This window comes from Thunnus maccoyii, chromosome 21, assembly GCF_910596095.1.
Source record: "Thunnus maccoyii chromosome 21, fThuMac1.1, whole genome shotgun sequence".
Taxonomy (NCBI): domain Eukaryota; kingdom Metazoa; phylum Chordata; class Actinopteri; order Scombriformes; family Scombridae; genus Thunnus; species Thunnus maccoyii.
The window spans coordinates 5,757,578-5,901,756 of record NC_056553.1 but is presented as its reverse complement, the minus strand read 5'-3'; the positions used below and the strand labels follow the sequence as shown (position 1 = coordinate 5,901,756).

At 38.5% G+C, this 144,179-nt stretch overlaps 1 protein-coding gene across 3 annotated transcripts; it reads right to left on the bottom strand.

Moving 5' to 3' along the window:
* Positions 1 to 35,927: 35,927 nt before the first annotated feature.
* On the bottom strand, positions 35,928 to 98,008 carry LOC121888036 (cadherin-12-like). 3 transcript variants are annotated; one of them, XM_042399288.1, is made up of 11 exons: positions 97,763 to 98,008; positions 76,756 to 77,050; positions 73,529 to 73,648; positions 71,544 to 71,711; positions 68,892 to 69,079; positions 55,390 to 55,643; positions 50,916 to 51,056; positions 46,916 to 47,033; positions 42,759 to 42,876; positions 40,462 to 40,713; positions 35,928 to 36,993 (listed from the first exon to the last, which is right to left on the bottom strand). In XM_042399288.1, the coding sequence occupies exons 1-11, from the start codon at positions 98,006 to 98,008 to the stop codon at positions 36,482 to 36,484; spliced, it is 2,412 nt and encodes an 803-aa protein (XP_042255222.1). In that variant the 3' UTR covers positions 35,928 to 36,481. The 3 variants fall into 3 exon arrangements, with proteins under 3 accessions (XP_042255222.1, XP_042255221.1, XP_042255223.1); XM_042399287.1 differs by having other exon boundaries at positions 46,916 to 47,037; positions 50,920 to 51,056; XM_042399289.1 differs by lacking the exon at positions 73,529 to 73,648.
* Positions 98,009 to 144,179: the final 46,171 nt, after the last annotated feature.

Sequence of the window (144,179 nt, the reverse complement as noted above, 5' to 3'; positions counted from 1 at the left end):
GTATAAAATGCTGAGCACGCCCACATGATCCTGATTTTGGAAATAGCTGGGAAGAGAAAAAAATCTAAGTGGCTTTGCAAGAAGGTTCATTCTGGGGGTATGGATGGCAGGAGTCACATTCAAAAAGACTGCTCAACTTGCTCTTGTTTCAATAGGAGTTGTGATGAAAGTGACGTCTGCATTTAGATCAATGGGAAAGACTTCGGTTTTGGAGCGACGTGTTAGCCAGTTGCACTTTTATTAAGTACTGATATCATGACCATAGTCACAGTTTAACAGAACGTATATTGTAAGTTTAGTTCACCATTCAGATCCATCAGCCTCCAGACAAACAAATACTTATCTACAAGACAAAACAGAATGATAGCTGAAAACTGCTATATAATAAAACATGCATGTTGGAGAAGAGTTTAGTGGCATGAAGACATTTTTTGAAGACATTTTGAAGAATGTCTGAGAAGAAAGAAATCTGAGGAGGAACACATATCTTAAAATATAAGAAAATCTGTCTCCTATCCTGTAAAAAAAACATCAGTTCAGGACCAAGGTGTCAACGAGAAAGCAAATGATGGAATATGTTTTTGTACACTGGAGTTCCAGAGACATTTAGTCTGTACAGATGAGTACTTAAAGGTTCTATATGTAAGAATTAAGATGCAATTTACATTAATTAATTGCTTTTTTATTGCCAGTGAGCGAACAAGTTGTAATGGAACTTAAAAAATGAAACCTTCCCTGTGGACTGATTTCTATGTGAAGAACCTGGGCCGGATTTTCCATGAAAATCCAACAGATGTGACGTTTTTGTGCACGCCCAAGTGTCTTACTTCTTTCCCACTAATGTCAAAAAACGATCAGCATTTACCACAAAAAAAACAATGCTATCTGAGTAGAAATACTGACTGGGACACTGACTGACTGGGAGTGAGATGTTTTGCAGAAACACAGTGCAAAACACAATTTTAGAGATCTTTTATGTTCTTATGAGAAGTGTAAGTGAAGAAAAGGACATCATCTGCAATAGTCTTGCGTTGCTGCGTGAGCACGAGCAACAGATTATATATATATATATATTATATACTGTATATATGTACGTGTGTGTGTGTGTGTATGTGTGTATGTGTATAATTTCCAGAGAAGTACGATTTATGGAGTTAATTTGAATCTGCTGCTGTACCACATGGATCCCTGCTGCAACATGCTGCAGCTCCAATTAAAAATTGTGATTATGATGACCCACATATGGGTTCAATAGATTGCGTATTCACATGTGGTATAATAGTGTAAATGTGTGTACACGCATAATTCAGAGACTCACAGACTGTTTCATGAAGCCGCAGACCCTAGGACAATGCAGGTAAGGCCTCAGCAATCTACAGAGATCTCAACAGCTGTGTGCACTCCATCCCAGACATCAGTTCCTACATGAGGATAACCACTGCAACTTAACACAGCTCAACCAATATTGCTCATTTATTGCCAAGTATACTAATCTCAATTTGCATATAAACTATTTCTTCATATTTTGAGACCTCTTTCCTCACTTTATTTAAATGACATGCCTCAGCAATCAACTAGAATGTATCTGATAAAGATGACTTGTTTTGATGTCATAAACCTCACAACTCTTAAAGAAATTGTTTTAACATCTCAAACCCTCCACATGCTACCTTGATTCTCTGCCTACAGATTTTTTTAAAAAAGGTTTTTAGTTGCCTGGCAACAGATGTATTACAGATAGTCAACAGTTCACTGCTTTGAGGGGTCTTCCCTAAAGCCCTGAAAACCGCAGTAATTAAGCCACTTTTTGGCAGTAAATAACTACCTTGACATTTTCAAGTCTGGATTTCGGCCCCGCCACAGTACTGACACTGCTCTTATCAAGGTTCTGAATGACATTAACCTCAGCATTGATTCTGGTAATGTCTCTGTACTTCTGTTATTGGACCTTACTGCTGCATTTGATACAGTTGATCACAATATATTAATATATTAATAGACTTCAACACTGGCTTGGTCTCTCTTACATGGTCTTGAATTGGTTCAAGTCCTACCTTCAAGACAGAGACTATTTTGTATCAATTGGTAGCTGTACATTAGAGCGTCTCCCAACAACGTGTGGAGTTCTGCAGTGTTGTTTCTCAGACCTCTGTCATTTAATCTTTACATGCTCCAGTTAGCTGAAATTATTCGAAACATTAAGGTTTCTTATCACACATAGGTGGATGACATGCAAATATATATAGTGTCACCCAATAAGTACAGTTCAATAGACTCCCTGGGACAGTGCATTAAACAAATTAGTTGCTGGATGTTCCAAAATTTTCTCCAGTTAAAGAAGGACAAAACTGACGTCATTGTTTTCTGGGCCATTTAAGAGAGACTTAAAGTCTGTGCTCACCTTAATAGTCTGTCCTTGAGGAGTAAAAATCAAATCAATCAGACTCAGCTGATCCAGAATGCCACAGCCAGGGTTGTAACAAGGACCACAAAAAGCTTAGTATAATACTCCAGTTCTAAGATCACTACACTGGTTACCAGTTTCTCAGAGAATTGATTTCAAAATACTATTGCTTGTCCGTAAATCACTCAACGGTTTAGATCCAAGATACATACTGTAACAGATCTCCTGACCCAGTACAAACCCAGCAGACTTCTCAGGTCGGCCTTTAGCTTCTGTGCTGCTCAAATATGGAACAAATTGCCAGAAGAGCTAAGACTTGAGACAATGCTGACTACTATCAAATCTAAACTAAAGACCTACCTATTTACCATAGCTCTTAATTAATTTTCTTGAAAATCAAATTTATTTGCTTTTTTGTTTGTTTTTTATTTATTTATTATTAATTCTGTGTACTTTGCTTGCTTGCTTTTATTGTTTTTTATCATTTTTTTGCGTGTGTACTCTGTAAAGCACTTTGGTTTGCCTCTGGGTATGAAATGTGCTAATTAAATAAATTTGTCTTGCCTTGCCTTGCCTAACTTGCCTAAAATGGGTGTTATGTGTGCTTTCTGTCTGGTTTTTGTCAGTACTCGGGCTGCTGCATTCTGAACAAGTTGTAGGTGGCCAACACCTTTTTTAGATAGACTAAGCAAGAGAGCATTGCAATAGTCAAGCCTAGAGGCTATAAAAGCATGCATTAGTTTTTCTGTGTCAGCCTGAGAGAGAAATGGTCTTACATTAGCAATGTTTCTAAGACGATTAAAAGACACTTTGGTGGCATTTCTAACGTGGGCTTCAAAACCGAATCAAAGATAACCCCAAGGTTTCTGACCTGGTCCTTGGTATGAAGGGCTAATGACCGAAGATGCACAGACAACTGTGGGAGAGTGTAGGAAATCCATGCATTTATGTCATATAAACATTGCGCTAACCTATCAATGAGGTTAAAATCATCTGGGGATATAGAAATGTATAGTTGGGTGTCATCTGCATAGCTATTACACTCAATTTTATGCTTTCTGATGACATTGCCAAGTGGTAGCATATAGAAGCTAAAAAGCACCGGACTTAAAATAGAACTTTGTGAAACCCCACAGATTATGTCCGTTTTCTCCGAGGAGTAGTCACCCAGGGAAACAAAAACTCCCAGTCAAATATGATCTAAACCAACTTAGAGCCATTCCTGAGAGACCAACTGAATTCTTAAGTCTGTGAAGTAGGATTTCACTGTCAACTGTATCAAAGGACACACTAAGATCTAGGAGAACCAGGACTGAACCCTTATTTGAAACAGTGTTAATTTTTATATCAGTCACCACTTTAACCAATGCAGTCTCTGTGCTATGATGGGCTCTGAAACCTGACTGAAAAGTATCAAAGATATTGTTGTTTTTAATGAAAGTATTTACCTGTTCAAGGACACATTTTTCTAAAATCTTACCTAAGACAGGGGGGTTTGATATGGGTCGGTAGTTACTAAGAACTGAGGAATCTATATTACTTTTTTGAGAGGTGGTCTAACCATGGCAGTCTTTAATGCCTCAAGGAAGGTGCCTGTGAACAAAGACTGGTTTATAATATTTAAAAAATCCTCTGACAGGCAGTTAAAAACAGTTTAAAAATGGGGTAACGTATGGAATACGTAGAGGGTTTTAACTCAAAGACCACCTGTCTAATCAACTCTGTATCCACAGAGTATACTGATAGTAGTTAGTGTTTTATAACACATTATCCAAACTTGTTGATTAATATTTATTCTAATTGTTGTTATCTCTGAAGTAGGCTGAAAATTCACTGCACTTAGTATTTGAGAAAAATTCACTGGGGCATGTAGTAGTGGGATTTATCAGGCTGTCAGTGGTTGTAAAAAAGGACCCTAGGATTGTTTTGGTTCTTATTTATGAGTTCAGAGAAGTGAGCCTGCCTGGCATTTCTCAGCACCTTATTATGTTCTGAGAGGTAATCATGTAGAATATTATAGTGGATCTGGAGTTTACTTTTCCTCCATCTACATTTAGCTTTTTGACAATTTCCTTTAAGTTTGTTAACAGTCTCATTTTTCCATGGTGGCTTACATTTTAAAACAGGTTTTTGATGGTTTTTGGTTTTTTGGTGGTGCGACAAAGTCAGATTTCTGTAATTTGTATCAAACTCATTTTCTAGGGAATCAAAAGATGAAGGGAGAGTGGCAAAATCCTCATATGTATATTGAAGTGAGACATAAATGGTCAGTCATATGGGAGAGACAGCATCCCCTGCTGCAAGTTCACTGCCAGCATTTGGCTACCCCGCTTATTGGGATGGATCTGATCTTTTTTGAAAAGAGAGATACAATCCTCAAAACAAATTAAAATTTTCAATAAAGCCCATCCTGTGAGTCCTGCTGGCAGACTGGAGCCAAGTATGAAGGCTGAGGATTCAACTAAAATGGCCAGCTCAGCGACCGAGAGTGGGGATGGGCCCTGATATGATAGCAGACTTTCCACAGTTCTTTAAAAATGTTAAAAAGCAGGTTAAAATGGGTTGTTTCATTTGTCCCCACATGAACTATTATTCTTTTAATAGAGGTCAGGAGTAAGGGCAGTAGATCCAGGAGTTTATCTAGGATGTCAGGGACTGTGCCTCCATGGAAAGAGTGTGTAATTGCATTTAAGAAGCAGATGGTCCTGGTTATGGAATTTCCAATAACTAATGTAGTGGGGGTGAGAGAGGGGTCGGGGAGATGGGGACAATGGACATTCAGTTACTTCTGTCTGCGTTGAGTTTGCCCATTCAATGCTGGCCACAGGTGGAGAAGATGCAGTGGTGACAGGAGGTGTCATAGCCAGAGAGGGGTCTGGGTTCATGTGGAGTCAGAACTGCCGTGGTATCACTGGGATGGACCAGAGCCTCATCCAGCAGGATTGCATAGCAGTTAGAGAGAGTGAAGGGAGGTTGTGTGGAGAAACCTCAAACAAATCTCTCTTGCGGCTGTGGCGTACCACCTCCATCCAGGAAGGCATGGTCCATGGATTGGCTCGATTTGGTGTGGAGCTATAAACCAGGGCCTTGGGTCTGGGTCTGGTGCTGGTGCGAGCCCCTGGCGGTCCTGGGGTGACCATCTGCGGTGTTGTGTCCAGGTCCAATGCAGCAGTGGTGGTGCCTGCTGCCGCTGTCTCCAGCTCATGCTTGGAGGACTGGCCACTCTCCACAGCTGCCAGACCCACCGGGCGGACTGGTACAGTGCCAGTGTGCATTAAGGCTAGCCAAGGGAGGGTGGCCACAGAGTGCAAGACCATCAGGGAAATCAGGGAGGTGGGTGATCGAGCAGCTGTGACAGTAAGAGTGGAAGACTGCATATACGAAATATACTTTGCCTTGGCAGCAGCTGCGGGAACGAAGCTGTCAATCAGCCAATCCTTTTTTCAGGGCTCTTACTCCAGGCATTGGACATCATCCCTTAACTGTGAGTAAGCAAGTTTGCAGTCCACACACACAGCCATAATAGCCTGTTTTCCATCCATGTATCACTCATAAAACAACACAATTGTTAAAACAGAAAACCTAAAACAGCAGGCTAACAGTAATCCAACGATCAATTAAAGATAGCCTTAAAAACAGGTTTTACTTGGCAATTCAAGGACAGAGCTCCTGTCAGACACAGACACGCCAACACATGTGCCATGCGCTATATAGCTGTTGTGCCACTTACTTTTGCATTGGCACCTTCTGCACACCATTCTGCTGGACCCATATGCTACAGTGCGGGCTATTATGTCTGAATTATAATTAAGCTTCTTGACATGTAGATGAAGAGGTTGTTTTGAAATCCACACTCTGGGTCAGCAATGATGTCCTTTATTTCTGTTTTTTAATCATAAAATTATGTCATTTTCATCACTATGAAAAAACAACAGATGGTAAATCAAAGGAATTTGCTAATCCGGTCCAGATATGTTTTGTGGATTTTAGAAACATTTACAACAATGTTCCCCAAGGTATTCTGTGAGAGGTATGCAAGACTCAACTTTGGCAACAATGTCCTCTCATAGAGGGTGGACAAAATAACAGGAAAACCTTGCACTACAGTATAATGCAATTCAATACAACAAGACTATAAACAATGGCTACAAAAAATACCAGTTACATTCAATACTGATAGACTTTGAGTTATCATGTTGTTTTGTCTCAGTGTTTTATAATTAACATTGCTGATTGTACCATTTTATGTGCACCATTTTCTACTTTTTTCAAGTTTTTCCATTTTTCCAGAGAGGAAACGGCAACAAATGCCACGTTTGGACTTTTGTAGACCTTTTCACACCACAATTTTACATATTAATGGTATGATTACTGGGGAATAGGCACAATTTTGGTGTGTTAAGAAAAAAAACCTCTCTGTTACATCAAACATGACAGCAGTCAACCTCGTCAGGAAACATTTTCACACCAACTAGATATTTGCATTTTACACTGTAGTGACAGTCTAATGGGCCTCCTCAGTGGTCACTAGGTTCATACTTTGACTGCACTGAACTATGGCCACCTGCCTTGGGCATTAAAAAAGCCTTTGCTGATTTGGTCACTACGTGTATTGCATTATATATTTATGTGGACCCAGGGAACAGTAGCTACTGTCAAAGGAACAATAGGGTATCTTAAGAAAAAGACCTTTCTGGCTTAGTCTCAGTATTGTAACTTCACAAAGGTAGCACACTATGTTTTACAGGGCTATTATGTTGTATCATATTATATTATAATTTGGGTTTCTTGTGTCCACCCCCTATAAGTTTTTCTAATGTGCTAAAATATATTAAAAAAAGGTTTTAGATTACACTGGATGTTGATCCTGTTTGCCAACTACAGTAAGATGTCCTCTTGAACATACAGTAACTTCTAAATGTTCTTGGGCACTTTCATGTAAATATATGGTTTCATTTGGGTATTTCATTTGAATTGAATCATGCGGCTTGCGGTGGCTGGCATTTCAGAGAAAACCCCTCAGTGAATAATTATTGTCCACAGTGAGGCGAATTTTAATTTTGTTCGCTTTGCAAAACAGCTCTATAGAGAGTTTCACTGTTCAGTTAGATATTTCACACATTCCAGAGAGAAAGAATGGTTTGGGAAACGAGGGAGTTCAATTGTCATTTCAGAATTATTATGCGATTTATATTATATAGTAGGATATAGGAGCAAGTTTATTCAATTAAAGAAGGAAAGGGTGAGACAGAAAGATTTTTATTTTATCCTCCTTTTCCTGGCCTAATTCTACATCAATAACGATGACACATTTGACAGCTATGTAATTCAGCTCCTGAAGAATCAAGGGAATTCATCATGAAAGTGTAAATACATCTAAAAACTGCTACACAGTCGATACAGAAGAACCTTCATATTTGAATGAAAATTTTGTCTATGTTTTGTGACTAATCAGACATCAAATCAAGGGAAATATATAGAGATTAAAGGACAGCAAATAGCCTAATAGCCTTAATTAGCGTCTAAAGAGCAGCTTCATGTGGGGTATTAATGCATTTTTGAAATATATTCCAAAAGTATTTCAAAGAGGTTTGAGTAAATGAGCAATGACAGTTGCAGAACAGGCAGACAGACAGACACACACGTTATATTTCATACACACACAATGATCTGTGTGCCATCTTTATGATGTGGGAGTTACATCTGACATCCCTTCAAGTATAAAAGGACATGAAACACCACTTTGAGCTTTAAGAAATCCAAAAAATGCTTTTCTATTATTGACATTCAGACACAAAAAGAGCTGTATCTGTCTGTGCAGCAGACTAATCGAGTGACAAGGGCTGCACACTCACAACATACAACAATCATTCAGAGGAGTGGAAATCATAAAGGTGCTGTATTTCCTTTGAAGAAATCAAAGCTCATCAGGGTACAGAGCTCACGGCAAGGCAATTTCCTGGCTCCACCAAAACCGTTAAGAGACACAGCCATTACAGCACCTGTGGGAGAATTCAACCCATTACCAAAATCTCATTAGCTACATCACTGCTTGTTGACAATACAGTGAAATGATGCATGCTTGCAAAGTTTCATTTCATTTTCCATTGTTTGCAATAAGGCTCTCTAGTACGTCCAGAGAGGTAGACGATAGAGCTTAAATGAGTTTTGCTTTTCTTGCACCTTCCCAGAACGAGGATTGGAAGGAAAGTATTGTGCTTTAGAGGTTGCTGTTACTATTTCTTAAATGCTCGGCACAGCAAGGCCGCCTGATGGTCAGAGAGTCAGCACTACTGTATGTCTGGGATTTACAGGAAGGCTTGACAGGTGTATGTTTCTCAAGGTATGTAAGCCTACAATTGATGGCAGGACATAATACATTTGACCATTTTCAATCCTGTTTCTCATGTAGTTAATGAAAACTCTCCTGGAAATGTATATTTTTAAAGTCTTTGTCACTATTTAAATATTAAATATCATCAATTTTCAATATATATATATATATATATATATATATATATATATATGTAATATTCTAAATATTAAATTATTAATCAGTGTTAGCTTAACATACAATATTATCTTTATTTCAGGGATTTATCTCAGTGTCTCCTACCTTTGACGGAGTGGATGGTCCCCCCTGCCTTTATATATTGGTGTAACGCTGGGTCATAATCACATGTACCCTTAAAGACATTAAATGTCTTATGATCACGCAGAGAAACCCAACAGTGTCTGTTAAATATATGGTTTGTTTGTTCATCCCCCAGTTGCACATTGTACACCTCCATGCATGTTGTCTTGTTTTGGCATCCCTTTAATACCTTGCAGTTTGAAGGGAAAATAACATGATGGCTCTGAGCAGAGATGTACCAGCATCATAGTAAATATGTGCCGTAATTCAAAGTATTTAATAGTTATGTAGCTGCCTTATAGTTTACTTAATTCCTCTCTAAAAAGGATAATCTCTAATGGCAGCTGTAGAAGAGAGAAACATTGACAGATCTCTGGCGCAGGTTACGGTGACATCTAATTGGCATAAATAGTCTAATTTTCACAAGTGGTCATCGCGGTGTAACAGGAGCTCCGCTGAAATTGTCTGTCCTGTCTGTCAGCTGAACCTGTCCGCTGCCAAGCAGAGCTGTGGTCGGACAGGTTCAGTAATAGCTCCTGTTACACTGCGGTTTAACATTTTAAAACAAGATTTTACCAGCTGATAACTGCAGAAACAGAAAGCCGGAGAGTTAAAGAGCTGCAGGGCGATATACGAGGAGGATTTCTGTTGTTTTTGTGGCTGCCAGCTCTGACTTCTGGCTCGTTTAAACGTCCTGCCCTCCTGCCTCACACAGCCACGCTCTACGCCCTACCCCCCTTCTCTCCTCTCCTCTCCTTAGCCCCTCCCGCCCCCCTCTCAGCCCCTTGCCCACTTTTTAGCATTTTTCATAATTATGCAGTTAATGGAGTTGCAATGTGTGCTGGAAACAAAAACAGCTCATTAATGGGCAATATTACATTATTAGAGTTCCGGGTCCTTCAGCTTCAGTCTTAGTTTAGCACAGGTGCTGCACACATCTTTTGATGGGTGTCTGAATGCTAGGTTAAAGTCATGCTTGGATACGCTATAATACAAAGCGTATGTGATCTGCTCATCTTTTTGATGGCGGAAGAGTTCATGCATCTTTTTCACATTTAAGTCAGCTGGAAGATCCTTTCTGCCAGGTGAATCACGGTGAGCATAATGGCTGGCTCTGCAGGTAAATGTTTGTGGTCTCTCACAAATTGTCTCTTGGCTGCCTTTTCATTTGAGTTGTGAGCACCACAATGGTTTTCAGGTATTGTCACCCTGTTCTGCATCCACTACCTGGAAATGTTGCAGAGGTGATCTTTTTTGATGTCTGGAAAAAAAAAAAATCAATACTTCTTTATTATACCATGGTCTGGATGAATACTCTTTTCTGATTGGCCAGCAGGTGTGCGTTAAAGCTGTGTATTGTACTCATAGTTTGGCTCAAGTTTAATCACCGTTCTAAATTCATCCGCTACCCAACCTGTAACCATAGCAACATTAAAGAGTACAACTGTCAAAGCTTACTTGTTATGAAGTTTTGAAGAATGGGACGCAGCAGAGGAAAAAAAAATGGAGAGGAAAAGACAGAAAACAAGCGAAAAATGGCACAAGGAAGTGACACCTGAAGAGCTTAAAATGATAGAGGAAGAGAAGGATGAGATTAATACAAAAAAGGCAACAAAATGGGCAGTTAATATACTGAGAGACTTTTTCTATCAAAAGCAAAGGAACACTGATTTGGAGACAGACTGCAGTTATGCTTAATGACACCTTATGTGAATTTTAAGTCTTAGCTCAAGTTGACAGAAAGTATGGTGTGGCAAGTTGTCAGGACAACAGTAAGCTTTTGCTTCATAACCTCTCGAGTGCAAAAATTTCACCAAAAAATTGCTAATGCTTTTTTTTATATTGTTGGCAAATGACAATAGTATAAGCGGGATAATCAATTTGTAGGTGTGCGTTAAACGGTTTTAAGACACCTTGAGGAGGCAAACCACTGCCGGGTTTCTTCGCCTCCAGGTCGTGTCTTAAAACCGTTTAACGCACACCTACTCGTTGATTATCCCTTACTTAATACACTGCCTAATAACTAATAATGGTGCTACCTGGATATGCTTTGCCTCTCTGAAAACTCTCCTGTAACGTCTTTCGTCAGACAGAGGGTGGTGCAGGAGACTTGGATGTATGGGCATCTTCTTGTTTTTGTTTAGCCTCCTTAAAACTTTCAGTCTGTGTTGTTTTTAAATGTTTGAAGAGGTTACTCGTGTTGCTGCTGTGTGGCACTTACTTGTCATAAATAGTGCATTGTGCTGTATTTTTATCTACAGGTGAAAAGTAGCACCACACCATGCTACATTTCTTTCTTTCCTGCCATTCTCTCACAAGTTTGATGCAGAAGTGTGTGTGCACTGTGCAGTGTGTCACATAGGTTTCCACAGTCATGTGACACAGGCCAGCTAAATATGTCAGGGCTGTTTATTGGCACACACATTATACAAAAGTAACTTTAAACCTAAGGTCAGGCTTATGGTTAGGGTAAGGTATAAATTAAGATTAGGGTTTGGGTTAGGGTTAGGGTTATGGTTATAGTTAAGGTTAGCATACAAATCTTACGAGAGTTTCGTAAATTGGCCCATCCAATCTAGCACCAACCCTTGCAATATATTGACAATGGAGAATAACGGCTTTTGTGACAAAACATATTTAGGGTTCAGAATGTGCTGTGTGTTAAGAATGAGTCATGACAGTAATTTCATTTTTTAAAGGATGGCATTTATCAGTTTTTGTGAATGAACTCTTCAAATTAAACTGTTCACCAGCTACCAACACTTACCAAAGATTGTACACTGTCACTGTAATGACTATTTTCTGCTGAGACAGGAACTATTTTATGACTTACAACTAATATCATGTACAGACTGATATTTACTCAGGCACATAGAGCAGTGTCTGCCTCTAATTCCTCATTCATGTTTATTATCAACTCTACAAAGGCACCCACTTCTTTCCTGGAACATCACTACTGAAAGTAAATTCCATTTAACTAGACTGAAAGAATAACCATCATCTGATTTAACCAAACTAACTTAGTAACCATCATTTGGTTTATAAGTCTTAATCATGCAGAGTTTTATCAAGGTTTGTGTGCAGGTACAAGAGGAAATCTATTGTAGTTCAGTATATTCAATTCAGCTGAGACCTGCTCAGAAAATCTTAAAATAAATGACGTGAAAGACTCAGATTTTAAGAAAAAAAGTGTAATTGATGTTATTTCTGGGGAAAGAAAATAAATCATCACTCCACAATATAGACTACATTAGTTGGAACACATCTATTTTCAGAGCCTACATACAGTATTTCAGTATATTCTGAATTCTTTTGACAAAGTTCGTCGCTGATCATCAAAACTGGCATTTTAATGTAGCAGAGCAGAACTTGGAGCTTCAGGGGGAGGGGAAGTAATATAGCATTGCACATGACAAGACACATGCAAACAGGCATTAAAGATACTATTAAAGAAAACATGCAGTTTCTGCCACCGTCTCCTGTGTTTCCAATGTAAACATGACAGCTGCTGTGCCGTCAAAGCGGCAGAGGCAAGGCTCCCGTGTGCGTGCAGAGTTGTTTTGCTGCTGCCACCCTGGAGGGACACTACTGGTAACAGAAAAAAAAATTACAGGCATTTGTTTTAAGAGAGAAGTGATCAGAAACACCAGGTTAAGAAAGGGGACCTGGTATTTAAAAAACTGTCTTTTTGGGGTTTAGAAAAGTAAAGTTTACTTTTAGAAAAGTATAACTAAAGCAACTGATCAATTAATGAAATTAAGCTTTGGCGGAAGAACAATACGCAAGATTTTGTTCTGTTCTCATTTTCTCCTTCACTTCCTCTTTCCCATGCTGGAAAAATTGCTACATTCATAATTCAGACATCACCATACCTGATCAATGATCTATCTGCCCACGTTCCGCCTCAATCAGTTCATGGATACTGTTCTTTAACTATCATTGCAATTATGTCTTTCAGACCTACTATTGCGTGACCCACCTCCTCCCCATCAACACCATGACCTCCAGGATCACCAGGAAGAATTTACTGAAAGTTTTCATCAACCACCTGCTGGCTCCACTCTACCACCACCAGTGTCTAGACTCAGGGATCATGTCCTATCTCGTTCATCTGGGCTTACACTTAATGAGGATGCTTCACATCGATGGAGTCTAATCACCAAAGTCCTTTTTCTATTGCTAATCTGAAAGGGCAGGTTGTGTTCATAGTAAACCTACATATACACACTGCAGCTCCTTTACAAAATTGTTAGTTAGGTTGATTTTCTTCCCAAAATATTATAAAAATTTGCGTAATTGTTGACATGGACAATACAAATAAATCTACAACAAATAATTAGATGATTATTTATCCAACTAAAATTAATGAATAAATGGGAAATGATAGAAGTACGTGGTACACCATCATTTTGGGAAATATTAGCTGGTACATAGCATCATAACTTTTGAGTGTTTGTGAAGAGAAGTAAAAGAGATGATCTTATTTGTCAATTAGCCACAGACCTTTTCAAATCCTAGAAACTCCTCTTACATGACAGACAACAATTTTACTGGTTAGCCATCAATTAATAGTTAATGAAACCTCTAATCCTCACTTACTCTTCATAAAGGAACTAAATTAAGTAGCACCATAATTTACTTCAACTTTTACTTACTGCCTGTTTGTGCTTCATTATGACACGATTCAGCCTGTGGCTTCGCAGCACATGGCTGACATTTTAATGGCTCATGAGCAATAAAACAATCACAGAAAATCTGACTAATACAAGCTAAGATAGAACTGTATTCTACCAATTAACCTTTTTATGCTTACAACACAGATGTGTAATTTGAAAGGGATAACTCTCAGTGACTAATTATCATCAAGAACTAGAGCCTCTCTTACTGTATGTTTCATCCTCTCAACTCTCATCAACCCCTTTTCCAGCAGCAGCAGGAAGAGAAAAGCTCTGACAAATGTGTATGCTACTTACAGTACCCAGCACCAAACGGTGGACAGACAAAGTTAGCGATTAGCTGGTGTAGAAAGGGGAACATCTAGTTGATAGATGCCAAACCTAAACTGAGTGAATATTGGACTTTTCTTTGTGAAGTTAAAAGAAACAAAACTAAGAGTGATTGCTAATGTTGTGTTCTGTATGCCTGATGTAAATTCTTTGCTAACACATTAGCCAAAACAATGTCATGAGGTCCCCCCTAGTGGCCAAAATAATCTATTTTTGCAGCTACAAGCAAAAGTACTTAATTCTTAAAAAACACAAAGGAACCAAGTAATGATTTTGTGTAGAATTTAGTGGCATCTAGCAGAACAGACTTTGCAGAAATGGAATATAATATTCATTAGTATGGTTTAATTAGTGTATAATCACCTGAAAATTACCTGTTGTGTTTTCGTTACCTTAGAATGAGCCCTCTATACCTACATAGGGAGCAGGTCCTCTTCCATGTTACACCACCATGTTTCTACAGTAGCCCAGAACAGACAAACTTTTGCATTTTTTGCGAGTTTCACAATCACCGTAGTATCTCTTACATACTTGGAAGGGGAGGCTCAGGGGAGGTGTGTTCATTTTGGTTGAAATCTGCAACTTCACCGCTAGATGTCACTAAATCCTACACACTGCCTAGACCTGCTCTATGTGAAAAGTGCCCTGTGATAACTTTTTTTTTTTTTTTATGATTTGGCGCTATATAAATAAAATTGAATTGAATTGAATTAAATTGAACTGATCCTTTAAAGCAAAGGTGAGACAGATGTTTATAATTTTCAAGTTCACAATTTTGAGTTTACTCAATTTATTGTACTTTTGAGACTTTCTGAACTGACACTTTAGAATGAAAAAAAATGTCTTCAGGGGCTCTGGGTATTTCATTAAAATATGAAGCAAAAACCATGCACGTTGCCTTTCTTTTTTTTTTTTTTTTTACAATATATGTGTTGCATAAGAGGGACCCACTGAATTTCACATGCTATAAAGCCTTAGCAGACTTCACAGAGGGAGACTGCTGCCCTTGGCTCACACCTCCATCAATTATTACTCAGCTTTAGAGCCAGCTTTTGGAAAGCGAAGTGAATGGACTGTTGTTAATTTTTGTCCTGCATGAGAAGAGCATCAGCGGGTGGCCCGTGGTAGTTTTCACTGCAATAAGGTAATTTTCAGACAAGAGTAATATGTGGTCGAGCAGGGTGAAGGATTAGGAGAGGACAGTGATGACACATCAGAAAATGGCTTTACAGTAGGCTAAGTCAGCTTTGTTTTTTTTGCTGTCAAATATCTTCCAAAACTTTTTTTTTGTATCACTCACCATGTGTGGATGCTTGTGGAGTCTGCCTGAATGATATCGTACTGTAAGTAGCCACCAATAGAGGAGGATAAGAACCTCACTCTCAAAGATTGTCAGTTGAGTGAGGGGATCCCTTCTTGACGTCTAAACTTTAGAGAGGCTCAGCTTTGTAGCACCGTGAGTGAATCCACTCCCGAACACTCACAACCCACAAAAAGACAGTATTGAGAGTATCTCCACAGTGGATCATTGTTTTTGAGAGGAATACTGCTCCCTTGCCTGTCTTGTCACTGAAATAGGGCATGATCAGCCTGAGTTGCTTTGAACACTCTGACATGATTTCAGGAGGCATCTTAAGGGAACAGAAATATAAGAAATGATCTCTCAAAGGTGTCGGAACAAAGGCAAAAAGTTGAGGACTGTTGAAAGTTTATTGCTCCGGAGCTGATGCGTAACTATTTTCCACTGAACAGCAGTTGGCTGTTGTCAATATGAGATATGCAGGTCTGCCCACAAAAATGATGTGATGTCCATCAAGAACAGAAACTGGATCACACACTGACCACAGGAATACTCCAATGTACTGTAGTTTTGTAGCACTGCATGGAGATATTTTTCCTTTTCTATCCACTGATCCATTCATTTCTACAACTACTTATTTAAAGGTTGTGTCCAAAACCATTCCCTAAATAGTATTTTTCCTATTTTGTAGTGTGAAAATGAACAGACAATTATTCAAACCCTATACTGTGGACCCAAATTATTCCACAGTACCATCAGCGGTCTCTAATCAAAAGATAACTACCATAATGCTTTACACAGATAGAAAATATGCTAATTTAAATGACTCCTTATTGAAAGGAATAATCTGAGTTCCCAACCTGAGTAAAATTTAATTTGAATAATTAGTTAAAATAATTTTTGTTTTTGGGATTGCAGAATGTAAGTAAGTATAAGTAATTAAAGTGCACCATATTGCTATTTCAATGATGTGTGCATTTATTTCAATTTTACAGACAAGAAAAACAAGCATTGTGTTTGTTGATTTTTCATGTTCTTTCAGTTGTGATATGTTTTTGGTTTTTGTATTGACTATAAATACTCTGATATGCCTTTTTTCAATGTGAAGTGTACTGTACATGGTAGATTTTTAAAAGAATGTAGAGATATGTATTGTATTGTTTGTACAAAAGAAAAGAATGACCTGAGTAGAGTCTGAAATTGTTAACAAGATGGCAAAATCAAAAAACAATATAGTCCTCTACTTATACTTACTTATGAAATGACTTCATGATATGTCACTTGAGAAAACACAATCACACAACAGTTTACAGGGACCGAGATTCAAATATAGGAACTACTGAGTTAAAACACACGTCCTGTAATTTAGCTAATTCAAAAATGTTAAATACAAAAGGCATTTGTTACTAGTGTAGTCTCTGTTTAACACTCAACACACACTCACAATATATCTGGCAATGAATAGAAGGATAATACCTGAATTCTGCATGTTTCATGTGCCATATGCACTACGTTGACCTTTTCATTAGAATTCACTGAATATATTGACGGCAGGAGTCTGGGGTCTTGTCCGTTTATGATTTTCACAGACATTTCTGACTTATAAAACTTGTAATAATTGTAGTGCAGACAGGTCTTTAAATAAATGCAATTCCTCTTGTACTTCTCGATAAAAGCTACATTCACAGTGGGATTTCAACCATGATTATAATCCTGAATGAGTCTCTCTCCTCATTAAGCAAATAACCATCTGTGTATGAATAAAATGCCAGTTAGTAATGGTGGAGATAAAATTATAAATGTGTGAATGCTTTGTGGGGATGCACCCTATCTTCAATTTTGCAGTTAGATTGTGGTGGGAAAGGTGGTGTGTAAAGTAAGAGACTGGCAGTCATGGATGACCACACTGATCTCCATATCTTCCAAACACAGCCTCGTTCTCTGGGGTCACCTTGTCTGACTGCTTTGCTGCAAGGGGCTTCATGCATAATCCGCCATTTACTCCCATGCTCTAAAAACACAAGCTTACAGACACACAGAGCTTAGGTTACGCCAGCAAAGCTTGTGTTCCTGTGCTGATCCACACCTAAAACACCCAGGTGGCAAGCTGAACACATGGGGGAGGCACACAGATAAAGCTGGAATTGCTTGTTGTCTTACAATGCAATGATTTGCATGAGGCTTTTGGAGAAGAGAGAAACTAACAATATGGATTATAATTGAGAGTATTTTTTATTTATTGGTTTACAAAGTGGTTTAGCATAAACTTACACAAATCTTAATGGAATGAGCTTTGCTGCTGTAACGTGTTTTGCAGGTAAACACATTGCAGAAGCTTAACACTAGTTAGTATGCTTTCATTGTTGGTGAAAAAAAAAATCCCAAATACTTTTCAATGAAAACATTTGACAAAGAATCATTTCACTGTATGTTAAGTACTTGTAATAATTAGCCGAAAAACAATAGCAAAATTAACATTTGTCTTGTTGCAGTAATGTTTATGTTGAACAAAAACTTTAGAGTGTAGGATGAAAACAGGATATTTTTACTAAAAAGCCTGCTCCAGATGGCATTATTATTAACAAGGGATGATCTAGTGATTAGCAATTATTCTCACAGGACTGTGGGAAACCTCTTAACATGGTGATGAATTTCTTTGGACTCTCTGATACAAATTAATCATACTGTATTTTGAGAATTCTCTGATGTCTTAGAGGTTTAAATGTATTCCTGTTCTGATTATCATCTAGCAAATGTAATTCCATATTGTCCATAATATCTTACTTTTGTAAATATTTCTCAATTTCATTTTTAGTCACAGGAGCAGACGGCCTCTAGAGATGTCAGGCAGTCGATCCACCACTCTAATCCAAGCTGAAATATTTCGACAGCCATTGGACAGATTGCGATGATTTGATACAAACATTTGTGGTCCTTAGTGGATGAACCATAATGACTTTGGGGATCGCATGAATTTTTCTGTGACGCCACCAACAGTTTTATTTCCAGTGAAATGTTTTCACATCTTCCAGATGGGTTAGTAGAAAAAACATTCATGGTTCAGATGTATCTTAATGCCTTTGGTGATCCTCTAGCTCCACCAGCAGATTGCCATTTTTTGTTTAGATTGTAATGTCTCAGCAGAAGGTGAGTGCATTGACCTAAATGCTGATAGAAAGGTTCACATTCCCCACAGGATGGACTGTAATAACTTTGGTGATCCCTGTGACTTTTCATATACTGCCATCAAATCAGGATTTCAGTTTGTCCAATACTTTTTGGTTTATGAATACATTTCAGCAAAACTAATGACAACAGCCTCAGCTGTAGTTTGTCTTTAGTGCCAATTAGCATTTTAGCTGATGTTAGCATGCTAACACACAAAATTAAGATGTGAACATGATCAACATTACCTGCTAAACATCATAACAGTATCACAGTGAGCATGTTAGCACGACAACCATTACGAGTTTTACATCATCATTTTTGGATGGATAACAGTACAAACTTTATACCTCAGTGGATGTCATCTTCCACACACACACACACACACACACACACACACACACACACACACACACACACACACACACACACAATACACATATCTATATGGAGCCAGACAGCCAGTCTAATGCAGAATCAAATAGCATCGGACAATTTTCATATTTTCCTGTCAGTGTTGGTAGACTCAGCACAGGCCCACAGCTTGACCAGACTATAACTCAGATGCCCTTAACACCCATGAAGTCATGTACTTTTCCCATATGCTATGTTGTCAATGATATAGATTACTCACTGTGGCAGAAATCCATCAATGTATTATCGACTTTATTCCATAATTACAATCTCCTGAAGCCTACCAAGTAGCCTTTGTGGTGCTTAAAAAATCAAACTACTAAAATCCCAGTGATGGGCAGTGATGCTCCTTTACAAGGCTCTCAGACAGTCACTAAGGTACAGTGCCATGGCAATACTTAGTCGATCCTGAATGAATTTCATACTTAAAAGCATGAAGAGCATGAATGAACGAATTGACTGACTTAAAATGTCTTTCCTGTGAGATCTGGTTACTTGTTCAATTATTTACCCTTAGCAGACTTACCTGGGCAAAGGTCTAAACTTACCAATCACTCCTGTAAGCTGTACAGGCTGTTATGGTTTATCAGTGGTCTTAACTTGAACAAAAAAGAGAGACTGTCCTCATCTCAACATTAGTCATTTGTTCAAACATTTAAAACTCTTGTTTACACTTTCCTGACAAGCAGCCTCGTGTAGTCATGAGACTAACTGTCCTCTCCTAGTAGCACAGTTGGAAGTAGAGGAAATTACATCCTTATACTGTCCCAAAACATCTTAAGGAGGAGGTTGGGTCAACAAAGCATGTGACTTTGATATGGGAGACTGCGATTCATGTCTTTTCATAAGACAAAAACAGTCAACACTGGTTTGTTTCAACCTTGGCGTAGCTCTTTCCCAAACCATGACTGTGGCCACAATTCTTTCTAAACCTCAACTGAGTAGTTTTATTTGCCTGAACTTAACAAGATCCTAACTGAACATTTGTTGTTTTTGGAACATTCATTTAGGTAATTTTAGAATATAAGTGATCCGTTTTGTCTTTTAGGTGTGAAGAAAAAAAGACATGACAAAAAAATTCACACATTTTACCAGATCATTGTGCTCTAACCCAATAGTGGCCCACTGTTCCAACCATGACTGTCACATTTCCAACCACAACTCAGGACAGTTTTTTAGACAACATAACTACTCTAACCTTAACCCCAACGTTATTATTGTAGCCATGACAACAAAGGTTGCCTAAGTTAAAGGAAGCATTAACTTGAACCCACATCACATGTTTCTCTAACTTTAACGAAGTGATCATTTTAACCCAAACCAACATCTTTCTCTAAACCTAACCAAGTGGTTTTTGTGCCAGAACATATCCAGACCTTAACCACAGCGTTGTCACATCACAAAACATCATTATTTTTTAACAGTCATTAGTTGTGGTTATGGAAAGCATAGACAAATTATGTCCTGCCGATTACTGGCGATAAGGGTGCCAGATTAGAAAAAGCTCCCATGTATTGTTCTGGAGTACACATGGTCATTTAATTTGGAGGACTTGTTGGGTCATATATGTATATAAAGATTATAAATAATAATTAGAATCTATCCTTAGGATAGCTGACTATTTATGGACTAAAACACATTTTCTGTTGCTAATACTGTGCATCCTCAGGGTGGAGGTAAGCTGTACTACTTAAACTTTTATTTTTGTCTTTTGCAGTCCTTTCACTAGAGCTCACCCAGCATTCAAGGACAGAAAATCAGTCTTTTCTGAGCATGGTGTGCTTGTGTGTGTATGTGTGTGTGTGTGTGTGTGTGTGTGTGTGTGTGTGTGTGTATGCACCAGGTATTCCTCATGTTGTGGGGACAAAAATCTGTTTACACAGTCATGATGTGGGGACTTGCCTCCCTTATGGGGACAAAAAGCAAATCCCCTTAATGTAAATCATTAATTTTAGGGTGAAGACTTGATTTAAAGTTGAGGTTAGTTTGGGGTTATGTTAAGGTTAGGGTAATGGTTAGGGTTAGGATAGGTGTCCAGGAAATGAATGTAAGTCACTTACACGCACATGTCAGCTGACGGCTTGAGCCACAACTGTTCACTGCATCACATAGTCAGGTAGAGAGTCTGTGTACCGGGTTAAAGCCATAATCTCAATTTAAATAAAATATCTGCCTAGTGAGGCTCCCTGTTCTTCTTCTTCACATTAGAAAGGTGTTCAATGCTTATTTCCTCCTGAGTCTCTTCATCAGCTGGAGAGGGATAAGAGGAGCAGTAGATCAGTTCCATTTGTTCGCTGATATTACCTGCAGGTCTTCCATCTTTGAACTTCAATGAAACTCCTGTGCTCATTACAGACAGGACTCTGTTTCCATTTTTAGACTATCCTAATTTCTGTCAGTGTTTAGGCATTTGTTTTTTTTTTTCTTTTGGGATACAAATGTTTTCTAGAAATTATGTTTTTTAACAGGCTTTACATATGAGTCTGTTGTTGCTCTTTAAATTTATTTAAATGTATTTTAATGAGAACTAAATGTTTTTTTTATGACAACATCTGGAAAGGAAGCCCCATTCCTGCCCTGAAATATAGAAACCCTGGACTGACATTATTACATTTATATTATACAAATATAAAACCTTGAAATCTGGAAATTATCACAAAGTTTGAGGATTCAGAAACATTTAAAATCACATAGCCATGTCTCAAGTTTCCAGCAGATCATTGCGCACTAAGTAACATTGTGATAGTGGGAAACATGGCATCAGAACTAAGTGAAAATGTCAGAAGTCAAATTGTTATTCTTGGCAAAGAGGGGCTTTCTCAGCATCAAATCATGTCTAGACTAAAGGTTTCTAAAGGGGCAGTGCATGGAACTCTGAAACACTTTGAAGAAACTGGATCAGTTGTATCCAAAGCACGATCAGACAGACCAAAGTGACCACACCATCAGAAGATCAATACATCAAACTTAGTTCCCTGAGAGATAGAAAAGCAACTTCATCACAGGCACACAGAATTTTCTAAATAAGGAATGCAAGACTCCAATCGGCAAAAGTACTGTCAAAAGAAGGTTGTCTTAGAGGACAAGTAGCAGTTTCTAAACCACTTCTCAGGAGAGGAAACAAGGCCAAATGCTTGGGGTGGACTAAGAAATACCAGCATTTCATATTTCACAAAGTTTTATTTACTGATGAATCCAGGTTTTAGATTCATGGCAGTAACAGAAGGCTTTAGGGGTTGTTGGACACCTGCACCGAATTGACGCCACCCTGACCAAGGAGAAGTACCACTCCATTCTTCAGAGACATGCTGGACCCCCTGGTTTGCATCTTTGTGGAGAAGGATTCATACTGCAGCAGGATAATGACCCCAAACACACCTCAAAGCTTTGCAAGACCTACTTGAAGACCAAAGAACAACAAGGAGTCCTGACTGTCATGGACTTGCCTCCACAGTCACCTGATCTCAACCCACTGAACATTTATGGGGCACTTGAAGATTGAGAAAGTCAAACATTCTGTGACATTACAAGAAGCTCTTTGGACTGTCAAAGGGAGGTTTATCTTCTCTGACTATCTATACTTCACAGTTTATAACGCCCCGTTCAGTCTCTTTCATATCACTGATAGTGGTGACAGCCTACAGTCTCTGCGTTGTGTGTTGATGATGGCTGACAGTTAGTATTTGACTCCAGACAGCTCCGATGTTGATTCAATGATGAGATTTTTATTGCTTACAAGCACTTCAGGATTTGGGAGATACAAGCCCGGTCTCAGTAAAACTATTCAGTATGAAATAAAATCATAATCAAAGGGAACTTACATTACTAATGAATTCTGTAGCCAAGCTCAATAACCACTGACTGACTAATTATAGGGCCAACAGTCATATAATTTGAACAAGATCAAAGACATTTATTGCAAATTACACAAAGACACTATTGATACACATGTATCAGCACACATAGATAATTACACTGGATGTAATAGTTATAGTTAGAAATATAGTCTCTCTTAGATAGGCTAATCATTAATATTTACAGGTTTTCATTTAAAAGTCACACACTCACCTGGGAGATACAAGCCCGGTCTGACTTGTTCCCCCAGTGATGGGCGTTATAGCTGCATCGTTACCTTGGATACTGCGTAGCTCAGTATTAAATATCAAAAATAGCAGCTACAGCATAAAAATATGAAAATAACACAAATATATGTAGACCTTAGAACTCTCAAATAAAGGTAATAATACTGACAAAATTAAATTCCATATTACAAGATTTTTTTCCATTAGACATAGTAACCATGTAAAGCTCAAATTATGTATTTGATGTAAAATGCAAGAAGTGTATGTTACACTGGGATAACATGGATCATCAGGGTTTTTTTTCACAAACTTGTGGAGCTTGTGGCAACCTGAATGCATGCTGTCATTAAAGCAAAAGGGGGGTATCCTAAGATATTCTAAAATTCCAGCCTGGTCGCCAGAATAAAACATTGGCAGTTTAGGTTTCTGCAAACCACAGAAACATTGAATAGTCCTTTATTGAATCTGTTCTTATTTTTTCTATGATTTCTTGCTATAGTAACCTGAACATCAGGGGGAAAAAAAACACCGGAGCTATATTATGAAGTTGGCTGGTAAGGTTATAGGTGTCCCACAGACCCCCCACCTAACAGCTATCTTTGACCAGCAGGTTCTCCGCAGGGCCAGGTCAATATTAGACTTCACAAACCACCTCCTTCACTTTGAGTGTGAAACTCTTCCCTCAGGCGGCAGATACAGAGAACCCTGGTTCAAGTGCAATAGGAGTGAAATCTCCTTTGTTCCTCGTGCAGTAACCCTGCTTAATCTGCACACATAATTTAGCATTTTAGAGATTGTTTTGTTATTGTGTTCTGTAAATTGTATGTTTGTTTTTGTACTTGTGTTGTGTTTTATCTTGTGCCCCCGACTGCAAGTCAAGTTTCCCATTTGGGATAATAATAAAGAGACTGAACTTAACTGAACTGAACTGAAGCAAATGCAAAAAAGAAGTATTTTGACTAGTGGTCTCAGACTTTTTCACACCACTGTATATTTGTAATAACCAGTATAGCGCTTACATCGTCACATTCACTAAGAAATCACAGAGAATATACTTTACCGTTAATGTGGAACAAATCTCAAAGGTACAATAATGCTTGGCAGTTAGAAGTAATAAAACAGGTGGTAAACAGAAAATCGAGTGCCTCAGATGGTTTCTTTTAAAACATTTACCTTACATATATAAAAAAAAACAATATTTAGAAGTGTCTAGAAAGCTCATTCAACTTGATGTACAACGGAGTGTAAGCAAAGTGAGGGTTCTAACTGAATGGTTTTCCTTTAAGACCTGTTCTAATTAGCTATAGTGTAAAATGTCTATTTCCTGTCTGACAAAGATGGTACAAATAAACATTAATTAGAAACACTTAAGAATGAAATAAGGACATATCCATCTTAGATAAAAATGCAAATCAACCATGGCTGCTATTATTATTGAATTAATCTCTGGTGATAATTCACATTATTATTATTAATGAATAATGCATTTAAGTCTGTATAAAGGGAGTGTTTGGGTTTTGTAAGGAGTATCACTTAAAATCTTATTTGGACTTGACTTATAATGCTTAAAAGCAGCTCTGGAATTAAATCACATTCACAGCATAAACATTCGCTTTCTCAATGTAGTGTCTAGAGTCAGCTGGTTTGCTGAGGACACACTGCTTGCTGGGTTTCATCATGCAGAACAGAATTACACTGTAAACGTCCGCACTTACACCTGAATGGAGTGGCCAATTTTAGGGTTACTATATTATTTCTTCCATTACCTTTTGCCTCTGGCAGTTGTTGAGTTAAAGTAGTGTGCTTCTCATCAGTGAACAAAACTGACATGGGTAATGAGTTTCCTCATTTTCTCTTGGTGAGTTTCTATTTCAACTATGTAGGTGCTTTTGGCAAAGTCATTAGGAGTTGAACTTGTGCCACTGTATGCTTTCTGCACCAGTTTTAGTGAAGTCTCTGAGCAATTTACACAGATTAATTTTCTATCAACCCAACTTAAATACAAATACAAAACTCTAATGACTGATAAAGTATTTCTTTCTCTTACCTGTCATAATTAATCATAGTCACAACTTTCTCAAATGCAGCATACCCTTACACATACATATACATATACATATATATAAAATTCTCACCCTCTTATCTGACAAATTTCTGAAAACAAAACATCTTTAAAACACTCAAGGTTCCTACAAGATGCTAATTTTATGTGTGTGAGCAGAGCAGCACTGCCAACAACACAGAAAAGCAGTTATCTCTCTTGGCAGAGGTGGGTGAACTGCCTTTTCATTAATAGGTGACAGCAGAGATTTGCACTGGAGGAGTCTCAAATTTCAGTTTTTATAGAGGTGTCAAAAGTGCGATGACACCCACTTGTGTATTCACAGTAATATTCACAAGGGTAATAAGAAGGGGAGAAGAAGTCAAAAGTGTGATTTAATGATATATAAATTACAAATAAATAATAAAATCATGAAAAATCGAGTACATAAAATAGAAAGATTCAGCTGAATGACAGCAGGACAAAACATGATAGAAAACAGCAGATGCATAAGATTACACTTGGCTGCAGTACAGCCTGCCTATACTGTATATTCTCCTTTGGTTGACAGGATTAAGAGAACTGTGTGGTTGATCTTGTTACACTGAACACAGTCTGAGGCAACAAAAATCTTAAAGCGTAAATCTTAAGACTTCATGGTGTCCATCTTTGACGATGAAGGTCACATATATACTGCAGCCAGACAGTATTAAGATGCAATCGTGTAGATCAAAATCTGTAGCACTCACCTCAAGACTAGCTCATCCCTGGATTAGCAGGCAGATCTGAATCTGAATAAATGTTTCTTTTTGCATCTTTTCACAGAGATTCTAGGTACATACATGAATATTGTACAACTCTTTTCAACCATGGTAGAGCGTTCAAGGTGATAAAATCTGGATCATACGAGTGTCATGATTAGGATGCTGAAATGTATTGGAATTGCACGCAAAATTTACTTTTAATTTGCTTAAATGAAAAGTGACATAATTTATAAATTATTAGCGATTAATTGGAGATAGGTTTATCAAAATTTCTACTATAGTGAACCAAATATATGTTCTAAAAGGTAAAACATTACATTTTCCAAGACCGAAAAATCTATTCAGCATACACATACAGTATCAGATTGAATGATGAGGACATAATTACTATTATCAAACTGTCTGAACTCCATGGACATCATATGTCATTTCTCCATCGACAAGAAAAGCAGTCTGTGCATAAAAGCAAACCTGTCATGCGTGTCTTTGTATAGATACTGGTGAAGGGCAGCCATTAGCGACATAATGTACCACAGTAAACTGGCATCATTTTGTTTCTTTTCATTCCCATTTTCATAAAATATGTATTTAAATATTGTTGAAGTGTTGTACTGATGATGCAAACCAATACAGTTTGCAAAATAATTGCTGCTGACATTGCAAATGACTGGAAAAGGTGGATATTAGGCTTTTAGAGATGGCAAAAAGGCATTGCAGCTGTATCCCTTGTATTGATCAGTTTATTTATGTTTTTGGTATCATGTTTTGGGTGTCTACCAAATGTGTTTCACTATGCAATGAAAAAAAGTGTATTGAAGACCCTAAACAGTTATGATATATGTATATATAGTTAAATAAATACCTATATTATGTTAGGTTCTACAGTACATGTATACTTAGAATTTGACTGCATAATATGGATGTTTTAGATTTAAAAAAAGTCCAATTCGACTGAAGTTTCATATCTTGCTCAGTTAACTTGCAAGTCCTGCATTCAAACTGTTACTTTTGTAAAAGTCAAAAAGTATTATCAGCAAAATACACCTGAATTTTCATAAAAAGTATGTATGCTGATGCACAATTGCCTCTTTAAGAGTGTTAAATTGATTACAATTGTAGTATAATCATTAGTGCGGATCATGTGTTTTGTATGTACACTATTTACTACAACATTTACCTGTCAAATGAAGTGGTGCTGAAGTATAAAGTAGCATAAAATGAAAAATACTTAATACATTATAATACTTATTGTAATTACTTATAATAATAATAATAATAATAATAATAATAATAATAATAATAATAATAATAATAATAATATAGTTTTTCATAGTATAAGTATAGTACCTGAGTAACTTTACCATCACTTTTAAATTTAAATTATAACAATTACAATAAAAGTATTCTGTAGAACTTCATGCAGCTTATTTTTTTAGTTTATTTTTTTGTATTACCTATTGTTGCTATATTTATTTATTTATTTATTTGTTTATTTTCCTGCTGTCCCCCAAAGAGACACCTGAGGGCTAATGTCACCTGCAGCCATCCCAGCTTGTTTATATTCTCAGACTGGGCTGTAAAAGTACATTAGCTTGGAGCTTTAGTCTGAACGTCTGTGTTTCACCCCAGAGTTGCATAAATGTGGCCAAGGTGCAATTTCACAGAGCATAGAGATAATCACACGTGATATTACACTGTGTTACATGGCTGAGGTATTATTTTTGTTTTATTTCAATAGACTGTAGTGTTTTTTGAATTTTGTTTCATGACCCCAGTGGATGTGGCATGAAATTATCAAATTGGTAGCATGTTATTAAAAAGCAACATTTGCTCTAAATTTGAACTGTTTCCCGCAGGTTATCACCATGATGACTATGATCAGTGCTCTCTCATTTTGCCACATCTCTGGAAATAAATGAATCCAGCTTTTCAATAGACTTGTTTGCATCAGAATCAGTCTGTCTCTGTCATGTTTTATTCAGCAGCTGCAGTAGGCTATCTGTCTACTGCATGTTAAATTTTGCTTAGGTGTTATTACTTTAAATCATCTTGTTCTCAATCTGTCATGAACTAAATTAAAATAGTAATTTAACTCCATGCTAGATTTGTGTTTGCTTGTGCCAGGTGATGATGTAAAACTGCCAGACAACATGAAGGCTTATCAACATGTAGGAGAGTGTAAGAGAATATGTTTGTATAATGAACAGTAATGTAAAAACAAACCTTCTCATAGCATGAACTAAGTGGCTGCTTTGAAGGATTTATTATATGATTTCTTTAGATATTTGCTCCTAACTTCTGAAATGTGAGATATAGAGGTAAAGTTATTTTCCATGGATTCCATTCATATATGCCCGGCCATCTCCATCAACTTAGATTTTCTGGCTTTTTGATTTTTTTTTTTTGTTCTTCTTTACCATTCCTCCTTACATACTTTAGTATATTATCAATGCTAATATATTATTGGTAGCCAAAATATTTTATGCGTGGTCTATTTGCCTATTAATTGCCATAACTCTTGAATGATTTGCGCAATTGCAACCAAATATCAATGAATTCTGCACATACTTACATCTTTCCACAGCAAAACGTGTGTGGCACTACAGCAATATTATGAATTTAAATGACAATAAAGATCCTGACATCACTTTGTTTCATTGTTTCATAAATGTTGAATTTTCTGCCAGGCTAAACAATGATCAGTTTGTTAGCCTACAAATTAACTACAGCTCCCATTAAAATTAACGAAAGGGGCGGTGCACATGCTAACACCAACATAGCTTGGTGTCTTCCATCTCCAGTATACCCACCAACACTCTCTTCTACTCATTTAAATGTAATGTTTTTTAAATGTAACATATCTGAAAAAAACAACTCCTTGAAATTACGTGTATATACTACTAAATTGCAGCAACAAATATGTTTTGCAGGAAATGCAATGCCAAATGATGCTTTTTGTCAATGTAATGTTAATTAATGTATTTGGCTTGCTGTAAAAAATATTTAAACTTTTTTACGGTTATGTTTAGGCACTGGCAGCACTAAGCTAAGGTTAAAGAAAGATGCACCAATAGAGGTGGCACGTTAGAAAACGCTCCTTTGGGTCGCTCTGGAGTGCACAGTACAATCGACCTATGTGGTTGTTTAATCATGAGGATGTGTTGCTAAACCTGATTACATGTGTGACTCTGACTGCAGACCATTAGGACAACAAATTAGTAGTATATACATGTAATTTCTAGGTGACAGGGTTGAAAAAATCTGCTAAATCATTTGACCCTCTCTGACCAGCTGTTATCACAAGCAGGTTAGAATTAGCCACAGCCAATTGAGCTGCTGACATTTAACCCATGATGGTCAGGCTTATAAAAAATGTTTGTTAAAGGCTGACATTGTTTTTTTTTTTGTATTTGTTTGTTTGTTTTTACCATTATTCTCTAAACAAATAGAACTAACTGCACAATACTGTACAGTTAAGTTAGTTCAAATGTAATTGTGATTTTGAATGAGGTTTTCTTATTAAGACTTTGTGATCATGAATGTGACTCATAAGTCATCCATGTACAAAACCCCAATATTCCCCTACAGTATTATTAAAACAGCTAATTTAGAGGATTGTACAGCATTGGTAGAGGTATCCACTCTGAGTGCTTTCTAGAGTTAATCAGTAATCTGTTCAATTTCACAGATCTGTGGTCAAATCTTTTCAAGGAATCAGGGACTTCCACGCTAAATCATTTACTGTACCAGCAGTGCATAGAAGAAAGCTTCAGGCAGGGATGCTCTGCTAAATTCAATAATCTTGGAGCTCTGACTCTCAGCAGACCCAGATCCAAATTGGGTACCACCGTAACAAGGTGGATTCACACATAAATCCCTGACACAGATAATAAAACAGCCTGGTGTTAATTGCAGTTTAATGTGTGATTTGCCTTCACGTTATTTTCCAAACATGAGTAAGTCCTCTCTAGATATCAACACCCACCACTTTATAGCCATAAAATATTGCATTTTTAATTTCTTTGCTGTAGTTTGTTGAGATGATTCATACTTAAGTACCAAACTGCACCACTGCAGTTGGAAGAGACATGCATTTTTTAAAATATCTTGTGCGGTTCTTTGGTGCCACAAGTTGAAATTAGAACTATAAGAATAGAACTGACAAGTCTAAAAAGTTACAATAATCTGCTACAAGCACAATCAAAGTGTACATCCCTAGCTTAATCATGTACTTTATCGATGAATTTTGGGGTATCAAACAGTCAAACAGATGTAGCACCTTCCTCTATGAAAACAAAATAGAAGTATATAAATATATCAGAAGAAGTCTAAGAAGAATCCCAGACCAATATTCCTGTTGACCCATCACATGGTTATACTTTAGTTGGCTTAGTAATAGCATGCATCGTTGTGTCCTGCCAGGCAGCTCAACTTGTTTTGCACTGGATTTTAAAATAGCACACACAGTCCCTTGGGACAGATACAGCATAGGAAATGGTCTGTGTCTGTTGATGTTAGTAAAGCTTACAAGCATCCAGTTGGATAGGTTCAAGCCATGTGTACTCATATGTTAAGTCTGAGCTGAGGGCAGAGCATATTGCCTTTAAAGATCCCCTCCAGACACTGCTTGGAACAATAATGTGTGTGTGTGATATGGTTTTTTCACAAAAAAAGTTTGTGGAAAAACCACTTAAAATCCTTAAAACGGCATCTTCTCCTTCTCCCTCATTAAAAAAGTCCAGAATCTATGAATATATAAATATATTTCATTTCAGAAGTGTAACTGTTGGACACAAGATGTCTCCTCATTTACTGTAAAGTCCATTCTCAGTTTATGTGCACTGGAGGCTTCAAATTCCCACATCACACTCGTGCAAGTTGAATATTGGACCACAGTTGGCTCCAAACTAGTTGTGATGTCACAAATGCTGCTCATAGGTCTGTCCATAAAAAATCAATGAGCCCAGAGGAACTTTCCACTTTCAGCAGATGAATGTGAAAACAACCTCCCAGTGTCAAACTCTGCACTTACATCATCCTGCACAGTGAAGTTCATACATTCAACTGCAGGATCAAGAAGAAAAATATATTTTTGAGTGGCGGGGGACTTTAACTCATTAATGGCTCCTTTAAGATGATAGTGACTTAAGAGGAACTATTTTTATTTGATTACATTTACTGATTCAGAAACAGTAAAGCAGTCATAAATTGACATCCCCCCATGCAATCTAAGGTTCATTTGTGTGTTTCAGTCTTCTTTTTGCATTGTTTTAGACCATTAAAAATTTCAGGAAATTATAACTGTAGTGTTTTTTTTTTGTTTTGTTTTGTTTTTTTTTTTTTTCTGTAGAGGGACTGATTAATGAATGACTTAGTATTTTATGTGTTTAGCAACACAACAGGAACCTCATCATTTTAGAAGGAGAATAAAAAACAAATTGGCATCAATTTTCCTTTACTATTCATCATTTAGAGAATGAAGAATGAATGGATCTGTAATCAGATGTAGTTTCACCCTGTCAAACTCCTAAAACTTATTGACCCTGTAATTATTACTTTAGAAATCTGAGGAGGGCTTGAGTAAATCACCACTGCTTACTGATGTTAGACATTTAATATTTGATTTGATCTAGCCAAGCAAGCAAGTGTGAACAAGTGAGAGCACTGTTTATGAAGTTAGACAAGAGGCATGCATTAGTGGAAAATGTAAACCTTTTTGGAAGAGTTCATAACCTACAACGGATATGCAGATAATTTAGTTCAGTTTATAATGTTTGACATTGCAATATTAAAGGTAGAGGCTGCGTGCTGAATTATTGTGACATTTTATGTTTAATGCATCTGTTTCCACTCTTGCCATTTATCAACTGGAGCAGAAGTATCCAAGACCTTTTCAACCACAGCCGAGTCGGTGAGGATTGAGGTGAAGATCAAACATCAATGTAGAACATATTCTCTGGCTATGTTGCTTCTTGAATGACTGAAGCAAACTTTTCATGTATCAAATCCAGTTTGTATATGGAAGATTTTCTCATGTTTTATTTCATTTTTTGGACAGCTGTAATTCATGTCTTCTTCTTGCTTTGTGTTTGAAAGGTGCTTTACAAATAAACATGCCTTGTCTGTTGGCGTTTAGCACCCATTTCTTTATTTTATGTCATGTATGCTTCATCTCAGTTAATATTCCTTTTGTCTTGATTTGTTGACTTGTTAGGGAATACAGCAGCACCACTGGAGAACAGGGACAAGTTGGAAAGTTAAAACTCTACAGAGAAGAAGCATTTACAGTAGAACATGAGCACACATGTTTCCCATAAGTGTATAGATGGGTTTTAAAAGTTACTTTGCAGCTTATTTTTTATGTAATACCCTCAAAGGAAAAACACAATGCTTATTCGCTGGCTGACTTTTTCACCCTGTTCTTTTCAACCCTATCTACTGTGTAATACCAAAGATAGAGTTGCCTTCAGTAGCCAAGGCTTCTTAAGCAATCTCTAAATAAATGTTGCTTGACTTTATGGAGTCATTTTTGGTGCACAATAGTTATGAATCATGATGAAAATAAGGGTGTAACTTTCACCTCCACTGACATAAATGGGGTTTAATCCCCAATACAGTGCAATCCAATGAAACACCAAGACCCTATCAATGAACACATCTCTGATAGTGTCAACAAACACTTCATATAGCTTCAATAATGCATCTGATTTACAGCAGCCACATGTACCTGATGAACTTGCAACTTTGTGTTAATGGGCTACGCAAACAATTGTTTTTTGTTTCTCCATCAATTAATGTCTTAATTATTGCTTAACACACTGTAAACATGTTCTTAGAGTGTGATAATGACAGCTGTGTTTACCTTCATGCCCCCGCCTCAAGGTTAGTCACCGCTGCTGCAGCATATTAACAGGGTTAACAAAGGTTAGTGGCCACAAATATATGCAGATTTGCACACTAAGATCAGCACATTCTTGTAAAGCAAACCTGTCAGCTTAGAAAGCATGCTGCAGCGGTGGTGACAGCTTTATTTCCATATGCATAAACACTCTCAGAAAATACCATTAGATGAAGAATAATACAAAGTGACTGGTATTAATTAAAGCACCCATATGCATCAGCACTATAATCCCCAACCACAGCAGTGTGCAATACAGAGGTTCATTAGAATCAGAGGCATATTTCCATAGCAAACTGAAAAGTAATAACAGAGAGTGGTCTTGGTGATGTTTTGTATTCATTTATTTCAGTCTAAGCAAATTGTTTGGTGCCTACAACAATGGAGGAGTTTATTCAAAAGGCACTGTGACAACTCGTCCTTGTTGAATCATGACAGCTATGCTGGCACAGACTAGTATGACTCAGAAATTGAATGCTGTAAACACCTTGGTTCACAACCAAACAATGCTCCCATAATTTGAAAGCCCTGCAAATTGTGATGTTTCCCGCAACTGCAAAATCAAATGTTTTCCACATCCTCCCTGTGGCGAATAAAGCTTGTTGTTGTGATGAAATTATTGATAAATTACTTGCAAGGAAGAGGACATTTTGATTTTATGGAGTTGCTCTACTCATTGCGGAGTACTGGCAGTAAAAGGCTGAAGAGGGGACTGAACAATGGGACAGTGCTGTTCACTTGGGCACAGAGGGTTGAGCCCCATCCAATATAAACAGTATCAATGCCATCACTTCTTTTTCCTTGTTGTAATAGTTACTCTCCTCTCAGCTATTGTGTAGATTGTGCCAGTTCTCTCATGTTTATGCATAGCATGGCAGTCCCCTCACTCCCACACCCACACCACTCCTCCCTGTTAGTGCTGATGTCTCTGTTTAGTCTGTCTACAGCGCCTAGTGCCACTAGACATTGTGAGTCATAAGTGGTGTGGAAATGTTGTGATTTGGGAAAGGCCACACAACAACAGGAGGGATGCAGTATTTAGTAATAACAACTACCCACTATACCAACTGAAAGAATCCTTTCACCAAACTGACTACTCATATAAGGTTGCAGCTAATTCATTTTTGTCATTGTTGTTGTTTAATCTCTCAATTATTGTTTGTCTATTAAATGTCACAGATTCAGGGCAAATTGCCATCACAATTTTTGTCCTCCAATTGCTTGTACAACAATTTAAAAATAATAATAATGATAATAATAATAATAATGAGAGAACTGCAAATCCTTACCTTGGATTTTTTATTTATTTATTTTTTTTTATTTTCTTGACATTCTGTCAATCAGCTAATCAATTTATTGACATATTGTTTTAGTTATACTCATAATTTTAGTCTTAGATTTTTTAACCCACCTATATCAACATTCATGGAAACTCAAATAACTTCTTTGGGGGGACTTTTTGAAAAATTCTTATTTTAACTTCTCTAATCTTAAATTTGATTTCCCAACATGGTGGTGGTCTAAATTCTGTTTCAAAGCCAAACACTGGTGGAGTAATCGGCTTAAAAGTAGTAGTTAATTTGAATATATTTGAATATATTTTAAAAACATTCACCAAGAGTTTAATTGTGGAATATAAAGTCCCCAAAGGTTTGTAAAACCCTCTAATAGAGAGGACGTAACCTCAGAGACTGCAATGGTACCTGTGGTCCTGCCTACTTTGACACTCATGATTTTGATAGAGAAATGCAGGGTGACATTCGTGTAAGAGGCAGGTTTTACTGCTCTGTGGATGGAGAATCGGTGGATTGGAGGGCAGTGCTACTAGAGAATGACTAATGTTACATTAAAGTTTAACTTCACAACTAAAAACTTAGGTATCAATAGGTACAATACAGTGATTTTGGCGCTTTTGTCCGAAGCAACTTTAGAATAAATACATTCAACCTCTGGGGCAAAAACTAAATGTAATCAAAAACTGTAAGTGCATTCCTTCCAAATGAACTATGTATCAAGTCACAAACGTCAAAGGCAAGTCAGTGTTATTACTCTACCATAGTGACACAGTATATTAGTGACTACATTGCTGGTGTCAGTTATGAGCCATCATAACTCAAGGGGATTGTAGAGTGTAGGAGATAACAACTGTCAGCATTGTTGCAATACCTGCTGGCTGCAAGGGTCATAGATTACTTAATGTCCATTCAAACACGTCGCTGCTCATTTACTGAAGCTCAGCCTTGAGGTATACCTGTTGGATGAGATAGAGAGAGACAGATAGAGGGATCACTTCACATCCATTGGTAGAGGCTCTGAATTGTATGCCACTGACTGCCTTGGCTTTCATCCAGAGCTTCCATTATGTCGTCACCAGACCATGGTAAGAAAGGTCTGAGCCACTCTATTCAATGACTGGGGAAATAGGGTCATTTTGATACCTTACTGAAGCCTTGGTCTGCCTTGTAATTCTTGCACCTTGATTGCCTTTCTTCAGACAGGAGGATGTTTTGCTGAATCCGGAAACATTCCCTTTTAAAAGCATTTAATTGTTGATTTGTCAGAGGAAAAGCCAATCAACTGTGAATTTCTCAGTTGAAGTACGGTTTTGCTGTCTTGTTGGATTTTGTAAAGAAAAGAACATAACATTGTGTTATTTGATGGATGATATAAAAGAAAGGGAAAGGAGTTTCAGAGGTTAATCTCTTTCACTTTTTACTTATTTTAACTGAAAAATATGAACATTTTTTACAAATATTTCACCCAGATTTTATCCACACACCCAAAAGTTGCTGTGTTTGCTACTTCAAGAAGTCAGATCAACATTAAATCTTGAAATTCAATTTTACAAGTTCGATAATTCCTATGGATTTTCCAGGCCTTAAAATTTCCAGATCCAGTGAAGCGTAAAAAAAGCTGAGGAACTTTTATTTGTACTGGCCAACATTTATGCAAGCAAAATAAGTAAACATAAGGGCAGATTTTTTTTCCAAGTGTGGTTTATTTAAGAAAACAGTGTTTATTACATGACTGAACTGCAGTATTTAGCCCTAATTTATCTTTTTACAACTCTAGTACAAGTCTATTCACAGGACCCACCTAACAGAAACATCCATTCTCTTGTGGGCCTTGATTAATTACAAAATCCTCGAGTGTCTCCAAAAATTAAAAATACAGATTGATGACTGAGAGATAAATAGATAAATACACAAAAATCGAATCAAATCAATCAGCCAATAAATAAATAGAACAATAAATAACATTCAAAACATCTTTGGCCAAACTTGGGCCACTCCATTGTCCCCACAGAATTGACATTGGTCTTGGTGGATGCCTCGGCCAGTCAGGGCACAGTACTGTATGCCGATTGAATCAGCTTAACCTATGGGGTTCCAAGAGAAAACACTGGATATGTGGCATGAAATGGCAAGTGAAAGAACAATTATATCGAGGCACTTTTAAGGATGTTCTAGGAAATGATAACATTTCCGTGTGTATGTGTATTCCCCAAGAGGAAACAAAGTGTAAGACAACAAACAACATTCAATTGAAAGGTAATTGAATGGCTGCTTTGCTCAACTAATAATTTTATCGTATATTCCCCCGTTTTTTTACAATTTTGGGACAGAGCATGGTAAAGTACCACAAAAAATAGAAAACAGTGAGCTGGAAAGAGATTAAAACAGATAAATGGGAGGAAAACAATGCTAAAACATTGTGTGTCGCCAAACAACAAAACATTGTTACATATTTGCTTTTTGAGTCTGTGAATAACATCAATGTGTGTTCTCCATGGTTGTTGAGTCCGATTGAGTTTCTGACTGTTCTCCGAATATCCCTGCCAGTGTCTTAAAGCGGGGCCCCCATTCATTGAGGTAATCATAGTCCTCCTCAAGGTCTATAGCGTGGGACTCAATGGAGCTGAGTGACTCGGCCACGGAGCCGTCGCCCTCGTAAGCGTATGTGGCAAGGGAGTCGTAGGGAGGGGCTGAGTTGTCCATGTCATGCTCTTGCAGACGCTGGTTGATGAAATCTCGGATGTCTGCACTATCCTGTGAGACGGCTGGCTTGGGACCTCTCTTCATCTCAGGTTTGATGTCCCTACGGTACAGGTTCTCTTTGACAACCTTGGGATTGCGAAGCGTCCCCATGTCAAAGGCATGCGTGTCCTCCTCACCCCCTCCTTCGTCGTCATAGTGGATCACATTATCCCGTATGTCTTCCTTGGATGACATGAGGGTCTCCTTTTTTTTCTGTCGTCTCAACCCTACATAGAGGACCACAATAACTGGAAAAACAAATCAAGAAAATCACATGTTAAGTCACTGTCAGCTGACCCACATTACTGCACATTACCTGTGAGGAAAGAAGAGATTATATCATTGCATCCCAGTAAGCATGGTTTAGGTGATTTGTAGGTCAAAAGATGAAGTATTTTAGGTTCAAACGGGACTGAATTTGTTTGACATTTTTATATGTTAGACATCTAGATGTCAGTTTTAACACCATTGGTAGAGTGGCTCTAGGGATGATAATGTCTGCCTGTCTGTCAGTCAGTGTCTCAACAACTATTGAATGCATTGCTGTGAAATTTGGTACAGACATCCATGTCCTCCTTTTGGTGAATTGTAAACACTTTGGTCATCCCTTAACATTTCATCTAACATCATCATCAAATTACAATTTTCATTTATCTAGTGCTTTGGTTTATGGAATTGGAAATGTTGTACATGATAACAAACTAAGATGGTGAACATGTAAACATTTCAACATATTACCATTGTCATTGTGAGCAAGTTAGCATGCTGGCCTTAGCATATAGCTCCAAGCACCTCTGTACGTAGGTACAGGCTCACAGAGTAGCTAACATGGCTGCAGTCTCTTGTTGAGTAGTGTTGCAGTCTTGTTTAGACTTCTACTGTGGGTTATATGTTACCTATAATATTATTTAACATTATTCCAACTCTTAAGTTAGGTTAGTTAAGTTAGTCTTGGTTTAGACCTTCTTTACATTGAAGTATAGTAAATGAAATCCTGTTGAAAGAATATGAAATCCATAAAAATCCCACTTTCACACGAATTAAAGGGGACATATCATGCATTTGTATTCTGGGTCTCTACTGGTATATCTTTGCATGAGATACAGTTCAAAGAACTCTTTATCTTATACTGGTCCTTTATGCAGCCCTTCAGTTCAGCCTCTTTCTGAAACAGGCTGTTTTAGCTCCTGTCTCTTTAAGGCCCGCTCTGTTCTGATGGCCAACTCCCCAAGCCTCAGCAGACTTCTGGCAGCTCCGGCAGTCACACAAACAGTGGTAGGATTTAACTTCTTTTTCTTGTTCCTTACTTGGAATGGAAACTTCTTAAATACATTTGTACATGTTCAAGCCCAAATCTGATCTGAACTATGCGAGTGGACAATGTAAACAACCCATGTAACATCCTTAGCAACAACCTTAGCAACAAAGACTACGGAAAGGACAGCCATTTGTGGGCATGCATGAACAATGTGACGTAGCGGTACCATTGCAAACGAAGCGTTCATAGCAGGCTGAAGCCCTGGCTTTTGACTTGAAGGGGAGCATTTTTACGTTCACCTCAAGTTTTGGACCTTTTACAATGTTTAACATAGACATGTGACATCATAACAGTGCAAAAATAACAGAAAATTACTTAAAGCATGATGTCCATTGTAAGCATAGTTTTAACCTGGATGTCTTGATATTTTTTGACCTGCAAATCAGTGCTCACTAAGGATTTAACTGCTTTAGTTACCCAAAGCAATTAACATGTACTGTCAAAATTACATACATCATAAAAGGTAATGAAGAAACTGTCAACACTGCAGGGGATAAAAATTGTACTGCTGAGAATATACCCAAAGCAACAGCAACTGCTTTAGCACGCAGCCCTTCAGAAGTTGCATGAGGTTCTGCATATTTAACACACTGTTGTACCTCTGTGTGATTTCCAACACGTAATGTTACAATAAATTTCCTTCTCTCCCTTTTGCCTGTCATAGCAATCTGTCTACATCGCCGTGTACCTCCCCCTGTGTCCCTCTCTCTGTCTGCTCAGTAAAGAATGCAGTAAAATATATGTGTTTCATCTGGGTCTTCAATAAACAGTTGTATCCTCGAGGAAGAGCAGTGGCCAGGATAAAGCTGAAATCATTCAAATAAAAGTCCAGTAAATACATTCAGACTGAAAAAAGCCTTAAGTAGGTCCCTTCCTTTCATCTTCACTGTATCTCACTTCCTCTCTGCCTTCCTTCACTCCCAAGTGATTTTATCTACTTGTGTATAGTGTGCTAGCTCCCCCCAGTGGCATGTATGTAGACTTCAACAACAGGCGGTTATTATGGGACACACTGGTTGAACACAGCATGTCAGTGGTTGCAGCCAATCTACATCAGTCTGAAGACACAACAATGCAGATGAAAGTCTCTGTGCTGGTCTGTTTAATTTACCTCATCATTTCTCCTCACAGGACAACTGGGTCATCCTGACAAATCCTGCTCAGGAACTAAGTGGGTCTATGGAAATGTTCTCAGTGTGAGTTCTGATTTTCTCTGCTACTTCTCATCTCAGGGACAGCACAACAGTTTGGCGTCAGCCTCAGCCTTGGAGGCGAGTTGACTTAGAGCTTTGAAGCCATTCTTCTCAGATGTAGTGAACACATGGACACAGCCCAACACTACTAAAATCATCTGTGAGCTTTTATGTTCCCTCACATATAAAACAATGAAACTTGAGCTGATTTTTCACATGAATACATTCATGAAAGTAATGCAAAAGGATTAATGACGATGTATAGTTGGCTTTAACAGTTCAATCTTTGTGGGACCATATATAAGAGAGAGATAGAGAAAAGTAAATACAGCTCAATTCAAAGGTCATGGCTACCCTTGACTTGCACTGTAAAATTGGAACTTCTTTAACAACCAACCATCCCACATTCATAATTTAGAAAATGATGCCATAAACCTACATTTACTTCCTCCCTGCTATGCAGGTGAGTTTGGACATTAATAGCAGAGAATTAAGGAGGAGTTTTACAACCATGACCTTGTGGGAAATGTAAAAGCTATAGCCTTGGAAGCAGCCACAGGGCAGCAAGATTGGATTTAGTTTATAGAGCCAAGCGTCCCTCCCTCCAATCTCGAATGTCTCATTGAATGACTAAATTCATATGGGTCCTATAATTAACTGTAGACACTCCTGGAGGGACACCAGCCCATGATGGTCATCTTAGCATGTTTGGACTCAGGTGTTGTCAAAAATGGCAAAATTGGACCCAGCTGAATGGAAATAGATCTGGCAGATTAAATGTTCATCTGTATTTTACATGTTGATCTAGCTGACAGGAAGCTTTGACTTGCCTCTAGCCTCACAAGCCAATCAATATGTAGTATTAGGGAAGATTTTACACCCGTCCTCATTATCTAAATGATTAAATTTGGTTTAATGAGACTTTACAGATTGACTGGTTTGGCCAAATTAAGGTTAGGATTTAGCTAGCAGGAAGCCTTATTAGTTTAAAGGAAGTTATGGAAGCTTAAAATTCAAAAATAAATGGTAAAGGAATAGTTTGACATTATGAAATATGTGCATATAAGGTTGCCGGGCAACCAGTGGGACGTCAGAGCTGGAGCACCAACACAACACATATAGCAAATCCCTGTGTCCTTTATGATCATCGATGATAGTGCGTTAGAATGAAAAATGTTTACAAGCTAGAAGACAACATGTCTCACCTAATAAGATGATGATACATAGAAGGATGGCAACCAGAGCACCCGTGCTGAGGCCCACAGGGAGAAAGATGGCCTCTGCGCTGCAAGTTAACAGAGAGCCATCTGATTCGCAGCCACATACACGGATGGTCAGGGTGCCTGTGCTGCTCTTGGGTGGGTAGCCATTATCTTCAATCACCACAGGAAGAAAGTAGATCTCCTGCAAACGCCGTCTAAAGCCACTCCGCTTCGTCACTATACCAGCAGTGTTATCTGGAAGAAGGGAAAGAAGGAGAAATTTAAAATTTTGCTGCCATCGAAAACCAAAAAAAGAAAAATCTCCAAAACAGCTGCAGATTCTTTTGAAAAGGTGTGGATTAAAAGAATCATGCAAATTTGTATGGAAAGGCTTGAAGTAGTGCAGCAAGTGCTTATTCCTTGATCTATACAGGTTAGAAAGTGTTCTGACCAAAGAAGAAGAAAATATTCCACCCAGTATAACCTCACATCAATCAGATAGTCCTCTGAGCTACATTACTAGCGCGGAGGTCCAAGTATGATAAAGATAAAACTTTTCAATGTCTGATAACTCTTTATGTTTGATATCAAATCCTCTTCAAATGTGCTTCTCTGAATGCAATGAGAAACTGCATCGTTTCAAAGACTTCTCTTATCAAAGCTCTCGCCATTTTACACCACTCGCCTTAAAAGTGGATAGAGCCCAACCACGCCCAGTACATCATTCCCCCAAAAGATTGCAAAGTGGCTTCCGTCTACCTACGCTGTGGGAACTATTGGGATCTGTTGTTATATTGTTATCTCTTTGTACAGGCAGCATCACTCCAGAGAAACAGAACATTAGGAATGATAGATAATAAACAAAAAAATAAAAACACACAAAGGGAACAACCTGGGAAGACAGCCAGAGGTGTGAGGGTGGCGAGTGGAATAGAGGTCGACAATGTATATGAGAGAGAGGGAACGCATCAGGTTGGACCTGCCTGGTTCTGTCTGCTACAGCTAGACTGTCTGACCCCTGTCAAGCCAGGTTTGTTCCACTGACGAAGGCTGGCACTTTTTCTTGACAGGAGGTCAGGCGTTTTAGCACACCTTGCATGTTGTGCAGATTGTGTTTGTGCCCCCCTCTCCCTCTCTCTCTCTCTCTCTTTCTCTTGCTGAACTCGTCCGTGGTGTTTGTATTTCCTGTCCCTGCCTATCAGATCTCGTTCTGTATCTGGAGAGTGTGCTTGCAGGGCCCCTGGCAGTCTGGAAACTGCAAGACAGTGTGTCCAAAAGGTAAAACTGGATCAGAGGTTCGGATGGGGGCTTGTCAAGGATGGTGAATTCATTCGTTTCCCTGGCCTCATCCTGCCATGTCCCACTTTTCATTACCCGTCTTTCTGGTTAGACTTCAAAGGGCTCTGCGAGTGCACACTGCAGTGTCATTTATGCCCTTATCATAAGACAACGTCTGACCGCTTGCATTTGTTATTTTTAGCATTGAGATATTATGCCACTCTTACAAGGTTCAAGCAGCAAACTTTGCAACTAGAGAGGATGTTTGTCAGCTCCAAAATAGGACAGGATAAATTTGTTGCAGGTAACTTTTAATATGGAATCAATATTAGTTCTACTATACAAAATCTTGATCTTTATCATCACTATTTGTGATGTCACAAGTTACATACTTATTTTTTGTCTAAAAAAATCATAAATCTAATATCTGCCTTTCTCTAAGAAACTGTAATTGATTGCAGCTACCTTTAATTTACTCACATTGCTAATTTATCATTATTTGTCAGTTGTAAAGAAGTGTGATATGGTTTCCCTAGAATGGAGGATGACACGTGGGCGGTGCTATTAAAAAGCTAGAGGAAGCTTAGCTTCCCCAAAATTATCACAGAAAAAATTCAACCTTCAACAAATCCATTAAAATAATGAGCAGCAAATCAGCGGTTCAGCAGTTGAAAAGACAGCAACACGTTACGTAGCCCCGAAGCTAGCAACAACCTGACCAGGCTCACTTAAGGTGGACCATGTAGTCCATGTCCATATAGTGTTTTTAACTCTCACTGCACATGTGCTTCATCCCAGCGCTCCCCAGCGCCCTGCCAGCTTTTCTGCCAGAGAAAAACACTGTATAGACACAAGCCCCCCACCCTTGTCGCTGACCTTTAGCTTCCCTAAGCATGATGTCCTACCGCCACTTTTGGGATGAAGCTCATAAATTGATATCAAGCATTACACAAATCAATTAATACTGTACCAATAGTGCATGTCACCAAATACAGCTGTTATCAGAATAAAATGATACTTACTTCCAAAGTCCCGGATGGTGAAATTCTTGTTTTTTATATCTTCCTTTGGTAATTTGAAGGTGAATTGTTGTCCAGCAGTCGGTAGATCCTGGTCTTTTGCACTAAAGGTTTGAATCACCTGTTGAAAATAAAGATATAGGGATTCTTAATTAAGTTTTGGTTTCACTTTTAGGTTATGAAGTTTTACTTTTCTAGTTTTCCTGCCTGCATGGTGTGTGTTAGTAGTAGCCGTGTCATCTACATACTGACAGAAAAGCACCTTTGGAATGGCACAGGTGGAACATTTTATTGTGAGTAGTTGTTTCAATGTCAAATATTTCTCTTTACAATGGAAAATAAAAGTCCTACAGGTCAATTTGCTCTGACAGGAAATGTGAAATTCTTCAACACTGAACTGTCATGAACTGACTGTATGTCAGATCTGTATGGTGCTGAAACAAGGCAGTGAATTGTTCTCTCGGTAGTTTTGGATACAGTCACTGAGCACTTGATTGATAACTTGTTGAAATTCTATATTACTGCAACACATAGGGTGATGGATTAAGTTCATTCAAAACTACTGGAGCTTGTTCAAGGGTCATGAACAGAGGCCAGTTGTTTTATATTGTACTTACATTACAGAACACCTGCTGTAAGCACAGGAGCAACTCAAATTTTTGTTCCCAAAACAACCCACAATAAAAGAGGAGACACAGTTTGTTCAATTCAACACCATCTAGACAGAACTTCAATAAAATGGATCATTTATATTTGAAGCTGTATTGTAGCTGAGTTTGCTAGCTAACACCTCGCCAACCAACCGCCAACTTCTTTGTTCTTCCACACTCCTAGACACAGACTGCTGATTCAGCCGCCTCTGAACCAGACTGCTGACGGCTTCCTTCTTTTCCCCAAACGTCTCAGAGCTTTGTCTGGAACCGGCTGTCTTGCCAGCCCAGCTGTGCAACCAGTCTGTTCTTCCCCACTTACCAGGCTTGACCTGCTGCAGACCTGATGCCCCGGCCTTGGATCCCACACATACAGCTAATCAGCCTTCTTGCCCTGTTACATCACCTTGTCTATGTTGCTCTCCCTCTCTCTCAGTATTTGAATAAGCGCCCCTCCAGGGTAGCAAACCTGACACCAGGTGTGATGAGTGCTCTGTTGTGTTCCCCACAGCAGAGGCATACCTCACACTATTGATTTCATGCTACTAAATTAGCTTAGTGATTCATAAATCTGGAGCTGCAACTAACAATTATTTTCCTTTGAGTTTAATGTCTGATTTTTTTTCAATAAATCAATTATAAGATAATAATAATCATACTTTACCACATAATCAATTTTCTAAAACTGAATGCTTAATCTGGCAAACAGTCCAAAAACCCAGATTATTAAATTTACAACAATAAAGACACAAGCAGTAAATATTTACTTTTTACAGACTGTCACAAGCAAATGTGTGGCATTTTTTTCTGAGTTCATTTTTCGCCATTTGATGTGATTAATCAACAATTCATTTTAACTCTAATACAACACTAAATTAATACGCTTCACTGTGATAAATGAATAACTTCACACTGGTTATTTGTCATCTAGTCCACCACTGGTATGTAAAAGTTCCTATCTGCAGGTACATGAAATCCACCTATAAAGTGTATTGAATATCGGACAGTTTTTATAAATTTCAGCTTTAGTGCAGCTTCTTTTCATGCACTCAAAAGTGCGCCTCACCTCTTCCCGAACACAAGCGTAGCACTGTGGCTGCTGTTACTGCTTATTACTGGGTGCTATTGTACATGTTAAATGGCTTTAAGTGTATTCTGCTTTCGCACTCGGCTGCATTGTTAGTTGAGCTAGATAAGAGCGCCGGCTAAATGCTGTAAATGTAAATGTAATTATTTCGGTGTAACAAACTGATTCACAAGGTTAGCATTTCCATGAAGTATTATACAATTCAAAGGGAATACATTAAAGTATATCTAATATGTAGAATTTTTTTCAACTACTTAATTCCTCAGTTGTAAATATGCTTGTTTTATGTTTCCTTTGTTGTTGCTTTTTTCTCATTTCACACTTGACCAGTTGACCGGTCAGAGCTCTGAGTACAGTACATCATAAAATAAGGAAATATTTGACTGTCTTTCTTGACCACAGCCCTGACCATTTTACTTGCAAATCTTAAGTTAAGGCCATTCTGCTCTTCCCACACATTTACATGAAAATAGTCGGTTGCCTCCCGTGCTACCTGGCTACTTCCTGGTTACAGATTATTTTCCGAGAAGTTGTGCCACAGCATGAGATACTCCATAAACAAGCAGTTTGTATGTTTTTCAGCAGTATGAGTTCAGATAATCATCAAGGGCGACGTGTGAAGAGAGGGATCTGCAATTCTTTATCATCCACCAGCTGTGCACAACACCTGGTGGAATCATGCTGTGGGAACACTGGAGGAAAATGTATATTCTGCACTGCAGGGCAAGGAAGGGGAGAAGGAGAGGAGGAAAAAAAGAGGAGGGGAAAAGAAGAAGATAAAACACAGGAGATGCAATTAAGGAAGATGAGAGGAAAGAATGAGATGGGTATAAAGGAGAGACAATAATGCCTTTTAAATACAGGGCACACACATGTTGAATATACAATAAGACTGTTGTTGTCTAATCTTGAACTTGTTTTATTTTATTTGTTTGGTTTTTTTTGTTTTTTTCCCCGTGGTGGATAGTTTAATTTTGTCTAAATCCTGTGTATTGATTAGTTGAATGGTGAAGGATATAAGTCAGAAGTTGTGCAAGTGAATATAAATCTGTTAAATCTGTTAATGCCTTCTCTATCCTGAAGTATTTCTCTATAAGTTAAACTATTTATGATTAAATAAGCAACAATGAGGGTTAAAGTGTGGGAAAAGCTGTTAGCTTAGCTATTATTTATGACGAGTTTAATACTTAAAAACTCTGCTGATCTGCCTCACCAGAACTGTGTGAGTGTTGTTTTAGTGGCCCTGAAACATAAGTAAACAACCGAACATCTGTCATCAGCTTTTGATTAGAGTATTGCTAAATCCTGATTGATGGATTTAAGATTGTGACATCCTGTTTTTTCCAACTGAGCCATGCACCCTTTAAACCTGCTCAGGCGAGCACAGACACAGAAAAACAACAAATCCAAGTGAAATAACCACAGCTATGGAAGAAAATTGCAGAGCCTCTTCACTCAGAGTATATAACTATTTGAGAAAAAGGTTTTCAGGGCCTTTAAGAAAAAAAAAAATCTTATTAGTTATTTTTGCATTTGGGACTTGATTTGTTCTGATTCCAGCATCAAATTGGCCTCAATCCCCCTTTTTTTAAATGTCTTGACTCAATCTTGAAGCCACAGCCGAGTTCATGTCAGGAAGACAGCGATGCCTTCAAATGGAGGGCACAGCCACTGTTTTGATTGGAATAGGCCTGAGGACCGGCAAAACACCCTCAATGTGATGAGGAGTCAACACCGATTTGATAGACTGCCAAAGAAGCTGTTCCCTCAGAACACTAACTGCATATAGATTCTAGTTAATGGGCTAATTTACAGGCACAGGTGGTTTACAATGCGCACAGGAAAATTCTCCGCTGCATCTCAAATATATCATCCGAAATGTACTCCAGGTTGCTGATATGCAAAGCGCTGCCTCGCTTTATGATTGCTTCTCCCGCTGAATCGAACTCTATGACACAATCATAGTTCAAGATTTAGATTCAAACTCTGTGCTGAATGGTTCTCTGCAAAATCCCTTGGAATAAAGAGTTTTATTCAGGTGACCTTGAGTAAAACACTGGAAACCTACATCAACATCAAAGCTAAATCTCTTTATTTACTACAGCAATATGGTGCTCCAAAAAGCAGAAAAATACCACTGCATTTTATCACTACAATCCACAAATTCAGCATTTATTTCTAAGTGTAAACAATGACACCCTGCCAGCGCTTATAAAAATCCTCACCTTTCAGATTCAATTTACTACACAAACCACCTTGAAGCCATATCAGCTCTATGGAAGAACTCTCCGATCAGCAGTTGTCGACTCACAACACTCAACACATCTTATCTCATCCTGGAAAAAAATTTGCTGTGTTTATTGTGATGAGCACATGACCTGTGTAACAGAAAGAGGCAGGGAGGAGAGTATATGTGAGCGTACCTGTCCGACCTTGGCATTTTCACACACAAAGGTCTCATAAGGACTGGCGAGTTCAGGTGGGAACTCGTTGATGTCCAACACGTGGACGGTAACAGCCACCCGACTGGTCAGAACTGGACTATCTGGATAAGAAAACACAAGACAGAATTGTTTAAATAAAACCACAGTTGTGCACTGAGGACTGGACAGAGTTACATGAATGTAGAAAAACAGAAAATATTTTTTCACAGCACTGACATCATGTGGATATCTGAAGTACTACTGTCTTATGATGAGCAGGAGTATAAAGGTTTATCAGTGTTGCAGAAGGATGGCTGAGTGGTCAAAGAGGATGTCATGCCCAAGTGTCCTTGAGCAGATGCTTAACCGTCTTGCTGCTCGACCATTTGTAAGTCGCTCTGGTTAAACGTCTGCTAGAAAACCCCTGATGTCTGGAACATGCTGATGCATAAATTGCACACATGCACTGCTGTTTTATGAAGCTTTTGATTGATGATGAAAAGGAGAATTAAATAAAAACACACATCTCATGTGATGACTACAAATAAAGCATGCCTCACATTATGGAATACGGCTCTACAGAGAGAATACTTTTCTTTACAAGCTGTTTTTCCTCGGGTTCTGTTATGGGTTTCAGCCATAAGATGTGTAGCCCATATTAATTATAGTGTGAAAGCCCCCTTGAGAGGGACTAACTTGAATTCAGGGTTGTTTGTTACAATGTTTGCTCACTGCAGGGGCACAACGGGGAAATGTTCTTTTTGTGTGAAAGCCGGAGTAAGGTAAACTTTATGGATTTGATGTGGGAATAGGCTTTGCTCTGCAGTGGGGGGCTTAGTGTGCACTTGTTTACGTGAGTGCCGGTGCATGGGTGCGTAGGTGTGTAGGCTTGTGTGTAGGTGGGTGGTTGAGAAGAATGCAGGGCAAGGGCGGGGTGGGGGTGGGATCTGTAGAATCATCTCAAGGGGATTGGAGACGCAGCCACGGCTCAGTTAGTAACCTGTCTCTGACCTTGATGGAAAAAGCAATCTTCCCACCGAGGTAAAAATGACACTGAGCATGGGATTTGCTGCTTTGCACTGACTGAACTACTAACATTGATGCTCACCCAGCAAAAAAATACTGATCTTGGCTTTTGTCATTGGGGTCTTGAATTATTTGGTCTCCAAAAAGTTTGAACAACTTGAACTCCTCTGGATCAATGGAATCTGTAAAATTGGTCTTGAAAGGCTTCTGGATACAAGAGTTTATCATGTCCTCTCATCTGAAACACCAATGTCCATAACTGTTGGCTGACTCTGACTTTGTTATGAGTGATGTATCATTCAGCCCACTAGATGGGGCAATGGTATAGTAGTTATATCCGGACTATTATCAGACTGGTGTCAGCATTTCAGCCCAATAACACATGCTCTATTTATTTTATTGAATCAGAATCCTGTATTGCTACAGAATGCTTGAGTGGTCAGCCATAAAAAAAAAATCCTGCCTTACACTGCTTTTCTGCTGGATATTACTTTTTTAATTAAACTCATTTTAATAATAATAAAAAAAAAAGTCCATCTTTGCAAGCAATCAACCACAAATCTATAAAACGAGCTGCAAAATATAGATAGAAAGATTTCTTGAGGATAGCAATCTGTTAAAATTGCAACTGCGGGCGGAATAAGTAAACAAACTCCCAACAAAAAACTCCATTTTAAGTGTGAAACTAAATTCATTTGCTGTAAATAGATAGCAAGTGTGCTCCCTCATTGCCTCCTACCAAGGTTATTATTACATTTAATAGATCTTCCCCCCTGTTTGACTCCTAAAAATTGCCACTGGGCTTAAAAGCCAAAAAGCAAACTGTTAATCTAGCCCCGGCTCTTATTTAGCACGCCTTCTGCTGTGTACTGTGTCTCCGGAGAGCAGCAGACACTGCTCTCATTTTGCTGCATGACTGCAGTGTCTAGCAATGACCGGACAAATCTCTGAGGCTGTGTGAAGTGAAACGTTTCCAACTCAGGTGTTGTGCTAATCATTGCAGAGTAAAGGTACTTAAAGAAAGGTCAGGAAAATGTCATCTAACGACTCATATTGTTGGATATTTTCATCGGAGCTATTGTACGTGGGAATAAAACGTATGAGTGGGTAAATGTTAAAAAGCATTAGCAGCAAGGACACACGGTAGATGCAGAGACAGGTCAAATATAGAGATCTGTAATAATTTACTATTTATTGAAAACTGCAGTGCAGTGCCAACTGAAGCTGCTTTAAACTGTAGAAAAGTCAGAACATTTTTTTTCTGTGCGTGACCTCTTCTCATACAATGTATTATTGGTAAAGGCATTGAAGGTATCTTTTGCTTCAGTATTTATTACTGCTCTTCATGGATTAAACCCCAAATAACAGACAGGCAACATCCCAACCATGATAACAGAATGCACCGCGAAGGAGCCATAACTACTATCCAATACCCAGAACACAAAGTTCTGCTAAATCTCACTCAAGGTCAAAAACACATTTGAATTCACACGTTGGGACACAAACTCTGGGGTGCTGAGTTTCAAGTCAAGTCAAGTAATTTTTTTATTTTTTATACAGCACCAAATCACAACAAAAGTTATCTCATGACACTTTTCATATAGAGCAGGTGAAGACCATGCTCTTTAATTTGCAGAGACCCAACATTCCCCCACGAGTAAGCATCTGGCAACAGCGGCAAAAAACTCCCCTTTAACAGGAAGAAACCTTGAACAGAACCTTGCTCTAGGTGGGAAGCCATGTGCCTTGACTGATTGGGTTAAGAGAGAGAGAGAGATACAGATTCACAGCAACAACAGTAATAACAATAGCTACTATAATAATAATAGAAATATGAAAAAATAATAATAATAGTAGGCATGGATGTCTAGCAGGACCACAGCAGCAGGCGGTCCACAACCATGATCCATAGAAACCATAGAAAAAGAGAACCAGAGTATCCATTCTGGCTCTGGATGTTTTTTTTTTTTCTTTTCTGTCATGGCAAAAATGATCTCTAGAAGAAGATTCATCTCCAGAGAGGGGAACCAAGCAGCAAGGAAGGCTACATTGGAGGCTGACTTGGGGAAAGGTGATAAGAAATGAGTAAAACGCAGGTGGGTGAGGGTAAGACGTGCAGAAATACCATTTGATTCCTGCACCAAGCATGACAGACTGAACATGTAACGCCCTTGTAAAACTCCCATCTCTATCCTCCTCCCTCCTCCTACCGCTCTGTATCCTTTCAGCCTACCTCATCCTCCAATTCCTTGACACTTATTCACAAAAGCCACACAAAGAAACACACACACATTGAAAACAGAATTAGCATGTCAGTGCCATGACCTTGAGGGGAAGTGAGTAATATCAGTTTCCAAGGCGACAATGACTCAAGTTTTAACAGCCCATATTTCACAGTCTGTCCTAATGAATATACAGCGTGGGTAATTTTGATTGAGCACCAGCCTGCCTCTGGGATAATGACTTTGACGGTTCTTAGCAGATTTGATGACTTGATGACGATGGATTTGCTTATTTATCCGGAATTTGCTCCACTTCCTTCATAAAAACATAATTAGCTTGATGACATGTCTTAAAGCCACAGCTTTCTCGAGCTCAGCTCACAACATGCTGTGATGCCGCTGCATCTGCTTGCTGTAAAACTCTGGAAGTGTTCACATTTTACTGCGGTGTAAGTAAAAGTTGACTCTGGCAAGAAAAGCTCCCTTCCAATGCCAATGTCATCAAATGTGTTAAAAAAAAAAAAGCAGTTAAAAATAAAAACAGAGTTGAAATGAGTATGCTAGAGGAGACTATGTCCTGAAGATACATCCCTCTGGGAGAGCCATCATGGTTTATAGTCACCTATAAACCTTTCCAGCAAAATGGGATTGAGTATTGACTTGAGTAAAAGTGTGTTAAATCCTTCACACAGATTATGGCGGGGGAAGGACGACGACACCTGCATGAATCACAATCGATCTTGTTGTCATACTTACTAAGTTTGGTCGCCACGATGGAGATATTGTGCTGGGCGATGCTCTCTCTGTCAAGGAGTTCGTTTGTGGAAATCGTTCCCTCCACTGGATCAATGTCAAAGTAGCTGTCCATGTCACTCTTCCAGTCAATGGAATACCTGAAAGAAAATGTTTGTTTAATAGCATCCATTTGCAGCATAAACCAGAATTAAACCACAGTGATTTTCCCTCTGGGCTCATGTATATGAGTTAGGTGTAATATAATGTTGGCGTAGCCTTCATTACTCATTCTGAATGGTCATTTCCAGAAAATGTGCTGAGGATCGCAAATAAATTCCAATCTAGTAATGGGGCACATGTACTTTGACCATGCTGAATAAACGCTTTTCTTGGGAACATAAATGAATTTTAGGCACTGTTGAAACCGTATCAATCTCTCACAGCCGAAAAACAACAAAGGCATAAAAATGTTGGTTTGGTGTCTGCGAACAGAGGGTACAGCGTCCTCTCTGTGAAATGCATCTTTGGTCTTACCCAGCTGCTCTGAATGCAAACGATGAAATACAAAAGAGATCTGAAACCAAACACTAACAGAGCCATTCATCATGCCATGCTATTTGATCTTAAAAGGCTATTTTTCATTAATAATTTTTGTGATCGCCTGTTGAGTTCCCACAAGCAAAAAATATGTCATCTTTCTCTCTTCCTTCACACAGAGGTCCGAGGTTGGTTGTTCAGCGCTTTGCTCATGGGCACTTCCACAGCACAGATGTTTAATTTCTCATGGGCTTGAGCCTGGATCTCTCTGTGCCACCATTCTGCTTTTTTTTCTTTTTTTTTCTCGTGGCAAGCTATTTGATCTTAAAAGGATATTTCTCATTAATATTTATCATGCTTGTTTTTTACACTATAGAGCCTCAAACTGGACTTGACTCAGTCATTAAAAGAAAGAGGCCTAGCATATATTCAGACCCCCAAGTCTTTTACTGTAATGAGAATGATAACAAAACCACTTCAGTAGAATTATTCTACAAGCCTCACTTCCATCAAATTTTTCTGTTTCAATTTTGATTTGTGTACGTCCTCTCTTTAACTCTGTTTTGCACGTAGCCTTGAAGTGAACATGATTGTGTCAAAATAGTTTAGTGTGAGTCTCTTTGATAAATATTACAGCCAAACTCCCATCAAGAGTTCAAAAGATCAATGGTTTGCAATTTCTCCTCAGGGTAAAATGCTTTTGTTGGGGGGGATGTATTGGAGTCAAGCTGCTACTGAAGCCTATGTTCACTGTCAGTGTGGCCCAGTGGTTAGAGAGACCAGAATATTACACGATAAATCACAAACAGAGCATGCATGTTTTGAAATTTCCTTGAACACGACAACAAAACCTCACCAGCTCAATTACAACCTCTCGCTCTAAATGCCAGAAACGTTTCAGAAAGTAACATATTTTGTATTCATGTGAAATAGAAAACATCAAAAAATGTTTTACTTGTAATTGGTTCAATGTCTTAAGTTATCTTTAAAAAGCACAGAGCTCATCAACAACTGTGAGAAAGAAATCGCAGATCTAAAGAGGCTACTTAAGCTGGACTCAGTACTGAGAGCTGTAGATATGGAAATTAATTACATTGTTATCTCCTGCTTTGAACTGCTGTGATGTTAATTCAATCCAGTGAACATTATACACGATACTCAAGGTAATTTAAGAAAAAGGGAAGGCACATTTGAGTTTATTTTCAACTGTTATTGATTTTATGGTTCAGGGTTTTTGCTATAGTAAAGCCTTTCAAATTTCATGACTAATGTGGCTCTTCAGTGTCTTGTGATTTGTGATATTACCATTTAAGACAGAGGCCAAAAGTGCAATCTTTAAATCTTATTCAAACTTTAGGAAGCTCTCCAGAAAGAGCCAACAATGCAGTATTCATGAAGCCCCTTTGTTTCCCCAGCTAGAGATTACTCTGCACTATGCCGCTAAATAGCAGAATCAGTTGTCTAAAAGCATTATTCCCTATGCATGATGGGTCATTGGGTCTATTGTTTTGAAGTGAAGAATGCAAGGCTGCTCTATGATGGCACACAAATGAACAATGTCAGCTGTGGTATTGATGAATATTTAAAGTGCCGGAGACAAAGTGGAGATTCACAGAGTAGAGGGCATAAGCTTTTTGTTGTACAAATCTCTGCTTTTTCCATTCTTTTGTTTTCTCCGGGATGAAATATTCATAAAAAAAAACAACTACTGTCCATGCAACAGGTGTTTTTTTTTGCTATTTGCGTTACACTCGAGCGATACATCTTCGAAGAACCATTAACACAAAGCAAAAGGAGCTAATCGATTTTAAAAAAGCAAAGGATTCTCATACATTTTTAAGAATGCACTTCTTTTGTCTTTTGCGAGGGACAGTCTATTGTTATCTACCACTCAAGTTTTATAGTAGAATGTGGGATATGGTGTGTGTGCTAGTGTGCAAGACAGACAGATGGAGGAATAAAAGGAATGACTTGCACTGAGTATAAATCAGAAGCTGAGTCAGGCATGTCAGATCCATAAAACCGACCAGTGATGTTTAAATGTCCCACCTGATATTTACCAAGGAGAGAGCAGGGGTCCATAGTACAATATGTTTTTTAAAGTATTTGTCACTTAAGTTTTAGCACATTTTGTTACACTATAAATTACCTTTGATCAGGATTCATTTTTGAGCTCTCTAAAGACAATCAAAAAGAAATCAAAACCTACGGAATTAGTTTTAATGTATGCATTTCAAAAAGCAGAAAATGAGTTTTCATTAAGTCCCTTTGCTTCTGTGGAGTTATTCTGATACACTGGGGCTTACTGTTTATATCTCATCACTTCCAATAAGATGTTCTATTTACATTGTATATGTTGTTAATTAAAGGGGATGTATCATGCACATTTCCAGATCTATATTTATATTCTGAGGCTCAACTGCTATATCTTTGCATGATTTACAGTTCAACAACTGTTGTGATTGTGAACATTTTACTTGCTTACTGCTTACTAGCTCTTTATCCCAATCTAACCAATGTTGTCAGATAGCGTAACGCCGGTTATTCTGAGCATTAACTCATTACTGCTGTGGGTAAAAGTAAATGCAAGGGGACAGCAGCGTCTTCTGTGTAACTTGGTCCACTTTAATGACAGTTGGAGAACAGAACTCTGGCAAAAACGCAATACATCCACTTCACTGTCCTCTCAATTACAGCATATCGCTCTGCCAAGCCAAACAATTACCAGCACTACAGTTGGTCTTAGTGGATGTCAGCCAAAGTTACAGTATTCCTTCTGTTGCACGCAGTCACCAACAAGTCAAGAACTGCCAACCGATGATGCTAGCAGGATTTTACATGACATTGTCAAATGTCCAGCACAGACTGATTAGTCTTCAAACTGATGAGTGAAACTGACAATACCCTCAAGATTAAAGTCATGATGACATTGATGAATGGGGACTAGAGACATTGATGAATGGATTAGGGATATAAAAGCTTCAACCACTGGCTGCAGTATCGCAGTACTTCCTTCTTCAGCTCTTTTATCCTCAAGAGAGTAAATATTTTGTCAAATAGTAAAGCCATTAAAGATTGTGAATCAAATCCAGGCCAGTTTTCTTCACAATATGTAGATTTACTATAGTTATTGTGAATAAAATTAAAATGATTTACTTTAAATGACCAAAATGTCCTACAGTGAGGTACACTGTCATTCAGTTTCCTTCTTTTTATCCCAACCCCTATCCTCAGTATACTATTCAGGTAGTCAAGTTCTACTGTTTCTGCTGAATACAAACAATTAAACCCAGTTAGTATAGTTTTTTTTTTATTAAGTTAGGCCATTTCAGTTCACTAACTTTTAATGGGTCTTTCCATCAGAGTATATCAGAGCAAAACTTGAAATATGATTTATTTGTGGACTATATTCAGAAATGATTCAATAATGCAGAATTGGGGAAAAAAATCTGAGAATTTCATGTTCGGTTTTTCTATTAGAGTTAATATTTAAAATGGGCTGGAAGGATCTACTGAAACTGCAAATTGCAAATTTTGTTTGATCAAAAAGAAAGGGAGGACTAAAATGTGTATTTTTTAAAGAAAAAGAACTTTAAAGACTACAACGATGCACACTCATCCATCCTTTAAGTACTGTGATTCTCCATTGAATCCCACTGAGTTCCATTAGGATTGGGAATTCACACTGTTTGCTTAAGACACATAAATCTGAACTTTGAATAGACATTGTTCACCACAAAATATAATCTAAATATTCCAAGAGTGACCTAAAGTAACAGTGATCAAACACAACATACATGTTTGTGGAATCAAATTTGTTATTTTCAAGTAGTCTCACTTTGATAACTAGATAACATTGTCTTCCACTCAGGTGAAACATAATTGATATGACACCATGCACAAAAAGTAACCTGTAAACTGTATATTGTTTTAGACAGAAGAGTTTAACTTTACCTGACTGGACTGCTGCTGGCATCTAAATCCTGTGCCGTCACTGCTCCGATGATGGTGCCTGCTGGTGTGTCTTCATACACATCCATCACATAGGAGGGCTTATTGAACACTGGGGGCTCGTCCACATCCAATACGTTAATCTTCACTGTTGCTGTGTCTTTGAAGGCTCCGAAGCTTTGAAATCGTGGATCCAAATGAGCATTAGAGGCATCTACCTTAAATGTGTACGCCTTCTTGGTTTCATAGTCCAGTGGCTAAAAAAAACAGGAAAAAAATAAAGTTAAAGTTACATTCACATTTGGATTTTATCATCTGCAGTTCAAACTATAATTGTGGCAGCACTCCTGCTGTAATTTGATTTCTCTGTGTTCATCCAGTAGGAGTTGAGAGCACTTGAGGAAACGTTGTAGCTGAATATGACTGTCAGTGTTGACAGCAGTTTACCCTCAGTTCATTTTCAAGCAGTAACTGTTCAGGAGTTACTGAACTATCAGACGTCAACATGAGCCTGCTCATATATAACAAATGTCAGTCTATGGTTGATCTCCACTGTTTATGTCACTCAAACTACATTCAAATTATATTATTCTCAGTGTCTGACAAGAACAACTAAAGGAGTAAACACACTCATGAAATCATCTTCAAACTTTTTTAAATGACAGCTCAGATTGAGGTTAATAGCATGGTGCTGTCTAATTCATCAGAGATCCTGACCGGGTTAATGTTTCAGCGCCTTACTGTGAGTAAGTTAAGCTGCATTTACTTGGTTCAGCAGAACTTCACCCCTATGCAAGAGTTCTCCAAAAACAGCTTAAGGGTTCATATGTTCTACCTCCTCAAGCCTCTGACATATCAGCTCAGGGTCAATTAGCCCAAAGTGAGGGGAGGAATCGGCATCCTCGGCATGTCTGCAGCTGAGGTGTATATATCCGACAGCAGTGACACCCCTATTCGTGCTTCTGCCCGTCTCCTGCCCTCTCATGTGAGACCAACCATACTTGGCAAGCTTGCAGTCGGTTACGCTCTACTGGCCTGGAGTCACATGAGAGACATTCCTTTCTGTGTATTTCAAATTGACTAACATGTAACCACTATGGCAGCAATGCTATCTTCTCGCCCCAGGACTTGGGCGTCTCTGGCATGTTGTTCCAAAAGACACCAAGTGAAAACAGCTGGTAATAGTGCAGTGAAATGTGCTTATGTGAAGAGACAGTGAATTTCAAAAAGGGAGGTGCACTGAAGGATGTAGAAAAAAAACGCCTTTTTGTGACGCATGGTAAACATGAACAATCATATGTCCAAATTAAATGCACATGAATTAGCTAACTAATTAGACTCCATCCACTAGAGATGATCAGAGGCTGTGCAGTCATGATTTCATAGTGATAGCAGATGCTTCTCAAGCCCTCGGTCTCATCTTCATCTCCATGGTTTCACAGTCTTTCCACTACAGCAGGTGTCCGTAAAAAGAAAAAAAAAAAAAGAGCTATGTGAAGGCAAGCCAATCTGAAAGCAATCATTGACCATCAACCACCATGATTGGTTTGATTACAGTGCACCAGATGCAACTGGCTAGGCACAGCTATACGATCCTTCAACAGGAAATACACTCTGTCCCTTTCAATCTCTTTCAAGAAGTGACAACACTGAGAGAAGACCCAGCTCCCAGAAGCAACAGCCACATAAAAAAACACCGGATTCATCGTGGGTGTCATTCAAATGCTGATCCCTACAATCAAACTAAAAGACTCCTCACCAAGTTATACCTACAACGTAGCCTAAAATGTACAGCAGTCATTATGTTAGTTTGCTGAGCTTCCTGCTGATTCCTGTTGATTGCTGAAAATCAGCATCAAAAGTAACTTAATGTACTTTGCTTCTCAAAGACTTAGGCACAGAAATAAATATACCAATAATGTAATCAGCATTTTCATTATTTGGAGTTTATGTGATGCAAAACTAGTATAAGAAAAGCAAAGTAAATAACATATAAATAAAATAAATACCTAATAAGCAAATATCATATTAGGCCTGAACCAGTGCATGTAGACAAGCATGCATAGCTCAGCTAAAATACGTGCACAGGTGGAGGAGGAGGAGGGACAGAGATACTGCTGGGAAAGTGGACAGCAGGAGGTGTACACCAGGCCTCATTAGCCAGAGTCTCACTGGGGACAAGGAGAAGCGTTGCTTTCCATCTCAACATGCTGCATCACCACAATTAGGATAGAGGCCCAAACTCTCACCCTTTATAACTGTCTAATTTTCATGTAATCCTCGGCTAGCCGATGACGGAGAAATGTGGAGCATGATGGGGAAATGCTCTTTTCACACACAGGCTTTGCAGTTTTGCCACAAATCTTCTAGCGAGCACAGCTGGCATCCCAGAGTCACAGCAAACAAACAGCTTTGAGCAATATGATAATGCCTAAATTTAAAGCAGTTGAGCAAGAGGGGTATTATTTAGTGCCAGTGGATTCTGTAATGTTAAATGATAGGTTCACATTTTTCAAGTCTGTCTTGAAACAATAGTCGTCCATACTGAGATTATTTTAGTTGCTGTAATCCATCCTTCGCTTCATACTGGCCATTAAAACATCCCATCCTAATGTGCTTTGGAGTCTTTATTCACTTGATACAGTATATTTACATGGTAGTATCTTATTAGGATTAAAACATTTTGCCACCAAAGGTGCAGCAAAGAAAAGAGATGGCATCTACATGAGCAAATTGCAGCACATTTACTCAGCAGATGGAGGAGGGAGAAGCCTTTCTGACATTCATGGAACAAAGCATGGACAGCCATATGATTAACTGTCGAGCAAATCTCACAGAATAATTTACATATTCCGGTTTGGGTGCAAAACAGTAATTCTGAGGGTTTCACTGCCTTTTTAATGCGTTTGAGACACAAGATGGTCCAAGAATGTCTGGGATATCTGTTGTTAAATAGGAATAAAATGGGGCCAGAAGGGGGTAATGAGAAACTCTGAGTTAATGAGAAGACGTGCTAATGTGTCAACGCTTGAGTTGGGGAGAATCAAATCAGATCTGGAGGCCATAAGGGAAATTTCCCAGGAAAGAAAAAAAATGGCCATTCATTTTCTGACTCCATGTATCATTTTACGTTTTTCCCCTTCCTCGAGGATGACCTACTTATAAGCTGAGAACTGGTGCTGTATGAGTATTACCCAAATCTACACATACATTATTATTAAACAAGCTGCATACACCTATGCATGTTCATTTACAAGTTCGAAGTGTCTCATTATAGCCTCGGTTGTTATGCACCTTTTATGGGTTACCGTGGACACAACAAGGAAGTGTATCAACGGTGGAATTTGTAAAGAGGACAGACCGAGTTCCTCTCATGTCAGTGCTGCTGCTCTTCAACATCACAACAGAACACACTTGAAATTCTAGACATAGTGCTGCGCCCTTTGATATGTAAATGTGTACCTTCATTGCACTGGCAGTGATACTGAATGAAGGAACTTTTTTTCTTGCCAATTGAACCTGTTATGTTTCAAGGGAATTTGTTAATTTAGAACAGGGGACTAATCAAGGCATCTGAGTCTCACAGGTACAGTATTATGCACACATACACTCGCGCATTAAAAACTCCTTACACCGTCAGATTCACATGTGTGAATACAGAACAATGGATGTGGTTGTATGATGATTTACAGCGATAAAATAAGAGCATAATCATAACTGAAATGTGTTTCTGACTTGTTAACTTAGGCCTGTTTCTGGTCCCTCGCTCACAGCTTGCTCCTTGAGCAGTATAAACTGTTAGTTGCAGCTATTTTTTCAGCTTACTGGTTATTTTGGGGACGGGAGAAGCAGGATGATATGCATATTTAATGGGTTCTCGGTTTGTTTGTGTGTTCAGTACAGTATTACAATACCTGAGTTCAATATTCTTTTCAAACATCCACCACGCTTGCCCACTTATATGGGGAACGGTCTGCTGCCAACACCCATGGGTGAATCTAGTTTTTCCCCGCGAAGAATAATTATCACAGCACAGCAAGTCATTAGCAGGCTGATTTCATTTGTTTGTGCTGAACGCAGGTATTACCCGAAGAGGCTGGAGATTAAATAAGGTGAAAAACACAGAAAATATTTAATCTGTGATGTTGTGAGCGGCCGTAAATCCATTTAACCACAATATTATATATTTACAATACCACTTATGAATCATTAACACCCCCTCACATGATTTATCCTGTGAGAGCAAATCAAAGCTAGGCCAAACATGCCTAGAATAACACACATTTCTAATTACAGCTGTCAGAGCCAGCATGTTTTTCCAAACAGCAACATTAGACCATGCCTGGATGCTTAAATCAAGTGCGGCCAAAACCTCCTGATCCCACATGACAGCACCCATCATCGAAAAGCTAAAGATTTGCCTGTTGGGTTGCGGTAAGCTCTAATAGTCCTAACAATGCCTAAAAAGCTAAGGACATCATTTCTGGGATGCAAAGCCACTTTAGTGTGAAAATTCCATTGTGATTCTGAGATAGGCAATTATGACTCAGTAGTTTGAGTCTGGCATAATATCTCTGTTGTGAATGAGTGACTTCTTTATAAGGTCACTGCAGTCATTGACTGACAGTTCAGCAAAAATCTGCCATGCAGAAGAATGCTAAAGACCTCCAGCCATCATTGTGCCATCACCAGTCAACTGACCACAGAGTACAATGAGCTTATCATCAGTAGAGAAAAGCTTACATGCCCCAGAGAGCCATTTGATGTCCCTCTGAGTACCGGGGGGGTCCTAACACTGTGGAGAAGAGATGCTCACTTTATTGTGCTGCCATCAGTCACATCAGTTTGTGTCCTTGGCTGCCTCAAAGCCTCTCCATCCCCCCAATGCTCGCAACAGTGGAGTGCCATCTGAGAGTCTTGCCAGCAGCCCTGTCCACACTGCAGTGGAGTGGAGTGACTGTGAAAGACTCGCACTGCCACTCTTAATAGGACAGGGTTAGCCATGGGATGAGCCCCGAGACACTAGTTTAATCTATTACACCCACGCCTCCCCAGGCCACCAGAGAGAAGGCACTTCATCGACTCCAAGCACCACCTCAGCCGCCTCTTTGTCACTCTCTCTCTCCTCTTTCTTTTTTTTTTTCTCTCTTTGTACTCATTCACTCACAGACAGCACATGCATACCCAGACGTACACAAAGACATGCACACACACACATTGCTTCCCGCTTGGTTGCTTGGTGAGATGTTATTCGTCCGTGTTGGGCACCTGCATCTCCTGCTGTTCTGAGGCATTGTTTTGTCTCTCCTCCTCCTTTCAGCTCCTTTCACACTGTGGCCTAGAAAAACTAATAACACCTCCCAGTGAAACATTCAGCACTATAATCAATAGATTAGTTTCAACTCCTGTCTGTGAGCAAGGTGCAGTTGGTAGCATGCCACTGGATGAGCTGCTAGACACTAATGCTATCAGTTTTAACCTATAATATACTGTGATTACCTCATGGCACTATGAAAATTACATGTAAAATTCATATATTTTCACAGGGTAAGGACATTGTTTTATTCTAACTGTATGGATGTACCCTCGTAAACACTGTAAACTTTATGAGACCACAGTGTATTGTGTTCTTTAGTATTCAACCAACATTCCTCACTGTTTTCTGGCCTTCAGTCAAGTTAGCAGTTTGTTCATTACTTTTGTAATTTGACCATTACCTTTTCTTACTGCCTGGTAGTATCTCATCAAGACTGTAAGGCAGTAACAGCTTCCATTCTCTGAAATGATTTACTGTTCAAACAGCCCAGTAATGACATTTCTGATAGAGAAATTAGACTGCAGTCAGTGTCTGGCTTTAGTGAAATTAAATCCTTAATTGATGGCAGGAAGGATGAAAAAGGCTCCTTGCCTCAATACTGCCAATGGCTCTAACTAGGGAAGCCTTAATAGGCCCACATTTGGCAATCCAGGCAATTAGTGGCATTTGTTTTGCATGCAAATGTTGATCAGTTTTGTGCTCTGTTGGTGACAAGCTCTTTTTCTTATATGTCATGCCTAACATGAGTCACTTGAATGTGCTGTTCTTCAGAAGTGGAAAAATTGTCACCTGAAGGAATGATTGGCCGCTATTTTAGGTGTTACTCAATTAAAACAAATCAATTTGCGGTGGCAAATTAATAATATACTTGTATATTGCCTGAAAACATGAAGGCTGTCTGGGATTAGTGTGCTAAGACCTGGGTCTGTGATCCAACATATGGTTATGAAATTTAAGTTATTATGAATGTTGTGATTATCTGTCTACCTCCATCATTCTGAACCTTCCAAACCAGTCTCTTACTGTCTCTGTCCATGGTGCTGAAAACATTCAAAGCAAAGTTTAGACTGTGTAAGAAATCACTCCCTTGTATACTTTTATTCACCATTTCCTATATAACAGACACTCAATAATTTACTCTACAGCAAGCAGTAAATTGAGATTTTGGACACTCAGAGGATATGGCTGGTGATTTTCTATGTTTTCCTTATTGTCAACAAATCTTATGTGCAGAGCCAAATCAACAAGGATTTGTTGTGCTACATATCACAACCTCTTGACTCAGTGCTACATTGTAAATTTCTCAAAGAACTTCAGTACAAAGTCAAGAGGTTGTTGTATGTAGCACAACAAGCTAGTGAAGGTTTGTAAACTGAACTGCAATTCTCGTGTCTGCTGTACATGGAACTAGTCTCCAGAGACCGAAAATGTGATCACTGTTATCAACCTTTGGAGTAATTTCTAAATAAAATACTGTGACTGTAATCTTTGTGGCAAAGGAATATGTTAATCAGTGCGACAGTGTGGCTCACTGCCATGTTTTTTTTGTAATTTTTGGACAACAGTGGAGGTCTACAGCTCAGAGGAATAAGATATATCAGGCTTTGGATAAACACACAATACTCGTAAGTAGATCAATTCATTGTTGGTTTGGCTCTGCACATGAGATTTGTTGACAATAAGAAAAATACATAAAATAACCATCCATATCCTTTCAGAATCATTTTGCATCATCTCTGACAGGTGCAATGTTGCATGAATGTAGTGAATAAATTTCATATTCTGAGCTCAGACACTCATGAGTCACACACAGAATCACAAACCTATACCTTTACAACCGTCATGACTACCCTAGCAACACCCAAAAGACAACTCTGAAACCTATAGCAACCACAAACCCTTGTAAATTAATTATATGGTTCTTTTCAATCAGAGTAGAACAAAGTGCTTTACAATGTGCCTTTCATTCACCCATGTACACATACTCACACACTGATGGTGGGGTAGCTGCCATGCAAGATGCTGGCCTGGCCATCAGGAGCAGTTTCTCTTCAGAAGCCAGGGATCAAACCACCAACCCTGCTCTACTTCCTGACACACAGCTGCCCCATTAACATCAACCAAGCAACACCATGGCAACCACCCTGACCACCTTAGCAACAAAACACCTAAAAACCTTTTTTAATGATCTCATAACATCTTAGCTACACCCCAAACAACCAAGCAACCATCATGTGACTTTCAATTAGTAGGTAAGTTTTCTTTAAAAATATATATTTTCCAGTTATTTTCAATGATCATTATTAACTTGTAATACCTATTTTACTACTAAATACCAGATTAAACCAGTGGTTGAGGAGTACATGCAGCAGTTCACAGTACACAAGTCACCTGCACTTCTCTGCAATGTTTCTTGAGCTCTTATGACAATCTGGGACAATGGATTTGGAAGCAGTGCCAGAGGTCTGCAGCAAATGCTCTTTATTCAATACACTGTGGCCACTGGGGGTATTCAGTTTGAGCAGTGAGGAGATAGTCCTGTATTAAAATGGATTCCCTGAATGTAAGCCAGCAAATATTATGCCACACATGCTGTCATTAAACAATACAGTTCCTTTAGGCTTAGAACAACACATTTCAATTATGCATATCTGCCATCTTTTCTTCTCCCAGGAGGAGGTAAATAAACATGCAAATGGACAAATGCACAAAACGACATTTAATCTGACTGAAAATTATTTTACCACCACAACCCAAGGTTATCATGTCGTGTGTGTGTCATCTCGATGTGTGGGTGTGCTATTGCTCTCCACATACATATAGCAATGTGTGAATGTGTCGGTTTCCTTCCACATCTCTTTTTCATGTACAGTATGTCGCTCTGTGCGCACACATTTGTCTGCACATTTCCCTGGAAATTCATTGGTGGATTTACCTATTGTCTGCTATAATCTTATGTTTTGCAGATGGGATGTGCAAACCCCCTCCATGCCTCTGCGCCTCTTTTTTCCTCTCCCCCTGTATCGGCAGACTGGGAAACAGATGATCATCCTTTGAACCCATTACTCAGCCTGATCCTCTTATCATAACCAACCTTCCCGAGTCTCTAATTTGGGGTCTGCCAAACTCTGCACTGTGTACAATGTGGCTTTCGTGTCTGTCCTGCTGTTTCCTTTTCTTTTTTTCTTTTTTTTTGACGTTTGTGCGAGGGAGGGAAGTCAAAAGAAAGAGGGAAAGCTAAAGACTAGGAGAGAGGGAAAGGGAGACGGGTAGAGAGTGGGATTTTCTGCACACATTTGCACACCCGTCTCTGGGGATATTCTACCAATCCGAAATAAGACAAGTCTGTGGGTGGGTCAGTATTCTGGGAACACAGTGAACAACTCATAAAGGTTTCATCTCCAGCTACCTACTCCCCACACCTTTGCGAGGCACAGCTCATCCTTTCTCTCCTCTCTTTCTCACTCTGTCCGTGCCCTGCTAATATCACTATTCCACATGGTAGAAGCACATGTTGTTTAGTAAATTACATTGTGGGGGGCTTGGTCAGTTAAAGGGGCTAAGAATGTCCCCCATCAACAATGGCTTTGTGCGGTAGCCGTCCACTGTAGGGAATACATCACACTGCCTCATTGTTGCTGTGGCAGAATATCAAACACTGAAAGTAAAACAATAGGAGGAAAGATGAATCCTCGCCATCCATCGAGGGTATACATGATGTAAACAAATAACCATCTTCATTTACATCATAATTGCATCCTGTCTCATTTCGTTATTCCATTACTGTCAATGAGCAGGGTACTATAGAGTGATCTATAGTCATGACTATAAGCACCATTCACACATACAGCACATACAGTGTATGTGCACACACATACATGATGTAACGCATGCAGGTTACTGTATGTCCATACCCTTCATACACACGTGCACAGAGAATACTGAGGGAGCTCTTACACTGAGCAGGGAATCAATTACTCACTCGGCTGCATATTTTTGGGGATCAAAGGATCACACACCTTTGTGTGCTTGTGTGCTGGGGCATGTACTAAAAATGTACCAGTTAACGAATACCTCAGTGTGATACATCAGAAAAACAAATGCAGATTTGCATTCCCCCAAAGAACAATTTAGACACTTACATCAGAAATACCCTGAGAGGCACAAAAACAGATAGAATTGGCTGCACATTTTTTTCTATTACTTTTGCAATCAGATGAAATACGCTGTATGCGTCAAATGTAACAAAAAGTGACAAAAAACGGATACATTACCGCTCCTTAAAAGTATTTGTTGAGGGGAATTTGCATGGAAAAGGAAGGAATATAATGAGAAACCCGTTTCTAATCTTCAAGAAGCGGATTTGCGTGTAAAGCTAGTTAAGTTTTGGAGGAATTCTGAAGGACTGTCTTTTATCATAATGTTTGAGACTTGGAGGCAAACTGCTACTGTTCTTACATTCAGCGTACAAAAGTTTGTGATTTCAACTTTGATTATGCAGTATTTCAGGTTGTGTATTGTGTTGTGTGGCGTATCCATGACAGCAACTTTCTATGCAGGCTGCTCTATTAGAGGGCATCAAAAGTGCTGTGATTAAACAAAGTAAAACTAGATATCAATCATTGGAAAATAGTAATATCAGCACTGACAAAATGATTGCTGACATGATGATGAAGCAGAACAAGTTGCAGAAAGTTGTGACTTATCTGCTACCTTTCAAAGAATAGCATGTATGTATGTTTCAAATAATATATATATATATATATATATATATATATATATATATATATATATATATATATATATATATATATAATATAAATTGTGTTTTGGAAATGATAACATAAATATGTGTGAATATTTACCCAACAGTATTTTAGAATAAGCAGGAAAAAAAAAAAAAAACCTCATCCATGCATCACAGCGTTGCTTAGAGAAAACTTCACTTTCTGATATTTATGCTGTTTTCTCCTTCTCCATATTGCAGAGACTTTTTTTTTTTTGGCTGTTGCATAACGCAACATTAGCAATGCTCTGCAGTTCTTATTTTTCTATTGAATCTAAATAGCAGTGACAACAAATGACATTTAAACTCACCACAGGGGTCTACTGCATCTGCCAAAGGGAAACTCAGTACAGAGTATGAGAGAATGAATGTGCAGGGACTTGTGTGTGAGTCTGTGAGCAAGTCAGACTGAATGCGTAACACAATCGCAGGTTGAAAGCTTATATTTGTGCATGTGTGCCTGTGAGAGTATATGAGAAACTGCATATGTTTGCTCCGTGTAGTTTTATGTGTGAGTGAGACCTAGTAACTTTAACACATTCATATTATAGGCCTCTTAACTGTCACATGTAGAGACACTGAGCCAACCGCTCACCAGCTGTTCAAGTGATACTGACATGATGTATTTCAATAGCAGGCTGGCAGTAGTGTGGAAGCGTAAGCAGTTCTGTTATTCAGTGGTTACTCCAAATGGCAGTGAGATGTAACAGTCTGTAAACTGTTGAAAACCACATGTGTTTGCTAACCTGGCTGACCTGCAATGCTTGATGCCGAAGCATACCAGACTGATTAGAGAGGCAAACAAACCCATATAGTGAGCCCAGATTCCTCAAATGGACCACTTCGATCTGAATAATATGTCCAAATGTGGCCAAGACTGAATGACAATATAATCAATACAGTGCTTTTAAATATTGTACGTTTTTTGTCACATTGACGCATGCCATCATTTTTAAAGTTCATGTACCTTTTAAGAGTAGGTACCTGAAACCTTAATAAGAACATGCTGAGACTCTTTCATTCTCTGCCAATGCAGCACTCATAAATGCATATTGCTCACCCACTGTCACTGAACTGAATACCCTCAATGTCCAAAGAGAAATAATATCACACTCTTGCTCTCTGCAGTCAAACCTGTGGGTAGATATTTCTATTTAGTATGTTTGGATATGATAGATCTCCAAATCTTTAACCAGGCATAGGCTAAGGCAAGTGTCACAACAGAGCTGAGAATGTACATAAATGAGGGGATATTTTTAATGGGTAGCTTTGTAATTAATACACCAAAACAACATGAGTACATTATGAAACCTGATGTTAAGATTGATAAAGGAATTCAGGAACAGGCTTTTCCATGTGGCAGTTGTGAAGCTTTTATTGTATTACTCAATGTCCTGTTGGAACAGTTTAGACAAAACTGCACTATGATATATATATATATATATGAAATGAAATATCCATCATCTCTAAATTCATTCCTAAGGTTACATTTTTTATATGTATGTATATTTTAAGTATGAATGGATTGAATTTTGGAGCAGAACTTTTACATTTTTTAAATATATGGGCTGAATTTAATAATTGATTGCATAATAAGTCTTATTATAGGCTAGGTATTTAATAGATAAGTATTCATTGCACAGGCTGGGCCACTCTATTTTTCCCTCTTAGACTGTGGCTGTAATGTCCTTTTTTCACCTCTGGCAGTTGCGGGTCCCCCTTGAAAATGAGATGATAGATCTCAAAGGGTTTATCCTAGGAGTAATAAATTTCTCTAATCTCACTGGTGCTTTTGTGCCATTTGCCATTTTTTGTGAAGTAATATCATGGCCCTACAAATGCTATATGTGGTAAAAGTTGGTATTAAATGAGATACGTTTGCTCTGTGGATCAAAGAAAGTACAACCAAAGACCAGGACCTCTTGCTGTGGGTCACTGTGTTCTGGATGTATTAATCCACTTAGCAAAAACAACATATGGCATAGTAAATGAGCCCTGACATGCTGAGTGTATGCTTTATATAGCTCCAGCGCTCAGAGAGAGCTATGTCATTACTCTGTGCCGTAATTTAAGACATGGACGGCAAGGAGACAAACAGTGAGAGAGAATCATCACGTACAGTAACTGAAAGATCACGGATACACATCTTCCAAGCGCCCCGCTGATTTAACAGCCAATTCACGTAGAAGGTGTTTGAGACCCCCTGCGTTTTTTTACGTCTATTTCTGTCGCGTTTACTGAAGCGTAATCTGCACAGACAGCTGTTTAAATCACACAAATATCCCGGTATCTACATTGATTGATCAGGACTCCCAGTCTGCCTGTTGTGAGCTCACCTGTTTCACTACAGGCAGATTCCCCTCTCTCGCTACAGAGGGCGGGTAAATAAAATAAATGAATCAATAAACACTTTTCTTTCCTTGATTTCTTCCCACGGAGCAGTCATGAAAAGTATTTTGGTTCGGTAAATTTCTGCTGTCAGTCAACCCGGTGAAGGCAGGTTAGATGCATGCACACTCACTATGATTTATTTTATTAAATACTCTAATTTATTTATTTCAGGGATCAGATTTCTTTTTAAAAGTTACTTGCTCCATTTGTTTGCCCCTTTACGGTGTCGGTGATAGGCCTACTATTTCTCAAGTGAATAAAATATGTAAACTACAGCAAAAGTAACTTTGGCTCCAGCACAGCCGTTGCACCAGTGGAATAATAGCACTGGGAGTCATCTAGGTGTAAATATAACATACAGAATAGCATACCCACAGGAAGTAAGGGTGCTGGGGGTGCTGCAACACCCCCACCCACAGGTGCGGCACCACCTCCGCGTGACTAGGCTATATATATGTATGTATGTATTTTCACAAGTTCTTTTTTCTGTTATGTTACACCGCATCTCTACTGTTCCCTATCATCTTTTTTTTTTTTTTTTTTTTAAATGTAATAATTATCCCAAGCAATGTGAGCTTTCCTGATGGTTTCCTATAGTGTGTTGATCTGTTGCGGCAAGAAGGATTTAAATAGCTTCTCCAGCATACTGACAAAATACAACAAGATACTGCAGTTTTCAAACAATAGCTGCACTTTCTGTGGCGGTGTGGCGTTGTCATGAACGACGACACACAAGAACTGTTTTGAACTATACCGTTTTCATATTGTCATAACTGTAACATAATTGTCATAAGGTTAACATAACATGATATGGTGCTGTCAAGATGTGATGAAATATTCGATGTTGTATAGACCCCACAAGGCACTTTATGATATAAACCCACTCAAAACATGTTTCCCTGGTGATGCAGAATGGTGTTGGCATGTGCTATGTTTGAATCTACATTATAAACTAACATACCGTATATGTTAAACATTTTATCTTAGTTTCTGAGACTCCCCGCCACATACCCTTTTCAGAATGATAATCCCCTCTTGGTTGTGTTCATTGGTGGTGATGTCAAACATGGCGCCTCCATCTCCTGGCACAATGGTGTACTCGACTTCGGCATTTTTCCCGATGTCCAAGTCATGGGCCTTGATTCTCCCAACAGCAGACCCCACTGCAGAAGACTCAGGAACTCTCAGGTGAAAGAAACCTGTCAACAAACAAACATCAGACTGGACTCAGGCTCATTTATTATCATCATATGACACCGGATGGAAATACTGAGCTCCTCACATCCCCTGTCCTTTATGTAGTCTCTCATCCGCCTGAGGATGTCTTTTCCACCCACAGGCAAGCAGCTGATATGCTCTCTGTCTGAAGTCAGCCCTGTGGCTATAGGCATGACATTATTCAATTTTGACGTCTTTGGACATCAAGGGTGCTCAGCTCCTTGTAATTGGCTGGCTCAACCTGTAAGATCAACAAACACAAGGGCCCAAGGGCTTTGGTTCTCCCAACAGCAAAAATCACTGCTGAGGGCTTAGGAAGAACTCTACAAACAAACAAACTGTAGAAATTGATTGATTATCACTGACGCCAGACAATGGATGGAAAGTTTTGTGTTTCCCTTCATTCTCTGTGATGGCTAGCTGTTCAATCAATCATGCCAGAGAAATTAAAACTTTACTGCTGCGTCACATATCTAGTGCCCACACCTGGTGGGCAGCATGAAGTAACACACAAGTGTTTTCAGGACTTGGAATGTTTTGGTTTAATTACGCCTCTCATTCTATACTCAGACCGAGAAACGTCAGTAAATCATAAGGACGTTAATTTAAAAGATTTATGTTTGAAACCGGTGCTGTGTCAAAGGTCGGACAACATTTATTCAGGTCTATTCATTATAACTGGATGTGCAAAAGTCCATCAAAGTGTAGCACTTGTACCTGACCATTTGAAAGGTTTCATTTTTTTTCGTTTTTTTTATTTATTTAACCAAATCCCTAACACATTCCTCCATTTAATCAAACGAATACCTAACACATGTTCTACTCTAACAAAGAAACAGTCAAAACAGACTGTGGAAAACATTAACATTAGACCTAGGTTGCCCTTATATGGCAGTTTTTGCTTGGCGGAGAGGATATTCCCTTTTCTTGCTGCAGGACCAACATAAATTTACTGAAACAAAACCAAAATATCCGTCTTTGCTTTGGTAATTGCAATGTCATGCCATACTATGAGATACTAGTACTGCTGTGTATATGTTACTGCTCTTGCTCTCATTTATTATTCCTTCATTTTACTGTGGATCTTAGGTTTTTCCTCACTGCTGATCCCAGGAATGAGAGAAGGGATCTGAGGCATATGGATGAATTTGGCTGCCATAATTTCAATAAATAATCAAGTACTTTCAAGGACATGCATACATTTTTTAAAAAGTCTTTTAAGGTTCATGTCCTTTAAAGATAGGACAATAATATTTCTTTTTGGTAGCTCCAGTCATTGTGCCAAAACATGCTGAGTTGCAGGTCAAGAGAATTTACAACACAGTTGTTTTATGGCATTGTCAGTGGGTAAACTAGCCTCTGTGATAATTCAGCAAAGCCACATGCAGGTACTATACATTACTATCAGCCCTGAACTATGCATTGCTTTGCAGCTGCAGCCACATCTGTTGCCCTCACAGAGGCTCAGGGGATTGACAGTTCTCAAATACATAATCTATAATAACTAGGGAGGAAAAGAGAGATTTCTGGAAAAGATAGATGTGGATGGATACATGCAGCAGTGGTATATGTTAACTGAATCATCTGATGAGTTCCTCCAATATGGCCACCACACATTTTTTAACCTATAAGCTCTCAATCGATGGAAAAAAAAGAAGTAGACTAAGAGAGGATTTGGGACAGGGCAGAGGAGCTGCCATGCTTGGCCCAAACCTCTGTGCTGTGACAGCATTATGGAAATATCATCTTTTCCTTGCAGCCAAAGGAGCTTGACCGTCTGACTGCCTATATTTACATTCAGAGGAGACCACTGAGTTTCACCTCAAAATACCTGAAGAGACTGCATCAGTAGAGAACAGTATTTGTGCTTTCCTGTCATATCCTTGCTGTTTTAAAATAGAATAAACTTTGCACACAGACAAATATTTATACTTAGTATATATAGAAAACTTTCACAGATCAATGAGTTTACAGCAAGGAGTATTTTTTTTTTTTCCCAGCTTGGCTTTTTACATGACCTGGTGAACGGTACAATCGAATTAATCCGGTTTAGCAGCTTATAAAAAATACCAGATAAAATACAGTGTTTAAACACACTGACTCAATCCCTGGTGCAGCACTGTCGTGCTCTAACCTGATCTAAATATAGAAGGATGCTCCATAAGTAAAATAACACCAACCCAGGTTTATTTGCCAGGCGTAGTAGCCGTAGATGCAATCATGCTAAATAAACAGCTTTGCTTACGACAGTGCATAATGACAAATAATGAAAACCAATTACGAAGAGAAGTCATGATGAATACCCCCTGCCCCGTTGTAATTGCAGTGTTTATTTCATTATCATAAAATGTGTGAACCTGCAAAAGGTCATCCAAATTATTATTGTTTTGGTGTTGTTAAACAGTCATTATATCTAAATGTCTATTTTCTACAAAGGGCACTTACTTTTGGAGAACCTTGGTGGGTTATCGTTGACATCGCTGAGGGTAATGTTGACGGTGGTGGTCCCGGCCAGCCCCCCAAGCTGGCCCCCCATGTCCTTGGCCTGGATTAACACCTGGTACTGTTCCTTCACCTCTCTGTCCATGTTGGGCAAGGCTGTCTTTATAACCCCTGGTGTACAGCAAGATTGATGAGAAGTACAGATAATAAAGGAGGGAGAAACAGAGGAAGAGAGAGAGAGATAGATAGGGAGATAAAAAGACAAAAGGGAAAAAGTGGTAAACTTTTAAAATCCCCTGAAGTATGTTTAATGCTAAATGCACAATTTACTTCAAAATGCAGAGTATACTTCCACCTAAGGAGCTCACTCCTGTGCCTCTGACCAAGGCTGAAATAGAGGTCATTACAAACTGAGACACTTGACATTCAGTAGGGAACTCTGGTGAAGCCATATAATGATTCACTTGAGGATCAGAGACCCTGAGATCAGAGAGCGTTTGTACTGCAGATTAATAGCCAGGTCAGTGGGAGGCTGGCAGGGTAAAAGGAAGCAGGCAGCATAGGTGGGTCTGCACTTTTTCCCTCCTCTCACTCCATTTAATACGGTGAGGATGTCACATTTGATCCACAGACTTCTAACATGCGTGACTCCGAAATCAAAGCATAAGTTTATTTTTGACATTTCTGTCTCTGAGTGGGATGATACTGTGACATGCATGGTGATTTACACATGTGGTCGTCATCCCCCTCCCCTTTGTTCACCTTTTTTTCCTCCCAGTGTTTGTTCCCCTTGTTGATGTGCGTTTGCAGATAGATGCAGGCCCAGCAGGGCAAACATTTACTTTAACAGTTTGATTTTTTCCAGCATCAGTTTGAAATACAGTCACAGTATGCGTTCTGTAAACCTCTGGGATGAGCGGCATAATCAGCAACAGATTCCAGCGTATCTGCCTGTGTGATATGTACTGTATGAACCTATTTTCATATGCTTTGAACTGTCCCAGATAGTAAGCCAACAGCAGCCCACTACCGGCAAACACTGGTGGTATAAAGGTTTTTCATCTGCCATACCCACCCCCCCATCCCCTCCCCCGCTGCCACTCTACAACCTTTTTACTGCCATTTTCCTCCTATGACACCATCCGCCTACTCCTGCAAAGTGCGGGTATAAATAAAAAGGAAATAACTATATAACACTGTTAATGTTATTGTGTTATTTGTCCTTTGGTCAATTTAAATGAGTTGCTATAGCTGTTTGCTGGCTTTCTATACAAGTAAGTATCTTTGCAGCAAAGATTCAGCTGTGGTTGTCAGATAGCAGTTCATTCCGTGGGCACATCCTGATACTGAGACTGTCAGTTTATGGGTCCTCCTGACATTTTGATATGCTGGAAAAAAGCAATGACATCCTTCTATTTCACCAAGCTAGCAACTACCATATTTAAAACTACTGTGCTTAAAATATATTATACACACGTACATCTAGTTTTCACCAACAGCAGAATACCGAAACAGAAATCCTGAAGGTTTTTACGCCGTGCCTGTTGATAATGTCGAATGCTTGATATCATTGCAGCTTGATTTAAGCACAGTGTTTGATACAATTGACCCTTTATTCCCTGTCAAATAAATATTTCACAGTCTCTATTGAAGAGCATGTATCCTTTTGTGGCCCACTGATTTGTGGAGTGCCCCGAGGTCAACGCTGGGGCCTATTTTATTCTCCTGATATATGCTCGCTCTGCTCCACATTACATCGCACACACTGTTTAGAGGACTCTCAATCACACATATCATTGAAGAATAATGGCCTAGATAACCTTATTTCACAGCGAGATTGACTCACTGAAATCCCTTGCTTCATAAAAAAAACAGACACTTATTTTTTTGACAGGACTGACTTGAACATTTTATAGTAAAAAATAAAAACTGTCACTGTCTGAATCACTACTGTGTCAAATAAATAGACAGATGGATAAGTACTTTACCTGTTTTAGGGTCAACGGAGAAGTATGGCTGGCCATGGAGGATGCTGTATACCACTCTAGCACTGTTTCCATAGGTGGGGTCATCTGCATCTGTGGCTGTCACTTGTGTCACATATGTCCCTGTGGAAAAGAGTGGGCAGACGTATTGACTTTGACTTAATTTGCTCCCTCATGAGACCCGAAATCCAAACCCTTTGAAGTTCATCAGTTTACTTAATGATCTCACCTGACACTAATGAATGATGAATAACAACTGAGGAAGCTACAGCTAATACTGAAGTCCCTGATAGAGTGTAATGCCAATGAGGAGCAGGAGGAGTGTAGAGGAGAAGGAAAGTGTTTAATTTTCGTGTTTCATGTTGTGTGTTTTAGTTTGTACATTTGTAGCATTACTAAGTGGTTAGTATTATGAAAATTTTTTAAAAAAGGGCAAAAAAGCCTGTGTGCAACCATTTATTAAACAATGTAACCATTAAGAAAACAAAGGGCCATGGCAAGAATAGTGTTAAGATGGCAGTCTTCCAAACTCCTGCAGTAACAGGGACAGACTAATTACTTGTTGGAAGCTAGCTCATCCCCCTTAACTAGATGGCATTGAAAACACAGTTCCGTTAATACAGTCTTTATTTACCAACTTCATTCAAAAGTTTCCAGTTTGAGAAGAATTGCCTTGTCAGCCTGACTATTTTATTAATCCCAGACACACACCTGATGTTTCTTGAGCAGATTCTTTAGACAGACCGCTTGCAGACAGGCTGACATGGATGCCTTCACAGGCAGACAGCTCCGTGCACGTATGCACGTCAATGCATCAATCACACACCCACATATGGGTAGCTTAAAAGCATGCTGTGTAAAATGTTTTTCAACTGCAGGATTTGTGGAACGCTTACCATTAACAGGAGACACTGACCAGAGGGATGGCATTTACATGGTCATTTTAAATTCTGGTAAGCTCCTGGTTCCCTGTAAAGAACTTGCTGTATATTAAATAGGCTTTGCAGTCTGAGCAGATGGTAACAATGGCATTAAAACATTAGGCGCGAGAGATTAGTGTCTCAATCCTCCCTAACAAAGCCACACATGCCTGATTAGACATGCTAGAGAAGGACTGCATCGTGTTCAAGACGAATATACAATAGATAAGATAATGCATTAACACCTTTTCGGGTCTGCAACAGAGAGGAAATCCCCGGCAACCAACAGCTCAGATGTAGTGAAAATTTTAAAGCATTTAAGCATAGCTAACACCTACACATTCCCAAGTGACAAGGCCAACAGCCCTTCTCTAGGTGTGAGACAATAAATAAAGTCCAATAAATTCTGTTTGTATTATGGAAATTCAGGTGTGTAAGTCAAAAAGTAGATGCAAGGAATAGCTTCGGAGGTCATCGTTGGTAAACGAGGTATGATAAGGATCACATTTGTGAAATATGGATTATCTACTGTAGCCACATATTACAGTATTAGAAAAATTACCGTACAGTTATAATACATAGCAATAAAGCAAATAAACCAATTAATTCCTCACAATATACACTTTTCATTTATTTTCTGACTCCATTTAAAATCCAAAATATATTTTATATTCATATATAAATTAAAGAGAAAAAGAACTACATTACTACAATCAAAACTGTCCTGATTGTTAAATGAATCTGTTTGGTAATACTCAATACTTAATATGCAAGTTTATAGACAAGACGTGAAACTAACAAATTCATCAACAATTCATACTTTCACTTTCTCTGAATGATTCAGAGCTCAATGGAAACACATTTAAGGGTGTTTCCTGATTATTATGATGAGTTTGTAATGTTTGGCCATATATTAGTCTTCATTGCTAGCCGTTAAAGTATATTTATGTCAAGCATCTCTCTCTTTTAGCTATTTTGTTTTGCTCTGCTAACATAAAAAAACATCCTCAGGGGCATTTTAGCCAAAGACAACAAGAAGAATGTAACAGTTAATTAACTCATTGATTATATTAGTCTTACTGGTATAAATATTGATAAAGACTTAAGTCAATTTGATGTTCATGCAAGGGTTGCATCTCCTACAGTATTAACAGCCTTTGGGTTATTGCTTGAGCTGGAGGTAAAGGGAATAATAACGCTAAGGGTTCATAATAAAGGTGCATAATTTGTTTGTTATTTCTATATTTTTATATGTAGCTATTTCTAAACCTCCAGCTTATTTAGCCTTATGTGACAATAAGTCAGATCAGCTTCTTTGCTTTACTGTGATGCACTTTTTTTACTTGATCTGTTGCACTTTGTTAATTTCTGTTCAAGCACTTTGTATGACTGAGTTGGTTTTGCAGTTATTTTGATCAAAATGTTTTGATTATATGTATATTCTGAAATGCAGTCATGTTTTGGTTAGAATTTTGTAAAAATAAGAATTTATATTGAATTACTTATGATTAACTGATTAATCCTTCATTATTTAAAGTGTCAAAAATAATGACATAGTAGTAACCAGTCATCAAAGTGATATTTTCAATTTTCTTTCACAGATTGCACAGCATCAAATAAACAGATAAATAAAGTATGTATCTTATAATAACTGGAAAGTAACACATTTTTAAAATCTTCAGTGCGTTCACTTGAAACATGTCGGAGTAGTTATCTAAGTTGAAATGAATGTGTTTTCTATCATCTAATTGATCATCTACTTGATTCATACTGTGGGTGGTGTTTAAGGCGAATACTTTGTACTCTGCTTCCATGGTAACACTAGATGTGTTTTTGATAAACTTGAAAGCCTCTCTGATTCTACAGTAAACAGTTACAGGGCAGCTTGTGATTTAGAGTGCTCACCGGGGCTCGGCTGTGTTGTTACCGCTTTCTACCTGTACTCTGGAGACTGCAGATTTTGGAGTTTTTGAGGGTGTCATTGCCATTCAGATCAAGAGGAACCATTCTCCCAGCGAATTACCTTGATCTGTTCTCTCAGGGGGTGGATGTAAAAAGACAAAGCCGTGAAATATACTCAGGGCACAGCAAGAATAACTGGTTCTCTGAAATGTCAAAATCTGTTGGGGTGGAGAGTAGCTTTGCCCCTCTGGTTGTACCTGTGATGCTCCTGAAACTCAACTTTTTTGTCTTCCTCAGTTCAAGAGGAGAAAACAAAGTATTCTGTACAAAGGATTCAGATCCATTAAGACACGTACTGTCTTCTATATCTTTGGTGAACAGAAGAAGTCACTACAGGTGGTCACATACCTACTGGTGACATCTCAGGGACACTGGCCTTATATGGTCCTTCCAGGAACTTTGGCTCATTGTCGTTGATGTCTTGGACCTTGATTACAAACTCTGATTCAGGCTCTAGGGGCCTATTGGTGTTGATGTCAACGGCCTGGGCGCGTAGGGTGTAGTAAGGCTTCTCCTCCCTGTCAAGACTCCTTAAGGCATGGATGTCCCCGGTTGTTTGGTCAATTGTGAAAATGGAGCCAGCCCCATCCCCCGAGAGAGTGTACTTCACCGCACTGTCCCCCTTATCGAGGTCAGTGTGCAGCTGCAAGACAAAAGAGGAAAAAGACAGGTTGAGTGCAAACATTGGCACAGATAATGATTCATTGAAAGCACTGGGGAAGAGCTGTCAAAGAACACTATTTCACAAAGACAGTCAAGGAAACTGACTGCGCATCAAAGAGCAAATTCATGTCTCTGCAAAGATCTGCAAAACACTAAATCATGAGAAAAATAGAATGATCGTACTTTCAGAACGTTTCACAGATTAATGAGGCTAAGTCTCTCATAAATAATGTATTCTCTCAGTGCAATTATGCTGCAGTGATAACTCTTCAACATCGTGGACCCATTTCTAGTCAAGCATGACTCAAAAATCTCCTTTTATATGAGACAGGAGATAGGAGTTTTTTTCTCAAAGTGGCAAAGATCAGGTTGTGAAAACTAGGCAAATACTCGTTTTCCACAAGAACAATTTTTAATACCGTCATCTGACAGAGGAGGTCTGTGACCAGATGACTCCCAACACAGTTGCAAAATATCGCTACTCGAGCCAGAGAACATCTTTGTTAATATAGATCCAGGGCCACAGCAGCTCTCTTTGTACAAGACAAACACATTCTGGGCTGGTGGCAGAAAGCCTATTGACATAGTTATGTTTACCTCCCTGCGGAGATCAGTCATACAATTCAAAGCCTTTTAAATATTTAAGGGCTCTAATGCAAAGTGATCATCACCATATATGGGTATGGATTTTTGCCTTCTTATCAATGGCATGGAATTTCCACCAACACTGTTGAACAGCAGTCTTATTCCAGGAGACAAAAATGGATATTTTAAGCACTGAAGCAGAAGCATACAGTGTAACTAGCTGATTGGGGGACCTGCAAGCTCAGGGCAACATGGATTCATTTTTCTCTGTCAAAAAACACTTCCCTAACTTGCTCTGAGATGCCTCTAATTCTACACTCTTTGACGCAGTGTGGGGAACTGCCATAACTGAAAGGATATTGTTAGGTTTTTGGCTGCTTTTTTAATAATAACTCATGTTTTCCAATGGTGACATCTGGCTGAACATCAGTGATTTCATGTTTGTAGGCTTACTAGCAATAATAAGTTCAGCAAACAATTTCTGGCCATCAATCACCTTCTGGTTTTTGCACTAGCTAATGACTGACTCCAACACTGACCTTAGAAATTGTCTGTTTTACCCCACTGGTAAATATTAAGCTATCATTTGCACACGGCAAATTCTCCATTGAAACCTCCATGGTAGTGCCACCCATGGGGAGGTGAGAAAATATGATGAGATGCAGCTATAAATTCTCTGTAGGTTATGGCTCAAAACAACCCAAGACACGCAGACACAAGCACAAACACAGTGAGAGTAATTGGTGATGCAGTGCAAATTGCCCAGTTCACACAAGCATAGCATGGCATTATGATGTTCTCACCCGTGGTGCATTATTCATTGCTATTCAAATGAATGAGGATTATTTTTAGTACATGACCCTTGTTGGGTGACAACAACATGTCATTACATTTTCTGCAATGAGCACAAAATCTGAAATGTAGATTATGCGCTGTCCATGCAAATAATGCAAACAATATTCTCCTCCTTCACAAACTAGATAATCTGACAATAAAGCCGAGTCGATTATGGACTGAACACTTCTTTTACCTTCAATCAGCAGTGAAGGTAACACTTGGTGACATTTTGGGTCACACTGAAGATTTGATTTGGTATAAAATTTTGTCAACTTTTTGCCAAATTCTGGCAAGGGCCCACTAAAGTCTTCACTCATTAAATTAAATATAATAAAGTTAAAAAAGTAACAGTAAAAGCTTGTGAATGTAAGCTAATGAATTGGGAGATTCATATTCCCATAATGGAAGCCCAATTTATGCAATTCAAACCACAATTTGCACCCTTATTTTGAATTTGTATCCCTTACACTTTGTATTGGGGTGCCAGAGCTTTCATAATTAAAAAAAAAACAAAATTACCATAATAATTATTATTATTGTGTTCTTTTGAAACATAAAAACACTCCACCCTGAACAGTAAACATGTTTCAAGTTCTTCATGGGGAGTCAACAATGTCTCTGCCACTTCAGAAATTAAACTTCATCCCAATCACGCCTAAGGTGTTTCATTTTTACCAAGAAGAGCTCCTAATTTTTCTCATGATTATTAATAAGGGCTTATGTTTTTTCATGTGTCCCTCATTAAAACAGATTTTAAAAAATGCTTTGGGCGATTTTTCTTTGTATTACAACCTGTCTACAGTACAGCACTGTAAACGAACACATGGTGAAAGCTGATTTAAAAACATTAAAGTCCCCCCCGCCCGACCCAAAAATATGTTTTTCTTCTTGTTCCTACAGTTGAATGTTTGAGCTTCTCTGTATGTGCAGAGCTTGACACTAGAAGATTGTTCACATTCATCTGCTGAAATTGAAAAATTTCTCTCCAAAATAGTTTGGCAGCCAATCGTGGTCCAATATTCACCTTACACAAGTGTGTTGTGGAAACCTGAAGCCTCCAGTTCACAAACACTGAGAATGTGCTTTACATGGAAGTAGGAGACATCTTGTGTCCAGCAGTTAAACTTCTGAAATGAACAACATTTGCATATTCATAGAATTTGGATTTTTTTTATGAAAACAGGACTGAATCATCGACAGAAGAAACCTGCACTCGACTGATCCTGCTGAAGTTCTGTTGCTGCGTGGGCACATCAATGAATCGTTTACTGCCTATATCCACTCGATGAATAATTGCTGATTATAATAAGGGATGGTAAAACCAAGTCTTATGAGCTCAACAAATGAGGGAGAAGGATATAATTTCAAGGATTTTAAAAAGATAACTTCACTTTTTTGTGGAAAAAACCTGAGACACAAATTATTATTCAAAGTAGAGTATTTTATACACATCTTAAAACATGTCTGGAGGGCATCTTTAACTGTGCTTTTTTTATTTTTTTTTTTAGCTTTTGCTAACTTTTTAAATTTTAAGATCAACTTTCTTTTGTAGGATCAAAGAGCATCAGTGAGATAGCATTTCATACCCTTGCTAGTAGGGGATGAAATGAGGGAACGAGAGAGGATACTACTGACCATGCTTCAGGTAAATTGGAAGTGAACCTTGCAGCCATGTTTTGTTGGGCAATATGGGGGTTCCCTGTCCTCCAGCCAGGGGCCAGACAGACGTTTAGATATGTTGAAGGCACCCACTCAGCGTTTACCACAGCCAAATCAACGGCAAATAATCGGTAAAAAAGTAACGGCAGCAGGTATATTGAGTTCGTAAAGTTAGCTATTTTACTTTGTGTCATTAACAAGAGCTAACTGAAGTTAATTAATGTGATATGATGGATACAAGCAGAGAGCATTTGCCAATGAATAAATGTTACTCAAATTATGCTTTCAGCCATGAAGACCGACCAGCACCTGTCTGAAAATACTGGCTGTGCATGGAGAGTTCTGTACTTTTATTTATTTATTTATTTATTTATTTATTTATTTATTTATTTATACCTCCACCGTGGAGTAATATGTGGCTAAATTCAGGATAACTACAACAAATGGCTTATTTTTTAGCCTTTAAGTTTTAAAGGGTTTAGAGCAGTTGAACTCCAGTGAAACATCTTCAGGTATTCATGATGGCAACCTGGAAAAGGGTATTGTGAGGATTTTGTACAGATGGGGTTGTGAACAAGATGTCAACACTTTCCTAAGGTGTCCTGTGACTACAAAGGGAAGGGCATGATGAAGTTTAATTCTATTTTATAGTGCTTTCAGGCTGCTGTGCCTTTTTTTTCTTTTTTATTCTGTGCTGCTTGGTTGAAAGCTGCTGTGTCATGCATTATTCTGCTGTTGGCTGCTGTCTTACTCTTTTGCTAGTGGTTTATAAAAGTACAGCTGGGTGATAATAAATAACAGTTTTTTACCATCTATTGACTTTTGTGAATTATAAGTCGATATTGACATTTTTTTCACCATTTTCTGACATTTTATCAACCAAACAACTAATCAATTTATCGGCAGATTAATCGGCAGATTAATTGATAATGAAAGTAAATGAGCAAACAGGGACATAAGGCTGTGCAATATGTTTGAAATGGATATCATACTACTAATGGGAGTATTTTCCGATACATAATGATAATGGCAAATTTATTCAAAATCACATAAAATACCCAAATGAATATTCAATGCTATGACGGGTTCCAAAATGTCAGAAAATGTGTGAAAAATATTGGCCACTGTTACCCAAAGCCCAAGATGACTACTTTATCATTCTTTAATATCCCTGTGGAATTAATGAAGTACTCTGTCTATCTATCCATCTATAACACAATCAGATTATTTAAGTTTTTTTTACAAAGTTCTGTTGTCCAAATTGATGATTCCAAGAAAATTGAAAGAAACACAATTAAAATTATTTACGATTTTGCCTGATGATATTAGTAACAGTGGAGCACAGGTCATTGCATTGAATATTCATTTTGGTATTTTATGTGATTTTGATACATTTGCCATCATCAATATGTGTAGTCATATTGGAAAATATTCTCATTAATTGTATGATATCCATCTCAAACATATTGCCTGGCCTTATGTGGCTTTTGGTCATTGACTCGGTGCAGAAGTGACATTCTAGGGCTGCAACACTTATTTTCATTATTGATTAATCTGTCAATTATTGTCTTGATTAATCGATTAGTTGTTTGGTCCATGAAATGCTGAAAAATGCAGATCACTGTTTCCCAAAGCCAAAGATGACGTCCTCAAATGTCTTCTTTTGTCCTGACCAACAGTCCACAACCCAAAGATATTTAGTTTACTGTCATAGAAGACTAAAGAAACCAGAAAATATTCTAATTTAAGAAGCTGGAATCTGCTTAAATGTGAGTTTGTTTAGGAGCAAAGATTGGATGGCTGATAGGACATACTTTGGAGGCATGACTACAAAGGGTTGGAAAGCATTCTGTTCTCTTCTGTGTTGCTTGGGTTTTGGCCACTGTGCCATTATGCTCATGTTGGTGGCTGCACCATTTAATTGCCAGTGTGTGTGCATGTATGTGTGTTCTCCCACCTGCTGTGTGTGCTGGCAATGGTTGATTTTGTGGATTCATTTCATTCAATTTTGTTTCTAGTGATGAAAATTGACTTGTTAGGCCGTGCCATCAAATTGGGGAAATATGTGTTTGAGCAGTTATGGTTGTAATTTTTAATTATTGTGTGACATCGCATGTCTCTAAAATGTGTAGCTGAATAATTATTGCTGGCACGTAACCAGTCGGAATTTGGTTTCAACTTTATGGGTTTGAACAGTTAATAACAGAAGTGATTTAGTGATTTACTTTTGTTTACAGTAGTGCAGGGATTCTGGCATGGTGTTTAATTAGTCTCAAAACCCGCACACATAAAAACCAGGCGCGTGCACGTGATACAAGCTCACAGAACAGTATCCGCGAGAGGAAAAGCATCCTCGCAAGGGAGAATTTCTGCTCTGACGGCACAAATGTGGTCCTGCAAGCACGGGACTGTGAAGAGCATAAGCTCGACCCTCCCTATGCGCTCGCAACTGCTCATCGCTTGCTTGTCAAGTTGACTTTGGAGACTTTGGAGGTGGGGATGGAATAGACAATGGCTGATGTCTTTTGTTTTTTTTGATTTTTCCATCAAATTCTCCTATTAATTCCTGTGTTTTCTAAAAATCTGAAAATAGCCCTGTACCCTACATCACCTGAACTCCTCTGCAACATTCCTCTAATAACCAGGTGTCATGTGATTCCTTTAGAGTGTAATTTTAAGTGTCTGTCTCTCTTGTTGATATCTAGGACAGTATAAAAAAACATGCACCACCATTTCCTGTAGTCTGCAATGTTCACATCTACCCATGGCATGCTTATTCACAATGTTTAATGTACTGTTCAGACCGGTGTGACCAAACCTCGTCCTTGATAGAATGTCCTCCTCCTTTCTATTTGTATTGCTTCCTCTCATTTCTCCTACATTTCTTTGAATGCTGCAGTAGCATCGGCCCTTATTTCCTCTATCTGACTCTTCCTGATTTGATTATACTTTTAACTTCAGCCTTGCTTTATTTTATGACCACACTTATTTCTCTTTCTCTTGTTGCTCCCTTTGCATGTTTATCTGCCAGCTCATTTCCATCCACACCAATATGTGCAGGAATCCACGTGCGTTTAATTTCTATTCCTGCCGTCTTAATTCTGAATATTATTTGAGCTATGTCAAGTACTATGTCTTGCCTTGTATCTGACTGCATGTATTTAATACTTGCTAGAGCACCAGTGGAATCAGAACCTATCAAATCTTTGATTGGTTTGACTTCCTCTATCCAGGTTAGAGCTAAATTGGTTGTTCTCTCAGCCAACTGCCTGTCTTCAAAGGTCAAAGATCATGGTCAGTATTCAAAGTGACCAGTATTCAGCCACTGTCTATTCCATACCTGCCTCCAAAGTCTCAAAACTCAACTTGACGAACAAGCGGGTGTTGAGCAGTTGTGAGCTTGTACGGAGGGTTGAGCTTGCGTTTGTTACAGCCTCGTGTTTGCGGGACTGGATTTTGTGCAGGCGGAGCAGAAACACTCCTCTTGAGATAGTTTTCAGTTTGTGGATACTTTTCTGTGTGCTTGTATCATGTGTGTGCGTCTGGTTTTTGAGACTAATTAAACGCCATATTATGACTTCAGTGGATAATCTTTGACAGCAAGTTAGAAATGAATATGAGCTACATGATGGGTTTGCTCACAGGTGGGTTTATTGGCAGCATAAATACACACTTCTAACATGTCTTCTGTCTACATACTGTACATAATTCTATTCTATTCACCATGCCATTAACTCAGTATTGGTCGCTGTACCACTCACTTGCTTGTGTGTTTGTATGCATTCATGCATTTGTGTCATACTGTCGTCTACTTGTGGCTGCATTGTTGGCAATGGCTGCTTATTTTGTGTATCTGGTTAACTAGGAAAATGGAAAGTGGTGACACAGACTCCTGTTAAACCAGCTGGGCAGACAGCCCTGTCTCTAATTAAGGCGCCATCATCAGACAAATTGGAAACATACTTATTTGAGTAGTAATGATCACAGTCGTCCATTATTGTGGGATTGTGTGAAATGGTAAGTCTGTAGTTGAGGCTGCAGAGCAATAATTAGTCAAAAAAACAAGCCTTAAGAATTAAAACCCTAAACAACAGAGGTGATCTACAGTTGTATGAGTCTTCAAGTGTTTTTATGTGTAACCTTTCTTAACTTTAACGTGTAAAATGTAGATACAGTAGAGTATGGATTGTTTTTCGTAACCATATGTAATACAAACAAAATGCAATCATCCTACAATTGATTTTAACTTGAGCCATATCCAAGGGATGTATTTCTTGTGGGCCTTTTGTCCGTTAGCAGTATGGTTTAAGAGTCTTGTTGCCCTCAGGTGCTCCCAAGAAACTTGCTCTTTCAGGTTTGCCAGCCTTTAATAAAACACTGTGTTTATTCCAGCACCCTTCGATACTCAGATGTAGCAGGGGACCTTCCAGAAATGACAGCTTTTTGTGTAAATATTGTTTAGTTATTATCTATCTTGTTTCCTATTGTTTTGTAAAATTGTAATTGTGTTTTTCAAACCGTTCAGAAAACTTAACGCAATCAACAGTGTAATATAGTCTCACAGGTTTTAGTATTGCAGACTTGTTTTAACAGTTTTGTTCTGTTAGATGAAATGACAATACCGGTGCACAGCAGTCTAATTTCTTAGGCATGATGAAAATTGCTTTTCTTGTGGCGCAGTAAAAAGATCACAGTAGCAGATGGACTGTTGCAACAATATAGTCATAATGAGGTCCACAATCTTTTACTAGTTAGCTCCAGCCTAGAAAAACACATTGGTGACATAAAGCATGCAGGGCGTAAACACAATAACATCCTGTACAGTCAACAAAATGCCCCCAACAAACATGACTACAATGAAACCTATAATGTTCCATCATTGTTGAGAATTTTTGAGGACATACAGTTTGTGTTTGTGATTGCATCATATTACAAGAAGTTCACCTTATTTTGTTACTCACACCTGGTGGTCTGAATCAACATCCTTGTGAAACACACTCAAAAACTGAGCATTGGAAGCTTCATAGCAGCATCTGTTGCAGGGAAATTGATTTGGATTGCATGAGACTGTTTAGGTGTTCATGATCATTTCCATAAAGGCAAATATTGATAAAGCGACAGTGATTACTATAGAGATAATAATGATCAGGATGTTCCATTTGACAGGCTGTTCATCCAGTCCATAATTAATGCCTTTATAATCATCAACACAAACTACTTTTCTTCACTGAGGCTGGATAGTACACTCTGTAATGTGGGCATAAATATATATATATATTTTTTGTGTACTAATGGATTAATGGGGAATTTACATTTGGTTGCCCTTTGACTGACAAGAAAAAAACAGGAGCATATTTTTCACATTTGCTGTTTATTCAATACAAGCGCCCCTGAGAGGCACCTGCAAATTGATTCAGAACCGCACAATTAAAGATGAAAAAGAAATGCAAATGCAAATATGAAAAAGAATAGGCACATTGCCTCATTAATTATAAGTGAAAGTTGACTGTTATTAATTAAAAATTCCATTACTCTAACAATGGTAATCAATTATATAAAAAGATTCATTAATAAGGAGGCAGACAAGGGCTCTTTTTAAACTACAAAACACCCATTGGGCTCAATAGGCAAGAGGCGGAATCACAGCCATAACCTTCTTGACAGTATGCCAGAAGAGAATAAGTAATTTTGCTAAAAAGAGAGAGAGAGAGAAAAAAAATACTGTCCTTTCTTTTCTTGTTACAATTATTTCCAATCTAGCATATGAGTCAACAAAACAGTCTGTGTATACAGAATTCAAATTATGGCATTACTGATAACCTTATGTAAATCCAAAAAAAAGCAAACTTTTGGTTAAGAAAGCATGTGCAGGATGACTGAATGAGAGCTGGCTTGTAGAGACAGCCTGATATACACCCCATATTATGGTGAGAATGTCTTAACACTCTGTTTTTCACGATAACCATAATTAGCAAGATGCTTTGCTCATGGTACCAGTTGACATGGCAGCTATAAAAAGAAACAGGTAGTGTGAGGAACAGAAATAAGATTCCTGTTACCATCCAAACTCACACCATCTGTTTGAGTAATTATGTTTGCATTCATGTTTTTTTTTTCTCCTCAGATGATTGCTTAATGTTCAATTGTTCAAGATGCTAAGGAGGGCTGTCAAACATTGTACATTTCAGACACTTTACTTGCTTTCATCAAAAGGATGTTTCAGTGATAATGATACGGTTCAAAGTCTTGCTTAACCTCATTTTGCCAGGATTTATGCCTTTTTTATGGACATAAATTAAGTATTGTAGGGATCAAAGCAGCTCTGGCCTATAATTTCCACAATGGTCTCTTTAACCATTAGGTCATCTTGTCCTTTCTGGAACAGTTGAGTCAATGCAGATTTTCAGCCAGTGCATCAATGCTGTTGTCAAAACAAATATAGGCAGGACAGTGATTCATCTCCTACTAATCATGAGTGCAAAATACTTCTATTGACTAAAACTACTAGTATGAATGGGGAAAATTGTAGCTTGTCATTACTGGCTGTGGAATAGTCACTTAGTGATTGTGCTTTACAGGGAATTCTTGGCTGTGAGAGATGGTGGTGTTGTCTGCTACTTGCAGGATTTGCAGCACATGGTCCCTCATTGGCTATGCAGTAAACCCGCATATTGATTAATTTGAGTGATTTCAATGGAGAATGTAACCAACCTCTGTTGAAAATGCTGTAATTGGATTTCTGCAACCAGGATTATATGAAGCTCCTCTCAGGAATACATATGGAAGCCACAACTCTTTGCTGATAGCGAGCCAACATTGTTACATGAATGGCCCCGGCAACATTGTACCAGCGAGTGCATTTACAAATCAGTAAACATCCTGAAAAGGATTAGAACATACTTGTTGCTGTCGTCTTTAAATGAAATGAAATGTCTGCGCTGATGATGGAAGTTAATGTGTTTGGTTTTGATATTTCCCGGTAGACAATATAGACATGTCCTCATACCAGTGCAACAAGATTCTGATCCATATTTAACAGTGGATTATGCTTTAAGCAGGACTGCGGCATAAACTATATGTCTCACATTAGAATTTATACAGTGAGCTGTTAATCAGTGGGAATCATTCAGTATCCATCTGTGCTTTGTATGCATTCCTGGCCTACTGCTGTCTTGCATTTATTTTATGCCTCAATTCATTATTTGGTCGACCCTTCAATCCAACAACCACTCAACCATGGTCCTACCACCCCAGTAGTGTGGTGAGTGGCATGTTGTAGGTGGCTGAGGTGGTGCATTGTCAGGCCAGTGCCATGTCGTACCACATCATAACTGCTGGTTGCGTGGTAAGTTCCTGTGGATACTCAGTGTACTGGTGAGCTTCTGATGGAAAGAAAACACTATGTCAAATGCTGCAAGCTTATTATAGTTGATCGATATTGCCTTGCGAGCCATTTCTTTGCTTCTGACAGCTCGGAGCTTGCTATCTGGGTTGTGTCATGCCTCAGTCAGGTAATAGGGATGGGAGGGAGAAAAAAAAATCAGACGTACACACAGAAGGCCATACAGGTAGATAAGCAACCACTGAAAACATGCAGGTGTGTGTGTGTGTGTGTGTGTGTGTGTGTGAGAGAGTGAGAGAGAGACGGCAAGAGAGAGGACTAAATGGGATAGATTGACAGATATAGCCTAGTGTGTGTGACAGATAGAAGCCGCTCAGTTGTATTCACCTCTGAAGCTGTATTAGCACAGTTCAGTGCCTCCTACATCTCTCATGCAGTTGTAAACAGGCATTCATCAAAACCCAGACAACTACATTCACCATCTGTTGAAATAACTGTTGCCTAGGTCAACAATCTGAAAGAACTAATGCGATGCAATGCATAGCAGCTTTATCATACATTACCAAACATTACCAAAAAATCTATGCTCATGCGAGGTTATTTTTTGAATAGACAATAACATGGTGTAAGAATGATTTTTGACCTATCACATTAATGTACATGATTGTTATCGATCTTAGAGAACAGGCTTAAAGCTTGATTCCCTTTTCTCATATCACACTTGATTAAACAATATAGGCATATTGATACAACATACAGAATGCAATTTTCTACTCAGAATCACCACAATATTGCCCGTCAATGTCAAGGTACAAATGGAAAACGTTGACCACGTAAGTAAGTGATACTGATTGGGACATTAGAACACCATTTGGAAATATGATCCATGCAATACAGGAGAAAAGTCCATTACCCAAGAGGACAAAATATATAGCCTATGATATATATTATTTTGTCAGGACAGACGGATGGTGTCATTAGCTTTTATTTCATCTGTTCTTTTGAGAATTTCTTGCAACATTCATCATCAACATACATTACAATTGTAAATGCCTTCCACCTCATAATATGTTCTAACGAGCAGCTGAATCACTGGCACACCTTGTGTATAATCTTCGGGAGAGCAATCTTTTCAAATTACTTTGCATCTGACACTGAATTACTTAGGCAACACATTTCTAGATGAATTTAGAATAAATATTAAAGAGATTATGATCATGAACCTTTTATGTGGGAGTGTTTTATGAACATTTTACACAATGCACACAATTTTTACTGTAGTTTCATCAAATGTATATCCATATGTCATTATTCTGTTAACACTGAGTCTGATATAAGTACTTGTGTGCTTCTGTTCCCTACTGTTACTCCATTAGCCATTCTTGATGAATGCTATGGATAGATCAACAACATTATTGTTAGGCACTTCGCTCAGGCTCTGTTTGTAGTAGCCTTGCTGAGCTGTAGGTCACTGAATAGACCTCTGCGTAGAGGTGCAAAGCAATCAACGTATGAAGCCTGTGATTTTGGAGTCGATGTTAATTAGCTCCTGGCTTGCAGTCAGTCTCACTGAAGTATTTTACAACAGTGACTATCCTCATCATAGTGTGTAAACAAGTTTGCTGCTTTTATATGAGCCTCTTCAGGTTTTCAAGCGTTTTACAGCTAAATTCCACAGCATTTAAACTAAACCATATTTAACAACGTGGAACACACTATCACTGGTAAGGCTGGTAAATTTCATGTGGTCAGATGATGGAATCTGTCTTTGTTGGCCCCGGTGCATAAGTCTTGTTGATAAGGTTTTTATGTCCTTCTTATAGGTCCTCATTGAAAGATTAAATTGTGGTCTCCACATCAGTAATAAATCTCAGCCAGGTGTGGGGTGGGACTGAGAGGAAGAGCCATCAATAAAAAGAAGGATGGTCATTCCTTGTCAGGCTGGAAGCAAGGGAATAAACAAGTTGTAGGAGAAACAGGGCTGCCCTTTCTAGGAAAAGTGGTTTATTGACTTTTATTTAAATGAGCGACCTTTTGTCTGCAAGTGTGAGAAACGGGGCATTGGAGCATGCCACTGCATGCCATTGCATGCTCTATATTGTTATAAAGGGTACTGAGAGTTTTTTTGCTCCCTTTCCCTTTTTATAGGTCCCAAGTGTGACTCTATCTAAATTGATTGGATTTCTCTTTAACCTTCAATACACGTGCTGTTATGGGTATGATGTTTGCTTTCTGAACTGCAGCTTTAGTGAGTTATTTTATGGAACTGATTCCTGTACTGTATTTTCTTGCCAAGTCTATAATTTGTTTAGTCCCCTTTGAGAGAGTCTCACACGTTGCCTCACTATCATGTTCCCCTGACTTAGCCTACGTAAAAAGAAAACATGGTTCTCTCTGGTGTTGCTTTCTGTGTGGATTCTGACGTGCAAATGATATATGTCTTAGATACATTGAAAATCTGGAGACCAAGTCATCCTTACATGGGTCCAGTCCCTCATAGGGCTCTGAAAAAACACTCTGAGTGATCTCTCACAGCACTCTTGCTCTCCTTCCAATCTGTCTTTACACTCCTATCTCTGCATCATTTGTGTTCACTAAACTTGGTCGTTTGTACTCATAATTTGAAGCCTGTATGTGCATTCACTATAAATTGTTAGACAATGGTTGAAATTGAAAATAGTGCACAAATGTTGGGTTTGTTTTCTTACATTTTGTCTGTACAAAAGCACGGCAAGCCTGAGAGATATGTTCCTTTCGCTTACACCTCCACCGCTAATAAGTGGTCATTATATTTATAATGCATCGAAATGACAAGCACCGTTCCTTAAAGTGGATTCTGAAATTCTACATTACTATAATTCTAGGGAAGATATGTCAAGCAGCAATTCATTACAATTATATTCAAATGGAGAGTGCCATAATGCTAGAAGGAAATGCTGGGGAATAACTGCTGAACTCAGTGGAGAGTTTAATAGAGAGTGAGAGGAAGCAGCTTGGTTTGATATACAGCCACACCACTAATGGCAGATTTTTCTAGCAGATAATCACTGCTCAGCATTGGAAAGGCCTCAGAATTATCTAATTGTGAGTGCACAGGGTTGTTACATTAACCCCCTTAAGCCCTAATTGCTAATCTGCAATAATGTGGTTGTTGTCAACAGGAGACTTTCAGAAGTCTCTTTGCATGAAGACTTGAATTAAATGAGGAATTTTGGCGCTCAATGTAATTTCGAATCAATATGTTCTTTTGGTTTCTTTGGACTTCAAGTGACATTATAATTATTCATGTCTTTTTAAAACTGCAGAGGAAGACAGTCATGAAATTGAAATGGTTTATTGTTATTTTCCTCTTCTTTGTTATCGTTAGAGTTACACAACACTGCAACAATAAACTTGGATTGGTAATAAGTAATGTAAACCTTTTTTATCCACTCTTGATAGACTGGTCTTCATATTTATACTGCAGATTAATTGTAGTATCAATATCTCCATTGTACTTTTTTTTTGTTTTTTAAGAAAATTAGTGAAAAATAAAATACCCCCTCTTCTAAACAAATGTGCTTCAGCTGTCCTTGAGCAAAGCCCCAGAGCAGTTTCTCTCACATAAATGTGTGCAGTAGTGAACAGTGGCAGTGCTAAAGACCATGCTGGATGGAGGCATCTTGCCATGACCTTATTTGCACCTTGGGGAGAAAAAAGGATAATTAAGTAGTGTAAGTAGCAGCTCCCACTTGTGACTTTAGGTTTTATAACATTCCCTTCACGTTTAGTGTCTGCCACTTTAACAAAGCAGCTGTTAAGGCAGGAATATATAAATTACTGCATACATTTTAAGAAATACAGAACCAGTATGAATACATTACTGTACTTGTTTTTTTTTTTGCAGTTAGACAGTTTCACAGATTTTGTTCTCCAATTAGGTTGCATGCATTAAATGGTATCAAAGCCTGAGTCTTAATTCATGCACTTCCTTTATTTTATAGTCATGTTGGTCCTGGTTTGGCTAAGGAGATTACAAAGACTAGTAGTAGAGATGATGTGGAACATAAAGCTATATATGTAAATAAATCTATGTTTATGCGAGGAACAGATGAAAAGGAAATTATTGACATTGTTAAAACATTTAAGAATAAGAAATCTACAGACTATAATGGAATTCATATGGCTATGTTTAAAAATATTAGTGTGTGGTGAAACAGCTTACACATATTTGTAATCAGTCTCTACAAGCTGGTGTATTTCTTAGCAAAACGAAAATAGCTAAAGTCATACCAATATATAACGCTGGAGATAGACAAGTACTCTCAAATTACAGACCTGTTTCTTTACTTACACAGTTCTCTAAAATCTCCTAAAGCTAGAGCTAATAAGACAATTTTGTTTGCACTCATTGAATTTGTGGAGGAAATAACAACTGCAATAGAAAATAAAGAATATACAGTTCTTAAAAAAAAGCATTTGATACTGTTGACCAAGACTTATTATTGAAGAAATTACAAAGATATGGAATTAGAGGGGTAACACACTCTTTATTAAGCAGCTACCTGGAGAACAGGTATCGGTACATTCAAATAAATAACTTCAAATTAAAACAAGTAACCTGCTGAAGGTTACCTGGGTTCCCCAGGGCTCAGTGTTGGGACCACTGTTGTTTATTTTGTACTTAAGTGAGTTTTCCAAAATATTAAAAACTATATTATTTGCAGATGACACCAATTTATTTTGTTGCAGTAATAATTTGGAACAACTCTTGGATACAGTGGAAGAAGAACTGAAAATGCTAAAGAGTTGGTTTGATTCTAATAAACACTGAATTTAAGTAAAAAGATATTTATAATCTTTGGGAATCGTCTAACCAACTCAACTTTATCTACTTTTGTGATCCCTTGACTTTTCCTTTGGCACCGCCATGGGTTGCCCATTTATGGTTTTGAGTGAAATGTCTCAACAACTATTGTATTAATAGCCATGAAATTTGGTACAGACATTCATGTAGCCCTCAGAATGAATTGTAATCCCTTTGGTGATCCCTGACTTCTCAGCGCTGTCATCAGTAGGGGTGCGTGAAAAAATTGATTTACATAAATTCTTTTCTTCTATGATTCTCAATCAATTCACAAATACCAAAAATCCTTTTTTGTAGCAACATTAGTTAATAACATTATGTTGATGGAACAAAAACATGCTACAGTTATCTGTAGTTCACAAGTGTTTAGGTGCATTTTGGACTGAATAACTCGATAATTAGCTTGAAACACTAAGGGCAAGTAGGACTAAGTATTTGTGTATACTTTGTACCTCATTCTTAGTGGAATGGAGCACATAAGCTCAGTACTAACAAACTAGACCATCTGACCAACACACACTGCAGCTATTTTCAAAAAACTTCACCTGACTCTGGTCGGGTGAACAAAATAACGGCGACCATACAGTGTTTTGGATAACAATGGTACTAATGTTGCAGCAGACATGTGCTCTACATTGCTGGAGACAGAACTTTGGTAACAACACAGTGAAGCCCCTTTTTCCTCCCTTACTTCAGAACACACACACCAACTTCTGTTTGTATAGAAAAAAAATGTAATCACAGGACAGTAAATTATACTTTCATTCCATTATTCTCATATAGACTGGAGACTGAAATATGCTTCAAAACTAATGCAGTTAACTTTTTTAAATTAAAAAGCTGTGTACTTTCACATGCTTTTCTGTACTTTTTTTCTGTTCCATTTATCATGACCATTTATCTTACCTGCCAGTTATGTTTCATATTGCATTCCATTGGATTAAGGATGCAAGTGAATTGTTTTTCACACAGTGTTCCGGAGTAAAAGCCTGACAACCGTGCTCCAGTTTCTATCTATTCAATCAAGAATCAATCCTGAATTGATAACAGTTCCTCAAATGAATCATGACACCAAGAATCTGAATTGAGTCGTGAGAATCCCAAACATTCCTACCCCTAATCATCAAGTCAGGTTTTTGTCCAATTCTTTGCTTTACGACCAAATACCTGCAAAACTAATGACATTCCCATCAGCCTCTACTGTACTTTGTGTTTAGTGCTAATTAGCAAAATGAAAGCATGCTTACATGCTAAACTAAGGTGGTGACCATGGTAAAAAATTATACCTTCTTAACATTAGCATGTTAGTATTACTATTTTTAGAATGTTAGCATGCTGATGTTAGCCTTTAGCTCAAAGCACAGCTGTTGTACAGACTCAAAAAGCCTCTAGCAGTAGACTCTTTAGTCTTGTTTTTAATATTTCAGCATGGTTCTTAAAATTTAGACTAGAATACCCCAAAAATAGCTATAATCTGCAAAGAGCCCTGAAGTTAATCCTACCTTATTAAAGCTTATATTATTTTTTTTGTTGTGACTGTGTCAGAGTATGGTCATTTTTAAAGATGTTGTAAGTGCGGTTTATTTGATTGCACTGTACTGAAATATGTTGCCCACTGTGGGCAATTTATTAGAAGAACTAGGATATAACTGAGATGTCCAAAATAATGTGTTACAAGCACAAAGAGAATGCTCAGAAGCTGATCTGGCTGTTTATACATAGACAGGTGCCTCAAGACTTTGATATACACAACAGTTTGATGGTGAACTGGATTAGTATCAACCGTCAAATAGCCTGAACTAATTATCTCTGTGGTATTCTGATGAATCCCATATACACCTGAAGACTCTCTGTAGTTGATCAGGTTCATTCATGTCTAAGACATAGATGAGTACGTTTTGAAATTTAATAAAAAAGAAAACATGAGGACAGCTAAATGTTATCTTCTTGTTTTCATCTGCCATCACTACAAGCAACCGCCAGCGCATTCAAGTGAAAGTCACTGGTTAATAACAGGCAAACCAGCTGATCCGTAACACCGGTATTCTAACTCTCAATCATCAGCGTTGGTTACCCTTTCTCCCTTCCCCCTCCAGTGGTTGTGTTGTATTCTGGATGCTGTCAGAGCTGACAAAATTACTGCATCTTGTTAGTATGTTAATAATGGGAATTATGCTTTTAATGGCCAGCATTAATTAGTAGCAATCTGACTGCTGCAATTACAGTTGGCAATGATGCATTTAATACAACAATCTTGAAGTGAGTTCCTCTTTACTTGTGCCTGTGGTTCCTGTTTTTCTCGTCTATACACAGATACAGATATAAATAAATATTTTTTTTTTGCTTTAATATATACTTAACATTATCACTGATGCAGTTTCTTGAATTCACTTTACATACAATTATGAGAAATATATTCACTCCCACTGACCAGTTACACCACGGTTCAGCGCACCTGCAGAGCAGCCCCCCTCCTGTGAACAGCCTACATGTCAAGTACTAGATGTTGCCTATAAGACTCAAATTTGAATGTTTTTGATCATCATTTGAGAAAACTTTCCACTTTTCACTTGAATGTGCATTCTTCAAAATGCTGTTTTTAAATGTGGTTGTCAGCATACAGTTACAGATCTCAGGTGCTTTGGAGGCTAAGATAAGACTTGATATTTTAAGCCATCTTTAGGAGAATCAAAGCAGCCATGCAGCATTTCAGTCCTGGCTGGAGATGTTACGCATATAAGCAGAGTACTAAGTACTAAATGTAACATTTCTCAATGCAGTTATCCAGGATATGTGGGGATGAAACAAAAAAAAAACTCCTAACAAAAAAGTATGTTCTTGAATAATGAATAATAACAACATTGTGGGAGGCAGTGGCTCATTACATCATCTGGAAGAAGCATGTTCTGTCATGTACACGCTCATGTTCCTCACTAACACACGCATACATTTGGCATTTTTTATGTATTTACCTGGACAAACAACTGATCAGAAAATATAAATTCTATATACATAGGGATTCAGATGTTGACTGGTTTATACTTTGAAATGAACTTTGAAAATAAGGTCCTACAGCAACCTCCCTCGATGAGAGCCAAATGAAAATAAACTGTTAATTTAACCTTAGTTTCAAGCAGTCATGCATAATGCTAAATGCATAATGCTAAAGAACATGCATTATGTTCATTCATGCTCAAAGAAAGAAAGGAATAGGGGGGAAAGTGCAGAAAAACAATACTAGTAAAAAGCTTGATAATTATTTCTTCAGTCAGTCCAGAAGGGCACTTTGCCAATGAAGAAAAAACGTCTTTAAGCCACTGTAGCCCCTATACTCTGCAGGTCACTAAATGGAAATCGTGTGTACACTTAGAGTGAATACATTACCACAATTAGGCTTTGATATATTATAGGAGAAGCATTCATTGCACTGAAACTCATGGTCCATTAGAGTTTATTTATGTCCCTTGAAAATACAACTGTAACCTTTTATATGCCTCTCTGATAGTGCTTGATAACTCCTTGAAACACCCTACCCTCCCAGTCTCCAGGCATTATCTGTTTAGCTTTTATCCTGTTACAGCTACAATCGTTTTGAACCAAAAGCCTTTCCCATAAGATCGTCCTGACAAAGGTCCGAGGATCTCATCTCCAAATGCTTTTCATATGGCAAAGAATCAGTCAATTATTTTGAAGCAGTGCAGCAGCCCAGGATTAAGTGACTTAGGAGTGCAGCAGACAGCAGCCTCCCTCCCCCTGCTTGTAGCCTCAGAGATTTCCACAAACAGCATGGCTTGTCAGGGCTGATTGCAGTGGCACTGGGGCAGATAAGTCAGTCTTACTATTATCCTATGTAAGCTAGGAGTGCCAAATTACAACTTTAGCCTTAAACCCCCACAGAGTTTACTTACAAACATCTTAAGCCTCAGCAGAGAATAAAAAATCCTATACTAAAAACAGAGATGGCAAAGGGTTGAGGGGAGTGTGTTTGATGGGATGTGTGTATACATCTCAGTGGGGTTGGGCTGGTGTAAAAATGTTCAAACCAGTTTTGATCATTTTGATATCTTTTGATATTAATCCAAAGACCGGACTGGACTGGTAATCCTGAATTTTACCAATAGGTGTCGTACTCGACTCAGCCAGTCCCAAGTGGAACATAATGAGAGGCCACGAATGAGAGTGTAGTGGCACCACAGTCAGGAAAACTGAGTGATACATCATGTTTTCAATTTATTTCTCACAACAACCATTCAGCTTAACTTTTCTTCTTGTGCTAGGTTGCTGTGTGTACGGCACAGCTATGCTATGCTAATGATGCTAGCCATGATAACTAGCTGCTAGCTGCCGTGCAGGCTGGTAAAATGGATCCGTCACGTCTCTGTGGGTTTTTATCAAAACATAAAATGCCCTCAGGCTGTAGCTGAAGCGCCTATCCGGGTTATTGCTGAGAGCTGCACCGTTAACCGGAGTCAGTCTACCTCCTCCAGCTCGCCTTTAGCATCCAGCTGAGTGGACAGCAGCAGCTGGACCTGCGGCATGACCAGGCTCCATCTGCTCCAGCCTCGCCACGCCTCCCCAGGCCCCGCGGAGCTCAGAGAGTTTGGTGCTCCTGGCAGTGTCAGAACCCCCTCGTGTGAGACGCTTAGATGTCTCATAATGACAAATGCCGGTTCAGTCAGTTTGGAATCAAACCGATTTAAGCTTGTACACCAGATCGGAACGGCAAAACCGGAAACCAACCCAACCCTATATCTCAGTCTGTATTCAGTTCAGGGTATTGGGTCTCTGCTGTCTTTTTATTTCTGTCAGCATCTTCCCTGGCTCATGCCTGTGATGTTATGACAGCTTTACAAGGACTGTAATTTAAATTTATTGCTACCAGGCCATCGATTCTCTCATCACTTCAGTGTCATGTGTTGACTGCCAGTCTAATACAGAAATGTTGGCATAGCTCCATTAGCATGTATGGATTTTTTTTCCCATTCCTGAGACCATTAATATCCTAAAACACTGGCAAACAGGGACATTTTTACAACAAGAGCATTACTAGATTAAAATGGTGAGGCTCAGTTCTAGGACCAAAGTGAAAATAAGTCACAGGTGGTAGTTGCCATTGCAAATGTTGTTACGATTATGCTGTTAAAAAGGACAGACTTACCCAAAGGATTGCCACATTGTTTATATACATGTACCAATTATATATGAACATTGTGATATTCAATTTTGTTGATATTGCCTAGCTGAAACAAGGGTAGATTTAAACTTACTCTACGTTATTGTTCTTTTTGGTTCCTTTCTGTCTTTTCTCCCTCACGTTCTGTCGCTCTCGCCATTTACCACCGATTCAATTTCTCCCAAGCTCCTTACTATGTGATTTATGACTTCTCCCGAACCATAAATAACTGGAAAAATAAGGCTTTTACCTTGCCCACGTACTGCGGGTCTGACCCCATGTACTCCTCCAGCACAAAGAACTGGTTCCACACCCAGCCCCTCTTGACCCGCTGAAATCCAGCTGCCCCATTCCTCATCGGGCCCACCAAGCTCCTGGCGTGGTCTCTCCCCGTCCTGCTCCGTCCCAGTGGTGATGAAGGCAGACGTAAAGAAGAGACTGAGCCTTCGTCGACGAGAAACCAAAGGAACAGCAGCAGGCAGTTCCTTGTTAGCATTGGCGATCTGTGAGGTTCAGGTCCCCAAGTTAAAGTCTAGTGATAAGAGTTGAGCCACGTTGAAACAACTTCTAAAGGTGCTTATGGGGAATGGATGAGGTGGGGAGCTGTGCCTAGTGTGGCAACCCCAAAAAAACAGCTTTCCTGGGTCTGTCAGGAGCCCACTCAGAGATTTATGTAGTTCATCACCTGAAAGAGAGAAAACAAATTCATAGTTTAAAGGGTTTACTTTTTGCTGAATCTCCGTATATTGCTGTTCATAAATACCAATGAGTTGGTGACACTTCTTGGCCCATATTCTTTGCTCACACCTCCCTTTAATTGTGAACTGTTCTGTGATGAAAGGTAGCGCTGGTGTTCTCAAGCATAAATAAAACTGGTAAAATTATTGTGCCTGGTGATAGATTACCTCTTTGCTAGACAGTTCTCTAGGATGCATGCTATAATTAGCTAGCTTACTTGTCTCTGTTGTGGAAGATGTGACTTTATTTTTGCTGTCAATTATAGGCCACTGCACTGTGCTACAGACCTGTCAGCAGTACTGTAGTTTCTTGAAAGTCATGTATTATTTAATGACACTTGAGATGGTTGATGAGCTTTTATTTTTGCTTCATAAATGTTGTCTCAGTATTTTTCTGTCATACCTCTCAGGAAGTTGCTAAAAATGGAGATAAACCATTTCTATAGTGCTTGAAATAATGTGCAGTTGCTTCATCAGTTGCAGTCAACCATCTGAAGATATAGCATGATGCATTGGCAGTTCATATATCAAATTGACATGTGTACTGTATGAGATGTCAGTGCAAAGCAGCATGCTGACAATGACTCTTTAAGATACTGTGCTTTCCCTCAGACATCACTCCGGTTAGGAGCACAACAGCGTTGACAACCGGCGGCCACAGGAGATTGTTCCGCTTGCCGCAGCATGTCACTTGACAGACATGCGTTCTATGAAATAGGCAACTCATATAAAAGATTACCAATATATAATCTAGTGCTGAGACTTGCAATTTAATACGTAATTTGTTCTTTCTTCCAGTCTATTTTGTTTACATCTTTGCATAGTTCAGTGGAAGTATCAGTGAGCCTGAAGCATGGACAGGATACAGCGTGTCACAACTTTGTCATGTAATTCCACTGAGTTTGATTTTTCATGCATGAGTAAAGCACAAGTGTAGTCAGAACAAAAAAAAAAGTAATATAAATAATTCTAAACGCATTTACAACATATTTGAGATTTTTAAAGGGTTCACAACTGAATTATTTGTTTATGCAATACTTTTAGTATTCATGACAATACAAGTAGATCCAATCACTGTCTTGGAAAAGACAAAATGTGGTACAAAATTGTAGTAAGCCAATAAATCAATCATTGTCAAATACAAACCAGAGAAAATACAGGTACCAAATAATCTGTCACTTTAGTAGTATGTGTAAGGGAATTCATATAAACAAATGTTTTGCTAATGTAAAAAATAATTTCTGCCAAGAGTCTACATGTCAAAACAAAAACTTAAAAAAGTCCAACTAGCTAATTTAGGTTCCTTTACACTTTTTAATCTATGAAAGCTCAGTGTAGTGTAAACAGACATAAAACATAGTTTTAAATCCTCAAAAGGTATCAAACTCTTTACTTGTGCTTATTGGTGTCAGGTGAGTTATGTTTGGACAGGTAGCACATTTTTTATCATTATGACGACAAAAAATGTGATTTCCTAATTGAACAATCATTCATAGCACAGTCTGCCACATAAAGGGAGAAAACATATTACCGACCTAATTTGTTAAGCCCCATTCATTATTGAGCAAACACCTATTGCACTGTTGTTGTTCACACCTTGTTTGCAATCCTGACTACTTTATCAGTACACATTTAACACATTCAGCTCCTGCCTTGTTATGAGACACTTAATTGTGGTGAAAACAAGAGAAGGGAACCAACAAATGCTTAGAATGAAGAATGGAGCTAATGGTTTCCACACCTGGTTTATTGTTCCTCGCTGTCTCCTAATGCACTTATAAGCTGTACAGTAATGGAAGACAGCGTTCCTCTAATTTCATAACCGGAGCCCTCATTGACATCATTGTCTTTGATTAATTATACAGACTTGGAACATCGGCTTCAGAGAGAGATTACTTCAACAAGGTTATGCCGTGCACCCAGATCCATTTATTCTCTCTGTCACCACAGTATCTTAAAAGTCAAAACTGATCTGCAAAGTTCTATGTGCAAAATTGGCAGGAACTATCTTGACATGAGTCAGACATGCCTCTCCCGCAGGTCACTCCTCATTTAGCATCGACATAATGGAAAATGACTGTTCCCATAATTCCTGCAAAATCACGCCCCTGCCACTGTACAGCCCTGGGAGGGCTTGATGCATATTTTATGAGATAAGTTCATTAGCATGTGTCGGGCTTCGGTTGTGAGCCTTGACCTGTGTGTCTACTTCAGATAACGCGACGCAGTGGGCTGACAGCGTTCTCACACATCACCTTCAATAATCAAAGAACATATGGCTAGCCGATCTGCTGGTGCAGATTACCACCCACAAGAGACTCCCACAGAAAGTTATTAGTCGTCAAGGCTGCCATAAACATGACAAACAAATAAGTAGGCATTGACTTCTGGGATGGAGAGGAGAAATGAGTCATCTGGATCAAGTTCTTATTTTGCATACACTTTTATTTCCTGTTATGTGGGCAGAGAGATTTTCCTTTTTTCCCATTAACTACTGCAGTGTTTTGCATTGTCGACTCGCATGTCCAAGGTTATGGCCCCCCCTCTCATGATTCAGACTAGAATTGATTAATAATCAAGGAATTTTCAAGAATAGTTTTGCAATAGGTGTGATTCATATTTGGATTATAAGCACTGTGTTAGGGCTATAATTCATGCAGTGCAAAGATGTTAAAATGACTAATGATCATACAACCGCAGCACATACAGGGAAGCAACAGGAAAGACAGGAATATGACATATACTATTTAATCTTGTATGAATTACTAAATGTATTTGTAATACTGGATAATTTGTGTCAAACTTATCACTGGCTTAAACATTTTGGATTTAATTTTTGAAAGATTCTGAATTTAAATGTATGTGAGATGATGAGTTCAGGTGTCCTGAACTCTGGTAGTAAACCTGGGTAACTGCATCAGTGTCATTATACCATACAAACTAAATTATGTGACAATAGCGTTATACAAAAATGCAAGAGTTTCTACTAAAAGTTGTCCTCATAAAAATGTCCTGTTTTCAAAATATCCCAAAAATATTTGCACACAAACTGCTACAGATCAAGCTTATACTGTATTATCTACTTATTTTATCCATTAGATCCACAATTCAACAACATCTAATATAGCTGACATAAGCATTGAATAAATATTGTAAATGAGACACAGAGCTGTTTTTAAAGTCTTGTTCAGACATCATAATCATGTCATAAACCGACTTTATATAAAGTGATACCAAAGACAGCAAGAGTGTAGTTTCCTTGTGTGTTAAGAAATTACAAGCTAGTGTAATACAGCTCCTTATTTATTATTTCATTATATATTCTTTTAAGAACACATTTTGGGATATCATACAAATGTAGAGATAAGATTCTGTTAACTTTATGTAAGTACAATACTTGAAACAAATTACTCCTGACTTGTATTTATATGTCTATGCACATACATCCAAGCACCAACAGCATACCAATCTCTGAATCCCATGGCTGTCTATCTGATGACGATTTAGCCTCTGGGGGCAACAGCCAATATTTCGAGGCTTCCGGTGTAGCCAGCGGATATCCAGATAATGGATAACAAATATCCGGGCCAAGACTTCCTCTTCTATGGGCCGGTTGTTGTTTACAGTCCATTTAGCAACTTGAGACAGTCCAGACGATGTTTTGGCTAATCTCTATAAACAGATACATGCATATGAATGCAGATAAATTGAAAAAAAGTTAATAAAAAGCATTTTGGCCAATGCTTTCTGCCTCTTTTGCTCTCCACACAGACTGTTTACCTGCATGCAACCAAAGCCTGCTCAAATATGTTTGGTCAATACTACTCGGACTACAAAGAGACTACAGATGGAAATCATCACGCTTCCGGTAGCCAAATCCTGTCCTACAGATTCTGATTCATATGCAGATATCTGTTTATAGAGATTTATAGCATATTGGTACAGATCATAACGTTTAACAACTGGTTGTAATAGCACTGAAGGCTCCGCTCATAATGACAGATGTTTTGAGCTTCCTCTCTGTCACCACAATGATCTAAACAGTGACCTCCATTGAACTGCAGCCCTGACTGATGAGAAAATATGAGCACTCAGCCTGAGAAGATGATGGAAAAAAGTGTTCGTCAGTCAGGGAAGACAAAAAAAACAATGTGAAGACATTGTTTTTGCACTGCTAAGGCCAAAGAAGACTTTAATATCATTGAAACCCTTCAGGGAAAGAGTGGGAGGAGAGAAGTGTAGGTGGAGGCAATGTAATGAAAACAGGAGTAACAACACAGCTGGCCAGTCAAGCTAAATTATCAAAGAACACCTCATGCGTAGGTTATAGCACAAACATAGTAATGAATAGTGAATAAATTGGTTCTGTTAGCTACCCAGATACATTTACTCATTTGCTATGCAGTTTGGATTCAACAATTCTGTTGGCTTGGCAACAAAACAGGTGCTTTATCCATGTCTAGGTGTGAAACAATGACACTTACTGTTATAGATGCAAAGCACCACAGTGGCTATATTGGGAAAATAATCTTTTATTGTTTTATGTTGTTAATGTATGATATTCACGGGGGCTGCTTTCATGAAAGGCATGTGCACAAAGCTGTAAGGAGCACAAAACAATGGAAACATTAATATGATCTGTTGAGTCACCTTCCCCATTTTTTCGTACTTCCCACGCACATTATGTTTCGGGACAGCCAAAGGATTCCTTCAACTCACATTACGTCTGGGCCTTTGTTAAAGCTGTTGGTGGATATGAAATGCTGTGGGCGCTCATACCAGGAATATGATGAGGTTTTACTTGACCAGACTCACCCTACAGTGTGTCAGTGGTGCTTTTCCATCTCTATGATGACCTATAGTTTGACCTCATTGCAATATTGTAATCCTCCTATATCCATACATGTACTTCCCATTAAAGGCACATCATTAATGGAAAATACTCTTTCCCAACAATTCAATCACTTATCGGAGAGGACAGCTGATTTGACCTGGTTATTTATATACTGATTATTCTGATTTTGTCCACTCGTATGCATGTATATCTTAGTTTACACGTTACAGGGTTTTAGACAAACCACCAGCAAAACACTTTCAATTAGCCACTTTGCTAAAAAAACCCATTCAGCATAGAAAAAGCATAAAGCATAAAAGCACTTAGTGATTCGAAAGAGATGATACTACTATTGAATGCCAGTACTTTGAACCATAGATTTGTTCCGTTGAAGACAACACCTTTATCTTTCATTGAGTTCATTAGAACACTAAGACGGTAAGCCAAAACACATTCTTTTAATAATGACAAATGGAAAGTACTTTCGTTGCCAAGTCCATTTGTGTGATAAATGTGCCTTGATGTTTACTTTACTAAAGTGCTATGTCTGCAGAACCATGAAGTCATCACTGGAAAGAGACTGCAGATGCTTTTTTGTTTGTGTTGAGGAAGCTGCTTAGAAAGTACAGAGTTAGTCTGCCAATTAATCAATATTGGAAAATGTTGGAAGTTAGTTTTGAGAAATCAATTAATCCAATTATTGAAGTAGTCGACTAGTTAAGTCACAAATCACACATTTTAATATGTTACACAAGCATCGAATTATGACTTTTTAGTATGTTATCAAAACTTGTAGCGTTCTGTAATGTTTCAACAATGTTAAATGTGTTTGTAATGGCAACACTATGATGAGTGACTGCCAGAAAGCAGTCGGGCAGTCAGAGCAAACAAGACAAGGTTACGTTTGTCACAGCAGGTACAACAGATGTTAGCTCTTTTTTTGTATGAAATGTCTGTCACTCCATCACTCCTACTTTTTTCACTTTGACACCCTCCTGCCAGAGACAATAGTGTGAACCTGCACCCAAACTAAACAGCTGCTTGTTCCTCATCAGCAGAAATAGATGAGAAGGGGAGGAAATGTTAACCTTCATTTCCTTTAAAAAGAATAAATGTTAAAACCAACTTCGTTAATGTGTAGTCATTTTTATACACTCACACCTGAGCTTACATTATTTTTTGATGCACGGCGAATAGTTAAGACTCAAAACAGCAAATATCTTTTTTCCCTACGTCTCCTATGTCCCAATAATCCAGTGCTCAGATATTTCTTATATGTCTTTGACATCTGATGTTTTGACAAATGCAAATATTCAGGAGAGATGCCTGATTTTATTCTGGAGCAGTGAAAGACAGACTGCTCCTGAGATGAAATGAAGCAGCCCCGTTGCCCCAGGCAGCCGAGGAACGTCACTGGTGCACTGGAAACGGCTGTCATCCAGGGCCAGGCTGATAGGTCTCAAGCATTTAGGGCTACAGCTTATTTTTGACCCTGTGACTTTGGCAACTTGAAAACAGTTTTGTGGTGACTCCTCTCTTAATGAGGGAGTGTCAGTTACTTCCTGTGACATTTGGTGCCTTTTGGCCTCTGCCTTGTGTTTTTACTTCTATCAAAGAGAGTGTTTATTGAGTATGTGGATATCATTCATTATCTCAAACTTTTTAAACCTGTTTACACCCGATGCGTTGCCAAAACAGCAAGCCAGCACTCTCAGTCAGTGTCTACACCGGATGCATCCAGTCACAGTACTGCTGTGTGATCAGTCACATTTAAGCTCAGTACACGATCACTGTAGTTGTGCGTATAAATCAGAAGCAGACATACTTGTGTAAAAATCTGTTTTTGTAAAGCGTGAGTTGAAAAATGATGTTTCAGTCACAAATCAGTTGGCTACTCATAAACATCTTTTCTGAGATTTGTGAAGACAAAGTGAATAAATGTCAGCCATGTTGGTTCTTTCTTATAAATGTATTTCTATAAAGGAAAAAAAAGCCATTTACTTGGACCCATCTCACATTATTTCTCATCATACCATGATTCAGTAAAAAGAAAGGATTATAATTTCACAAGAAACAGCTTCATCGGTTCAATTTAGGAAACCCTCATATTAAGGCTGAATGATTTTGAAAAAAATATCTAATTGCAATTATTTTGACTGATATTGCAATATGCAATATGATTTGCAATATTAGAAGCAATGATCGTTTTTACATCATTATTCTCATTTAATTGAAAAACATATTAACATGATTATAGTGTGATTTTTGTGGGAATCTGTACCGAAGAAAGATGCTTTCTTTGTCTGTAGAATATGATGTGTTAGCCAAGACATCTCTGCAGCACAACATTCAATTTAAAATGGTATTTTGATACACATTTATATTGTTTATATTGTCATTTTGATCATATTTGGATTAATTATTTAGCCTTATCTCATGTAATTGAACACATGGGCTCCCTGAGATAGTGCATCACCTTGAATATATCCAGTGATGGTGAAAAATAAATTGGCTGCGTGTCCTACTGAACGAAGGTTGCCTCTCTGTAAGAAACTGAACTTTTCCCCCCTCAAGATATGGAAGGCTTAGCTGTAGAGACAAAACTGGCCTGAGGCAATAAAGAAACACCACACTGACTCAGCTCTCCCCAGCGTGAACACGTCTGGATACCCTGCCAACAAAGCCTATGATGCAACAGATACAGCTCCAATGAAAGGTTATGATTAAAAAGGAAATATACCGTATAAAACTCAGATAGGCTCCCTGAATCTGAATTATGGATATTTCTTCCTATCATATCTCCTATATTCAATGGATAATCTGTGACATATTGCATGCAAAGACACACAAAGAATAAAAAAAGAATAAAAAAAGAGTACCCCTACAGCAGGAATAGCTCAAAACTAATGCCTACTTCCTGTTGTTTGAGTCAGAGCTGCCGCTGTTGGTTCTCTGATCCGAACCGAATGAATGAACATTAAAATAAAAAGGTGTGACTGTGAAGACCTGTCAGCGCTCAGCTTGACTACGAACCCAGAAGCCAAATTGACAGTAGGGGGAATCTTGCTTTACCTGCTGCTACTACTGGGTGTGCAGTGCAAACTCAGCTAGCGCTTCGGCCCCCACTGTTTCAGTTTGAACTACGAAAAGACAGTCTAAGGCTAAATTTTGAACCCCGTTGTTGTGCTACAGAGTGTGTCATTAAATTCTGCTGAAGGCAATGCCAACTATTGACAAAGGAGGTTATAGAAGGCAAGTCAGATGGTGACAAGACAGATGGCATTGGGCAAATGGTCAAGCACTTGTTATATCTAGGTGAAGAAGGGAAATGAAGTTTAGAGTCAAAAACAGTGTCTCAAAGAAAAAATTGAGAGGATGATTGTGACTTTTTTTTTTTTTTAAATTTGGTAAATGTTTACATTATTAATAAGGGGTGGTATCAATCTGTGAAAGACAATATTCCATACAAACATTTGCTATAATTTAAATGTCGCTTGCAGAAAGACAACAACAATATGGGATATTTGGGTAATTTGGGATATTTAGCAATTATTTAGCAGTTATCCTATACTTGAAAAAAAGTTTTTTAATGTGCCACTGCAGGATAAAACAGCTATTTCATAGTTCAAAAACATATCCAGAGTGGAGGAAAAACTTGTCCTTGTATAAACATTGATATATGTTTCTCTTTGTGCCACAAAGAGTTTCTTTTTCCAGAAAAAAAAAGCTGTAAAGGATGTGACAGTCAAACTAAGAAAAACAGCTCAATCATTTGCTTTTTCTTCTACCAGAAGTGTTGCGGACAGTTCATAATTTAATTGTATCATTTATTTTTATTTATTCCTATGAAATATGGCATGATCATAGCTTTGAGATTTTAAAAGACATAGACATAAATACTATGGGGGGGCGCGGCTGTGGCTCAGGAGGTAATCAGGAGATCAGTTTGATCCCCGGCTCCTCCAGTCCGCATGTCGAAGTGTCCTTGGGCAAGATACTGAGCTCCAAATTGCTCCCTAAGGCTGCGCCATCGGTATGTGAGTGTGTGTGTGAATGAGAATTAGATTCTCCTCCTGATGAGCAGGTTGGCACCTTACATGGCAGCCTCTGCCATCAGTGTATGAATGTGTGTGTGAATGGCTGAATGTTGGCTTGTAGTGTAAGGTGCTTTGAGTGGTTGGAAGGCTAGAAAGGCGTTATATAAAGCAGTCCATTTACCATTTACTGTGGTTAGCAGTGTAATTACCTGTCTGCAAGTCACAAAAGATTTTCCTATTGCACAAAAAAACTAAATACAGCATGTTAAAGTCAACAAATTTTAAAAGTTACACTCATCTGGTTCATAGATCATCTGAACATATGCTGTTAACAGGATGATTGGTTACCCCACTGATGATTTGTTGCTTTGGTACAACTAAAAAGATGATTCTTCTATACAGACAGTTGCTCCATAAATCTCCTGTTACCATCATGAAGGTCTGTTTAATGGTGTGTCCAAATTTCAGGAGATACTGCAGTTGATTGGGGACCAACATTCCATTATAAAACAATTTCAAATGACTAATATAAATCAGGAGTCTCTTAAATAGCTGAATTTAATGCACCAGTTCTCCTGCTACTCTGTGAGGTAGAGGATTGGCTCCTCAGATGTAGTAGAAGAAATCCCTTAGAATAAATCATGGGTTAAACTCCTTCACTAATAACTAAAGGATAAAATGAGGATCAAAAGCATCATTTAGGGGTTACCTCTGGTCTATTAAATATGGTGCGGCTGTTTTCCCTTGAATTACTTATTCCATTAGCTTTTAACCCAAATCATTGTATGAGCTAAATGGAGTTTAAGGTATAAAATCTGGGGATTCCAGTGTTTCCCAAAGAATTAGATTCTATCTGTGGTGGCAGCTGGTGGGGGGGTTCTTAAATTAATTATTCAATAATACCGTATATAAGGTGCTCCACTGCAAATAGCATTGTGTGTTGTGACGTAACTTGCAAGGTTTCTGCCAGTGTATTGCAAGTTGACCCCCCCACTGAGCCCAAGCTTTGGGGAATTGTTAAAAAAATATACATTTTAATATGTTTTCTAAACTAAAATATGTTATACAAGTAGTGTAGCTACTTTAAGGAATAGCTCAATGCACGGTCGAGAGAGAGACCATGTGTGTTGCCACGCTGACATCGGTCTGTAGCGCGCACAGAGGCGGGGTCGAGCCAGTAGACCATCACTGTTTAGAACCAGAACCGGAGCTCTGTGCCACAACTCCGCTGCTGCTGCAGACTTTTGGAGCAGACATTTTAGTTTATAACTGTAACGTCAGTCGTCTGACTAAGAATTGATAACACAACAATCCTTCCTCCCATGTTTTGATTCAGAGTGCATGCAGAGAGGAGGGCTATTCACAAATGGGTCTGTTGTCAATGTGTTTGTGTGTGTGTGTTACCCATTCTAAATAGAAAAAAAAAAGAGGATGGAGATGAAGTGGCAGTCAGTGTTGATATTGTGGCGGGCCAACACAAGTAAATGAATATATGGGAAACCCTTGGGTTCTGTTCACGACAGACTTGTTGACCCCTGTAGACAAAGCCCAACATCATATCATTAAATATGAATTTGGCAACACAAACCATGTCAATTAACTAGGAAATGTGAAGTCCATAACATATTTTTTTGTGACAAATAAATGAAATAATTAAATAAATGAATACCTAACAGATGGCAAATGTTGATTGGATTATGGATCATTTTCAAGCAAGTTTCAACTACATTCAACCTTATTTTCATACTCTAGTGAAATTATGGGAGAAAATCAATCTACACAATTTGGGTTAACATGCATCGCCACCTGTATTGGTCATGGCAACTGAACAGTATTAGCTGACCATATAACCTCAGATAGACGTATAAATTCATGTTGCCCAAAACAGCCTTACACTAATCTAAGAGCAAAAATAATATTTACTTAATATCCTAAGACTACAGACCAGTTAAAAACCTCTTTGTCAGTAATCATAAACAGCACAAGAAAACTTTTCTATTAATTTCTTTTGCAGTTACAAGTCATATGCATGGAAACGCAATCAGCTGTTCAGCTGTTGCTCAAATCTGGCTGCTGGTAGATGTTACATCACCTGAAAGGCCCGTATTGAGCCAATTTAGTGGTGATTCGATATTGTGGAGCTGATCCAGCACAGTTAATTAGTGTTGTCTTTATCAGATTATTCAAAAGAGAATTTTCAGGATTTGTGAGTTTTTAGCAAGCCTTCAGTTGCTTCGGAAAATGGACATTTTTTTTGGTATTTTGCCTTAGTGACCTTCATCAGTCATTTGCACAGCTGAAACTTTATGAGAAAACAATTGATGTTCTGCAAGTTGGCCTCTTTAATCACGGCTGAACAGCTTTTGCCCATTACAGCTGTTGTCTTCCTCTAATTACCCTGATCTAATAAGTGCATTTGCTTGGCGTGACAGACGTATATCCCAAACTGTTATGACTGTCATTATCTGGCTGCAGCATTTTTCAGCCAACGCATCCCCATTTTCGCTTAATTAGACATTGCTAAATGTTAACCGATAAAGCTTGGGCGAACAAGTCAGTCTGTGTTCAGATTTACACCCGGGCTGAGCAGATGGCAATAAATTAGATATGAGAGAGAGAGACAGAGAGACAGAGGGAGAGAATGGGCAGTGGCCTAAACAATTCCTGAATTCCCCTTTAATGGTGGCAGAAAAAGAACATGCCATGTTCACTTTTATGCCATTTTGGAAGGTGCCAGTCTCTATTTTAATCAGCACTTGTGGAGCTAGTGTTATGAGCAGTTCTACCTCTTCTCATCCCCGCTGTTCTGTTTACTTTGGTTTCCATTTTGTGTTTCTGTTATGTACTTAAAAGCATAACTATTATGCATGGCTTTTTCTAATGTTACATCTCATATTCAACATTTAGATCAAAAGGTTTCCACCCAGTAACAGTCCTCACATCAACCAAAGCCTCTCTGTTGTACTTATCACGTTGATGCAGTGGACAGATAACTTGCATTTCACACCCAGTGATAAACTCTCCTCAGGTTGTTGAAGTGAAAAAAAAAAAACAACCTTGCAAGCAAGCATTGAATAGAATCATTCAACTTTTTCAATTTGAGTTCTCACAAATATATGAATGGTTGGCTTCTCAACATTGTTATTCAGTGAAGCTTAAATAGGGCTAACATCTTCACCTCTGCAGTCGACTGAATGCTAATGGAATCTGACAGTTCAGTGTTCGCCATGAGACTGCAGTTGTGCAACAAGTTCGTCTTCATCACCTTGCACAGAAATGAAAAACTCCTCCAACTTCTATTTGCGCCGTCACCAGTCGATAATGCAGAGGGTATGGAGTAATAGCTAGCTTGTTATCATGCTGTGCTGCAGTATGAAGTTCTCCCTCAACTTGAAAGTAAGGTTTTTTTTTTTGTTTTTTTTATATTTCCCAACTTGTGTTCAATTGAGTTTCTTTCTCATTGTTTACATTTTTCCTTCCACAGTAATGACTACAGTCGACGAGGGAATTCTCACCCGATGAAGGCCTTATTATTTGATTATTTGAGACAGCTCTAAAAAGCGTGTATGTGTAGAGACTTGGTGATGCTTAATTAAGTGGCTCTGATGCTGAGGAGTCGTCACTTTTGCTATCGGAGGACGGGGGAGAACTGAAATCAAATTAAGCCCTTTTGGTATGCACTATTGACAAACAATGTGGTGCTTATGAATATGAAAATCAGCACTTGTGGCAAAAGCCTCTCATGACTGAAATACAAAAGATTTCCCATTGTGTCTAGGCTATATGGAGATAATATGTTCAGAGCAAAGGAAGCATAATAATATAATAATATATAGTACCAGTCAAAGTTTGGAGACACCTTCCAGGCAAGCGTGTCCAAAATGGCTGTCACTGCATATATATATTTTCAATATTGCAACCTGGTGTTGTTTCAAGAATCACATTAAAAAAGTAAGTTAAAACTTTACAAACTGGATCACAATTCAAAAAAACGGTGACATCAGACAACTGCAGTGACAAACTATTTGGCTTAAAGACATAATACTCCAAACAGTACCTGTACAATAGGTAACTTTTGTTTCTTTTTGTGTAATACAATTTTCTCCAGATGTTAATAGCTACGACTTAGCTGTTATTGTCTAGGTATGATAGATTATGACGATTCCATTACACTTCTTTTCATACACACTCACTCTGAGTGTTTAACTTTACAATTTTATTCGAAATACAACCACATTAGTCTCTTCATCAGAACAAGATTCATCACCATGGTTTTTCTATTACCACAGTAATCTAAATGCAAATTTTAACTGTCCCTTTTTCCACCAGGATGATGCTTCTGGCACAGCATGTGCACAAGAATTGAGATGTGTTTTTCTCCTCCCATTCTACCTCTGTTACTTGTAAATCTAATCTCGAATGAAGACTGCTTATCATGTTGACATATCGTAAAAGAAAAGACGTTACTAATTGAACAAAAATAAAGCCTCGCAGTTAAATTCTGACACTGTCTGCATTTACAGAGATAGATAGAGTCAGCTGTGTAAAGCTTTCTAAGGAGAACAGTGTCGAACCAATCCACAAGGATGACTAAATCATCACATTACGGGGAGCAATCAGCGACTGAGTTATGGATTCATGGTGGTACTCTTCGATGATTCAAATGTTACTTTAAAATCTAAAATCTCAAATTACAGCTTCAACATCTAATTCCTTTAATAAAATTATGAGTGTAATACTTTGGGGATATGCTGCATTTACCACCTGGATTTAAATGGAGGCTTTGCAGAGTTTTTTTTTTTTTTTTCTCATTGAAGGTGTCAGCCGAGTTACTTTCATTGCATAGGGAATGGGGAAATACACACTACACACACTATCTACACACAGTGTGATGCCACAGCTATCCTGGATGCACTGATATGAATTGGTGGCAGTGAAAGGCTTCATCATTCCTGCCTTCCTTCTTGCCACTGCCATCAATTTTCCCGGCATGGATATAGTCCTGAGTGACACCTGGTGAGTTGCTTTCTCCTATCTCCGCTCTTCCTCAGCACTGTAAATACATCCATAGCGCAAGAGCCGCTGAACGTGCCTGTCCTTGTGTTACCTAAAACCCACGTGTTGGTGGTCTGATACCAATAATCTACCCCTAGCCTGCACGTTGTGACTTTGGCATCGCCATTCAATTGTACTCTATCATTGTGGTCAGGAACACTTGCTGTGTTTTTTTTATCATGTCCTATTCATTAGAGGAGCGAAGGATGTCAAATGTATGGGTCCACATGATTCATTTCTTCACTGTATGTTAATGCTACACAAGACAACATTTATCTGAAATGAAACTCATGTGCTTCTCATAATCCTGAATCACAAAGTGGGCCTGGAATAGTGTTCAATCCCCTACTAATGAATGCTTTGCTCTGTGTGTACAAATACATTTAGTACAGTACAAGAATTGTCCCTCAGTGTACATGAAGTTTTGCAGTAAATTAGCAGTTAAGAACAAATGCTGGTCTGTGAAGGCTACGGGTGTATTGCTACACAAAATTCCCAGTTCGGTATGTACCTTGGTTATGGGGTCATGGTTTGGTACGATTTCGGTACAGCAGAAAAAAAGGCAGGTAGAAATAATATTTTGTTTTGTTATTTAGAAAAACAGAAACATCCAGCAATTGCTCATTGGCCGTAACTATTACTGGAAGAGTTTAGTTGTGCTGCAGTAGAAACTATTACTGAAGTGTTTTAGTTGTGCTGGAGTTACACCCCTAGTGAATTCTGAACCTGGAGCCACAGATATGTAGACTAAGAAAATTAACAAGATAAATACACTATTTACAGAAGACATTTTTTTGGGGAATAAAATCCCTAAAAACTTCAGTCTGCAAAAGTGCTGATTTAAAAGGTTTAAGATGTTTAAATGAGATGGTAAATGGTATCCTCTTTATAATCTTTCTTATTAACTAGAGGTTTTTCAGACAAGTGAATTCAGATGGGACTTTTCAAAGTAAATTCAAACCACCACAATGAGTGCTTTTGAAAAATGATCCCTCATCTCTTGTGTTTGTTACTTGACAGTGGGAGGCTGTTTTTGCTCAACATTACATGACCCATTCAGTTCACTCTCCCAAGGAAGTAATATAACTGTGTCTTGTATTTGTTTGCCAGGTTTCTGTGCAGTTGCCAGGAGTTTAAACAGTGCTGTGAAAGAACAACATGGCAAGTTTATCCCAGACAAACAAACTTTTTTGAGGGGTAAGAGTCTTGTGTTTGTTTTAAAAATGTGTTTTATCCTCGAAGGTTTTTGAATAGAACAGCCTTCAACACATCTTTATTTCTCTGTTAAAACAAAGAAGTGAGTCAAAGACTTGAGTAATGCCAACACTGTGGCATTGGCACTGTGGCATGCTATCAGTCCTGGTTTAAGTACCTGATAAGAGACTGATGACTACAGAAAGGCCCTTTCAGCTGAGGCTAATTATGTATTTTACAGTCTCAGCTGACAAATGGTGCTGTCTGTGTATATTGTTGGAACGTAAAGGAGGATTTGTTGTTTCAATTAACATTCTGGCATCTAGTGCAAACTCAGAACAGCTCAGAACAGCTCAGAAGTAGAGAGAACAATGATAAAAAACTTAGACAATGTAAAGTAGCAAGTGTTAAGTACTACTAGATAGTGCATGCAAGACTACTGTTACCATCTAAAGGTACAAGTGAAAATTAGAACAATTCTTTATCAAACATTTAAAATGAGAAAAAGTCGGCAGACTAGGAGGATGAGAGGGTGAGGGGTATAATTCACAGGTGACTTGAGGGTATGCGGATTATATAGTTGCAGGTAAACAAGAATGTTAACTAAATTCTCTTCAAAATGCAATTACTAATGATGGGGATCCATTGCACCAAGTATAGGAGAATTGGCAGACACCTTAAGCCTAATGGTCTCAAGATAATTCAGAGGTAGAAAAGGAGCAGGCCTGATGGAGTCTCGTCTCAGTTCTTACTGTGAAGTAAGATAATTGTGCTCTGATGCAACATTTGTCATCTTCTTTGTCTTAGACATGAATCGCTGAAAACATCAGGTCAAGCCTTTTTCATTCTGTCGCTGTCCATGGTGCTGATGTCTAGTTAAATCATCACTTTGGATACAAGCAGAGTCAAACAAAAATTGTCTTATTTTTAGTGTCTTTATTCATATGACCTTGTTGATGTGAAATACAGTTAATTGATGTTTCCCAGTCATCATTTGAAAACTTAACTATTATATAATTACAGTAGTTACAGTAGTAGTTACAATAGTTATTATATAACTGCAGTCAGATTTTCACACTAGGTTATTGCTTGGTTATTAAGTACAGTATAAAGTATGGACATTTGAACCTCAGGAGCACTAGCAATTGCTTAAAATTATTAAGCATTAGATCAACATGTAGAAACATTGGATTACCAGAGTAACTCTTAGATGTTACATGGTTACAAAAATATTATATTTTTAATATTAGGATTTTATTTCAGTTTTTGCCACAATATCCCTATAATCTATAATTCCTATGCCAATATTTAGTCTTCTTTCAGAAAGAGAAAACGGTTTTTATAAACATTTTAATCATTTCCGATGATAATTATGTTTGAGAGCATATCTGTCGTAGTCCAATGAGCATTTAGAATAAATGATGAGAAAATTTTAAGTCGGAGAAAGGTCTGCTTAATTATTTAATGCCTCAAATGGATTCAGTAGCCTACATCAAATGGATGAACATCAAAAGGAGGATAAGGGGATGACAATTATTCTACCACAGAACTTCCCATTCACTCTAAATAAAACTCAGCTGAATATGCTGAATTTTGTAGGTAGAAAGCGCTTTTAGTTTAACTCACATCACATGCGCTCCATCAGAGAAAAATATGTGACTTTTTTCCTCATTTTCTATCATCCATTATCAATTCTGTTTCATTTGAATACCCACATGTACAAAAGTACCTTACTGGGGGCACAGAACAACAAAATAAAAGTTTAAAAGAATAGTTTCATGTTAAATTATATATAACAATGCTCTCCAGTATTGAAATTACATGAATTATATTATAATTATAATGTTTATATATGTTACATTATAATCATGGTTACATCTGCAAAGAGTAATGGAAATGATGTGTTGACCAAAAAACACTGAAAGTATACATGCAAAATCAACATAGATAAGCTGTGATTATGTTTGAGTTTATCCATATTTTGACAGATTCAAGATAAGACAACTCCACAGGTATTGCCATTGTTGCACTACATCTGTGCAGCAAATAATAACAAAGGCACAGAGTAACTGCAGGGAGTCCAACATAATCCTGGCACACAGAGCAGCGCATTAACATTTAGATTTATTATACAGAACCATCCAATGTCAGTCAGTGTAGAGTTGGCTAGGAATTCAGTGTTTCTCTTAATAAGCCTGTTCGCTGACAAAATTATTCGTGGGCACAGTGGACGTCGAATGGATCAAATGTTTGACATTTCATTAATGGATGGATCGCCAGGTCATCCTGGTACCTCCAGCAAATGGAAAAAGGGACAGGACCCTGACCTCATAACCCCATGAAATGCTTTGTCAAGACGGATTACTGTCACTAAAGATGAACTTGGGTTGAATAGGTATACAGGTAGTTTAACTTGTCACACTATGATCGGGATACACTGTTTGCTTAACACCTTTTTCTGTTGACTCACCGCTTGTGATGTGTGATCATAACCAGTTGGCAAACAATGGAGAACATCGCATGTACTGTTAAAATTGAAACTGGCTTCTTGAATTTGAATTTTGGACTGAAGCTGCCAAAATGTTTTCCATTTATATGCCAGCTTTTTAAGTGCAAATGCATCTGAAACATTTATAGGACACTTTAAGTTTTCATAATCTATTTTGCTCTATGTGACCTTAACTAAGCAATGAGCTAAACTATGAGTATAGACTCATGAGTTATCCTTTGAGGATTGAGGGCGTCTAGCACCTTTTCAGTGGTAGAGAGAGCTGTGGGATATATTATAAGCATCAATGAAAAATTAATGAAAATAAACATCACATGCCAGTTTATTGTGTGCAGGTTTAATAGGCTGTTTTTATATAGCTGCAGCCAGGGAGAAATCCCCATTGAGTCCGAGGTGGGCGACATGAGGGGCTGATGACTGATAATGGGCCTATATCAGCCAGAAAAAAATGCTGCTTTGCTGGTCTTGCTCTAATTATGTGATTGAGAAATAGATACATTTTCTACACTCTAAATTTTGATAGATTTTAGATTATGTGTGGAGGTTGCACTCTGAATAGTTAAACAAATGCCCCTTGAGTCTGCAAATCGATATTCCCCCTTGGCTTAAAGTGTCAGAATGTCGGCACAACAAATTTGAGTCTGCGAGGAGTCAAATGAAATCAACTGAAGACTCTTGTGTTACGGTGATTTTGTTATTTACTGAGCGATAACAAGTCCTTTGTACCGATTTTCCCTTGTGCTTTTTACCCTATCTACACTTTCAACAGAGCAGAACATCTCATTTGGAATTTGAGGAAAAATGCTCAGGGAACAATGTAATCTAACTTGTTACAGGTTATCACGAGAGCCAACAATAAGGAGTTCATTCCCTATACTTTCGCTTATCCATATGGCTAAGGATTATATCTGCAACATTCTTCATGTACTATGAAGTAATCAGATGTATGTACAATGTCATATTTATGCAGTTATCAGTATTATGCACAGAAGATATTGAAAATTACCTTTCAGTAAAGCAGCTGTAAGCTACAGCATACTAAGTACTTAACTGGAAGTCTGGTACCTATGTTTTGGTTGCCAATAACGACAGAGTAGTTGCTATATTACAGTCACTTATAATCAAGTCGTAGTGGTCTTGTGTAATCAAGGCCGATGTTTCAGCAATGACAAAAGTCATGGTTAATGATTTTACACAACTATGTATTCTTTACATCTCTTTCTATGTCACAGACAGTTAAAAAAAGGTGTCTTAACTTCAGCCTTTACAGAAAATACGCCCAGCAGTGGTATAAATATGTTAATTTATTAAGTTTAGATTACATATTTGCAACGTAGTTAATGTATTTAGTGGGATGATTTACCCAAGGAAGAATAATCCCCTCTTGCAAGCGTGATCAGATCTGTATTGTACTGTCAGCTGTATTAGATTAGAGGTTTATTTGTCACATGTAATCATATAAGGTACAACTGCAGTGAAATGTAAGAGTCCTCTGTTCTGTCTGATGGGTATACAGAAAAGAGTCACCTGGTTGAATGGTAATGTCCTGTATTAAAGGGTTTAGCCAAGTTTCAGTGAAACAAAGGATATTACGGTTCCTGATATCCTGTTGGAAACTGATGTGGGCACGGAGGTCATCCAGTTTATTATCCAATGCTAGTATATCGGCTAGCAGGATGCTTGGCAGAGAAGGCAGAGTGTGGTCAGGATCCCAGCCGGTGTTTAATCCCTCTAAGTTTACCTGGGCGTTTCCTCTGATGTTGAAATGGATGCAGAGATGGACCCAGAGAGGGTCTTGCTTGTCTGTGAGGTCGGGATTGTAGCTGGTGTTTTTATCACCTTCACCTTTTCCCTGGTTTTTCCTCCAATGTTGAAATGGATGCAGAGATGGACCCAGAGATGGTCTTGCTTGTCTGTGTGGTCGGGATCTTAGCTGGTGTTTGTCCCCTTCACCTTTTCCTTGATGTTTACTCCGATGTTTACAGTTGAAAAACACGGCCGGCCAGGTAGCAGAGTCGACAGGAGGAGATGTTTACCAAGCTGTGAGTTGACCATTTCTCTATCCTGATGGGTGACCCGTAGTCATATGTTATCATTGTCTAATATTATTCACAAAAAGTACAAAAAATATTGTAAAAATAAAGAGTAAAGAGCATAAATTTGCATCAATTTAGTGGAGCTAGCGGAGAGGTGACTGGATAGGTCTGCACCTTCTAGAACAACAAGAAGTGGTTTTGCCAGGAGCCTGTAAGTGCTGTGTCCGTTGTGCATCTGCTGTTTGCTTTGTCATATTTTTTTTAGCTGTCTGTTCCTGTGAATCAGCCCTGCTAAGTTTTTTATGACACTTTTTGCACCTTTTGTTATCTTGTTTGGCTGTGAAATTATCTGAAAGACTTTACCCAAAACAATGCATAATTTTGTTCAAAAACAGGAAAATTGGCTGCTGGAAAAATCACTCATACCACATATACTGTAATTATTGACATTAACACAGAATTGCTCGCCTTTGTCTACTGGCCAACTGTTCCTGTGGGGCTCTGGACTTAGTGTTGTGTAACAATGTCATGTTTAGCACTTAAAACCCTGCATGTGTAAAAACAGATGAAGCTGGTGGAAGTAACATGCATAAGACTGAGTTGAGTCACGCACCTGTGCTAAATCACTGAAGACAGCAAAAGGGCCTTTTTATTCGAGACATAAATGAGTGAAAGATAAAACATAAGTGGTGCAAATATGCTTTTTTTTTTTTTAAATACTCCTCTTTTGGCCATGATATTTTGATATCAATGACACAAGTCAAGTGAGTGTTGTGTTATGTCTCATCTGAACACAGAACATCCTTCAGCCAAAAGAATTTACTTCATTTTTAAAATGGGAAAACAAATGCAAAAATAAGGGGCAAGCTTGAGCAAGAATATTATATCTTTAATATGACCGTCCTGATTTCTCCCTTATTGGAGTTACTGTATGTCCTTGAAATGAAACCACCCGACGAAGCACTCTGGACCTAATTTCATTTAACGGTAGGTTTTGCCAAGTCAGTGAACCTAAAATGATGCAGTTGAACTCTCCGGTCTCCAGTCTCTGTCAAGGAGGAGGGGGGAAGCGAATCAACCTTAGACAGGTTACCATGCTCTGGCCTCTAGTCAGCCTCAACTCCACCTGAACTTCATTGTATTTTAACCTTGCTTTTTTATGTCTCCTTCTTTTTCCTCCTACATGTTGTCCATTTTCTGCTCAACAGTGCTGCAAAATAAAACTACAGAAAGGCAGACAAAAACATTTTTTTTTTTTTTCATGGTGTTACGGGTTATTAGGCATACAGGCACATTGAGCTGAGCCTCATTATCAGAGTAAAGATAAACTCAAAAAGCATTAAGGTTGGGACTCACTGATGTATAGCTATGATCGTCACATTGGTTATGCAAATGGGTGTCTGTGTTTTCCATGTGTGTATGAACTAGCTAAATATTCAGCAGTGTTCACATCTGTATACGTACGTGTACATGTCTATGTGTATGAGCGTTTGTCGTGTGACAGAGTTTACAGCGTGCTGGATGCTAATGTAAGCGGACTGACAAACAAAGCAGTAAACATTTCCTCATCGCTTTCCACTGACTTGGTGAATGTTAGAGACTCAGTGGTCCGATCTCATCATCTCAAACTAATAGGCCTTTATGCACATTGCACACACTGGAAATTTAGTGTAATAATTATCTAATTAATTGATGCAGATCAAAAGAATGCAAGCAGAAGAGAATGTGTTTAAGATTTTGCCTTAGGCAGCCCTCAGTGACCACAGTATGTGATATAAATGATACGCCTCATAGAATCTCATCTTCCTCCCCTTTAGCAATCGGCACTGCAAGCTATTGATGTTTGCCGCAATGCACTCGGTGCTTCTGGGCGATATTACTCTCAGATAAGTGCCAGCCAAAAAAAGGTCTGTTTTAACCTGTGATACCTTTTGTGGAAATAGGAGAGAAGCCACTTTGAAAATCAGTGACTTTGAGGTGGATGTTCTGTGGGATTATCGTTTTGAAACGGTTGTGATCTCATTTATTTGCCACTTCCATTGCCTGTTGTCATCTGGCTCTGATTACTGAAAACAATATGAAGCACAAAGCTGACAGAGAGCATTAGAACAGGCGAGGGTTATGCGCCTTCAATTAAAAAGGAAGTATTTATTTTATATTCAGCACACTGTAGTGCTCTCTCTCAGTGCAACTGCATGGTCCATAAGTCTGATGCTTGTCTAAAATTGAACAGACTTTATAAGTAAATAACAAGCCACTACAATCTTTCTTTATTATCTGATAACCCGAGTTTGCTGTTTCTGAGGAGAGTTTGACTGTCATGTCTCTTCCCCCCCCTTTCTGAGATTCCTTTTTCAGGCTGTCAAGCCCCCATCTCAAATCACAGATAATCTAATTGACCCTCAACTGAGCCTCACTATTAAAGTGGAGTGGTCTGACCTCAAAGGCATTCAGAAAGCTACTTAAGCACTGGTGTTTTTTCAGTACTTAATTAAAGTGACACAAGCAGTATTCCCAGAGCGTTTAATCAAAGCATTCTTGAAGGTATGACAGTCTCTTTATTTCACTGAAGTGGACAACTGGTTTTCCTGTTCTACACATTCCAGTTTTCAGTGCAGACTATGATACAATATTAAACATGCAGATTTGATAGGCAGCTGCAATAATGTCTCGTGCATACAGTGCTACCGACTAGGGGTGTGACTGAATACAAATATGTTATTCAGCAAAGCACAAATAGTGGGTTTTCTACAAATATTTGTTTCATACAAATATTTTAAAAATTATTTGTTTTCGGGAATAAAAATAAACCATGTCAAATACCAGCGTGCAAGTCGGTTACATCACTATCTCAGTCTCTCTCCTCTGCTCCGCTGTTATGTCTTTCAGCAGGTCTCAACGAGGGGAGTCACTTCCACCTGCTACATGATGCATATTTCCCCAACTCCCGGAGTTGGGGATGTTCCCCAGAGATAAATCTGAACTACTGACACATTTCATGCACAAGCTTCATGAACACTTATTGTAGCACTTTAATTTTCTAAAATTAAAAGCATAATAAAAACAAAAACAGGAATTTTAAGCCTCTTTCCACTTTTATTCAAATACAAATAATTTTGCTGCCTCAACAAGTACAGATACAAATACAAACACTGGGCCCTCTGCACATCCCTACTACCCAAATGGCTGATGTTGGACTTTAACATATAAGTGGAGCAGAGTCAGTCTGAGTGCCAATCATTAAAAATGAATAGGCAATGAGATCCAGTTTGTGGTGTTTTTGGGAATCTTAATTTGCATTGTTTATTGATTAATATTTGAGGATACTGAAGGCTACTTTGTCACAGAGGTCCCATCAGCATTCGTATGCAAGCATCACAGTTCAACATTATTAGCCTCAAGCTGCACTTCTATAATCAGTCAGCCAGGTAATATTAAAAGGTGGGCTCTTTCAGGTTCTCAAGTGACATAACTGCCTTAATCAAACAGTTATCACGCAAGAGGCCAGAGGGATAGAGAATAATGAGAAAGCAATATCCAAGATTAAGAATTAGTCTTTTCTGTAATGGCTCTGTCTCACTGGGTCAATGGTGCATAATGGTATAGCATACAAAATTGGGATAAAGAAGATTTGAGGATGGTGCAGTGGGGTTTCATGACTCACACTGATGGAAACAAAATGCAGATAATTTGTCCTGTGCACAAAGTGGAAAAGTAGAGTACAAGAGTTACTGTTTTTTTTTTTTTTTTTTTTCCTGCTCATAAACACAACATGCTTCCTTTGTTTGATGGTCTATCTGAGCCACTTTGTTTCCTCAGTAATAAAAGCTCTGTTTGTTATTGCCAGTGTGTGCATCTCTGCACTTGATGCATTAAGTTTGGAAGAAGTGAACTGAATCATTGCTGACAATTGCTGACAATGTCTGACAATATTAACTGCTGTGTTTACCAGTCAACACACTGACTGCTGCATTTAAGACAGCAAAATACTTTATTTCATTTTAGAAATGGACCCACCTCTCTCATACTGTACTGGCTGAGCTTTAGAAAGGATTAGTCTGTATTTCAGATTGTATTCAATATCTTTGGTCTGTGTGGCAACAATACTAGCCCTAAAAGTCCCAAAGGGAGGAACTTTCTCACTCTCTCTCTTCCATTTGTACTTTATTCTTTGCAAGCTGTATTGAAATATTGAACAGATGGAGTCTAATGCTGACAATGGCTATAAAAGGCTTATGAATAACTCCTCATAGCCTACCACATTTTTTCTCCTCTACATTATTCAGTTCCAGTTAGCTCCGAGTAAACTTTGAAAAGCTATTGCAATGTATTTAAACTGGAGCAGGTTAATGTGAATTTCTTAAAAAAAAAAAGAAAAATCTTCTCCAGAAAATAGAAGTTGTTTATCCATAATTCTATGAGCTGAAATGAATATAAAAACGGTTCCGTAAAGTGTTTTTCAAAGCTGTCCTTTATTGTAGACTGTAAAATAAAATATGCACTGTAATGTGATGCTCTGATGAAATAGGGAAAAATCCTTTCCACCTTGTTTCTAGTAATATTTATTGCATTCCTGTGGTTTTGACCTCATTTTTCTTCTTAATTGCAATGTCTCTAATGTTGATAATGTTTACAATGGATTATTAATAGAATGTCCCATTTACTATGTTTCTACCTGGTAACAATACATAAGCTCCTGATATGCTTCTGGTACCATTTCATAGGCTAAATACAGCAGGTTTAACCAACTGGTAGCTACCACTTTCAGCAACACTCAATAGTAAAAAGCTTTCTGGGCTTTGCCTGTGAATACACACAGAGGCGACAAGGTGCATCCGTTATTAAACCATTTGTTAAGCGCTTAAACAACAAAAAGAAAATGTCTGTGTCCTTTTCGTTAAACTTTGGACTTAACCACCGATGAACAGAAACATCAAATGGTGGAGTACTTGAAACACACGAGGCTGAACATTCAACCTTGGCTTACTCAGGGTGAAGTTTCTCTTCGCTAATGAGTTCTAACCTATGGCGTTCCAACTCCAACTGTTGCTTTGCCTGAATGTGAGCTAATTCAGTTTCCCACACGCCGGCATCTTGTTTGAGCTTTTCTTGCTCCAGAGTGTGCTCCTGCTGAAATTGTAGCTGCAGGAGCTCCTGTTGTTGTTTAAAAGTCAGCTCTGGCCAAAACCCAGACAAAACACCTGGTATTTCATTAGTAACTTTACCTGACAAACTAGTGCCAGGGGATGCTACCTCATGAGGAGGATTATTGGCAGAAGTTAGGCTTACAGCTCTTGCACTTTTAAACTGAAGCAGGCAAAACTTTTTGACTCAATAAAGTGGCATTTAACTTGATCAGCATTGCAACTTTACATAGTTGATCTAGAAGCTCTATACTGTAGTGCTCAGCAATTCCAGCAGCTGATCTTTTTAGGAATTTATATTAAATATATGTAAGATGAATTTTGGAGCTCTGCCCTTGGGGACTGAACAAATTCTTCAATATAAGTCATTTCACAAAATGTACAAATTGTTAAAAAGTTGAGGGAGCAAATTGAAGAAAAACATTTTACCACATACCTAACACAAGATACTCAACCTTAAACCTTGCTTAAATCTAACTATGCACCACAGATGGACCACAGCTGCAGTCTAATAAGTCTACACAGGCTACTAAGTGATTCACTCAACCCTCAACTTCATACAGGATCAGTGGCAGGATTCTTTAAACACAAATCCCAGTGAACCGGTTAACTTGCAGCATGCCGAAAATCACTTAGAACCTGAGCCACTTGCTGCACAAAAACCACAAAGTAAAACCATAATTCAATTCATACTGCTCTGCTGCTCCCAGTGTTTTCTCACCATGCTGTCTGACTCCAGTAAGAACAAGTTGTCCCATATTCAACGCACTGCTTCCAAAATCATTGGTCGTCCAACCCCTAACCTCTCAGATATCAATAACGGAGAGCCATCACTCACATGGCACTCACCATAGCACATGACCCTGAATACCCCCTCAATGCTTTTTTCACTCTACTCCCATCTGGTCACAGATACAGAATACTTGATGGGAAAAAGGCATGTTTGAGCAGATGTTTTGTCCTCTCTGCTATAAAGCGGTTTTAAATTCCATTTCCCACAAATCACAAGATCACTCTATCTATTAGTCTTTTTATCTGCATGTATGTGATGAAATCAAAATCTGTACACAGCACTCTCCTGCAATTAGTGTTGCATTTCCTGCTACAAAGCACTAAATATTCAAAGCAGTTATGGCCCTTTTAAGTACTGTGTATTGCAAACAGAAAAACGGTGTAGATTTGGGAGGATGGTGGGAGCCTTAAGAAGGTTAGTCCTTTATGTACTTAGAGGACTAGCCCAGCACAGATGTTGCAGGTTTGCCTCCCTACTCCGCCTACCAACTACCACCAGAAAGAAAATGCAGCAGAGTAAGAAAGGCAGGCAGAGTGGGTGCAGTCGTCACAGTATACTGTGCATCCTTGGCACACAACGTTTTTCAGGATTAATTTAGTTCTATCTTATCTCATTTTAAGGTGAGTGGGCACCGTGCAGCTGTGTCATTTTGGCAAATATAAGTTCTGGATCGGACTCTGGCAGGTTCCTGTTGTCAAAGGAGTCAGATTGAGATTAGGGCCAAAAAGAAAAAAAAATTTCAGGAAATCTGTAATTGAAATTGCATCCATAAAATAGTGGAACATAAATCAAGTATAAGCTGACTCTCCAGTCTCAGTAACAGTCTGCTGTAGAAGTAAAAAAAAATGAATCCATATGCGGATTTGTAATGTGTGGAAAAAAATTGATTAGGGTTCGATGAGCAGCTACTGTGAAACATCATCTGTCTAATGTGAATACACTACGCTTCTTCCTTTTCTTTTTTTTTTTTCCAGCAGCTTCAAGCCTCAAATCATGATTTCCCCAGAGCAACTGTTAATTATGTAATTCATGCTCATATAAAGATAACAGATCATCCATGTGTTTCTTGAATGAGTCACATGTCACAGTTATTTGTCTTTTTCGTTCTCTTATACACAGTTATCACGCATGATTTACATATCTAAATGTACAAATGTCGTGCGCTGTCATGCTATCACACGCATGACCATGTGGAAAAATACTTAAACTGAATACTCACTCAACCAAAGACATCTGCTCTGTGTTTTAATTGTATTTCTTAGAGGTGAAAGTTAAATGATTTCTTTCAGAAGTGAAGTAAATAGAAGAAATCATTATACTGAATCTGAAAAGCCTGTTTAAACAGCACAAAATGGCTGCATGTGTTGATTATATATGTGAAACCTTAACCCATCAGTTTGTGCTATTTGTGACTTTTCCCTAGCCTTTTTTTTTAGTAAATCCAAGTTTACAGGATACATCTCAAAGTATCAGCACACTATATTTTACAGCTCTGCATAGTTTTATGTATATGTACAGTAAAGGCATCACAGATTAAGTGTAAATGTGCCTCATGGCAGAAAGCATTATCCATTAATACAATTCTACATAATTGACAGGAACAGGAAGCATTGCTTTCCACAGAGATAGTTTTGGTTAGAAGCAAAACCAGAATAATACAAAGTAGTACTTTTCACAAGTATAATAGCAGGATCGTGTCTGTAGTTGATCAAAGTTTACATTAAATCTCAACTTCTTAACTTGTTTGATTATATATATTGTATTGAGATATTAGTATTTATATTATATTGTGGTCACTGAAAACATGTTCCACATTAGGTCTGTCTAATGTCACCTGGATGCAAACCAATTTTGCCTACCTGGGGGACAATAAAGACAAACAAGTATAAAATAAAGACCATTGGAACTGAAAGAGTTTCATTTTCAATACCCACATTGGTCAAACTTGTTCACATTCAGACTCATGATGTAAGCTAAAGCAACCCACCAAAAAGATGAATGAGTTTATATATTGCAGGGATAAAGCACTGCAAACAGTGTGAAGAAACTCAAACCTCCTGTAGCTCCATTTTGCAGGAAAAGCCCAACAGCAACAAAAGTTAAGCTTTGCTTGTGTATTAAGCACAGTAAGTGAGTGGTAGTTAGTTAGTAGTAACTAACTACCACTAGTAGTAGTAGTAGTAGTAGTAGAAGTAGAAGTAGTAGTAGTAGTAGTGGTATTGCATCTGTACACCTGCCACCTCACCCTTGTCTGTGCTTACTCAGGTGAAGGAGACTGCAAGTTTTTTACTACATTTTGGGGAACATCACACTTGTACAGGTTATCAAAGTGAGGAATGGGCCCTCTATACATTTTTAATAACACCATGCAGCCTAGTTTACTGCATGATACTGAATCAAAAAACTTTCCAATTTTAAGATGTTTCCCAAAACATAAGCCTAGAGATTTATGGCTCCACGTAAGAAGGATGATGTGTCAGCCCATTGGATTGTGAAGACAGTCAGAGACGGGGCTAGCAGAGGTCTTTCTAGCATAGGGGTGACTGGGCACATTGTTGTTTGTCTTCTACAAAATGAAGTCAGAACACCCCAGCCTTTGGAGATTTGTCTTGAATTATGCCTCCTCTGACTCATTCTGCTCAGATGAAGAAAAGTAAAATTGAACCTGTTGAAGTTTAGCGAGCACAATGGTTACTCTTGGGCATCCACTTTTATAGTTAATTAAAACTGAAGCAAAAAAAAAACCCAACAAGCAATCCACAGAGTGATTAGCACATCCGCAATCATCCATCTTATTGTTTGATATCTCCCACATGACCTTTCATGACTGACTCTGAGTCATGAGTACTATGATATCATGGCAAAAAAGACAACAAGTATTACCCTGTTGGCTACAGACTTGTAGCACCTTTTGTGCTGCCCATTTTTTTGGTTCTGTTCAGGTTCCATATTGGGTAACTGGCACCAGTTATGGCAACCAGTTTAGGCAAGATGGACTGTTTGATGTTGTTGCCACATTTTCTCTTGACTGTTGCACTGGCCAAAGCATTCGATTATCAAATTCCAGACTCTCTCCATCCCACTCCTCCCTTTTTTAAAACACCATCCTCTCCTTCTTATTTTTTTTTTTTTAAAGCACACTAGAAACATGTATTTTCCCCTCCATAGAGAGGCTGCTCTCTGCTCCAGTGTCGGTACTCAAATTGTTTTCAAATGAGAAAAAATGACTCTAAAGGTCTAAAAAAACAGCTAGAGCCAGGGTTCCCTCTTGGGACAGCAATCTAAGCTGCATACCATGTAAACACAAACTACATATTACATGTCTCTGTCCACTTCACTGTAACCCAGACGCTTTTCACAGTATCACCAGGAACTCAGTGAACACTGTACTGGCACAATATGTTGATTTTTAACTATTCCGATTCTGTCATCCTTATATCAAATATTCTATTCTGCACTCTTACAGTGGTTCCCCAACAGACAACGCTGTTCATTTTGAAGTTTTTATTAAATTATTAGTGATGATTTAATGATTAATGATGATTAGTGAAGACCCAAAAAGTGAAGTAATTTCAGTTTATTCAAGGCCACAAAGTATATTTTAGCAAAACTGAAACAACTAATTGATTAGTCAGTAAATTAATCTGCAATATTTAGATATGTTCACTTCAGTTTTGGGAAATTGTGACTGCATTTTTCACTTTTTTGGACATGTTATTGACTAAAAGTTTATTATATTAATCAAGAAAATAATTAGCAGACTGATAAGGAAAATAATCATTGCAGCCCTATATTTCAGAGTTGTATTTTTTTCATGAAGTCATCTGACTTGTTTGATTTTTTTTTTTTTTTGAGTGGATTAGTCAGAGTTTTGTGGCCTCCTTTGAAACTCTCAACATTAACAATTAAAAAGGCACCCGGCTGTCGCTGTCTCGTTAATCTCAGTCACAACTGAGAAACTCACTACTCTCTGTGGCCTCTATTTACAGGTAAACACAATACATTAACCCCCCTCCCGCCCCCCCCCAACTCGAATCTTGCTCATATCCGTCCTCCTCCCCTGGCCCCCCTTGCATCCTCTCCCCCTTACATTGTGTCCTATTCATCACAGGCACTACACACACTGAGGAAAGTACGATCATGCTGACCTTGAGGAAGTCTCGCTCATAAGAAGACTCACCCAGGCCAAGATCTAGGGTCTGTCAAGATGATTTCTTATTCTATTTAATGGAAGAAGTGCAATGCTTTATCACTCCCCAGGTTCATGGTTTATATAAGGCATAAGGACCAACCCTTTTTGAAATGGTAAGCTGTTAAGTCAAAAACGCTGCGCACCAAAAAGATGTCCTTAAGAGTCACAGTGATTTAGGTGCAAGGGGGGTAATTTTATGTTAAATTGGCACTCTTCTGAATAGTAAACTAAGAAACAAATGACAATGTCCTCCTATCTCCTCAATGACATTTTATGCTCAGGCATTTGTTGAAGATAAGCATGAATGAATACAGAGGGAAGTGTTTCTTTGTCCTTGCGCTCTCATCTAAGACCACAGTTGAGAGTGTTTTGCTACAACAAAGGTTTTCGATTGGATGGAAAAGCCTACTTCTTCTGCAGGAGGTATATTGCATTAATCATTTTATACCAAGTCTGTTTTTTAAAATGCTTTTTTGTAATTTTGTTTCATTTTTCTAGTAATAGTCACAATGTTGCAAAAATGATAATTTATGAAATTACACATGTAGAATTTGTGGCGATCTAGCTTTTTCCTCTTGGTGTAAAACCTCTCTGGAGCTCTAACTTTGACCACTAACAACTAACACGAAACACGCAGCTAGAAACTGTTTTTGATCAGTAACAACAACTTCAATCAGCACATTAAGAGTCTTATTCAATCCTGTTATTGACAAATCAGAAGTATTGCCAAATGAGTCAAACCAATGCTCCCCAAAAACATAGTTGAACAACTTATCCACACCCTCATTTTCTCTGCAGTTCATTATTACTTGTCTAAACAGTGCAGCAGTTGCCCGTCTACAGTTGGTGCAGAACGCAGCAGCAGGACTTCTCACAAACGCTCGACGTAGGGAACACATAACTCCAGTCCTGACCGAACTACACTGAGTTCCGTTTAAGATTATATTGATTACTTTCAGATCCCTACATGGTCTGGCTCCACTTCAGATCTCTTAACCCCTTATTCTGTACCGAGACCCCTCAGATCAGGGAATCAAATGTTAAAAGTTCCACAGTCCAGGCTTCAAACAAAGCCGGATCATGCTTTTACTCTTTCAGCTCCAAAGCTGTGGAACAAACTCCCCCTCAGTACCAGATCAGCTGAGTCAGTGCTTGAGTTTAAAAAACTTTTAAAAGCCCATCTGTACACACTGGCATTTGTATAATATTTTTATTCAGATGTTTTAATGTTGTTCTTTTTAAATTTTGTTTTATTTCTCTATGTTTGTGCTCGCTATCTTTGCACCTATATTATATGGCATTGTATTTTGTGAAGCACCTTGTACCTCTGAAAGGCACTATAGAAATGAAGTTTATTATCATTTACTATAAAAGGTTTGAGTTACATTTTAGTTTATAAATGAAGAATAAAAGTCTAGTTCAGTATTATTAAATGATTCAGTAAAAGAGCAAAGACAATGAAGTTCCATGGTATGTTTCACAGACTTTATCGTAGCTGTGGTCACAGAGTGGAACCTCAATCATATCACCAGTAGGTGACATGACTGGCAGTCTAACACTATTCTCAGAACATGATAATAATATAAATGAGCAGGCTGATATTTCATGGGTAAGTGCAGCTGAATTTTGCAGTTAGCTCCTATCCTCCCATATCAAACGGCTGCCTGCTGCTGTGCTAGCTCAGCCTCTGTTCTACTCCAGTAAGTTATGATGTAATTTTCCTCAGTGCCATGATAACGATAAGAGGAGATACCAAAAGGAGTGACTTTCATGGGTAAATATTTTAAATTAAACTTCAGCACCTACACAAGCAATTCTATGCACATACTGCAGACTTGGAAGTACACCTCAGATGTTGTAAATCATATGAAACAGTTTCCAAATGTGTATATCCTTTTTGTTCTGTCAGTTCGTAGTCAGAACTGTAGTTTTGTTAAGTTAAGCCATCTTAAAATGGCTTTATACCATATCCTACCTTGTACAATATGCATCACAGTATCTAAGACTGAGAAGATGTATGAATTTGGTGTAAGATACTGTGATAGGATTACTGAACAGATTGGAAATAGACTAAAACATTAATGCTGCACTGGTTGCATTTAAAGTAGTTTATATGCTAGGGAGGGTAACTTGCTCAAGTGTGTTAAGCAAAATGTGAAATGTTATACTTTGTGAGAGGTACTTCACAGGAAGGTGGTGTCTGCTGCACTGGGAAATGATGTGATTTAAGGAGCACATTTGCTTTTAATGAAATGAAGATGAGTTTTGACGTGGATGAATAAAAGTGAAAATTTTATGTGGCATACAGTAGAGGACAGAATTAATTGCAAAGGCTTCTTGAAAAGAGGGAAAGGGAAATACTGTTGCTAGATACACTAGCATGAGACCTCTTACATCAGATGTTCTTGATCACAGGCTAGGGCTGTCACTTTTTATTCGAACTTTTGTTCAAACGTGGCGAAAAATGATATATTCAAACTGTAATGACCTGCTCAAACTCAAAATTTACAGTCTATGAGCGCAATGGACCGTTTGAAGTAGTTTGACTTGTGATCCAGCAGAGGGCGTTCTTAAAATTCACTCTCAGCTCGACCTATTGCGTGTTCTTTGACCTCATCAGTAAACTTAGCTAATAAATAAAATTGGAGAAGGACAGTAGCGAGCAAAGCCATCCTGATTGGATAATCATGACACCGAAGCATCTGAGAAGCAGTGTTTCGGGGGGCTACCTCGAAGATGGCAAGCCGTTTACCAAATTTGTAAAAATCACCTGCCTTACTCTACAACAGCAACAAAGCTGAGGATTCACTTGTTATCTTACAACACAAATGTGGCAGCGGAGGCATCAAACGAGTAGAGCAATGTGAACTCTACAACTTGTCTGACACAGCACTATCTCAAGACACATATTGCAGTTGTATGAGACCACACAGGAAAATATAAAGACTTTACTGAACAGTAAGATGCTCTCTCTTACCACTGACAGATGGACATCGCTGGCCATATATGCGTATGACAGCAAATTGTATCTCCGACACATTACAGTATATGGGTTGTATTCAAATTAATTTGAACAAATTGCTTGTTAGTTCAAATTTGTTTGAACTTGACTGTTTGAAAAAGTGACAGCCCTATCACATTTCTTTGATACTTTTTTTTTTTTTGGAATAAGCTTTTTTAAAGCTTTTTTGTTATCAATGATAAAGTTGAAGTGCCAAAAAATTGTTTGAGTCACTTGTCAAGCAAAACATTCACCGGTTTCAGATTCTCAAATGTGAGAATCTGCTACTTCTCACTGTTTCCTATCATTATCCTGTGAGTAACTTGGATTTTGGGCTGTTTGTCAGCCAAAAAGACATATCTTTTCAATATTTTTTTAAAGAAAAAAGTCAACAGATTCATTGCTAATCAAAAAACAGCAATTGCTGCCCTAATACCAGCATCTATAACTAGTACTGCATCTCATTGGTCACCACAGAATGGATTTTTTTGGTAACACCTCAACTCAAGTGAAAATAAACATGTATGAATTTTATTGATCCCTCAAAGCCATTATCTGTTTAAAAAAAAAAAGCAAGCGGTATGTTAATGGCCTAGAAGTTGTCTGCAAGATTTAATCAATTCACCAGAATGGAGTATTCCATATCTATTTCTATCTCACACTTTTCTGCAGGAGTGCTACATCGCTGCTCAGCCCATATAATGAAAGGCCCCCTAGCACCCTCTCCAGAAATCATTACAATCTCCCTCTACCTCTAGGGTCAGTAAACTAATAGTCATTCACCTGTGTGACAGGAAATCTTTCCCAAGTTGCCATTGGGGGCCAGTGAGGTTGTGTTTAAGGTTATAGAGTCGAGTCCAACCAGAGATGACTGTTTATTGTTTGGATGGTTCCTGATGATTAAATGAGTGTCGGGCAGAAAGTATTTCATCACAAATGCAAAGGATGGGTATGACGTATATAACCTGCTAATTGCCTGTCTGCTTGAAACTGGCAAGTGGTATAAATGCGTTATTCTGTGCTTGCCAAATGTGGAGACACAACAAAGAACAACTTTATAAATAGTAGAGTCAACATATTGGCATAGAAGCACCCTTCATCATCCACTTGTGCTTGTGCCTGTTCATGGCCTCTGGTGATTTTTTTTTTTTTCCATGACCACAACCGTTTGTGCCCACTGTTGGCTGAGAATCTGTGGTGGATTTCTCAAAGGGATGGCCCAAATGTAGTCAAAGGCACAAAGGCTCCGGGGTCTCTTTGGACTATTTTAAGACTTTGCTCTGCAGTATTCAAAACATGTATGAAAGAAAGTTCATAAATAAAGTACATTAACAAAAGTAGAGACAATTAATTGACCTCAAAATATCTTCACAGAGAATGGTTGTGAATGGAAATGCACTGAAGTAAACTTAAAGTAAACTAAGAAAAGCAGCTTAATAATGTCAATGACATTTCAAAAGAAATGTTTGTCATTTCATTTGACCTTTTTAACTGTAGCCATCGTGGACTTTAACAGTGCAGATGAGCCACAACAGGGCTTAGATATGAGTAATAATCAATGTAATCAATCAAACTCTGCACAAACAAAGTCAAGTCTCAAAAGACCAGCCTCACCTTTTTATCTCGCACAGCGCACCAGCTCACTGTTTTGTATATCCATAAGGTAAAACAATTGTCTCCTAAATATAAAATGGTATAACTTCTGGTAACTGCATCCTTCCTATGTCTATTTTCACCACCACTTCAAAAAACGTGTATATACCACAGGGGGAAGGTTATATTTGTTTGCTTTCCAGAAAAAGGTTTTACCTCTGCGGGGCTTTTCTACCACAGAGAGAAAGAAACACCATGTCCAAAAAGCTGACAAACGAACAGAGACAAATCTATATAAATAATTGCTAACTGGAGTGAAAAGGAGTTGCCCATCATTCAAGGCAGAAGTGTGCGCAATATCTCCTGGAGATTGAGAGTCATCCATCACTGCATGACTTTAATTTGAGATGTTTAGGACTCTCGCTGATGATTGTCTGAGAGCTGAGGAGAGCCCTGTCTTAGAGGTCTGCAGGGGTCTTGGCTGAGTGTAGCTCGCTGTGGGAGAAATTGCTGCCTGACACAAAGCACATTCATAGACGTACAATAGTTTCATCTAAGATTGGTCTTGAGACTGCAGGACAGAACAACCGAACCCACTGCCTGATTAGCATTCAGATGCTTTTAACAGTGCAAGCCACTTTCTGACAGTTAGCTTATTACATCTTATGGTGCTACAGAAATACACACAGACAGATGGGGCTGAACAACATGCAAAAAAAAAAAATCGTATTGGGAATATGTTGATAGATATTGCAATATGAGTCACGACAGTAGGAATGGTAATTTTTGCACTGAAAAAAATATAAAGATGATGATGTGGTTTTTGCATGTTGCCTTATGTCTGGAGAATATGATTTGTAAGTCGGGGCATCTCTGTAACACCACAGTGCTTCAATTATAATGTGACACATTTTAACTTTATCAAGAAATTGCAGCTCCTGCACTCGACCATATTGCGATTTCGCTAACATTTCGGTTAATTGTCCAGCCCTACAGATGGACACAGTTTTTAGGCTCACACACATTCACATATGCACACTCGGACACACCTCATTTAGAGCGGAATGATGTCAAAATGAGTCCATTGAGTGGGGGGGGCGGAGATTGAAGAGCCCAAGGTAAAGAGAGTCTGGAGACTTCAAATAATCTCAGGTATTGATTCTATTTAAGCCCAAGGCTCTTGATGTTCACTTACTTCAAAATGCGGTGATAGGTGGCATATCCGGATGAATGATCGCTGTAGTTCTGCTTACGGTAAAGGCTGCAGACTATCCATAAATAACGGCTCACCCTAATCAAACAGTGCAGCGGATGCAAAGATATGATGACAGCTTAGTGGACATGTGCTTTAATTTACCGCGAAGCACTCAGTCTTGCCATTAAATTTACATGGACACAGCAAGAGGAGAGAAAGGCATAAGGAGCGGGTTGACTTTACATTCACCTCGGCTCTGCTGTCTCGCTGTGGCAGATTCATATCCGTCAGGCCATGAATAACATCTTTTGCTTTTGTCACTCTGTGTTCCTTCTGGAGTCACATGATTATATGAAACAATTAAGATAGATATGTTTGATGACATAAAAATAAACCAATATGACATGTTTCACAGTTGTCACAGACAGTGAATAAACCAGCACATTCAAGCAGTATTGTCTGCTGTACCCAAGTAGTAATATCTTTTCAGAAATCATAAAAAAACTAATCAATCTCAACTGCAGAGTGATATAATAAAGATGTAATTGCATCGGCCAATATGAATTGAGATTTGATTAAAGCAGTGTAAATAGAAGGCTGTGTGGTACAGTGCGATACAAGGTGATCTGATGTAACACTATGACTATAATACGATATGATAGGATGCTGCTCGCTGTCTTTGCAGAGAAGTTTCACCCATCAAGGGCAGCACTGAAAGTGTGCAACATGCACAAATAACAGAAACCTGATATTCTGAATATGGGAAGTTAGTCGAAAGGTTAATGACTGTGTTAGAAAAAAATGTTTCCTTCCACTTCACTCTAGATAGGTGAATTTCTTTTTTATCATGATACGCACCTGAGCCAGGTAGTATCACTGCCATCACTTAATATAGCACAAGTATATTGTGTGTCTCTTCATTTATCCCCTCTAATGCAGTTATAATACCTGAATGGTTGGTGGCTTCATGCCCTGAATTCTCATTTTCTGCACAGTAGCCTCTGTGTACTCAAAGGGTCCAGCTCCTCTTTTCCTTTGAAAGTGGACTCCTTGGAGCGTAATTTGATTATTCCAAAGCAGGTGTTTTCAGCTGAATGCTGATAAGAAGACTCACTGCCTCTGACAGTAAAGTGAGTTACATTAGATGTGCTTAAAATAGTGGAAGGCAAGAGTTTACTTATTTATTTTTTTTATCTAATCTGTAGGTCTAGATTGGATTGACTTTGAAAAGATGTGCTAGAAATCACAAAGCATCTCTTCAGTCAGATTGAAATAATGTTACACACATACAGGGAATGGGAAGTGAATAATCAGCATTATTTCTGGTGCAGGAGTAACAATGCATATTGGTTGGTAAATCCATGAAGTGGCATCATTGGATTATGTGTGTCCCTGTCCATGTGGCTGCCAGTTGCTCAAACACTAGACACATTCAATGCACTTGAGGTAATTGTGCCTTGGAAGATTTGAAAGGAAGCAAATTTGATGCTGTAACAACTTGCAGCGGGACCACTGATGTAACAATCAAATATATAAGTTCAAAGCAGATGTAGCCCAGCATCGCTCGGGGGTACATTCTCTATATTTTGTGTCCTTATATTTCCTTTCTGCCTCATCCGAATAAGCATCTGCTGCTGCTGCGGAATGGGGGCAAGGTTGCATCTGTGATCCCATGTTTCCCAGCAAATCAGATTCTGTCAAGCCTCTTTGATATCCCTCCCAGATTGTTTTCTCTAATCCCTTTCCACACCACAAGAATGGTCTTACCCACTAATAATATTGCTGATATACACTGTGTGCAAACAAAAGGCGTAATCTCGAGCCTGTGATTGAGCCATCACACTGAGTGCGCTTACTCTCAACTGAAAACACTTTTATTAACACTGCGCCGTGTAAACAGATTCTACACTATCTGTTACATTGAAACAGAATACGATTGTCCTTGATGCTGCCATTTCCATGTAGAACGCACTATCGAATAATATAATTCCCAACTCCATAATAATCGCAGAAGAATCGCGTGAAATATGGTTAAAATGTTTGTAGTTCGGTGGCTTATTTACGCACAGCTTGGATCAACTTGCCAAAACCACTTGACATGCCACGGTGTGATGAACACTCTCCAACAGAGAGTTGAAAAAGCTACGCCACCTTTCATATGCAGATGAACTAAAATAACTCAGACCTACAAATGAGGTCGGCACATCCAGAGCTAAGTGCCGGCTGAGATGTGAAACAATCTGCTTTAAATGACACTTAAACTGCATTCTAGTGTCGTTCCCACAAACCGTGACAGAAAGCACAAGAGAGACACAACAGAGCAAGTGTCTGCGATCGTGCGACTTGAAACAGCAGTCCTGTTTCTCACAACTCCTTTGGTTTGAAACGTTGTCAAGGGCACAAGCTGATACACATTTTCATCCCACTTAACCAGCTCTTTGAAAGATGTGTCTCAACTGTGCTTTGCTCAGGGAATGATACCTATAACATAATCAAATAAAACACCTTCAGTTATGTGAAGCTCTGTCAACAAACTATGAAAAATGAATATAAACTGCACCATCCGAGTCACGGTAGAGTTGCTGAAAATCTTGTTTGTTAATTCCTATGAAGGTGAAAACTAAGGCACATGTGAAATACCTACAGGCAGAGTAAGATCAGCTTAAAGAGAGGATACACTTACCCTCAGTGGGACACTTTAAAGCAGAGACGTCGCCAGTTTAATCCAAACAGTCACTGAATCAAACTGTCCTCCAACCTTTTTACGCAAGAGCGGACTCTCTCCTTTGTAGCTTTTAACTCCTCTTTTTTAATTCCCTCTCTCACCCTGCCTTCCTCTTTGGTGCCTTTCTTTCATTATCCCGCTCTCTGTGTACAGTTTGAGCCCACGCTGGAACAGAACGGATGCTCCTGAGTGTATGCGCCTGTGTGCAAAGGTACGGAGACAACAGCTTTCAGAATAGCTGGAGAAATTACACAGGAGCTGTACCAAAGTGGAGTGTGTCCGTGTGGTTATAGAATGACGACCGAGAGAGAGCGCGCGAGTGAGTGAGCGGCGAAGTGAGAGAAAGAAGCTTGTGTGTGTGTGTGTGTGTGTGCATTCATTAGAGTGAGTGAGAGAGGAAGTGTGTGAAGGAGAGAGAGAGAGAGGGAGAGAGAGAGAGAGAGTGAGGAAGAGAGAATGTGAGAGGGTTTGTGAGCGCTGCTGGCTCAGTGGTGAGCGACAGTCGTGATTGCTTTGGCGTAAGGCAGTAGCGCAAACCCCCCCCCCCTCCCCTGCCCCCCCCTTTGCTCGTCAGGTCCCCTGAGCTCTGGGGGATCTTCATCATCAAGCAGATTAGAGCCAACTAGCAAGCACCACCCCCCCACCCCCCCAATGACATACACACACACACAGAACCAATGGTGTGTGCTGTGGTCACTGGGGATTTTCTAATTGGAGAGACACTCTCAGATGCTGCTTTTGACCAGAGCTCATATGATGACAGATGCTTTAATTTCCAACTGAAATTGATAAACTTCACCCTTTTTACAGTGGGGAAAAAGAAAAAAAAAAAAAGTTTTGGTGATAAATCCAGTAGTGTTGTTTGGGGAGGTTGGGGGGGTGTAAGACATTGGAGTCAAGGGTGTGGTGATTTGGGCATCCATTATTCTTCTTTAACTGACAGCTGAGCCAGCAAGGGGAAGCAGCTATAATGTAAACAAACTTGTTCTTGTAACCTGCAAGCCAAATCACAGACCGCTAGCAATGCAGAGGAACTGTTTGCTGCAACGTTACAACACCACTCAGCATCGAAATATGATCTGAATCTGGAAATTGGCCAGTGAATTTTAAAACTGTTTAACCTGCTTCAACTGACTACCTAGTACCCATGTAGCCTTCCTCATGAAAGGAACAAGTACATTTTTTCCCTTTGAGGGAATTAGTTTGGCTTTCAGGTTGAGCTAGCCAACTGGCGAGACAAGATATGTTTTAATGCTTTTATACAAAAGTGACACATTGCAGCATGCAAGCAAGCTAATGTTTTCCACAAATCTTTTGTTTCCGTGTCATTGGCTGCTGAATGGCTTGCTGTTAGTGTCACTGTCACGCCGCAATAGGCAACTGACAATTACTGCTTTATGCTAAGCCAATTTAGAATCAAATGTTTTTTTGATTGGCTTATGCAAATTGGTTCTCCACCTACGTAGGTAAATACCCAATTGTAACCCCCAATGGCAGATGCTCACAGGAGTGTCTGTCCTTAAAGGGAGGCCACAAGACTTGTTATTTACAAAGCATAGACAGTATATTGATGTAGCAGAGAAACCCATTTTCATTTCATCTGGACGTAAATGGTAGCGCAGTAATGAGACCATGTATATGAGTGCAAATGTGTGTTTCTATATTCACATCAGACACGTTTCAAAAAAAACATCCATGCTGAGTATTTTTCCAGTGTTCATATCTGTAGGTGGTAGATTTAGGGTGAATTTTTAAAGTTAGGTTCAGGAACCTGCTGGTATCATTTTAATGTGGAAAAATGTTGAGAAAGACTCAAGTTATTCATATTATATCCTTTGCCAACACAAAAAAGAGAACACTGTCATATTAAAAAACCCAGTCTATTAAGAGAAAATAGCTTTAAACAAGAGTCCAGAGGTCAGAAAAATGCATTTATACCTCACTTACATTGATTTGGAATTAGAAATAGAATTTTATATATGAATAACCATTAAAATTGTTGGAGCTCAATAGGTATTTGGATTATAGACTAGAAATTAGGACTAGTTTAAAGTTAGGTTTCAGGTTGAATTAAGTATTAGGATTAAGATGATTAGGCCTGTGTAGTAAATGCTTGGCAATATCTGGTGAATGCAGGGCTCTATGGTGCAGTAATATAAATGTGCATGTGTGCACGGGTATATTGTTGGGATTCTGAAATGTATCTTTACACGTGTGCTGGCTATAAAAGAGGTGATAAAGTATATGTGTCAGGGGGACGGCCCGGGGTGGAGGGAGACCAGTTGGAAGAAGAAGAAGCATCAGCTGGTTCCTGCCTATGCCCATAACTTCTCAAAGAGAAAAAAAAAAAAAATCTAGCAAAGAAAGCCAACACCTCCCCTTTAATTCCCAACAGAGATCACCACAGAGGAAGAATTACATCATCTCAACATCAAAACTTTACAGGTTCCTCTGAAGTCTGTCAGTTGTCGCTGAAAGTGACCTAAATTCTCTTATTTTCATGTTTTGCATGATTTAATGCACTGCTACTTGCCTTACTTGGTCATGCAGAACACAGATGTCATCCTGCCTTTCCTTGGCATATAGAGGCACAACCACCAGCTTTAACCTTTAAAATTAGACCTTGATACGGTGGGGGAATCAAAGGTGGCACACATCACTCTATGGAAAAGGTTATTGAGGCATTAGCATTTAGTCCTCTCTATATGTCATTTTCACTGTCTCGAAGATGGACAGGGCTCACAGTGAAACACAATTCCCCATCTTTTCCCTTCCCTAAAATGACACTTTTTATCAAAAAAGTGAAAACCTCTGCTGATAATCTGAGAGGATGTAATTTCAGTACAATTAAGATTATTGGAGAATTACACATTCTTTGGAAACACCTGTAAGAAGCATCCATTTAGCATCTATTTGAATTTTAGGACCGTTACCAACCAACCAAATCATCAAAATGCAAAACAATAGTTATGAGCATGAAAGTGAAAAACCACTTAATCTAAAGATAGAAAACAACAAAATTGAAATCACGGTGGAGTTCTAACACTGAAGGCTTTAAAATCCCCTTGTTTACTCCAATATACTCATCACCCATTTCTGTTGTCTTCTAATATGACAGCAGACAAAAACAGTGAAAATCAAATAAATACAAACAATCTGCTTTTATTCCTCAGAGCTAGTAATATAAAGAGAAACAGATGTGGAGAAAAAAAAAAAAGGAAGGACACTGAATCACGTGAAAATCATGCTTAAAAAAAATATGATTCTCAAAAGCTGAAAGCTGTTTTTGAATGTAGTTATGCAGCTTTTATACACTCAGCAGTCCTGGCTGACAACCCTGTTCCCAGATCAACCCTGTCCAGATGGCATGGCGTAGCCCTAGAGGACTCCATTTTTAATCCTCTTGGCACAGACTCCGCTAAGCAAGAGGTGGAACGGATGCTCGGAGTCAGGCGTCAATCAGGGCATTTCAGACTGCCCCAATGCTGTATGGGACACTGGAGTGTCCCAAACAACTATGCATATCAGAGAGAGAGAAAGAGAAAAAAAAAATGAATCGGCGTCAGTCCATACAAAGGATTGACTGACATTTAATAGAAGGTCATGATACATTGTTACTGGCCAGTCTCTGCAGATATGATGGAGGTTCCAGTACTGAAAACATAACCTTCTGGGGCAGATATGGAAAATACCAACATGACACTTCAGCCCACTACAACTAATTTGTTCGAATACTAGTATGCAATGTGGTGCACATGCACTTTGGCAAAAATGTTCATTCAGATAAATGTATGAATTAAACATTATTAAGGGTAGTTGTCTAGTTTGCCCTTGCAGACACAAAGTAAGGCTATTAAATCTTTTATACTGGTGAGAAGCTGCTGACCAGTCTGCTTACTGAGCATTCAAGGTCTACAACACCAGTTTTTAAGGCACACTGATGTTGTTATAGCTCAGGTTTATGTGAATAGTAGCGTTTAATGCAAAAGCAGTACTTTTACATGGCTATTAAACACCAATACAAAGAAGCAGAAGAAGGGGGGGAAAGACTAATATGGTGTTCCCAAATCTCAGATTTTCCTCCCACCTGACTGTTTATCTTTTTAAACTCATCACAGTCGAGTTTTGAAACATCAACATAGATCTGGGAGAAGTTTAGGGAATTTAAAGTGCATAATGTTTAAGTTAAACATGTTAAAAATCCAAAGAAGTAAAGTCAATGGGGTTAAAAATGACACATTTGGTCCCTGTTGGATAAAGTGATGTAGTTGTGGTCAAAACATGGGTAACTAACAGTGACTGAACTGCGACAGACGTTTCACATGATTCCTGATTTGAAATATTGAATTATTGCTTACGACTATCCTACCAAAAGACACTGTGTAGTGAATAATGATCTCTGAATTGTTAATAAGCTAAGGGAGTATTTAAACTGTAAAACTAATGCACAGTAATAATTCAGAATTAATTGCATCTGGTTTATCTGTTAACTTTAATTGGCCACCAGAGGAGTGCCACGGCTCATTTTTCTTTTCTTTAAAATTATATTGGGCAACTACAGTAGCTGTTGGAGTGCAAACTTGCTTTTTCTAGTGTATATCATATACTGTATCAATGCAAATGGGAGGAAATGTCCTGTTCAGCTGGTCATAATGGGCAATGCAGAGATTTTCAGTGAGCATCCAATGAACCACATTTGGGATCTGACTCTTTGGATATTGTAGAGTGACAAAAGAAACATTTATATAGATAATACATTTATTTATTCAGGTTTTCTTTTATACACTGTATCCTCCCGGGGCATGACTGGGATGCAGGCGGGTGGATGGATGGGGTGTGTGTTGCAGGACAGCGAGGACCCAGGTGTAGTTCTTATTAGCGGCTACGCTAATGGAATCACCAGTCTGCCTCTCTCTGGATCATGCAGCTCAAGACAAGAGCAGCCTGTCCTCAGGGAGATCCGGCCCAGAAGAGGGCATCTGGAGCCCCTGGTCTGCCTCCTCCTCTCTGACTCAATACAGTTACCATCGGGAGAGACACAGCCATTATCTTGTAACAAATATACCAAATGTGTGGATCATTATTTCAGGTTGCGGTGTGGTTTACATGAAGCATGCCTTATTATTAAATGGTCTCAGAGAGAAAACCATTCAGCAGCTTTGAGAATGAATGTAAACAACTGGATTTTTTATTTTTTATAAGGTTAATTCAATGTTGCACGTAGCCAGTTCGCCTAAACCAGTTTGATTCACGTCACATGATCATATTTAGTGGCCAAAAGAAAGCTGTGACTATTCATCACTTTTTCTCCATTGTCACAAGATATGACATTGTTTGTATTACCAGTACATCCTTATATATATGTTCCCTGCCCATTAAGAATTAATGACCAGTTTATTTATAATGTATTGTTACTGCATTATAAAGTTATTCGTGGCTTTCATTTATAATATGTTGTTAGAGGTTTTCAAAAGAGGCATTTCATACATAGTGTTTTTAGATAAGTCACTACTGCTGCATGCAAAACTAGACAAAATCTTTGTTTCAGGGAACCAGTTGCAAACTAGAAACAGCATCTAGATGTTAACAACTCTGTCAGAGCTGTGAATATAGTCATATTCGGTTGCGAAAACCTCATCCACAACCAAAGTGCTAAATCAGAGCAGAAGAATCTTTGATTAAGCCTGCTCACATAAACAGGCTCTTAACAATCAAGACCTGAGGCACAACGAGGAGAGAGTTTTAAAGGAAAACTCAAATACTGAATACTGATCACAGTACCGATGCTGCATTGATCTGAATGGAGCGGTAATTAAAACAGCCATGTGTTTCAGGGAGTTGCTTGAACGGAACGAGCCAAACACTCAGCCTGACAATGTGCCTACAACACAGGTTGCCATTAACGACAATCAGTGCAGGAACCAGTGATGAGACATCTAATCAGTTTCTCAAAGCTGTAATGCCAACCTAATGAAAGAGATTAAAAACGCTTATTTGAGAGAAGCCGGCGTGTGCTTCCTTGATGATGTTTTTCTTCCTCAGACTGAAGATAAACGCAAGGTAATAATGTTGGAAGAATTATTCTTGACCGGGATTTAAGATATTGAACGTGGAATTAATTTTCACGGATGAAAAATGCCGGTCGTAAGGGAGAAAAAAAACCCACATGCCGTTTGATTTAGAGTCACATCAGGCTGTGTCTGCAAAATGTGGTTGTCAAATAAATTACCACACAAATAAAACGGGGGTCACATTTTCGGCAGGTAGGAGTGACAACTGTCTCAAAATTTGGACGATTTTGACGATTTGATCAGCAATCTTTGCGAGTAATCAGTTCTGGCAGACACAAGCCCACTCCTGTCAGTGCCACAGGCTGCTGCGAAATGAGCCCATATTACTTGTCTGCTGCAAAGGCTGAGGAATGTGTTGTCAGGCAAGCATTTGGCGAAGGCTTGGAGTGGGAGTGGGGAGGAAGAAACGCATTAAATACTGTGGAGAGATGAAGCGGCCAGTATATGGGCTCCAGCCTGCAGAGGTGGAGGTATATTGAACGAGTGAACGAGGATGGGCTTACACAGCCAGGAAAGGCTGTGGTGCAGAAACTGCCTCAACTCACCGCAGGCTCTGAATTGTGCTCTGCAGCTACAGTATATTACCTTTCCATGCTGTCCACCTGAATGCAGCCCACAGCTTCACACTTGAGCTTATTGAGAGTATTTTAGCATTTCACTCAGGCTGCATAATTTTACCTCCAACCTGCTGCCTGTCACAACATTTTTGTCTTGTTTCCTCATTTGAAAAGAACATACAGATGTCACTATGTATACTTGTACTGCCATGTTGCAAAGTGTAAATTTGCAAAGACCCTACATTGAATGGATGACACAGTTACTCCGCTGTGGTCTGTTTTTCTGGCCGATGTGATGTGATGGGATAAGTACTGAGGTCTGTCCTATTAATGGTAGCAAGCCAACTTGGATGTTATGATGAAAACGAGAGACATGTAATCTCTGAGGGTAGAGCAATGCCAGGGAAACGGATTTCCTGTTTGTCCACAGCACGGATTTAGATCCCCTCATCCCAGCTCTCTCCCACTGCCTTCACTGGGTTATTATTCTGTGAATTCCCACGGTGTGGCCAATCAACAGATGTGTTTAAACAGAATTTGATTAGTCTTCCCTTCCAACAAGCCTCCCCTACAACCAGTGATATCCAACCATGTAACAGAACAAGGCAAATCTGTTGTGATGGCCAAGGTATTGTTTGCAAATGGGGTTGATGTATAAGTGACATTGAGTAAATGCTTGTGTCCTTCAGCTGAAAGATCAATCCAGAGCATTTAGCTCTAGGCTAGTTAACACCAGCATATAAAGTGTAACAGTATATTTATAAGTGCTTTTGTTAATGGTAACCATTAGAGTTACAATACTTCAAATATATCCAAATATTTAAACATGATTACTTGTATTGATTGGTTATCATGGTGGTGACTAATGGTAGCTACACTAGCTGTGTCCCACGGTCTAGGAGACAGGTAAAAAGCTTTTGAATGCTTAAATAATGTATGTAATTGTTTTTTTTTTAGTGTGTATGATTATTAAAATTACAGCAGCTGGGTGTTT

Excerpts from the sequence above, each read along its gene's own strand:
- LOC121888036 (XM_042399288.1), bottom strand. The coding sequence starts at position 98,008 with ATGCTAACAAGGAACTGCCTGCTGCTGTTCCTTTGGTTTCTCGTCGAC. Across the intron at positions 55,644-68,891 it reads GGATTATCATTCTGAAAAGG|CCACTGGACTATGAAACCAA; the intron begins GTATGTGGCGGG and ends TGTTTTTTTTAG. Across the intron at positions 51,057-55,389 it reads GCCAGCAGCAGTCCAGTCAG|GTATTCCATTGACTGGAAGA; the intron begins GTAAAGTTAAAC and ends ATTTTCTTTCAG.